Below are 144179 nucleotides of genomic sequence, written 5' to 3' on the forward strand. Positions count from 1 at the left end.
CATGTTTTCCCTGCCATGTTAGGAATGGATGATGATATATGCCATTAGCTTTTTGGTGATGTTTATAGTAATGATTTGTACGAGCATTTTATTAGTATTGCTCTTATTTTAAGGTGCAAATAAGATCACAATTAGTCAGCTGTACCTATTCAGGTCAAAAGGTCTTCCCAAAATGATTTTAGTATGGCTGCACTTGTTAACAAATGAATTTGTTTCTGTCGAAATCGGCATGCGTAGAGTTGGGGAAAATATCAGAGAATGTTATATATAATGGGGTCGACATATTGCAGAATGAATGAGAAACATTTGGGTTTTCAGTGTATTTCGAGCATGTTTCTGATTTAACTTTTTGTAGTAGAATTCTTCAGATTAAGGTTCCCATTAATGTGTAATGATTCACCATTCACTAAGTAATCGTGTCTTTTTCATGGTCTGATATAAATGATGAAGAGCGACCTTTTCGGCTTGTTTTCGAAAGTTTATTTGCCACAGATTTAAAATATCTATTAATTTAAGTGATACAGACAGATTATCTGTTGAGCGTCTCTGTTCTTGCCTAATATCACAACACTATTTTTGACATCCTTTATACAATTTAAAATGATCTTGCCACTCAAGTATTATTAGAAACCAAATACGTTATAAATATATGATTCCGGAAGACTTTGATACACACGTTTACCCAGAAAACGGCCGGATACGGATAGTCTTTTTGTACATCAGTCTTTTTTTCTAGGAGGATGAATAATGTTTCTAGTAGGCGTTTCTTAAAAAGCAAATTACTGTTGTTTTATACATTTTGAAAAATGACTTATATTTGAAACTCCTTTCTAATCCTTTAAATAAAATACAACGGGTGCATTTATATAAAACATATCTTTGAATGGAGCCCTTTGAAAAAGCACAAGGCTAATAAGGCCACGTCCCCCTTTAAAGCAAACACGTTTTGCTTTATCGACAACTATACCGCCTTATAGGTCAAATACGGGTTTTAAACACGCATGATTTCATACCGCAAAATGAAATTTAAAATTTCCAAGTGGGATTCAGATGTTGACCATAGGACCCAAAGTCCTCATCAATCGATATCTTTCGAAACTTCATGCTGCTTATTCTTGTCAGTAGTAGGCACCTGTCACGGTTATCCTGATAAACAATTCCTAGATAATCGAAGCAGTGATATCACTACCTAGAAATAGAAAGTTAACTTCAATCGGAAATTAAATCATCACGCTTATTATAAAGCTCCGTAGTACACTCTCTCTCTGCTAGCTAGATGGTAAGTAAAGATCGAGGAATGCGGTTGACATCAAAATGCTATTCTCAAATTCTTTACATGAAGCATGTTTTGTTGTCATAAAACACTATGGCTATTGCATTCAAAATAGGTATACCTTTTAACTTTTGGCAACTTAAGTTGTTTTTTTTTTCTTCCAAATGCGCTCCTTTTTTCCCCTGGTTAAATACTTACATTGATGAAGAACAATAAGATATCCGACTGACTTGTTATTTCTTACAAAAGGAAATTCGGAATTTGAAAATATAACATCAATATATGTTTCGATATAATACAAATTTATACGTTCAGAAGTCTTGACTATACACTACATTTCACCAGTTTAGTATGTCTCCCCATATTCTGAAGATGTTTTTTTTTTAATTTTAAGTTGTTTTATTTTAAACTACACACAAACATTATGATGCGAAAGCGTACAGAAAAGCAAAACAAGGTCACATTAACATACTTAGTTTACCGTTTAAATATACCTCTGACCAGTTGCCTGTATCTCGTACCTCTTGCAACAAACATCACCGAGTTTACAACTGAATTAACCAGTTCCATGTAATACATCAATCCTTTACAAAAATCGATTGATACAAATGAAAGTGTTGTCATTGAGTTGTCGATAAATGCGGTGCTGAGAGATTTCCCCGGGATGTAAAAACAGACTGTAGTCAACGCCATCATCAAGAAGGTGACTGTACTCCTGGACTGGTATGCAGAAAGCCTTCGCTGGTTATTAGGGGTGTGTATTGCAGGACGAATAACTGGTGGATCCTTGCTTGAAGAGCTGGATAAAGTGGATTCCTCTGCATCCAACGGTGCTCCTTTCGCCATTTTAGTGAATACATCAGGGGTATTTGTAACAAACTGACTTTGGTTATCTGGGCGACCTCCTATGTTTGTGTCAGTAGATGTGCTGACATATACCTTATTTTTCTGTTCAGTTTTAACTTTGCACGATAGCCTGTTCCCCTTCTTTATGGCATAAACATGCCCCCGTAACATCACCACAACCACTAAACCCAAAGTGCATATAATAAAATCGGGCAGGAATTCGAACGCCATAATGAACAATGTGTGAGCTACATTAGAATATGCATTTTCTAAGAAGATAACGTCCACGGCAGTCATTGATGTGTCGTTAGGGTTGATGGAATACGATATATATATTGCCTTCGGTATCCCAATTAGCACTATCAGTCCAAAACTGGATATAATCATAATGATCAGGCGTCCTTTCGTCTAAAGATGTCTTAGTTTTGTTGGAAAGCAGATAGCGATAAATCTTTCCATAGACATAATTGCCAGTAACGTTTTAGAAAAGAAAAGTAGCAAATAATGTACATACCCAATAAAACCCTGGCATCATGATTGGGTAAAGTCCGTCCATTACCTCCCTGTGAACACAAATCTGACGCTGTCAAGACGAATAATGTGATTGTGGTGGTGTCCCATTTACCAACCATTCTCAGAGCGTGCATTAAAATACCGTTCGCTACAATACTCAATAGTGCCGTTGAAGGTACTACGCCAAAATACAGAACCTTCCAATAAAAAAGAAAACCCGACGACATACTGACAACGGTTGAAGTTATGATACGCTAAGAGATTGGTAGGCTTTCCGATAACTCTACTACTTTTTTCAATTCGGATGGGTTATTATAACCCTGTACATTCATCAATGCGATATTCCGTCCGAGATAATTCGTAGCATAATGAATAATCGGTTAAACAAAGGCTAATGATCTCCTAGGAATCTTATTGTCCATGTTCATGTTCATATTTCCCGAAGTCATTTACTTTACCTCGCTACTTTCGAGCGATTCGTAATTGTATTCGTTTATGCAAGCTCGATGCGCGAACGTGTGTACTGTGCCTAATTAATCTTAGGAGAGTACACTACCTTTATCATCTCTCATATGATGTTTGATTTTGTATGGCCATATCACAAATGTCCTGGTTGATAATTTTTTTCAAATGACTTGTGCATCATGTATTCTCATTGCCGCTGAAGCAGTGCATAATTTACATATAGGCCATATCATTTTCTTTTCCCATTTCTTTTAGACTAAACAATAAATCACATGTTTATGCTCAGATCATCATAAAACTCGGATAAGTCGAAGTCGACGGAACTGAGTTAAATAATCGACTTATTCGGTGGTTCGACTTAACCCTGTTTCTATGTATCGACATACAATGACATAAATTACCAGTTTCGATAGGTCTACCGTATACATGCTCGATACCATGGTAAGATAAGCAATACATTGATACATTAATTATTTTGTACCCTAAAAATAATTTTTGAATAAAATAAAGATTGTAGGTTAATTTGCACAGAATAGATAATAACTTTTGAATGTTCAGCAGCTCAACATACGACATACGACATTCAGATTTTGAATGTTCAGCCGCTGAACATACGACATACGACATTCAGATTTTGATTTTGAATGTTCAGCGGCTCGACATACGACATACGACATTCAAATTTTGAATGTTCAGTCGCTGAACGGGTGCATTTATATAAAACATATCTTTGAATGGAGCCCTTTGAAAAAGCACAAGGCTAATAAGGCCACGTCCGCCTTTAAAGCAAACACGTTTTGCTTCATCGACAACATACCGCCTTATAGGTCAAATACGGGTTTTAAACACGCATGATTTCATACCGCAAAATAAAATTTAAAATTTCCAAGTGGGATTCAGATGTTGACAATAGGACCCAAAGTCTTCATCAATCGGTATCTTTCGAAACTTTATGCTGCTTATTCTTTTGTCAGTAGAAGGCACCTGTCACGGTTATCCTGATAATGTAAACAATTCCTAGATAATCGAAGCAGTGATATCACTACCTAGAAATAGAAAGTTAACTTCAATCGGAAATTAAATCATCACGCTTATTATAAAGCTCCGTAGTACGCTCTCTCTGCTAGCTAGATGGTAAGTTAAGATCGAGGAATGCGGTTGACATCAAAATGCTATTCTCAAATTCTTTACATGAAGCATGTTTTGAATGTTCAGCCGCTGAACATACGACATTCAAAACTTCATATCTTGTGTTTTTACCAGCCAACGAGGTAACTTTTGAATGTTCAGCAGCTCAACATACGACATTCAAATTTTGAATGTTCAGCCGCTGAACATACGACATACGACATTCAGATTTTGAATGTTCAGCCGCTGAACATACGACATACGACATTCAAAACTTCATATCTTGTGTTTTTACCAGCCAACGAGGTAACTTTTGAATGTTCAGCAGCTCAACATACGACATTCAAATTTTGAATGTTCAGCCGCTGAACATACGACATACGACATTCAGATTTTGAATGTTCAGCCGCTGAACATACGACATACGACATTCAAAACTTCATATCTTGTGTTTTTACCAGCCAACGAGGTAACTTTTGAATGTTCAGCAGCTCAACATACGACATACGACATTCAGATTTTGAATGTTCAGCCGCTGAACATACGACATACGACATACGACATTCAGATTTTGATTTTGAATGTTCAGCGGCTCGACATACGACATACGACATTCAAATTTTGAATGTTCAGCCGCTGAACATACGACATACGACATTCAGATTTTGAATGTTCAGCCGCTGAACATACGACATACGACATTCAGATTTTGATTTTGAATGTTCAGCGGTTCGACATACGACATACGACATTCAGATTTTGAATGTTCAGCCGCTGAACATACGACATACGACATTCAAAACTTCATATCTTGTGTTTTTACCAGCCAACGAGGTAACTTTTCAATGTTCAGCAGCTCAACATACGACATACGACATTCAGATTTTGAATGTTCAGCCGCTCAACATACGACATACGACATTCAGATTTTGATTTTGAATGTTCAGCGGCTCGACATACGACATACGACATTCAAATTTTGAATGTTCAGCCGCTGAACATACGACATACGACATTCAGATTTTGAATGTTCAGCCGCTGAACATACGACATACGACATTCAAAACTTCATATCTTGTGTTTTTACCAGCCAACGAGGTAACTTTTCAATGTTCAGCAGCTCAACATACGACATACGACATTCAGATTTTGATTTTGAATGTTCAGCGGCTCGACATACGACATACGACATTCAAATTTTGAATGTTCAGCCGCTGAACATACGACATACGACATTCAAAACTTCATATCTTGTGTTTTTACCAGCCAACGAGGTAACTTTTCAATGTTCAGCGGCTGAACATTCAAAATCTGAATGTCGTATGTCGTATGTTCAGCGGCTGAACATTCAAAATCTAATGATCTCCTAGGAATCTTATGGTCCATGTTCATGTTCATATTTCCCGAAGTCATTTACTTTACCTCGCTACTTTCGAGCGATTCGTAATTGCATTCGTTTATGCAAGCTCGATGCGCGAACGTGTGTACTGTGCCTAATTAATCTTAGGAGAGTACACTACCTTTATCATCTCTCATATGATGTTTGATTTTGTATGGCCATATCACAAATGTCCTGGTTGATTTTTTTTTTTTTCAAATGACTTTTGCATCATGTATTCTCATTGCCGATGAAGCAATGACATAAATTACCAGTTTCGATATGTCTACCTTATACATGCCCGATAACATGGTAAGATAAGCAATACATTGATACATTAATTATTTTGTACCCTAAAAATAATTTTTGAATAAAATAAAGAATGTAGGTTAATTTGCACAGAATAGAGAATAATACAGTTAACATGTCAGACCCACGTGTATAGACATGCACACTCGTAGTCATTCACGAAATAAGGACGGTATTGAATTTTCTACTCGTAGTTATATCCCAAATATTTAAAAGTTTTCTTCAAAAATATGGACTAATATAAGGAATATACAAATCTACGATACAACGAATACACATCGATAGGTTTGGGTACCGATACATAAGGTGAAGGCCACAGCAAAGTCACTCAAGTATAACTAGTCACAAAGTTTTAAATAAAAAAAATAGAGACATCCCAAATGTTGTCTCAGGAATTGTTTATTTTTCGATCGATAACTAGGTTTTATTTCCCTAAGATATCATGACGCACGGCTGTTGGACTCAAAACAAAAAGGAAAATTTGCATAATTAAGAAGGAATGGACCACAAATTAGATTCGACACAACCGCAGCATTCGATTAAACAGTGTTCGAAACATCCATGTTTAATTTACTAAGACAAATAAGAAGAAACATCGGGACCTAACAAAACATTCAACTCATAGGATGTATTCGATTCAAGAATGCTCGGTACATGAGAGTTTTACGGTATATACATTAATAGTTGTTTCCTTGATTACCAAGGGCACTCGCACAAAACATCTTTGAAAGCAATCCTTCAAGTGTTAAAACCAGTTTGTTCATATAACCTTTGATATGAGTCAAGGTCACATGTTTTTGCAATCATTGTCTCCCGTTGTCCAGAAAATCTACCAGCCAAATATTTTGTTTCTAAACATTTCGGTTTGTTGAAACAAGTCATTTTGGCTAAAAAACAATAATTGAATATAGTCAATGGACGTTTTAAGCAAAGTATGTATCGGTAAGATCCCTCCCAGTGTTTGGTTATTGCATTAGCTCACTTGTGCATTTTTATAATAGTTTCAGGCTTTGTCGTATTACTTCATTAAATAACCAAATCTACTTAAATGAAACGGGTCAGCTGTTGGTGCAATGAAATACAAAGACAGACTCGGTGTTTTTCACGGTTTTGTTTCAAAACAAGTCAATCGATATTTGCTTTACCAGTATATAACTTCTAAGGAGTTATCTGACAATTAATCGTTATAGAAAATTTAAGTCGTAATACAACTCAAGACTGTAGTTTTAAGACCTTTCAACCAGAACAGTGGGCAAGTCTGTACATAAGCAACATTATTAAGCATGATAACTCAAACCAAGGTATAAACTTTTAAAATGCGAAATTAGGTGACGATGCATAGACTTTTTCCCTGTGTTGAGGGTTTGACAGAAAAATCTCAGACCCTCGATGTGATATTTTGACAAGGAAACGCAACTTCCATTCCGAAAATGACTGTAATAGTATTAGCTCTGAATACTATTCTACAAGTTCTAAAATATCTAGAATTGATACACAATCAGCAGAGTGATTTGAGGCCAAGCCCTGAATAAGTTACAGCGTAATAACTGATTGTTCACCATTCAACTATTTTTTTTAATTAGGAAATCATTTCGGTATTATCAGTTGCTATGCTTTCCGGACGTTTTGTCTGCAGAAATCTGGAAACCATCTAACAGATGAAAGTTTAAACAACTGATCTTCTAGTTTCGAAGATTTTGTCGGCGATCTTTACTTTTGTCGCAAAGCTACATGCATTGTGATTCAATGATAAGTCATCATTTGTTTACGGAACACAATTGGTATCACTTTCTATGTCTTTATTTATTCTAAAACATGTAGTGGTACAATGTTTTAAAGAGAGCATCTGTTATTTTCTTTCGTAGGGGATTCGAAACTATGTAACTCGCCCACGAAATTTAAACTAGCTTCTTAATTAAGAACCAGCTGTATTATTTATACAAAAACTTTCGAATTAGCTCAGAACAGTGACCGATGCGTGAACTATTCCATCTCGTACGATAACGACTCTTCATGAACTGTTGTTATGCTCACAGAGTGGTACATGTAGGTAGTAAGCATTGGTACCACAAAACGTATTATCAGCTGAAATGAATTAGGTGTCTCCTGCCGCTTCCTTTTCTTCAGGTGAAGTCCTATTATCTTCGGTACTGTAATTATATTGATTCTTATTATATCTCCTTTATGATTATTACATTTAAGAACCGCCTTACATGTACTGATTTCAGCTACGTCAATACTTCTATATCACAGCAGATATAGAAAATCTGTGCTCTATGACGTCACGACATATTAATGACAACTGTACCCTCTAAAACAAATGAGGCCATTACCCCGTCGTTATGTAGAACTAATAACTCGAGTGTCGGTCACTCCACGAAAATATCTGGGGGAAAATCAAAGTTCCGAATACAATGAATAAAAGCAAACTGAAACGGATATAATTCAGCGGTTTAAAGATAACATTCTTAATGAGAGGAGTATTAAAGCAGCACGTTATATATGTTTTCATAATGAATACGAGAACTGCAGAGAGGTTGGCCCTGTCACTGTTGGTAATCTAATATATTGTACAATGTGTGTGGTTCACTAGAGACCTGTACTATGTAGAGAGGTTGGACCTGTAACTGTTGGTAACCGAATATATTGTCCAATGCGTGTGGTTCACTAGAGACCTGTACTATGTAGAGAGGTTGGACCTGTAACTGTTGGTAACCGAACCCATTGTCCAATGCGTGTGGTTCACTAGAGACCTGTACTATGTAGAGAGGTTGGACTTGTAACTGTTGGTAACCGAACACATTGTCCAATGCGTGTGGTTCACTAGAGACCTGTAATGTGTAGAGAGGTTGGACCTGTAACTGTTGGTAACCGAACCCATTGTCCAATGCGTGTGGTTCACTAGAGACCTGTACTATGTAGAGAGGTTGGACCTGTAACTGTTGGTAACCGAACACATTGTACAATGCGTTTGGTTCACTAGAGACCTGTACTATATAGAGAGGTTGGACCTGTAACTGTTGGTAACCGAACACATTGTACAATGTGTGTGGTTCACTAGAGACCAGGGTAACCAGTTTGAAGAATAAGTTATGATCTTGTTCAGTAGGTGTTATCTTATTTCAGAATGAAGACGTGCAGAGTTCCTTAGGTTATCATATGTGTATTAATTTTACTTTGAGATTTGAGAATGTAAATTGTCCAGGTATGAAAGGCAAAATCCTTTTAAGTAATTGATATACGAAATGATAAATGATTTAGGATACTTTTGTTACATATATCTTGCATTTTACATGGTTTAAAGGGGTAATTCAATGAATAACAGACCGAACGTGTGATAAACAGAAATATTTGTAAATGGCGTGAATCATGCTACTAATAAATACAATTATATTGCTGTCAAATTATAATATGAATAAAATCTATTATCGTACGAATAAAGTGATAACAAATGGTAACATATACGTAATACAAAAGGTACGTATCCCATCTTAACATTCACTTTACTTCAATTATGCAATTTAAATTAACTTTGTTATAGACAGATTATTATTTTTATCGTACCCAACAGTTCCTCGATTTTATCATATGCTATATCAATAGGTTTTGGCAATAGTTTGTTTAGTGAATATGTTAGCTACTTCAAACATTTTATTTATTGTATAGATTTGTAGTTATTAACAATAATTGGGCATAGTATCAAAATTGTATTCAAGAATGTAAACCCATTCCATGCACTCGCCTACTGATGACTGACGTCAAATTTCTCATTCATTCCAATGTGTTGTTAATCTGGATTTTTTTAAAATTATATTAACTTTGAATGTGTATCTGCTTTGCAATAATTAAATAATAAATGATATACTAGTGTTAGATAAAGTCTCAATATTGAAAACGTGTCCTCGTTATTAGTAATCTGGTAGAGGATGAAAGTGATCATCTTCTGGATTTAGTTGCCGTTTCCGTCTACGAACCGTCTTTGATAAGTGGTAATTATATGTTCCTACCTCATATTTTATTGTACGAGGTTTAATGCTATCCTGTCCATGAATGCCTTTGGCCCATTTAAGGATATTTTCGTCTTGTGCCATCTTATTGTCGTCTGTTTTCCCTTTTGTCTGGACATCCTCGATAATAGCTTTTAATTTCCCGCGTTTTTCTTTCTTTGCTTTAATGTTATCTTCGGTACTATCATTATGACGCAGTAATTTTTCTCCGTAGCTTTCCTTTAACCGAGCTAAGAACTGTTCCTTCTTTTCCTCCAATGTCGTCTGTGACCAAGGCCAGGCCAATTCGGTGAAGGCTAACAAATGAAGCAGGGTACCCCATCGATGCATCACCATTCCACAGAACTGTATTAGGAGAAGTGCCATGAAGAATATAACAAAGGAAAGTCCGAGTACATCAACTTGGAGGTAATCGGTGGATCCACCTTCTTCTCCCCATATCTAGAAACGTTAAGATCGAGCTACAGGGGTTTCTTTAACGACTACACATTAAATTCTATGTTTCAACTTGAATAGTGGCGCAATAAAAACATAATCTCAAACATGTAACGCAATGAATTAATGACATGTTTAATAACATTTGTTAAAGGTAGTTATGGTAATATACAATGTGCGTGATAATCATCCATTATCTAAAATACACTATACACTTATTATCAATATGTTGAGATTCAGCAATAAGCATTTGTATACAAGTAACAATCATGAAATGTAAAATAGAACATTATTTAGACACCAATACTTCCGCCCTTCTATAATGGATATTTCGGTAAACCCGAACACTTATAAAAAAAACCTGTTAGAGTAACAACAGAAAGTTGACCACGAAACAATTTGACCAAAATCGGTTGCTATTGGTAACAATTTTGTATTCTGTCAAATGATCTTACGTTCTAAAGAGTATGAATTCTTGCAAATAATGCAGGTAGGGCGTAAGAATTGTACCTGCTACCCCCATTGCATGATCGTAAAAGGCGACTAAATTTGGGATCTTATCTTTTTTCTTCTTTCTTAACAACTTTCTTCTTCCTAATGTCTCCCTTGTCAATGCCTCACGTTTGGCCTTTAGTTGAGCGTTCGCCGCTGTGAGGAAGGCTTTGGGCTCTGTCCCCTGGCCGAGACATACCAGAGTCTTTAAAAATGGTAGTTCCTACTCCTGTTTAGCGCTCAGCATATTTGGAGTGGGACGACTGGTTCGCCCGTTGTCAGTATAATGTGACCGGGTGGGGTGTGCTGCTGGGTGTCTTCGGCAGTATGCTTCAGTGAGGTAGCACTATAAATCGGCAAAAGTTCCGGCCTTTCACAAGGAGACGTAACACGAACATACCGCAGCCTCCCAAAACACACATACGCACTCAGCACACGCATGCATGTCGCACGCACGGGAGGCCGTCCTTAAATAGGACGTTAAACTAAATAAACCAAACCAAACCAATTGCAAATAATGAGCTCAAAGATGTAGGAAAATATAGTCGGCATAGTGATTTTATATTCTAGTTCCTTATGTGATATGAAGAAAGATAAGTTTGATGCTTGTTGCTATGCTCCGTGGTTCTGTTGTTACCACATTAGGGATTTTGACTTAATCCGGATTTGATTGAGAATTTTCATAACAAGTATCGTTGAGAAAGCAGAAAACGCCTACCTTTCTGGCGTTCCTGGTCTTATTTTCCTTGCACTTTTTCACAAATCTCGGTACAAATCCATAATTTTTGAAATCTATTGATTAAGATTGTCAATTTTGGTTTGATGATTTTGTTGGTATTTGGTAGTCAAAATTTCAGGAAAATCGGTGATCGGTTTTAAAAGTGTTGTGCATTATTAACCTACATACGTCAGCTGATAATTTACAGCAAATCATACCCATACGAATATAAGAACAGTTAACAGTACACAGCATTGTTTAATAGTTCGGGATAACGTTCTATTGTTTGTACAACAGGTCCTTTATTTGCTCTACGGATTGTTATGGTCAAATGTAAATTGAGCAAATTTGATTTTTTGAGGGCTGAAATTGGCAAAACTGACGAAGATATGTTCTCTACAATAATATATCAAAATTAATACAAAATATAATGTTATTCATATCGTTGGCGACAATACTTAAGTTTTTGGATTCACTCAGATTGTAAGTACATGTAGTTAACTTTTTTTCGGATAACATTTATATTCTGCGCAAACTGTACATAGAAATGATGATGAAGAAATGCCATCATTAGTGAATAGCAAACATCGGTATCGAAGACAAAGGTAGCAAAGGTAATATTGTATATTTGTTACCATTTTTACTTAACATACATCGCACTCTCGTAACCAAGATTGCCAGTACCCAAACACATTACTATAACTTTATATTGACAGTGATGTATATGCATTTGCGTCACTGGATCGTCGCTTGTCTATCTCCATTTATAATCTCCTACCTAATTTCTATCGTCGTTCCCTACATAACTTCGTCCTATAAGAATAGTGCATCCCTGCTATTTAGATCGCCTGTATACGTTCCATGATTTGACAAAGGACGATTCAAACATATTGGTAGGCTGATTAGTCCCCTACCAATGATATGGTGGAGTATAAGTTTCCTCTCCGTCCGTATTTCGTATGTACGTAATGCTTAAGTTTATCAGTACTATAGTGGCTCCATTCCCTGAGGAAGTTTAATCAAAATGAACATAATGAGATTAAAGGAAATATCTCGGACAAGCCTAATTTTCAGGATTTTTGGGTCAAGGTCCAGGTCACCGGCAAAGTTTTTGAGTGAGAACGGGTAGGGAACATGCTTTTAGCAATACCCAATCGGCTTTTTATGGTACATTTGGATCAGCCTTGAAAGTATGAATTAAAAAACTGTGTATTGGATTTAAGACGTTTCATTGACTGCATTTTGTCACCTTCATCACATAAGATTGTTTTATTCTTATATTCATAAACTATGTGTTCAGATGTTTGTAAAGGACTCCACCTATATTTGAAAACGTAGCAATGTTTTGATTTCAGCTTAAATTGTAAAGAGTTTGTATCAGATATTATTTACTCCTTACTTAGAAATGTATTTTTGTATTAGATCGTCTTAAATCTAATATCTACGAAAACAATACGATAACAGTTTCAAAAATAGTATAATTGTGTTTCCAAAAAGAATTATACTCACAGACGGAATGGGAATGGTCACGAGGCCAGGACCGCGGAGCTGGAACATGAAGTTAACAGCTATCCAGATTACGTTGATGACAGCTATACCGCCGCACACTCCGTTACGTAGTTCAATCAGTCTGTCTTGTGTTTCCTTCTGTATCTTCACGTTAGCATCTAAAGGCGCCAGGTACCTATGGAATACACACGAGCAAGTTCATTCCAATAAAGCGAAAATCAAGCCAATATCACCATCACGAATATTATCCTAAATTTGTTTAGTATAATTTATCATATTAAACTACTGCAAAAATCGTAATTCTTCAGGTCGAGATTCCCTGTTTCGCCTTAAGCTCATTTAAATACATGCATACAATGATAACATATCATTCGAAACTAGGTCGATAATGATATGTTACGAAATGATGCTTAATATACCGACTGTTCACGGATTCCATTGTATTGTGGCATTTGATTTCATAAGATTGGTACTTTGTTTACCTAAAAAGTATGACCGGCTAAACCAGGTCGTCGTCAGGCTTCGGTTTATAGAAAAAAAAATTTAATCTACCCAAGCTTTTAAAGAAAACTCCGCTTCATATGATAATACCTGACACTACATCGTGAGCGATATAGGTGTATCGTTCGTTGTGGTTATGTTATGGTAAACATGCAAAGTTAGTAAATAATTTAAGAATATCAAACACACAAAATGCTACACACCAAAATTAACTGAAACACAGTCACATAAATATGATCCCCAAAGGGCACTAACACGTATGCCTTGTAAAAAAGCATGTGACATGCATGCAAATTAATGAAATTACTACAGATTTAGTACCAAGATTTGACAAATACACTACATACTTGTTAAACCATTTATTGGTGTTCTATGAGGTAATATAACGCTTTTATGTCTGATCTGTCAGCGGGGTAGCAATTTTTTCGCTAGTTCTGTTTTCAGTGACCCATTAGTGAATCGCTACCTCTTGTTCGTGAACTTGTCTGCGCATGTTCGTATTGATAGTTGTTTAAGGCGATTGATTTGAGTTTAAGTGTCGTGTTTCGGTAAATTTTATAACTTTTATTAGTTATTAAAAAAGCGAGATTCCCGCTATCAACGGAAGATCCCTTTAAAATTCAATTATCGTGAATTCGTTAGTTTTCTAGGAAACAACCAAACGTAACCTTCCTAATCCTTACGAAATGCCCTGGTAAGAGGCCAGAGAAAATCAAGGTTCGCTTTTTGACCTACATCCTAAACACGCTGGTCTACACAACTGCACTAGATCCAACTATATTAGTCCCCATTAGTGCTTTTCACTAAACGGGTGCACGATAATCCAAGCATGTACCCAAGCATAATTTGAATAAACATAAACAATGAATCCAAGCACGAAATATCGCCTTACTTGGTTGTCGTAATCAAGGCAGAGGGACCCGATCCTACTCCGCCGACACTTGAAAAAAACAAACGACAAATCTCTTCAATCTTTTCCCTTTTATATACTGACAGAAAATGGTAACGCAATTGGTTTTTGGTAGTGAATATTGCATAAGTTATTGTTCGAAAAATTATCAAAAATGATGACTTAAGAGTGTACCCAAACAGTTTAACGGGAATTGCTCGGGACCTGGCCCGGGTTACATTATCGTTTCGTTACTAAACATTCAATATCATTACAGAATTACAGGAACATACTTATGGTGGCACCATCTTGTTTGATAAATTCGCTTGCCTGTTTATATCATTATCACGACAAGTTGTGTTATTTTCTTGGAACAGGGCGTATTTTGACAAAATTAATGACCACATGAGGAAATGTTTTATTCATATTTAAAATTTTAATTTATCGATTTAACTAGACCAGCAGTAAAATAATTTATCGACACATAACTTAATTATGGTAAAAAATAACACGACTTATCGCAATATTTATCTAAAAAAAGCCGTGTTACTGTAATGTGACATAAAAAAAAGACGTTGACAATAATGTGCTGCCCTAGGTAATGTATTTAACATATTTTTTCACCTCATTTAAGCCCTGCGGATAACTTTGAATAAAGGAAATTCCTTTAAAAAATTGATGAAACCGAGTCAGATCGACCAAGCAATCAGCTGTAATACCGCTATGAATTATAACTGTGAATGGTATGGAGTTTAACGGTTATCTGCCTCCTTAAACAATAATGGACCATCTTCCGCCATTTTAAAAGCATGTCATTCATCGCGACATAGTTAGATATGCTGACGATCAGAGAAGAAACGCAAGCAAGAACACCTTAGCTATTTAATTAAACAGAAAACGTATACAGTCGGCCAAGAAATACATATACACAATTAAAGCATGTACAATGCATCATTACACATTTTATTGGTATGGATTATCATTGTTAAATGAAATTATATAAGGTGAGTATCTCGTGAAGCAGTGTCCATATATTAATAAAACCACTATGATAAAGCACTATGATTGAAAAACGTTTGTAGATACTCATTTTAAATCCATCTACTCCCTAAAACTCCCTAAATAACTACAGCCAATCAGTGACGTAGTACATTGGTTTTGAGTCCGACTTGATTACACGTGGAAATCCGCAGTAGCTGATGGATAATTAACATTTATCAGTTATCCAAGTTCTATATTTGTCTACCAGATCGATATAACACTATGTAAACCGAAATCAAAGATCCTTATTTTTATATTACATTTGTACAGATTTATCAGTAAGTTTATACTCATCTGAATAGATATCACTTAAATTTGAATGACAAAACAAAGTACCTTCTCAAAAAAAGGGTTTACTTAAAAAAAACTAATTAAAGGCTTCAGACAAATAGAAATTAGAAAAATTAATTAAAATATCACAAATTATCTACGACAAATATATCATCATATTCCACCATTTGGAGATGAGACGGTCCATTTATGGTCGGATTGTTATCCAGTTAGAAGCATAGGGTACAAATGCTTTGGTTGGTTTTAAATTTAGAAACATGGGATACATACCCATGTTCTGAAAGTTCTGAATTAAGAAGTGTGAGGTGTATATGCTCTGACTGTTCTTAATTTAGAATCACAGGGTACATATGTTCCGATTGTTCTAAATTTAGAAACATTAGGTCCATATATGGTATATATCGACCTTCATGTGAACATCTCTTATGCAATCAGAAAAAACCGACATTTTTGCTTATGTAACATTCATTTTTGATTTATTTCAATGGAATTGTACCCTATGACTGAAGTATTTTATCAGCACCTATAGGACAATACCATTACAAAGTATCAAGTATGCCTAAAAATATTACTGAATTAGGTGATAACAGATAAACATATAGTGAAGTCTTCGCACCAAAAGCGAAATTGCGTTATTGTTTCCGTCAGTATGCAGGCATTAATAAAAAATCATTTCCCACGTTTTGATACAGTGTATAATACATTGTCTATAATCTAAGCTGTCACAGTACTAATTTAAAAACCAAGTATGATTATATCGTCGATGTAGTCGATATATAAAGCATCTAATATCAATATTCTGTATCAGATTTCGTAAGTCGTTGAAATAATTGATATTTTTAAAAATGATAATATAATACAGACCTATGATATTCGTGTGATATACGTATAACATTCGTGTGATATACGTATGGTATTCGTGTGAGATACGTATGATATTCGTGTGATATACGTATGATATTCGTGTAATAAATGTATGATATTCGTCTGATATACGTATGATATTCCTGTGATATACGTATGGTATTCGTGTGAGATACGTATGATATTCGTGTGATATACGTATGATATTCGTGTGATATACGTATGATATTCGTGTGATATACGTATGATATTCGTTTGATATACGTATGGTATTCGTGTGATATACGTATGGTATTCGTGTGATATACGTATGATATACGTATGATATTCGTGTGATATACGTATGATATTCGTGAGATATACGTATAATTTTCTTACTTTTTTATAAATTCTTTCCAAAATTCTTCTTCCGCGGACTGTAAAACCGTACTCTTGTCACGGCCTAACCATTTAAGTTCCGTCCAATATGGCTCATTTTGGTGATGTTTGTCACCTTGGGGCTTTGTTTGATTTTCATTCTTCGATGTTCCCGATTCTTCTCGGTTGTTGTCAACTTCGGATTTTTGATACGGTGTGTTAGCCGTCGTTGATATATCAGATATATCACCCTTTCCTTTCCTCAAAGTATTTGCCAATTCATCAATTTTTGAACTAAGCTCTTTAACAAGCTTTGCTGTTTCGTCATCCTTTTTCTTTTTCTGACGCCATTCTTCAAACAGCTCCCTTGGGTTAATTCCCGGAAAGAAGCGGGCAAAGAAGCCATTATTTTTATCGAGTTCCATTTGTCTGGCCTGCTCCGCTTCCTCCTCTAATTCCTTCTTTGTTTTGTTTACCGTGCTGACTTCCCGTGTGCCCCAGGACACCACATGTAGATTACACAGTGAGTATATAACCAGAAGAAGGAAACCCATCGGCAGTCCAATAAAGTACAATGCTCCATATAACAGACAACCTAAATCCATCGGATGAAGTATACCAGCAAACAGGAATATGATCACTAATCCTGCGAGGAAGATAACACTTGGATGAAACGGATTTTCTTCCACTGCCGTAACGATACATCCCACAAGCACCACAGTCATGATTAGCATGTAAAAGGCGCTCAGGAGCTTTGCAAGAAACAACTGATATTTCTGTGGAACCCAGAAGCAAAGTAAGAAGAAGACTGAAGCTGGTAAACACGCTATCCAATACGATTGTACCAGGTCGACTTTAAACACTGTCAGTATGGCGCCAGCGATCATCATCAGTACCGTGGCAGGTCCGATCATCGTAGAAAGCATTAGTGTCCCTAAGGAACAGAAAAGGTAACTAAACAAATATACCTTAAGTAAATGTAGGTAGCGGGGCAATGAAATCACCAGAAATATATAACACCTCATGTATCTAAACTGTTTAACATTTAAAAATTCATCATAAAACCAATCGAATGTCTATAATACCTTGGTATATTATATAAAGCCTGCTGATGTTGTCATTTTTCTTTACAGTCGCATCCGAGTCCTGTAATAGATCCATTATGTTTGCTATGGTAGACGGCATCCATCTCCTTCTCTGGTTGAAAAATTCATCAAAACCTTCTGGAGCATACGTGTAAGCATCAGCGGCCGCAGCATAGTCTACACGGTAGCCTTGCTTCAGAAGTAGCGTACATAACCAACGATCCTCACCTATGTGATAGAAATCTCCAGTTTTGAAAAGAAAAATGTGTTTTATATACAAATGAACCGTCCATATTGCTAACCTTTATCATACCACATTTGATGTGATGCCCCCTAGCGGAAGTGTACACTTAGAGATGCAATCGCTTTAATTAATATTCCTGTTAGCACTCTTTTCTTAATACCTCTTCTTCACTGCCACCACCGGAAGTATACACAAGGATATCTTAAATCAACACAATATCATCTTATTACATGTAATGAATAAAGCATTTTTTATTGACCTAAGAAAAACATTTGATTCTTTCAAGCGGTACATGGACTTGCACTGGCGTTGGGATGGTCTAGAGTGAATACAATATACCCCTGTTGTGTAGGACACAAAGAAGATAATGTACATTAGTATCCCTGGCTTATCACAAGGCCGTACTGGAGATGGGACCCTTTTACACGAATTTATACATACCTGAGCCATGCAAGAAGTGATATACCGTCTCATTTGAGAGTGAGCACTCTCCCTATTCGTATATGAGGTAATATACCACGTCAGTCGAGAATGTTTACTTACCCTAGCTATTCGTACATGAGGTGATATACCACATCAGTCGAGAATGTGTATTTACCCTATTCGTACATGAGGTGATATACCACATCAGTCGAGAATGTGTACTTACCCTATTCGTAAAGGAGGTAATATACCACATCAGTTGAGAATGTGTACTTACTCTATTCGTACATGAGGTAATAAACCACATAAGTCTTGAATGTGTACCTACCCTATTCGTAAACGAGGTAATATTCAATCTCATTAGAGAATGAGTACGTACCTAGGTCGTACATGAGGTAATGCACAGCCTCGGATGGAAGAATGGCGTATTTTCTCATCACGTTATCGTCCATAAGAGCAGATCCTCTGAACAAACTGAAGCATCCTGGACTACAAAGAACACATCCAAGAATGTGCTCAGTAGACTTCTGGAGCCAGTGGGCCACAGCATACTCAAACTTTTGATACCATACCATTGGTCCTAGAAGCAAATAAAAAACCTTAGACATATTAACAGTATAACATTGAATAATTAGAATATTAAAAGTTCAAATCACAAATGCTAATATCTTTTACAACCTCGAGAATAATTTGTTTATAGTCTTCAATTCATCCAATTTCAATAGTATAAAGACAGTACAGTGGGTGCTTGTATATTCTGCATAACATTAACTTTCACGTAACGATTGACGGAAGCAGTTTTAAGTTGTGTGAGCAATATTGTCCATTTTGAATTAATATACACATTTACATACCATTTACATGCATATATACTACATGTTATTATGACTTGTTTTCTAATTTGTATACTAATGTATTCCATGTATAATTTGTTTTCTGATCAACACCGGTAATGGTGTACACTTTTTATGCAGTATACTATGTTTGTTCCTTTCATTTAAATGATCATACGAATAATTTGTGTACATGATATTGTTTTTACCATTGCCTATGGGGTATATTCTACCGCACGAGGCGCCCACTTTGTGGTTTTTCCTCATCTTGTCAAGAAGCATGCGAACCGCGTCAGGTGTGAAATCCACGTCACCGTCAAGGGCCAGAATGTATGTGTTTTGTGCCTGTTTTAGAATGTATGATGATTCAAATATTACCATTGATGAAGACATGTTTGATTTACTGCGCTCATGGATGATATTGCACAGAATATTTGTCTTAAATATTTCAAAGGAAGAAAAGCTGCTACCTGAATAATACCGGCCTGATACATGATACGAGACAGCTCATTACATAATCACTGACTCTTGGCAAATATAAACAAAACACAAAACGACGCCTGAAAAATACTTAACTGGACTGGACCTGTCATGTATGTTCATATTTGCTAACCAGCCATTATCGACAGCTAAATTACATGTACATTAAAAGTGAATGCAGGGGGTCGAAAGCAAAATTGAATTTACACAGTTTGGTTTGTCATGTTCTAAAAGCAAAACTCATAATCCACCTCGAATGGACAGTCAGTCAGAAGGCCAATGGCGAGGATCACGAATTTGTCAAATGATGCATTAGAAGAGGAGCAGAGATATGAAATGTCCTCTGAAAATGTAGCAATGGTAGCAGCAGATCCATATTGCTTCCATGTACCGAAAACCAGGATAATTCAGGATTATGTTCTTAGTCGCATTCTTTGGTAACCTTAGTAACAGTATTTGTATCCATTCTTTTTCCCATCTTCAGGGATCAATATCATAACGCATGCAAAATTCAACACAGGAAGATAAAGTATAACTTACCAGCGAATGACAACGGATACAATCTATCTACCTACAGAAAATATTACCAGCGAATGACAACGAATATAATCTATCTACCCACAGAAAGATCTTATCAGGGAATGATAACGGGTAAAATCTATCTACCTACAGAAAGATATTACCAGCGAATGACAACGGATAAAATCTATCTACCTACAGAGAGGTATCCGACTAAGTATAACTTACCAGCAAATGACTGCCGATAAAATATATCAACAGAAACCCAATGAAATCTTACTACTCAAAGAAAAATCTAATTTACCACAGATCGGTTCATTGCGAAAAAGTCCTCGTACCGTTTATCAAATCACTATTACATATCTTGTCTTAAATTTGCCGTCACAGTATAACAACAATGGTACAGACACGTTGGATCTTAATCTTATGTTATTTTTAACACAACTGCTTCAAAAGAGCATCATTCACGGATTTGATTGATAAAAATAATCACTCAGTGGTCGTGCAATACATCAAGTACAAATAAAGGACAAAAATAAAAATATATACCTTTTTTAACTTAAACTCCTCTGTTCTTGTGCCGTCTTTGTCCTTTTTGATAGCTTTTTCTGCTTCCAGTCCAATGCGAAAACCAAGCAGGTAGTACATGTACATAACCTATCGGAAGCAAGCAAACCGTTAATTATAGAACATTTAAACCAAAATAATTATTTTAGGATTAACTTGAACCTATTTTTTAATGTTATGGAGGTATAACACACAAAAACGGTGTGTACTCTGTGATAAGGGTACACTTCGGTTTTTATATTAGGGATGATTCATATGTTGTGGGCCTCGTATTGAAATTCTATGAAAGTGGCAATGAGGCCGTTAAACATCGCTGAATTGAAAAATAATACAATATACAAATACGAATACAATATAATAATGTCCGGCAAAGTTCAAATCCTTCAATATGAGGCTCACAATATATCAATCACACCATTAAAAATATAGTCAGGTCAATACTTCATAATTTCATTTTTAACCTGCAAAAATTACTTTATTGATGAACTCTTTTCTCTTACAAATCATTACGTTGCTCCATCCACCAATCAAAAGCGACGTTATAAATGATGACGTCAGTTTTTACGTTATGGACTGATAACATAAATTTCTAAGCCAATGAAAATGCATTTAAATATGGACTTATTTATAAGGGTTAGCCTTAGAGAACATTATAATAAGTTGAATAGCTTACTTGTGACCATCGCTTACGGTGACGTATGACGTTCTTGTCCTTGAGATGAACATAAAGGAGACTTCCACCTGGCAATTGGTACACCAGCTGACCCCCGTATGGCGTCACTATCTTAATGGGTTCATCGATTCCAATCCTGGTTTTGTGAGCAGCACTGCATGTGTCAGTAGCAGGACCGAAAGAGAAATATAATTAACATCTCGGAATATATAATTATTATACATACACTCATTTAACGTGTATACTTCACTTTTAGTACGGTATGGTACATGAAGAAATATAGTGCAGGTTTAGTCAATACTGTCTAAGGGAATAATGTTGGGGAATAAAGACACTTGTAAATATCAGGCAAATAATACGTGAGGTTCCGGAGTTGCAATGAGAAAGAATTTCTAAGATTACAAATATTGACATAGAGATTTGTCTGTCTCAGAGTAGAATATTTTAAGCATTACATAGCATGGGTTTCCTTCAGTTTGATATTCGATATGGTTAAGAATAGATAGGGAAATAAAAATACTCCCATTTAAGAAATGTTGTCATGGTTTATGAATTCTGGATATGAGTATTGTTGATGTACATTGCCGACATGTCTTACAGCAGCTACATTTGATAAATCGGATGTTCAATATTTATCAAAATCATCTTTTTTTCAGTTGATTCCATTTCCCGCCGTATGGTTATGCCTTCAGCAATAATATACACTGTAGAAGTACACACGTACTTAAAATGACGGAGAATGGGGCTCTATTAAACAGTTCTAGATTTGTTTATTTAGTAGTCCTTTCCATTTACATGATACTTTGAGTTTCTTGTAACGTTGATTATGCAACATGTATTTAATCCATTATATTACCTGTTTAAAGTGTACGATATAAAGCAATGGTGCTATGTCTAACGTAATGGGATGAAATTGTTAAAATCATACTTAAGGAAAGCATATCTTATAACAACATATATCTATTATATGGACAAATACACGCCTGCCAGCTACAGAGTAATAATCCTAAAAATGTCTGTTTTGTAACTAATATTGACCGCCAAGCTATATGACGACGATAGATGTGAGATGTGGGAGTTGTCTGACTGTTAAGATAAAATTGGATGAAATTTAAAAGATTAAGGTGTTACCGAGAGGAGAGCTAGTTATAAAAAATAATTAACTTAGGTGTTTGACTATTGGTCGAAAGTTAAAGATAAGACGTGTGTGAGGAATCAGATCATATCATATCACATTGTTTTGAATTAGTAATTGTAAATTTTGACTGTACCTCGCAGCATCCGGTAACAGCTCAACAAACTGTTTGACAAACTTATTTGGCACCCTTCTTTCTTCTTTATCGTATTCAAATGAATCATCGAAAAAGATGTGGCCTTAGATATAAATGAAAGACATTTTAATTGTTATCCGTTAGTGACAACATCAATATGTAAGACACATTAACCCATTAACTAGCTATACAATTAACCCATAGCTATACAACCAACATATTCACTGGCGATACAACTAACCTATTAACTAGGGATACAAATAACCCATTAACTAGGGATACAACTAACCCATTGTCTAGGGATACAAATAACTCATTAACTAGGGATACAAATAACCCATTGACTAGGGATACAACTAACCCATTATCTAGGGATACAAATAACTCATTAACTAGGGATACAAATAACCCATTGACTAGGGATACAACTAACCCATTATCTAGGGATACAAATAACTCATTAACTAGGGATACAAATAACCCATTAACTCGGTATACAAATAACCTAATAGTCTGAGCAAATGTAGGCGATATAGGTTTGAAATGTATCATTATATATATTCAATTTGTTGTGAATAATTCTTTCCAAAAGTGCTTTGTTGTATTACATACTTTCGAACTCATACGTCTCTATGGTGGGTTCTTTTGTAGAAGCCGCAGCTTTCCTTACACAATAATCCATGTCCATTCTTTAAAAAAGCACAAATGATATACTGATATTTTATTACAGCCATGTAACGGTATGAAATTATTACATTCCTATTGACATTAACGAGAATCCAGTCAATTAAGGACAATAGTAACTGCAACCAGTACGTTGAATGTATGTTAATGGCATACACATTAACTACAACCACACATTTCTAGATTAATTTGCAATCACTATACATCCGCAATGCAGACCAACTAGACAGACTTTTCTCATATTTGAAATATATGCTACAACGTCAATATACTTGAATGCAGCAGATATATCACATTAACTTATTACAAATCTTCGTTTTAGAAAAAGGTCATATAAATGGTGTTGACATACTTTATACCTATATGGTCACTCTTTGTTGGATTTTCATATTATTGCCGATTTAAATTTTTTGTCTGTCTTGATGTGAAATAATACGATTCAATTTAGTACAATTATCTATGTAAATATGTTTATGTATGTATCATTATATGACCCGAAGGAACAAAAACATTATATCATGATACCAGAAATTGTAAAAGTTGTAAAGTGTAATTGTACATACAAAACAAAATGTATACACAATATAGTGTGCATGTAAGACATTTACACGAAAATTGATTTCATCAGTTGTGTCATCTCCGTGCATGTTTCATGCCATAATGTCGCGCAGGCGTAGATTACTGGTGGTGTAAGGTTCTGGTTGGTAGGCGTTTCACTCTGGACTCCGCCCAGCTTCTCGACGTCCATCTCGATATTGCTTCAAAAGAAGTCATTACTATCATGCGTATTCTTACAATAAATGGACAGAAACAAATTTTATTTCATTATTCCAAAATCACGACATAATCATCACACTTATTATGTCAATATTTGCAAAATTGCAAAGATAGTCCTTTGTTTGAATTGTTATAGACAAATATTACATATACTAATTTCAATCATATCAAACAAATAGTTTCTATTTGATCATTTCAATAGCACTACACGTGCTACCTATTGATATTTGCGAAGATATTTCATCGGTTCTTTGTCTCAATAGGAAAATGTTTTTAGTATGACATCAAAGTAGAGATTACAATCAAGCAAAAACACAATAGAAAAGACTTCAATAGTACAAGAAATAAATTATATTATCAACAACACCCCTGTCCTTCTGAAGTATCCACGAAGTGTACATTATCAAGACAAATATACGAAAAGTCTTAATATTTTGAAGGAATTACAACATATATCTCAATTGGACAAGAGCATCAATGACAAATCCATCAGCTGTGAAATGTAATATTTTTAAAGCCATTTTCGCGGTTTATTAATCTTTTAAATTAATATGTAATGATGTTGTCCTATTGTGTATCCTCTGTACATTTGAGTACGACAAATTCCACCCCTACATGTATCTCAAATGATTGTGTATGATATACGGGTGAACAGCAGAAATAACTGGCAGTTAGACGCCTACAGCAGCGGACCATTTGAGGGCCGGTGGGGCATGTTATTAAAAGGAAATAAATGATTAAATGTGAATAAATAATCAAATTTTATCGTGTATGTCTTGTTTATCTTTCATGGAAGAGACGTATTCGTATCCCAGCATAGCTGAAAGTGAGGACAGCGATAGTTTCTATCGTTGTATGAACTTTAGGTAACCTATAATAGTCACGCCAAATGCGATACGTGTAATATCCGTGAAGACGTCTCAGCAATGTGTTTGGCTCTTAAACAAATAGCAACATACACAAAACATGTTATATACAGTAAATACGTCCTTGTTCAATCCGCATACATAACCTTTGATAACCGCCAATTATTCAAATGACATGCATGTCAAAAGCACGTTTAAAATGAATTATTCAGAGTTACAGTTACACCACACGAGGGTGTTGCTATGTAGTAAACATAAAAGAATGTAAGTCGATAAGGTGATTCCTTAGCACCTTCAAGGTGAAACACGCAATTTGATATCGAAAGGTCAATATGTGCTATACGCCTATTACCTTTTGAGAGTATTATCTAACTTCTGTTCGTGGCGGCGTCTATTCAGTACTAGATGTTGCTCGAACAGGACCCCGCAATATTTTGGAGCCACAAACAAACTGCATTACAAAATATAATATCATGATTAACAAAATGACATCAAATACACTTGTCGTAATACGCTGCTTTAGTTATGACAGCATGATAATGATATAAGTCGACTGGATTTTTTATTTAATTATGGATTTGAATGAACAGTGACTACCATTGTCAATACTATATACAGTCAATTAAACTGATTTATATATATGCAATCGGATGTTATCTAAGCACATTCAGGTATTTATAGACTAGATTAAACAACAAGTAAATCGATTCCTACACAAATTTCAGTCTCAACATGTGTAGTAAAAATTATAAACATAGTGGAAGAAATATCAATACATGTATATCTGTAGACCTACGGGATATTTATGAGTGAGATCTTATGTCTTAATCTACACAGGAAAAATGTTATCATGTCATTTCAGGTCCAATTCAGGTAAATTTTTGTTTTGTTTTGTTATTTGTTTTGTTTTGCTTTTTTAGGGGGGGGGGGGGGGGGGGGTAAATTTAACTGAAAAGAGCAGAATTTGACAGGAACAAAACATTCAAATCAAGTTCAGTTCAAATTCATGTCCATTTCAGGTTTTTTTCAGGTAAAATTTACTTAAAGACATATTTCCTGCGTGCAGTATAAAAAAACCATTTCGGATACTGTGTGCGACACTTACGCTTCTATCTTCGCCATCCTCTCCTGGCGTGGCGTCCAGATATGCCTTCCTATCCAGTATAAAGAGAGGACAAACACGTACGTTGCATATTCTTCCCAGCCCTTTGGAAACTCACAAGAGGTGTTTAAGCTTTCAAAATTAACGACTGGGATGAGTTTTTTGAAGTTGAGGTAGTGAACTAACAATGTGAGAGGAGTAGTTAGTAGCAATGGTAGCGCAAACGAAAATATCTGCATATTTAATTTGCAGGCAGTATATGCAATGTGATACCCGATAAATGACGAGAAGATAAATACAATAACTTGCGTATCGTCAAATGTTCGTTTGTACCAAAGGTTGCTGAAAGCATCTGGTAGGATATCGATATATTTATTAAGATCTTTAGGTGACTCTATAATACCAATAACAAACATAACACTGATTTTGACTAGAGATACTATCATCATGAGAATTGGTCTCTGTTTGTCCGTGATTTTAACCCGCTTATTCAGACATGCATAACCCTCGAAAAAGTTTTCCCAACACATCAGTGAGCTTGCCGCTAAACATATCACTATACCAATCGTTTCCGTCCAAACATCATACGTATATACGCCTGTAAGAAGTATATACGGTATCAAACCAATTTGGACGAGAATCGCAGTCCCGTCCAGAGTCCGTGATATCCAGGCTTTTAATGTGACATCCTTTCGTTCTGTATTTGCACAACTGAAGCAGGACATCATATTTAATACACTAGGTAGTAGGCAGCAAGCATTAAGTATAGCTGTCCCGCTAACAATGCCAAAGTTAGGTAAATAATGATATACCAGAAACGCTATCCCGCCAGTTGGTATCATTTCCAAGAGCACAACCTTGAATAAAAGTATAAAAAGAAGTATAGCTAGCAATGATGAAAGTTCAGTTCTATTATCAAATATCACGTTTGTCGAGTATGTGCTGCCATTTTAACTACAGGAGCAGCATTTTCATTTATGTATCTATTTATTTGTTTCTTTATTTGGAAAATGTATAAATTAATAAAAAAAAATTAAATGATGCTGATTTAGTGAAAATTGGATGTTTTCTAGGTAAGATAAACAATTTAAAATGAATCAACTTATAGCCAACACTGCCCCGATTAAGGACAGTAATATTCGAGTCATGACTTGCATTATATATAGTAGCCAAAGGCCTTAGCATAGCTACATGTACCAAGGATCCTAGATTAGTAACCTTGGACCCTATAATTGCTATCATGGGGTATTGAGATAGCTAAGTAAGGGCCTGACTTATAACTCTGTGCCATAACAAAGCTATCAAAATGGTCTGTTCAATTTAGCGATATTTGGCCCCTATCTTCACTAGTCTAGGTTACTAACGGCCAGAATATAGAAAAGAAATCCTTGTATGTCCTTAATCATACTTGGGATAGACAGCAGTTTGGTTTGAATATTCACCTTTAAGGAGAGAAGTAATGAAGGTCGCTCAGTCTTTCCAAAGATAAATCTCCAAAGTCCAGCCAGAAATATGAACAAATATGGAAAACATATTCCACAGCATAACAACAATCTTTGTCTGAGTCGCTCAACGATAAACTCGTCTTCAGTCGGTTGACATCTATATCCCTTGTGAACAACGAAATGGTAAAGTTAAAGATTCACTAATGATATTGATATTAAAAGCAAGAAACTAGACAAAAGTCAAAACAATATAGATATTTATATGTAACTTACTTTTCCGGAAGGGATGAGTAACATCAATGTTAATCTCTGACACACTGTACACAGCAACAAAGACGCATTTAACAGGACGAACGCCACTATCTTCAGAACACGAATTATTCCTATGTAATTTCGGATTCCTCTTCGTATATCCGATGGCCCATCCATCTCAAATGTATCCCAGAATCTTCAAATAAATACTAAATTATAGCTATTTCACTTTGATATATTATTTTTTTCTACATGCTTATATGTATCACGTGGTATACATAAATCTGTGTGTTTGCTATTAGTAGCGTCTATTATAAAACAATATATCATATTCTACTTCTGATAAAACAAATCTTGATCATTTAGACAGGCAATATTCATATCACAATTTCCTAGGCAAAATAAGAAAAGGAAGATACAATGTACTTACAATGCCTACATGTGTTCAGAGCAAATCTATTATACGACTCGTTTAACGTTAACCTGTGCCTATTACTACTTTGTTGAGTTTTACTTCTTTGTTGATGTTCTACTACTTTGTTGATACTTTACTACTTTGTTGATTGTTTACTGCAGTACTATGATGAATTCCTACTACCAGGTTCATTTGTGTTGCTACATAGATTGGTTTACTGTTTTGTTGATTACATATATATATATAACGTCATAACAGACAAGTAAATTGTCGAATTTTCGAGGCAATCTGCCCCTTTATCAAGACACAGGTAATTTACAAACGATCACATATAGACATAGAACATGAAACAGTTACACATATGTAGTGGGTATAGACAACACTAAATATCGTTATGTTGTGTTATATATATATATAACATAGTAACACAATTGAGGAAGGAAGACATATTTATGACTCGTGCCCTAACCGGGCCTCGAACTCACGATCAACGGCACCCAATCGCCTAGCCAGAAATACCCACAGCTTATACTACTGTGTCACATATAGGAACCAATGAATACAACAGCCCTAACAATTAGGGAATTTAGTTCTTGAAATATTACCGATAAATATCTCCTCACTCTAAATATATCACAGTACGCCGGGCCCAGACAGGGACATGTTATATACACCGCCTCTTAAATGACTCGGCGACTTTTAATTATACGTGATGCTATGTAAAGAAGATAATACGTTATGTCCCCATCCAACAAATAAATAATCTGGAGAACGCTGTTATATAAGAATTCCCAAGCAACGTGTTAGAAGGGCCATATATAACCTGTAAATTGACTCCACCTTATGACAATGTTAGGTAAAACCGATAACGGAATGTTTGATTGTATCATTTCCTTGGAAGGTGATATTTACTCGGAATATATAGGCAAATACACGTGCATTACAGACGGATCAATTCAGTATTGATTGCATCGTTATTAAAATACCGGACTTGTTTGACTTAATGCATGATAGTGCAATCATTACTTACCACTTCAAACGAACAGCTATAGAGAACTCCAGTTTCCCCGCATAGTAACAAAAACACCATTCATGCGCTTCCAACGGGGCCAAAAAGTGATTAAATGTCTATTTAACTTGTTTCGTAAATGTTTTAATATTGAAGTTTGGTAATCTATATGAAACTAAAAAGTAGCGTTAATACCTGACTTTGTTTGCTGGTAGGCTCGATTGTGAAGCCGAGTCATATCCACTTGATGCTGAAACGCTCCCGAACGGCTGCAAATATTCAAGCAAAGGTAATGTTCAGTATGGTGATCCTGCCTCGAATTTCGTCGATAAAACATAACAAAACTGCTTGATGACACATTTCCGTGAATGTTTGTATGTACGTAATAATGTGGACATATATATTAAGATACATGTAACTTAACACATTAAACACAACAAAAGTGACAACATCCAATGTTTATTTGAATTACAAAGTGTTATTGAGTATTCCTGTCTATAGTAGCTGTCTCATCCCTATCGGCCATATATCAATTAGATAAAACATTACAATATATATATATTGGTCTGTATACTATTAATTTTGATATCATATATAATAAAATTGTTCGTTACCAGCGTATGTACATGATTAAAATGTATAAAAGACCCACAGGATATTAACACCTTTAAAAACAAACTGCGAGCTAGATATAGGAGAGCCTTAATTGTTTGAACTGTGTCATACAGATGTTTCGTCTTTCCAGGACTCGTCAATGATTCTAGGGGCTTAAAGTAATTACAGGAGGCGACAAAACTCTATACAGACAAAAAAAATAGCAGGTATTGAAATCTGCATGCAGAGATTATTAGTCCCCAAAGCTGTTTACACGTACATATTTCATTTTCTGTTTTTAAATTATTATGTCCGAAAAAAACATTGATTTAAGTAAAGGGTTAGTATACGCCCCTTTCTACCGCATTTGTGTCACCTAGCATCAATGAGGAGTCCGTAAAACACACAACACTTTTGTAATGCGGTTGATCAGGTCCTCTATGCCGAATGGTCAAGATCACATATGGTCATCGTGTTTCGTCTGTCGTCGTGAGACATCCGCCCTCCGCCGTGCATAATTTTTTGCTGTATCGATCATAATTTAAATAAATAAGGATGGTTCTATCCCTAGGGACAGAGAACTTATATTACTTTTTTAGAACGCTTCCTATTACAATTTGGTCAAAAACATCACTGAGGAGGACAATCATATTTTTGAGACTGGCTAGACCTATGGGAAAAGAGGGACGGAGCACAAAACGGTAACCTGCTTTAAACTTTGAAAGTTTTAAAATACCTTTCCTTATATGCTTGAGTGGATTAAAAAGTCAGTCTAAAAGAGATTGGTCTCCAAAAGGGGAAAATCGCACAAATTTGGTTTAAGTGTTCGCTCTATTTCCAACCATAAATATCATCATGAACAACTCATTCTTAATTGAATTTTAGTTTTATTGTTGTTACAGTAGTTATAGTCAGCTGGCCATATAGGCCCGGAGTCACTTGTTTTCATTATCCGGCATATACTGTATTTATCATTAAATATATTGCAATTCACTTGTCTTTCATAAGTATACTCTTTTGATCTAAGCTGAATTTGAATGGCAAGTAAGCGGTATAAAAAGAATTACACTCAATGGCCTTTTTCTACGTATATATTTCTGTACGTTTAAAAGCGGGCTTTGATCTAATCGAGTTGTACATTCACGGTCTAGGTACTCTTCTGTAACTACATTAAGTTTGTATTTGTCAGTAAACGACTTACACATAGGCATGCGGTAGGAAAGAATTACACTCAATTGCCTGTTTCTACGTATATATATATATATATATATATTACGTTTTTACCAATATGATCTTTATCTACACAAGTGCAGACTCAACCAGGAAGTATCAGCGTATAAATTGTGAATGGTTATGTGATATGCATTTATATCCAGTCACATTGTTAGCAATGCCGCCGACACGCTACGTTCACGTGTACTGTCAATGACATGACTATTGGGACGTCCATTACCAACACAATAGTAGCTTCAACACAATATACTGTACATTACTAGATGATTATTTAAAGTTTTTATTCACGTGTGTGTATCTTCAACACAATTGTTTACACATCTTGATTTGTAATTTTTTTTTCTGGGAGATTTTAATTGATAACACCTCCCCTCATTTAGAATCGCTTCTGCTTAGGCAAATAAAACCTCCTTTGTTTTTATACTGAATGTCTACAATTTTGATCCCAAGCATATTTGCAGAAACCGTAAATTGTTTCATGAATCCATTGCTTAGTTATTCGCTGAATGAATATTTTCGGCATCCTGGTGGTTAGCTGTAAACAATATTGAGATAGGAAGCGATATGGAAATTACTTATGCATGGTATGTTTATTATAATGTCGTTATCTATCTGATATCAAATCACAGTGTTAAAGCAAGCACGCACCATCCATGTTCACTGCTAATGTATAGACTGTCAATGTGCCCATTTACCGCAATATTCTTTTCTTAAATATATTGTATTTGATGCTATCAATTTAAATATATAGGTTGATATTGTTTTCGGTGGAGTTTTAGTTCCTGAGATTTGTCGTAGCTTTGTATTGTCAACGTGTTAACTTTATGGTGTTAAAAAACACCCTATTCATATCTGATTGAAATATTACAGATTGTCAGTATACCCTATGATACGAAGATCTGACTGAAACGATTCATGTTCAGATGACCTTCCAACCATCCAATCAAAACACAATTGGCAAATTTCGTCAGATACTGTTTTGCTTGGAACACGTCATATTTGATCATGCTTTTAATCGATAGTATCCCTGTGTCCCAAATGTTAACCAAACTAAGATGGCTGCGACGTGAATAACGTATTTATTGGACAAAGTAAACGAAAACCTACAAATGATAGGCAAATTCACGTTTTCAACCAGCTTTCGATAGTCCGTCCAATTTGTACAAAAATGGTGAAAAGGGAAACATAAGATGCGTTTTGATTGGCTAAAAAATGCACTGTAAGCAATGGGATCAACTGAACGTGTCCCCTTACTGATCGCAGGGTAATGCATAGCTCCCGTTCTTAGTTTCACTTTTGTTATGACCCATTTTTGAAACGTGAGTCCTGGTTTGTATTGATTTATTGACATATAAGTTATTGCTGTTGTTTCATTTTAGAAGTAATTTTCTGCTAGAAACCTGTATGTTCCCGTTCCGGAGCAGGGTAATGTTGTTGTTGGGTAGGATTAATGTTACAGGAGACAGATTAGAACAATAACAAGGATCTCGAGAAAACATCTCGACAGGATAAGGTTACAGTTGCACAAGATAATTAGGCACCTAGCACACTGGTCAGTAAGTGAGTGGATACATGTATTTGACAGTGAGGATAAAAATATATTGATTTTATGGTTCAGAAGCAAAAGCACAAGCAGATGTGGAGAAACCACGGAGGCAATCATGATAGACATTAGAGTATTTGTCATGATAGACATAAGAGAATTTGTCATGACAGCCATTATAATATTTCTCGCGATAGACATTACAATATTTCTCGTGATAGACAGAGTATTTGTCGTGATAGATATTCGAGTATTTGTCGTGACAGACATTAGAGTATGTGTCGTGATAGACATTATAGTATGTGTCGTGATAGACATTAAAGTATTTGTCGTGACAGACATTATAGTATGTGTCGTGATAGACATTAAAGTATTTGTCGTGACAGACATTAGAGTATTAATCAACATAAGATCCTATACGTTCACTGTATGGTTGTAACAGAAATTCGGGTGTATTGATACGGTGAATAAACAATCATTGCTATCAGCTATAATGACACTTTGACACTATGTAATTGATGTTCGTCCAGCACCAGTTAGATATGTAATGTAATAGATTGCCTTTTGTTCAACCCTTTGGCATAGCTTTTAAACCTTCGCTGCAAGCCATACACGTATATTTAGTTGCGGCTTGAGTTCATAGCATTGTCTAAACTGAAATTTTAATCAACATGCAGCTGGAGTCGAACCGTCAATAGAAGACACTCAAATATAGAAAAAGTTACCGTTGTAAACAGTTTTTTTTTATGTTATAAAGAGGAGTCATATTAGGTAGGTTCGAATGTGTGTGTAACATTATTATCAACGCTGTCTTGAATCTTCAGTGTTTCAATAGATTGAAATGTAAATGTTTGTCATTACTGTTTTTACATGGTTGTATTACGGTTCCATAACCGATAGAAACTAAGCAGCACGCTAAGTCAACATTCATTACCTCTTCGCAGCCATGTTCCATCTTGTGTATCTTCTGATGTTCCGTTATAAAGAGTGAAAAGCGGCAAACATGCTATATCACTCTGTATATCCGACTGTGGTATTTTGACTTATCTAAACGTGATTTATAACACAATAACATAATCTGAAAAACAAACATGTCTCGCCTTCTCCATTTTATCTAGCAGACAAGTCTTTATCTCTGACAAATGGGCTTCCGAGAAAATGGTTCTATTTTCAGCCAAAACAGAGTGACACATTTAAAAAACTTATCGACGTATTCGGTATTTAAATGATCTCACGCTAACATTTATTTCAACCATGCTGTTCGGGTATGCATACATGCATTCATATGTTATAGATAAGTAATCATCTGTGTGTCTCGCTGTTTACTATGCTTGTGCAATTCCGGGTTGTGGTTAAGATAAGACATGGCCGCATTTCCTTTCCTATTCCTTCATCAGTGGAGTAGCCAGAGGTACTCCAATACATTATTATTGTTTTTGTTTGTTATTTTTAATGAAAACTGTTTACTCGTTGGATGTGATGTACAGGATTACTATTATTAGATAGTATAGACAGTATAGACAGAATAGACAGTAAATACATTACAGACAATATAGACAGTACAGACAGTACAGACAGTACAGATATTACAGACAATACAGACAGTACAGACAGTATAAACATTATAGACAGTTTAGACAGTACAGACAGTACAGACAGTATAGACAGCATAGACAGTATAGACAGTATAGACAGTACAGACAGTATAGACAGTATAGACAGTATAGACATTAAAGACAGTATAGACAGTATATAGAGTATAGAAAGTACAGACAGTATATACGGTACAGACAGTATATACATTATAGACATTATAGACAGTATAAACAGTACAGACAGTACAGACAGTATAGACAGTACAGACAGTACAGACAGTACAGACAGTACAGACATTATAGACAGTACAGACAGTATAGACAGTACAGAGAGTATAGACAGTACAGACAGTATAGACAGTACAGACAGTACAGACAGTATAGACAGCACAGACAGTACAGACAGTATAGACAGTATAAACATTATAGACAGTACAGACAGTACAGACAGTATAGACAGTACAGACAGTATAGACATTATAGACATTACAGATAATATAGACAGTACAGACAGTACAGACAGTACAGACATTACAGACAATACAGAGAGTACAGACAGTACAGACAGTCCAGACAGTACAGACAGTACAGAGAGTACAGACAGTACAGACAGTACAGACATTATAGACAGTACAGAGAGTATAGACAGTACAGACAGTATAGACAGAATAGACAGTAAATACATTACAGACAATATAGACAGTACAGACAGTACAGACAGTACAGACAATATAGACAGTACAGACAGTACAGACAGTATAAACATTATAGACAGTTTAGACAGTACAGAGAGTACAGACAGTACAGACAGTACAGACAGTATAAACATTATAGACAGTACAGACAATATAGACAGTACAGACAGTATAGACAGAATAGACAGTAAATACATTACAGACAATATAGACAGTACAGACAGTACAGACAGTACAGACAGTATAGACAGTATAAACATTATAGACAGTTTAGACAGTACAGACAGTACAGACAGTACAGACAGTATAAACATTATAGACAGTTTAGACAGTATAGACAGTACAGACAGTATAAACAGAATAAACATGATAGACAGTATAGACAGTACAGACAGTACAGACAGTATAAACATTATAGACAGTATAGACATTATATACAGTATAGACAGTACAGACAGTACAGACAGTATAGACAGTATAAACATGATAGACAGTATAGACAGTACAGACAGTACAGACAGTATAAACATTATAGACAGTATAGACATTATATACAGTATAGACAGTACAGACAGTACAGACAGTACAGTACAGACAGTATAGACAGAACAGACAGTATAGACAGCATAGACAATATAGACATTATAGACATTATAGACAGTATAGACAGTATAGACAGAATAGACAATACAGACAAAATTGACATTATAGAAAGTAAAGACAGTATTGACATTACAGATAATATACAGTATAGACAGTATAGACAGTATAGACATTAAAGACAGAAGAGACAGTATAGACAGTATAGACGGTACAGACAGTATATACATTATAGACATTATAGACAGTACAGACAGTATATACATTATAGACATTATAGACAGTACAGACAGTACAGAGAGTATAGACAGTACAGACAGTACAGACAGTACAGACAGTATAGACAGTACAGACAGTATAGACAGTACAGACAGTACAGAAAGTACAGACAGTACAGACAGAACAGACATTATAGACAGTACAGACAGTATAGACAGTACAGACAGTACCGACAGTATAGACAGTACAGCCAGTATATACAGTATAGACAGTACAGACAGTACATACAGTACAGACATTACAGCCATTATAGACATTACAGACATTATAGACAGTACAGACAGTATAGAAAGTACAGCCAGTATATACAGTATAGACAGTACAGACAGTACATACAGTACAGACATTACAGACAGTATAGACAGTATAGACAGTACAGACAGTTTAGACAGTATAGACAGTATAGACAGAATGGACAGTATAAGACAAAATTGACATTATAGAAAGTAAAGACAGTATTGACAGTACAGATAATATACAGTATAGACAGTATAGACAGTATAGACATTAAAGACAGAAGAGACAGTATAGACAGTATATAGAGTATAGAAAGTACAGACAGTACAGACAGTACAGACGGTATATACATTATAGACGGTATAGACAGTACAGACAGTACAGACAGTACAGAGACTACAGAGAGTACAGACAGTATATACATTATAGACAGTATAGACAGTACAGACAGTATATACATTATAGACATTATAGACAGTATAAACAGTACAGACAGTACAGACAGTATAGACAGTACAGACATTATAGACAGTACAGACAGTACATACAGTACAGACAGTACAGACAGTACAGACAGTACAGAGACTACAGAGACTACAGACAGTACAGACAGTACAGACAGTACAGACAGTATAGACAGTATAGACAGTACCGACAGTATCAGACAGTATAGACAGTATAGACATTAAAGACATTAAAGACAGAAGAGACAGTCTAGACAGTATATAGAGTATAGAAAGTACAGACAGTACAGACAGTACAGACAGTATATACATTATAGACAGTATAGACAGTACAGACAGTATATACATTATAGACAGTATAGACAGTACAGACAGTATATACATTATAGACATTATAGACAGTATAAACAGTACAGACAGTACAGACAGTATAGACAGTAGAGGCAGTATAGACAGTACAGACAGTACATACAGTACAGACAGTACAGAGAGTACAGAGAGTACACACAGTATAGACAGTACAGACAATATAGACAGTACAGCCAGTACAGACAGTATAGACAGTACAGACAGTACATACAGTACAGACATTACAGACAGTATAGACAGTATAGACAGTACCGACAGTATAAGACAGTATAGACAGTATAGACAGTATAATACAGTATAGACAGTACAGACAGTATAGACAGTACAGACAGTATAGACAGTACAGACAGTACAGACAGTATAGACAGTATAGACAGTACAGACAGTATAGACAGTACAGACAGTATAGACAGTACAGACAGTATAGACAGTATAGACAGTACAGACAGTATAGACAGTATAGACAGTACAGACAGTATAGACAGTATATACATTATAGACATTATAGACAGTATAAACAGTACAGACAGTACAGACAGTATAGACAGTAGAGGCAGTATAGACAGTACAGACAGTACATACAGTACAGACAGTACAGAGAGTACAGAGAGTACACACAGTATAGACAGTACAGACAATATAGACAGTACAGCCAGTACAGACAGTATAGACAGTACAGACAGTACATACAGTACAGACATTACAGACAGTATAGACAGTATAGACAGTACCGACAGTATAAGACAGTATAGACAGTATAGACAGTATAGACAGTATAGACAGTATAGACAGTACAGACAGTATAAGACAGTATAGACAGTACAGACAGTACAGAGAATACAGACAGTACAGACAGTGCAGTAATTGAATACAGTATAAGACAGTATAGACAGTATAGACAGTATAATACAGTATAGACAGTACAGACAGTATAGACAGTACAGACAGTATAGACAGTACAGACAGTACAGACAGTATAGACAGTATAGACAGTACAGACAGTATAGACAGTACAGACAGTATAGACAGTACAGACAGTATAGACAGTATAGACAGTACAGACAGTATAGACAGTACAGACAGTAAAGACATTATACACAGTATAGACAGTATAGACATTATAGACAGTATATACATTATAGACAGTATAGACATTATAGACAGTATAGACATTATAGACAGTATATACATTATAGACAGTATATACATTACAGACAGTATAGACAGTATAGACAGTATAGACAGTATAGACAGTATAGACATTATCAACAGTACAGACATTATAGACAGTATATACATTATAGACAGTATAGACATTATAGACAGTATATACATTATAGACAGTATATACATTATAGACAGTATAGACATTATAGACAGTATAGACATTATAGACAGTACAGACAGTATAAACAGTATATACATTATAGACAGTATAGACATTATAGACAGTATAGACATTATAGACAGTATATACATTATAGACAGTATATACATTATAGACAGTATAGACATTATAGACAGTATAGACATTATAGACAGTATTGACATTATAGACAGTATACACATTATAGACAGTATACACATTATAGACAGTATACACATTATAGACAGTATACACATTATAGACAGTATATACATTATAGACAGTATAGACATTATAGACAGTATAGACATTATAGACAGTACAGACAGTATAGACAGTATAGACAGACAGTATAGACAGTATAGACAGTACAGACAGTATAGACAGTACAGACAGTATAGACAGTATAGACAGTATAGACAGTACAGACAGTATAGACATTATAGACAGTATAGACAGTATAGACAGTATAGACATTATCAACAGTACAGACATTATAGACAGTATATACATTATAGACAGTATAGACATTATAAACAGTATATACATTATAGACAGTATATACATTATAGACAGTATATACATTATATACATTATAGACATTATAGACATTATAGACAGTATAGACAGTACAGACATTGCAAACAGTATAGACAGTATAAGACAGTATAGACAGTACAGACAGTATAGACAGTACAGACAGTACAGACATTACTGACAGTAAAGACAGTATAGACAGTATAAGACAGTATAGACAGTACAGACAGTATAGACAGTATAGACAGTACAGACAGTATAGACAGTATAGACAGTACAAACAGTATAGACATTATAAACAGTACATACATTATAGACAGTACAGACAGTATAAACAGTATAGACAGTATAGACAGTATAGACAGTATACACATTATAAACAGTACAGACAGTAAAGACAATATAGACAGTATAAACAGTACAGACAGTATAGACAGTATATACATTATAGACAGTACAGACAGTTTAGACAGTATATACAGTATAGCCATTATAGACGGTATAGACATTACAGACAGTACAGACTACAGTACAGACAGTACAGACAGTATAGACAGTACAGACAGTACCGACAGTATAAGACAGTATAGACAGTACAGAGAATACAGACAGTACAGACAGTATAGACATTGAAGACAGTATAAGACAGTATAGACAGTATAAGACAGTATATACAGTACAAACAGTATAGACAGTACAGACAGTATAGACAGTATAGACAGTACAGACAGTATAGACAGTATAGACAGTACAAACAATACTGACAGTATAGACAGTATAGACAGTATATGACAGTATAGACAGTACAGACAGTATAGACAGTACAGACAGTACAGACAGTACTGACAGTATAGACAGTATAGACATTATAAACAGACTACAGTACAGACAGTACAGACAGTATAGACAGTATAGACAGTATAGACAGTGAAGGCAGTATAGACATTATAGACAGTATAGAGAGTATAGACAATATAGACAGTATAGACAGTGTAGAGGGTATAACTCGATATAACACTAACCAAGGTACCGCATTCTTGAATAGATGTCGAATTAGTGTAGTAAATTGCTCTGATAATTTCTTGTCACTTATATATTTAGCTATAAATACAAATTACAGAAAGTGTTTTCCACGAGTTGGGGAAAAATGAAAATCGTGTTGTAGCCACTTATTATATAAACTATGTCATCATAAAACATAACACATACACAGACACATAAAACATAACACATACATATAACACATACACAACACATACATATAACATATACACATAACACATAGCATATACACGTAATACATAACACGTAATACATAGACATAACTCATAACACATATCACATTTACATACACATTATGCATACACATAACACATTATACATACACATAGCACATTCATATAGGACATACACAGAATACATATACAAAACACATTAACATAACGCATACACATATATTTACATTTGTTCCGAAAGGCAGTTGCCACCATACGCCTTATTACCCGGTACCCCTGCTATAACACCCAGTGGGTGTAGGAATCTCACCGGGACTCAAAAGCTGACAATATAATGTGATTTAAAATGATGTAGACTTTCCCAAAAAAGCAGAACATTCTGTTGCCTACCAGAAAAATACCGCCAAATGACAACACTGTACAAGTATACAAGTAAAGAGTTGCCACTGCCACAATAGAATGCGAGAAGAATGTCTGGTCAATAATAACAGCATATAGCAATACCGAGGGAAAATTGTGCCACAGTTAAGGTAGCCAGACCACAAATTTAAACCAGCTATAAATAAAATGTCAGATTTTAAAGCAAAATGCTTTTGGTTTTGGGGGGGGGGGGGGGGGGGGGGGCACCAATGACCCGGCTGAAAAATGTAGGTCAAATCCAACAAAAATCTACAACTTGTAGCAAATGAAATAGGGAGCCGACCCTGACAAAATTATGGGCGATTTGGCGTCACTTAAAATTCAGCAAATACACCACACAGAAATCAATTAAGCATATGTTTAGAAAACCAATCCACATGACCATAAATCAAAATTTAAGGCAAAATTGACCAAACATTTTCACCTGCATGCCAGCTAAAGCCATAACCAAGGACCCCGTTCACACTTTATGGGCAACACAGAAGCAGATGATGACGATAATACGGTCTGAAGACCCTGTTGAAAATGTCATTGCCTAAGCTACTCAAATGAACATCATCTAGAAAAAGTTCTAGATTACAGTAAGTTATGTCTGGATATCTTATGTACTCATCCCCCTGTTTCATAATGTAAGCACTTATATGAGTGTTAATTCTAACTGGGATTTAAGGTACAGCCCCTGTTGGATACACACCCTCTCCACTTAAAACGAGGTAAAAGAGCTGACTAAACTACTCTTGTGTTGGGGAATAGAACAGATAATGCTTTTAGAGAAGCAAGCATCCAGAATCTCTAAAGCTCTGAATTACACTTCCATATGTCATTGCCCCCACAATGTGTAACAAGAAAATCAAGCGAATTTTCAAGAGAGAATAAAATCCTTACATTCCTAACCAAATTCTCCCAGAGTAGTTCACCCTTAGTGCCATAAAATAGAAGCGCAAACAATCCATATCTGTATACTTTAGTCTGAAAACTTAAGCTTAAAATAAGCTAGGTGTCCTAGTAAAATGTATCAATTTAAAGAGACCATGTAAAATTACAAAAAACCCATTCCCTTTAAATTAAAGTCCTAGATTCCAAATGCCCCATCTCAAATTTTGTCTTCTGAAAACCCCTTCATTGAAGCAAATATAGTTGACCCCACTCTGAAGGAATGAGACTTGTAGCCACCTTAAGGCACGCCTACGGCAGCAAGATACTTTTTTTTCAGAATTTCTTGTGGTAGTCTTAACCTAACTAAGCCAGACTTGGCTCAGACTGAAACATTGTGAAAAGATAGAGCATGACCCAACTCGCCCAGCGTGGTAGCCACTAACTCCCTGACACGTAAAATGTTAAACAATGCTGTTACTAAAAGAGCAGCAAACAAATTTAACAAAAAATGATGACGATAATACGGTCTGAAGACCCTGTTGAAAATGTCATTGCCTAAGCTACTCAAATGAACATCATCTAGAAAAAGTTCTAGATTACAGTAAGTTATGTCTGGATATCTTATGTACTCATCCCCCTGTTTCATAATGTAAGCACTTATATGAGTGTTAATTCTAACTGGGATTTAAGGTACAGCCCCTGTTGGATACACACCCTCTCCACTTTAAACGAGGTAAAAGAGCTGACTAAACTAATCTTGTGTTGGGGAGTAGAACAGATAATGCTTTTAGAGAAGCAAGCATCCAGAATCTCTAAAGCTCTGAATTACACTTCCATATGTCATTGCCCCCACAATGTGTAACAAGAAAATCAAGCGAATTTTCAAGAGAGAATAAAATCCTTACATTCCTAACCAAATTCTCCCAGAGTAGTTCACCCTTAGTGCCATAAAATAGAAGCGCAAACAATCCATATCTGTATACTTTAGTCTGAAAACTTAAGCTTAAAATAAGCTAGGTGTCCTAGTAAAATGTATCAATTTAAAGAGACCATGTAAAATTACAAAAAACCCATTCCCTTTAAATTAAAGTCCTAGATTCCAAATGCCCCATCTCAAATTTTGTCTTCTGAAAACCCCTTCATTGAAGCAAATATAGTTGACCCCACTCTGAAGGAATGAGACTTGTAGCCACCTTAAGGCACGCCTACGGCAGCAAGATACTTTTTTTCAGAATTTCTTGTGGTAGTCTTAACCTAACTAAGCCAGACTTGGCTCAGACTGAAACATTGTGAAAAGATAGAGCATGACGCAACTCGCCCAGCGTGGTAGCCACTAACTCCCTGACACGTAAAATGTTAAACAATGCTGTTACTAAAAGAGCAGCAAACAAATGTGCTTCATAGAATGAGCTGCACACCATTGGTGAAACTTTAATTATTTTGGCAAGAATCTCAGATGAAAAAGGAAGTCGCGTGTCTGACCTTGTATCTAACCTGGTCATTTCCAATAACATTTTGCATTTGAAGCTAATGCCTGAAACATATGTCTTAACAGTTGCCAGCGCAGCACCCTGAGAAGACAGATAATCTATCAATTATATCAGCTGGTGTTGAGCAAGAGGCAAAACAAAGTTATAAGCTAAACAAAATTGCTCAAAACTACCAATGCCAGTATCATAACCTTGTCTTGAATTAGCTGAAATGGATGCCTTCATGAGCCTATTAGTTTCATGTTGTAGATCAACTCCTGAAATGATGCTGAGATCTTGGGAGGGACGAAAGCAGCATGAGGGGCCAACCTGCGAAACTGCTCCCACTGCTGCCGAAAGATAACCTCAGCAATTGAATTCAACTGAAATATGTACAGCCCTAAACTAAATAGTGTGCAACATACGCTTAAGAACAAATGGACGGACAAGTTCCATAACTCTGCATGACTTAGATGTGTTCTTGTTCAAAATGGACACTAGCCCCTCATTGTCAGTGTACAATTAAATCTGTTTGTTGAACTCAAGATAAAAGATGCCAAGAAATTAGGAACCAGTTCGAGGGAGGAATGTTATGTCTCGAATTAAAACACTCTCCATCCAAGCCTCAGACAAAGAGAAGTATGCCAAGCTACCGTGAATGAAAGCTCCTCCGCCTTTTGAGCCTTTGAGCAAACCTTCTTTTTCTTTCCTACCTCATTAAGAATCCTAGCCAGCAAGTCAAGTTTATGTCGAGGGATTTTTATTTGCATATCAACAATCAATTACTAAACCCAAGAATACTCATACGTGGGTTGATTTCTTCATCAGATATCTGAACCCCTTAATTTTCACAGACCATAGCAAAGACTTGCATAAGATTAAGACAATCTGATGTGCCTTCGGTTCCCACGAAGAAAATAAATCATTCAAGAAGTGATCCAAATCAGATGTTTTATCCTCGACAGTTAACTTTGCTAAGTCTCGAACAAACCATTCAAGCGAAGAAGAATTTTTTTTCCAAAAGGGAACAAGAGATGGTTAACACATGGGTTAGCATTTGTCAACAAGTATATGTTCCCCAGATTAAATCCTAACAATTAAAAATCTTCTTGACATATGTGTAGTAAGAGGAAAGTCGACTTAATGTCGATTTTAACCATCAAAGTATTAGGTCCTAAGCATCGAACTATATCAATAATGTCGTAAAATTTGTGAACAATACCCTACATAATTTTCATCTATAAGGGTGTTAAGACTGTTATCCTTAGGGGAAGAAAGATGATGAATGAGTCTGAAAGATCCATCTTTCTTTGGAACCAATCCAATGGGAGACAGTTTTAGACTAGGCAAAGGGAGATAATAAAAGAATCCCGCCTCCCTACCTGCACCCATTTCTTTCTGTATCTGAAGCAAAGCCTCATTCCCAGCCCTTTAATAGAAAACAAGTTCTACAATTAGTATGGCCCCTTAGGCCTTGGTAGTGCAATGAAAAACCTGTTTTAAAACCAGAAACTAACTCCTTAACTAGTCATCTATCTGGATGTTGTTGTAGCAGTCTGTCCAGTACAACATGGTTAAAATAATTGGGGTGTGTCTGAGGTCCATTACATTTTCTGTTTGCCTCAAATTTGGCTTGGTGAACGGGGCCTGTTTGCTGCCCGAGGAAGTGTTGCCCAAAAGAATGACTTGTAGTTGAATTGTCTGAATTAGAGGTTTTATTTAGACAGTTTAACTTTTGATGACTACCTGAACGAGGAATGCAAATATATATATATATAATATAAATATATGTGTCTATAAAAACAAAGAAATCTGTTGCAATTCCCAATATTGTAATAAAATATTTCTTGACTTTATGGCCTATTTTAGTTGTTTTTGCTAAACTCACTGACGTTGAACCACCATAATGCATATAAATGAGCCATATTTCTTGGTCCACTATATCCCAAGGTATATAATGGTTTTGGGCCTTCTTAAGCCTGAACTGCTCATCATAGCATTTCCACCAACGCGTTTGGTACCTAGGCGTACAGTATGCATGCATTTTAGCAAGCCAGATGTCTAACCTGAATGGACAGAGGTGTATATAGAACTATATACTATGAAGGCATCAGTCCACATGTCTATGTCGACTGTATTGGGGAACTTGATTTTGTTTTTCACAACCAGTTCACCACTGATCAGTGAAAAATGCTTATCATCGTTTACCTTAGATGGCTGCGATAACATTGGACTTAAATCAACAAACTCTTTACTGGCTATGTTTTGTTTGATTTGTTGAGAGATGTTGCAGCCTAAATATGAAGTAACAATTGAACCTGAAACAGTCTGGTGTCATTCTGATCAGACCCAGCCAACTGTGAGGGATAATTCATTGTTGGAGAAGAATTACTAACATTGGTCAACACACTACCTTCCGGTTCAGTTGCTGTAACTGGCACTTTGGCCTGCTGCATAGCTTCCACATTATCTGTGGTAACCCTAGCTGTCACCCTCGTCACAACCTCCTGCAATTGCGATTTCCCTGTTGTCCCTGTTGAGCTTCTGTTACTGCATATGGACAAGTGGAAGCCCTCTTGGAACGCCTCACCCCTCTCCCTTTCATGATCGAACATACACAACTGCAACTTAGAAAGTATCACCAAAACAACATCAATATTGACAAAAATTATAAATAAATAACCTACTTTATCCTTGAATTAATTGATTAAATCTCTATAACTTTACACCAATGTGAAGCTGTTTATTATAATGCACTGATGTACTATTTACAATTTTGAAAACCCATTGTAAGGCACAAATTCGAGCGCCAAGGCTGAATAGCTTATTTGGATGAATTGATTTGACATGTAAAGCACTCAATACTATAGTCTACAAAAATGTGTTCGAGATTGCATACCCCCTCACTCCAAGACTAAATACCTTAATCGGGTAGATTATTGTGTGAAATAATGCAGTTAATTGAATCGCAACATAATAAGTATGACTGGATTTTTTTTTCCGTGCGAGAAAGGGGGGGGGGCTCTTTCAAAACCTTGCTAAAAGTTGAACAACTCTCAAAATAGTAAAAGCGTCATAATACTAAGATAACGACTCGGTCGGCAAAAGCAAATCTCAAGCAAAGATCCGGGATAGTAAGAGCACGTGGCTAGCTACTATTATGAACAATATTGAAAGTCACTGGTCAAACCATGAGCAGGCAACATCTTTATACCTCGGCAACCCACAACATACAAACCAACCAACAAACAAGTCACTATATATAGTGCCAATCCGCAGCGCGATGATGTTAAATGGCGGCTCTAACGGTTTGGATGCAATCCGATTTCAATGATAGGATTTGCCTTTCTCAGTAGCAATTCCAATCATGTCTACCGGATATATTGTGCAAAGGGGATAACTCCATAATAAGGGGAGGTAATTTGTTACACTGCACAAAGCAATGAATAGAGAAATACAGCATGTAGTCGTTTAATTCATGTGCATACTAGAACAAGGAACTTTATAAATGCGTATCAAACAAGTCCCAAAATTTATAAGCCGGTCTTCATATGATAAATTAAATGGTATTTTAGAAAAATAATTGCTATTGTTTCTTATTGAAATATTTTATACTGCAAAAGTATTTTTATGCCAAATCAATGAGTCATTCGACAACGAATTCACCAAAAATTCCATTCTGTCGTCTGCTAAACTGGACCGGTCATTGAGTATGAAAGTGAAAGTTGTTTAAAACAGCCTTTTCCTCGCATTCCACAGATTTTCCAATCACTTCAAAATATCCCAGGTTTCTTCGCGAGTTCTACGTTCGATTCGTGCGTGTTCAATTTCACAGCTAAATATGGCGGCTGACCGCATCACTTATGATTTCCGCGAATAAGAAGTCAAGCGATTTTGCAATTCACAGGGAAATAGTTTTGTTACAGCTTCGCAATTTAGAAAAGTATTTTGTATATTGTTAACGTCAAATATATGTTTGAAAGAAACAAAAAATGCTGGTAATCATGTTCGTCTCAAACACTATTTTTTTAGCTGATTCATTGTGGCATTTATCAGGCGGTTATTTGTGTGTTGGTTCAGTTTTCAAAATTGGCGATAATGGTGAGGCAATGTTAATAAAGGTATTGAACAGTGGTTTTATTGTTGTTATAGTCGTTCTGTTTATTGCTTAAAACATACATTAATGTATACGTGTTTATATTCTAATTTGCAAAAATGTAGCATAGGAAAAACGTATTGGTGTAATAAATGTCTATCTCTTTTCCTTATATAGCCTCTGATTTCTACCTTGTGTCGATTTAAGACAACTAACTGTATAATGATGACTCAAAGATGAAAAATGTGGTCGGTAGGCATGAATCAAAATTATTTCATTGTTTTCACAACTTAGGATAGAGCAATGAAATGACGACCGTCTACAATTAACTGTGAAGTGGTAATGGTTACGGCGTGGCCAACCTGTTTCACTTAGAATGTTATCAAAACAAAATGACATCAAACCAATGACGTATTGGTACGGCCTGATAATTGAGGTCAAAACACATGTTTTAATTTTCCCGGTTTTATCCACTTGTGATATTTTTAGTTCAGGGATATTACATCTTAGCTGTAGGGTTCTGACGGTTTCGTGTCAATATATTTTACTGATGATAATGGACTTATACTCCTTCACGATTTCTCTTCAGAGATTAGATCTAATTTGTGTCACTTACAGACCGTACATTGTTACATGATTTGCCCGAAGCAAAGTTGATGGAGGGAATGATTAGAACATATAAATACCAGTTTCGGCTGACAATCAGTAATTCGAAGAAGCTATGGAAGCACGATTGGTTCTATTGGTCCTGTCCATCTGTGGGTTCGCTCTGGGAGCCAAGCTGCCTGGTAAGATATACCACATATTTTAAGTTTTTTGTTTTTGTTTGTTTTTTTGTTTTCTGTTTGTGTTATTTATTTATTTATTTCATTTTATTAATCGATTGATTGTCAATATGATAATGTTGAGTCGCATGTATACTTTATACATTATCAATATAACATTTCAGTTACGACTGTTACGCTACCATGCATTCACGAAATATAAATATTCATTTTATTTCACGAAACACTTCATTTCCGAAGTAATTTTGCAATCTGCTACACTGCTATCTTAAAAGGAGACATACCGATATAGATTTATAGTAAACCATCAGTACTTCATTAAACTGCTGTTTCTTGTAGTGGAAGGCGGAAACAATGGTGCGGGCATGCCGCCTGCCATTGTTGGGGGAACAGATGCAGCCGAGGATGCGTGGCCATGGCAGGTGAAATTGAAATACAAGGGAAGCTTTTCGTGTGGCGGTACACTTCTTAGTGACGATACCGTACTGACGGCGGCTCATTGTACCCACAACAGAGAGTAAGTCACACGAACTATCATATCCCCACCCAACTTTGCACATTGACGTTTATGTTCTAACTTATATTTAATGCATTATAAAATCATGCTTAAATATCAGTTTGTTTGCTAGTTGGTTAATGCGATACTGTGGTGTTTGCTATAATTTATTGTTTCTCCGACGCCCTCAGTTTTCCAACAAATGGCCGTATATCCATTCAATGGCAGAACACGGAGATGATGAGCGCAAACTCGTTTTCTCTTACTGTATTTATTAAATAATTCCTTACACCTGAGTTTTTGCGAAATAATACTTGCTTGCTTCTCTGGTGCGTTTTACGCAGACTTCTCTTGCTTTGAAAATAAAGAACGGGACTCTTTGTATAAGCTGTTACAATCATTTCAAGCTGTTTTTACCTTCTCTGTCAAATCCTCATTTATAATATTATATACAGTATAACAAATCTTGTTATCTTTCTATCAATGTGGTTTCCTTTGCTTAGTCTATTTTATTCTTGCATTCAAATCACCTATGTTGATACTCTTCCTTTTAATTCCACACATTTGTTACCAGTCATTTTCTCAAGTTCTCGATGTACGGCATCTTTAGAATTTTCTTTTGCACTTTTAATGTTAATTAATACTTTTCTGCATGAACTTAACACTGACATATTCGTTATGGAATCAGAATTTGATATATGGATTGTATTTATAAATTCGTTTAGACATGTGTATCCTTGCTCGTATTGCAGAAATGTCCGTGACACAACTGACAACTTTTTTGTAATTTACAGACCTCTTAATAGTGTGTTAAACTGTTTTCTTTTGAAGGAAAAGGAAATTCAGAGTAGTAGTAGGGGATTACGACCGAAAAAAGAACGAAAAGAAGACAAGAGGTCAAAAAGAGATAAAAGTGAAGAAAATAATAGAGGTACATGATATATTATATCAAGATATCGTATATTATATCAGTCATATCATAAGATGTTATAAGTTATATCAAATATAACATCAGGTATATCATATATTACATAAGGAATATCATAAATAATACCAGTTATATCATATTACATCAGGTATATCATATATTACATCAAATATATCATAAACACTTTCAACTTTATCATATATAACATCAGGTATATAATATGTTACACCAATTATATCATATAACACATCAGGTATATCATAAATAATATCAGTTATATCATATATTAAATCAGGTATATCATATGTGACATAATGTATATCATCAATTATATTTAATATATTATATTACATCTGGTATATCCAAAGTTATATCAGTTAGATATCATATCATGTTTATCAAATATGACACTAAGCATATCAGACATCTATATTACACTAAGGATATCATATATTACATCAGGTATATCATTATTACACTAAATATATCATATATAACATCAGGTATCAACATGTATGTCAATGTTACACTAAGTGTATCATATACACATGTATTACATCAGGTTTGTCATATACAGATGTATTACATAAGGTTATCACATATTGCAATAGGTATACCATATATCACATCAGGTATATCATATATAACATTACAATTGTCATTTATTACATCATATATACTGTTCATAACACAGTTATATGCTACATTCTAACAGGTATATCATATATTACATCGGGTATATCATACATTATAACAGGTATATCATATATTACATCAGGTATATCATACATTATAACAGGTATAATATTTATTACATCATGTGTATCGTATATTACATCAGAGATAAAGATTTGTATGTACCAGATATATACTAGCTTTTTTACGACTATTTAGCTGAGTTACGGGTGTTTTAAGGTAATTTGACATCAGTCACACATATCACATACATAGAAACCCGAGCATATGAATAGTAAACGATTTCCCTTGATATTTTCCTTAAATCTTAAAATGATTTCAAATTCTTTAAACCGGGACGATCTGGATAACTGTTATATTCCTAGGATAAGGAAGGCAATACTGATCCATTCTTAGGTCAAAATGATGAAATAGAGTAACATGATTAATATAATGATAAAAAGTTTTATGATAACTAGCATAATAGTGTAATACTATACGGTTGATCATTTTTAAAACCACTACTTATAATAATGTGTGTATGTTTGTGTAGCATCCTGATTATGACGGTGGAGTTCTACATGATCTGGCAATCATGAAGCTTAAGAAAAAGGCGAGGTTTAATAATTACATTAAACCAATACCCGGGCTGGCAAATGACACCATGGACTTGATGAGCAGTATCTGTTATGTGACTGGATGGGGAGCAGACAGAGGTTTGTAATGTTTAGTTAATTATGTTACTGGCTGGGGAGAATACAAAGGTTTCTAATATTTAGTTAGTTATGTAATTAGCTGAAGAGAATACAAAGGTTTGTAATATTTAGTTAGTTATGTAATTAGCTGGGGAAAAAACAAAGGTTTGTAATATAAAGTTAGTTATGTTACTGGCTGGGGAGAATACAAATATTTGTTATATTTAGTTAGTTATGTAACTAGCTGGAGAGAATACAACGGTTTGTAATATTTAGTTAGATATGTTACTGACCTGGGACAATACAAATGTTTGTAATATTTAGTTAATTATGTAACTAGCTGGGGAGCAGACAGAGGTTTGTAATGTAAAGTTAGTTATGTAACTAGCTGGGGAGAATACAAATGTTTGTAATTTTGTTAGTTATGTAACTAGCAGGGGAGAATACAAAGGTTTGTAATATTTAGTTATCAATGACACAGGGCATTTCAACATGTTTCATCTAAATGTATTGCATTTCTATTCAAAGTTTTCTTCGTGCAAGCTAAGGTGATTGCTCAGTCACAGTTCAAATACATGTACGGGGAAATAAATCAATGTAGATCTGGTCACCTTGTGTCTCCCTGCAAGAGACTGCAAAAGGAAAATCCAAATCACATGCAGACGGTTTGCCGCATTCGTTGCCACCTACATCATCTGTTCCTCCTCAGTCGACTTTTCAGCATCATCGTTTATTTTGTTATTGCATTTTCCAAGTTTTATCTCAAATAACCTTTCTATTTACCAATTAATCAAATTGGACTAACGTTATTTTCCAATGCATTAAATGTAGCAACATTGAATGATATATAGTATCCGCTCCACAGGACCATCGAGTTCAGCGAGAATCCTTCAGGAACTTCAAACACCTGTGGTGACCAATGAACAGTGTCAGGCTGGCATCGAGTTCGGTTATCCTGTCACTGACGATATGATCTGTACGGATTCGGAACCAAAAGGCTCCTGTTATGTAGGTTCACAACTAGATATCGATTTCTCGTGCTTTAGACCATTTATTTGAATAACCAACTGGCGAAATGCATTTCCTTTGAGATAATCAATTAATATGTACCAAATTGGTCATATCATTACACGGACTAACCTTTACATAAAAGATGTAAAAATGTTGTGAAGAAAGATAGTCTTTTGTAAAATTTTGAATGTATACTATGACGATTAATGAAAATGACTACACATTTGCTTAGATAGTAATATTACAGTACCGTTGCAATGTTTCATCTCGTTCGGGTTATCTGTCCTAACATGCAGGATTCTCCTCCGGAATCTTGACGGCTTTATTGATAGCGAATACCGTGTCTGCTGGTAACATTGGTGCTATGTATTTGGATATAAAAGATCCATTCCTTGATTTTTTTTAATACACACTAGTTATTAACTGGTGGTGGTGTTGTATTTTCCAGGGTGACAGTGGCGGTCCTCTCCAGTGCTTGGTGGATGGTATCTGGGTACATGCGGGAGCGGTATCGTGGGGTAACGCGAACTGTAGAGTCGGCCCTTCCGTGTATGCGAGTACCTCTTATCACAGGGATTGGATCTTGGATAACATGTAGATAGTGATACCACAAATCAAATATGAACTTGAACAGGAAGCTGTTGGGTGACCATAATGTAACATTTTTATTTGGTGATAAGCTACATCGACCATCTCATTTTATAGGAACTATGAAGTAGTGTATGCTCAGAACATTAGGAAGATTTAGAGAATTACAATGCCAGCGTGTTCGTGACAGAATCTTGCATTCCCATGACAACATACTGATGTAAATAGCATTTGCGTTGTTACGCTTAGCATTGTTTTTATATACATAATCAAAAATGTGTATATATTCATTCCTGAATAAATCTATTGTTTTACTGTCTCGTGTTTTGTTATACAACTTTTGAGTTTTGTCACGAAATTAATTAAGATAAATTACAATTAAGTCATAATACCGTCTCAACATGTATACAAATGTACTCATCTGTCTAACGGGACAACATCGCCATCCTTTCGCCGAAACATATACACTTCAGTTTGATGGGACTTCTTTACAAACATACCGCATCAACATATGAACACCTCTGTCAAACGGGACTACATTACCAATACATCATCTCAACATATATACACCTCTGTTTAATAGGACTAAATTGCTATTATACTGTCTCAACATATGAACACCTCTGTCAAACGGGACTACATTACCAATATATCATCTCAACATATGAAAACCTCTCTATAATGCAACTACATTACCAATATACCGTCTCATCATATATAAACTTGTCTTACGGGACTACGTTATTCATATATATACCGTCTTACCATCATGTATACACCTCTGTCTAACAGGACTTCATTACCGATAAACCGTCACAACATGTATACACCTTACTTTGGTCTCGGGAAAATATCGAAATATATGTTATATTAAACGGGAAAACATTCAATATTCTCTATTTATCACAGAACAAGTATCCCATTTTATATCATTACATATACATACACTTTTACAAGAAAATCTTTTTATTCAATTAAAGCGATTGTTATCTCCGACATAGCGCCGAATCTTCTCTTCTTCTATATATATGTTTTCCTCAGTGCAGTAGTCTGTCTGTGGTTACAAATGAATAGATAACGAAATTCGTCCCCAACATCTATGTTACAGAGAGGACATACTCTGTTTTCTCTCACCATACCTGTCCACCTTCCGGTTTAACTGGGAAATTTCAAATTCGATATTTTTAGTTTAGCTATTACTTCTCTATCCTTCTTCCCAAGCCGTTTCAAGTATTTTTCTTGTCCGAAATTGTTCTTTAAGATAAAATAAGTGGCGCCGCTAGAATATATTGTTATGAAATTATTCAATCTTTGGATAAATTGATCGTGTAACGTTGATTTAAGTGAGTTTTTCAGTAATGTTTTGCTTACAGTACATGTTTCTTGAAAGATCCATAAGTTATTCATTTCAGCATTACCAAGTAATCTTTAATATTTTGCAACCACTTAAATTTGATGACATTATTTTTATGAAGCTTGTACATAATTTTGTAAATTGTATCAGAATGCTTATCATGACTATTAACTAGATTATAACAAAACATTATCATTTTACAATAATTTCAATTTGAATAGGATATCAACACACATAAAGAAAAAACCTACAACATGTAAAACACCATTGTCACACAAAAGGAAACAGACAATACTGTAATGACAAAACGAAAGTAGATCATTCACACATGTATGCACTTATCAGGCTTCCCGAGTGGAGGGCCGTCTTTGCAAACAGTGTCCCTTTGACTCTATATATACTAACACAATCTTGGTAATAATGGTTACCAGATCTAGAGGCATCCGACAACTGTACTGTTGCTAGTCTGTGTCAAGTGTGACTGTTGGCAGGAGTTCTCTGAGGGTTACAGGCGAATCGAAAAGGGCGCTGGGTACCGACCACAGTAAGTCATACTGTCCGTTTGTCACTGTTCAAATCTGAGAAGCACTCACGACATGACACCCACGTGACCAAATACCAAATACTTTCATACATACACAGAATGATACTCACGATCACCATACACTTACAAATACAACATGTACATACATAGTCTACATTTAAAATCTCTTACAAAACTGTATTTGAATCATTACAATTAGCGTGTTATTTTCAAAACAACAAATATTCACACCATATGTTAGAATTGGCAAAGCTATCGAGTCAAATAATTTAAACTGGATATCATTTGGGAAAGGAAAGTTTCTATTTTTTCCACGTATTGCAAATAATGCTTTTGAGCCTGCTGAATTAGTTGTTCTTTCGCTTTGGAAAATTTTTTTTTTTCGTAAATATCATAATTTTTGTTTTCTGGGTGTTAACCTACAGCTTCCAATTTGAACATTATAATTCAAAAGCATTCAGCGCAGACTACAATCCTTTTGGCGTTTCTTACATTAGAACGGTATCATCTGCATTAAGTTTAATGAATAACTTCAGATATGTTCCAATGGTATTAACACCTAATGTGTTAACTATATACACACCAATCTACATTGTTAACTAGAAAAAAATCTACCAAGTCACTTAAGTATATGATGATCAATTATCGCCCTGTTTAAACCGACATTGCAATTGAACATTACAGATAATTCAGCGCCATTTTTAACGGAAGATTTCGTGTTTGTATACAAACCATCAATAACAATAAATATAGATAAGTTGTAGTCAAGGAATGAACAATAAAAATATTATCTATTGTTGAGTACCCCTTCCTAAATCCCGCGTATGCGCCTGTTATAACAAACGGCTATTTAAAATTGACGTAAACACTTTTGTAGTTGTGAACTAGAGTTATTGCCCTGTAATTGTCAAGGTCATAAGGATACCCTTTATTCTTAGACATTGGCAGTATAATTCCTGTTATGAAGGTATCCGGCACTACGCCTGTATCAAGTATAAAATTAGAATGTTTGTGATAAATGGGTAGACAAGTATTTAAAGTAGTTTTCATGTATGCATTTGCAATTCCATCATGCCTGCTTTGTTGATTGTGAGGGTTTTTTTTATCAATCCACCAATTTCTTCTACACTAATCCCACCATTTAAAATAGCATCATACTCACACGCGTTATCCCCTGTTTCTGATTCATCATTACAACCATGTATGTCGGCACATGTGTTAAGATTCTTATAGTATTGATGAAGTTTTTTCGGTGTCCATATCTATGTCAATGGCACTTGCATAGAAAATGTGATTTTCATTTTTTTATATAGTATGGCAGTGGTATGTGTACTCTGTACAAGGTAAAATGTTCACGGGGGATAACCTGATGCGGGTAACTGTAGTTACCCACATCATATATGGCGCAGGGTGGAAACGGTAAGTATTAACTGATGTGAATTATCAATGTTTTTCAACTAAATACTGCATTTTGAGTAAGAGTAGCGATAGCTGGTTCAATATAAATGTTATCTGAAGCGATGGGTTAGCGATACTTGGTGAAATTAAACTGATATTAACATCGTTAGTTTTGGCATGATGGCAGTGAATCTATGATGCGGGTATCTGTTAAGGTAATTTGAAAAATGATGCGGGTAAGTCCTAAACTGAAACATTTACTGCATATGATGTGCGTAATTGTAGTAGATTTACAAACATAAAAATCATTTTCCATATATTAGCTATAGATCATAGGTAGATTAGCACGCTCGGCGTTGTTTAAAATGCAATTTGGTATATGCACTTGTACACGTCATGATCACACCTATCATTTATGACTGAGACCACACATCCCCGGATAAATTTCAATAAACAACGGTATAATAATTACAAATACATTCGGTTTATATATTTACGCATATCAATGTATTACATTTTATATACATCTTATATACATCGCATATATGCATAGCCCATCGCACAATTGTGAACACGATAACTGCACGATGTACACAAACTGTTCTTGGTACATGGTGCGACCACACAGCTGTAAAATATCTTGATTGTAATGCTTTAGCAAGAGTTTAATATATATATCAAAAACACCGTCATAATCCATCTGTAGTAAACAAAATTGAAAAAACTAAAAGAGGTCTTAAATAAAGAATAAAGCAAACAAACAAATAATGAACTATTAAACTCAAATCTGTTTGACTTGTATACTGACCTGTTTCGTTTAATGAAATCTACAACAGAAAGAAACATTCATCTGGAGGATTTGATATAATGCGCATTTTTTCTTTGATTTGCTAGCAGGATCTGTATATGTAACATTCACTGAATGTATGTAGTTATATTTACATTCCTAATGTGGTTTGCTGATATGAACATACCAAGTGAAAACAACAAACATATGACCATGAATACACTTTGAAAACCGTATGAAAACATTGTCTCTCGTGCAAATCACCTGATTAATCGGTTCATATTAATACGCCATCGACAGTAAGACAGGAAGAGTAGCTTCCCTTGGATCGATAACGTTGGTACGAGATAAGTGTTAAAAATATTGAATGATTGTATTTAATATTATGTTTACTTTAATACTTCTTTCTTTTTGTTTCATACAAAATTAAACAAAAAAGACCGGAAAATGCGGAATGACATTAAAACAATGGCGTGGTGCATAGGCGGGATCTCCCGGCTGTTCTAATAATTTGGCGTTTCGTCGTATACATCAAGGTTGTGTAAATATATGAATTGAATAGATTTTTTTAAATTTTCATTGCGGCTATGAATACCAGTAGCTAGCTACATATCCTCCGAGGCGCGCTACAGCGCGCCACGGGATATGTAGCTAGCTACTGGTATTCATAGCCGCTATGAAAATTTAAAAAATCTATTCAATCCATATATGTAAGGTCTTGACCCGCCCCCGTCAAGCGACGGGACAACGAAAGTCAAGTATTCCTTCACATTTTTTTTCTTCATAAAATACTCGTAATCAAGCATAATACAGTTTGTTAATCTGTATTGTTTTTAATTTGAGTAACATCACAATTATAACTATTTCTCTGGTATAAAAAACAAATAAGTTATCACATTCAACAGGTTTCCATCAACTGTAGTTACATATTATAAATGCACAATTACCTCAATGTTATCTTCCGTTACAATGCAAACCGGTCCGTGGGGTTCTCAAAGACCACTGTATAATAATAAAAACCTACTACATGTGTATGACAATAAGATAAATTTGTTTGATGCGTATAGATACACTAATTGTAGTATAGGTTGCGACGCAGGGTATAGAAACAAATTGTTCCGTCTGAATACCCGATTGTTGCAGTTAAGCAATTTTCAAACAATGGAATAGTCAAGATTTTACAAAAATGTAAACAAAATGCAACTAATGCGTTATGAAGGTACCTGTATGTAGTAGAAATAAGAACAGAATAAAAGTATATACTTTCCAACATTTTTTTTCCTCTGAGAAATTTTTTAAGCCAATGGTTTACTGAATTATACATCGATTCTAATGCGCTTTAGATTTAAATGAATTTATACAAACCAGTTACGTCATCATCATCTGAAGAATCTCAGTTACCGTCATCATACCAAAACCAAAACTTACGATCTTAACATCAGCTTAATTACACCAATTATCGCTAACTCATCGCTTCAGATTTTATTTATATTGAACCAACTATCGATAAGCTTACTCGGAATGCCATTTAAAGACGAAGAACATTGATAATTCACATCAGTTAATACTCACCGTTTCCGCCCTGTGCCATATTGGATGTGGGTAACTACAGCTACCCCCATCAGGTTATCCCTGAAGGCTGGCATCTCCGCCACGAGCGAAACAGCACCCCACCACACTTCAATCGACTGATAAACGCATTTATTCAAACTGACACGGCGCATACTATATACTGTGCCGTCATCTAGAAACATTCATCTTTAACCTACCGTGTCACGCAATACGACTTGTTACATCCAAAACACAGTAATCCGTGAAAACATCGGTTAAGTTCCTCTTTCAGAACACTATTTTTCCAACTGCTCCCTCAGCCTGTCCAGATTCCTCATTTAACATACGGAGTTGAAAGTTCATGCGTTTATATAATCGACTGTTACCAGGTGCACGTTTAGGGGTCATCTCCGCATGCATTTTTTCCGGGAAATGCGTCGGCTCGTTGAAGAGTTTCGTCTAATTTACGATTATTTGAAGATTTTTGTCGAATGACGATGATTTATTATCATAAATTATCTAAATAAAGACGAAGAGATAAATAAACTCGAAACATTTATTCCAATACACATAGCTGCATAACCTTATAATAGCCTACCGAATAATCTAGACAAACTTAATTAACCATTACTTTAACAATATATATGCATACTAATACTAGAGCAGTATTTGAGCACATCGGCGTCACCCCAGTATCAAGGGGTTGAACAAACCTTAACCCCGCCATATATTTTAATTGCCTTTAATTCACCAATACTACCCGTCTCCTCGGTGGTTATATATATGTAACATATAACTCCTCATGTGGACACAATCAAATAATATGTAGGATTATTTCCCTTTACCAACAGGCTCGGTCTTAATCTCAGTCTCTTCGACAGTTAGACTACATTTTGAATTAGATTAAGGACGACAGACTTATCTCCCATCCTTTAACAAAAGCATATATCATGCTTTTTAAAAGGAATTATGAGTGATATAATAATCCTCATTATTACAAGCTAACCGATAATAAGTATTTATATATTAAAGTATTTAAAATGCTGCCGTTATCCATCCATGTAAAGAATATATAAAAGAAGTATTGTGTGACCAGTAGCATTGGGTTCTAATACTTGTTCATGTAGGGAAAGCATGGTCTTTCATTGATATGTGCAGTATTTTTCTATCTATAGTCACATTATCTTTAACATTTGTCTTTCAAATCTTAAGCTACATGTCGTATTCCAAGCAACTGGTTTTCATTTGACAGAAATAGTGACATTGACCTTTGACATCCGAGTATGAAAGAGTACTTAAGGCATTGTGCAGCAACCAAATAAGAGGCCATATGGGCCTGTATGAATCACCTTCTTCTCTGGACCTCTTTTTGATACTGAGAAAAAAAGGGTTTAAACATTTAAACAGTTTTGACGGCTGTGACCTTGCATTTTGTATCACTTCATCAGCATAATACAGGCCCAAATACCAGGTATCTTGGCCTCAAGGTTATTCAGTTGAAGATTTTCAAGTTTTTTTGCCAGCCTGGCGCCAGTGGTCTTTAATGAAGGTAAAGGTCCTTCCTTAAAACAAACCTGGTAGCATTCAAGATTTGGGACCATCACTACAGAATGCATGTGCTATTAAATTGTTGAACTGTCCTTTTGTGTCCCACCCCTCCTCCTTGGGAGCCAGCATAGTGCCTCAAGATTCTTAAACAACAATCAGACCAGCCAAATAATGCCCAAGACCAAGTTTGAAAAGATCATAAAGTTAGCCATACAGAAGAAAAACATATAAACCGGAATGTTATCTTGGACTACTGTGCTGAATATGTGCTGATCTGACAGATCCACCAATTCAAAATGTTCAACAACATTATAGGAAGTTTTAACCAAACTAAAGATTTTATTGAAATTATTGTTAAAAAGGAAGAAGCAGCACATTTCTATATATATATATGTTACAGAGGCATGCAAAAAATTGATGTATATGTATTGCAAAACAAATGCAAATTTTGAAAATCAACCAATTCTCAAAATCCACTAAATATGACAATTTTTTAACCAAAAGGAAACTGGAAACAGAAAGAAATAAGAAGAAACTTTTGAAGATATTTACTAAAAGGAAGTGTAAAGACTCATGTGAGAGACTAGAAGTTATAACCACAGAGATATTATCAAAAGAAAGGAAACTAATTTTAAGTATACAAATAACCAAGTGTAAACCATGTTATATAGGAGTTATATATCTGATTTATATGAATATGTCCTCTGCCCCAACAATAGAAAGTAAAACAACCATAACAATGAAATGTTACCTACATGGAAACTAAAATGGATTTTCCAGATTTCTTGAACTGGATGAATTGGAGAAATGAAGTCAATGCGACTCAATACAATAAACCTATTCCATTTTTCACCCACTTTCAAATATCATCAGATGTATATAATGAGGAGTAGAACAATTGGAAACAAATATGAATCTCAATCTGCTAGAATAAGATGTATAGGAAAGAAAACAAAGGGGCACAACTCTTCAAGTTAGAGAAAATCCCACCCTTAATTTAGCATATGATCATCTGTCATTTGAGAATGTGTTCCTAAACTCAAGTCAACAACTGTATGAGAGCTTGTCAGTGTCTAACTTCCGGTGGTGGGGCAAGAGGAAACTCAGAATACTCATTAATTAGTCTCATATCAAAGGTCTTTGACCTGTTAGAAGGTGAGGTTGCCAGATCTATTGATTAATAAAATCTTACATTCTGTGTATTGAAATCCGACCAAAAGTAATGCAGTATATGTCAACAAGTATTTTTGGATTGATACACCAAATATGTTAATATTAATAAAAAATATTTTCTTATTACTGCAAACACATACATGTATATTCTACAATTATTTCAATTACAGATTTGGAAAATGAAGGAAATATTTCTATATTCGAGTGGATTCAAGAAATATATAACACAGTATTCTAATTAAGTAATGTAATAATTGTGAAAATGTCACTGTCAATAAACAATATGGTGTGGAGCGCAATGGATTTTGAATGCTAAATTCTTACTGTAGTCAAGTTGTCAAGAATCATATTCTACATGACTTAAAAAGTTGTTGCAAGGATTTATAAAACAAAACCCCACAAAAAAAAAATAACAAAAACAAAAAAAACTATACACAGACGAACTTAATTTTAAAAGATAGACAATCGAAGCAGGTAATTGTGTAAAATGAACTTTATATCTCCATAACGTGTTTACACAGGCCATCAGAACTGACTGAGAAAAACCCAATTCCGTTCTTTTTAAATTTGTTGTTGACATTTCTCTGATCTTCAATAACCAATTTTTTTAATTTTACATTTTCATGACTTAGGCTGATATGTCAAATACAGTCAAACTTTCTCTACTAACCTGACTGACTCTCAAAAAAAATCTTGCATGCTTCTTTTTCCCAAAAAATTCAGTGTTTTAGGTAATGCAGATATTTGATAAGAATGTGTAGTCCATTCCCGTTTAAACATCAACCTGATCAGTAATACAAGGTATGTGTAAAGCGATTACACTTAATATTTGGGGAAATATTCACTGTTTTTATATGATCAAATGAAAGAGATTAAATTGATAAATATCTTCTTAATCTAAATGACAACCAAGGGAAAGACAGGTTGCCAGTGCTGGAACAATCATAAAAAATTTAAAAGTTTTCCACATTACCGGTAATATACAAGTGTATACCAAAGGAGACAAACACGAACATACCGCAGACTCATCAAACATGTATTAGTGCACCAGCGACCAGGTAGCTCAGTGGTAAAGTGTACGTGTAGAGTTTGCAGGGTCTCGTGTTCGAACCCCTGTCTGGCTTCCATCTTTCTCCTGTTACATATTTAGCGAGCTTGCAAATCCTTTGGGAGGATGCTAAAGCAACGGGATATCCGAACCTGTTGTCTTTGGGGGTGAAGATTTGATAAAAGGAGAGAGGAATGTTGCGGAACTGGACTAGGTTGATCATCGGCGACCAGGTAGCTCATGCAGTGGTAGAGTGTCCGTCTAGAATTGGGAGGGTCCTGGGTTCGAACCTTGGTCTCGCTACTTAGTTTTCTCTTTTTCCTGTTATAACCTGTGACACACTTGAGACATGTACATGTATGTCTGCCACCCGGGATGTCATTTTTGCCAAATTCTAATCTAGCCCACCAAAACGTCTCAAAATGTGCTATACGCTAGGAGGAGGGAGGGGGGGGGGGGGGGGGCGGTCCAAATACATGTAGACTGTAACTAATTATCAAGTCCCTGTGGGTAAACAGAAGTATTAAGTCAATGGAGACAAAACGTCCCATATACACGTCTCTGCAAGTAGGTAGAAAATTGTAGTAAGACAGACGAATCTGCCGTAGATACAGACATAGTAATTTGTTATGAAGTGTTTACTAAGGGATACGATAGTAACGTGACCCTGTGGTCGGCTGATCATGAGGGTCATATCAGACCTGCAGACCAGTCAATTTTAAATAAAGATGCACTGTACATGAGAAGTACAAATAAGTAATTAGATCGACTATGGTTGAGAAGATGAATTATTTATACGACCATATCTGTAAGCTGTAAAACGAAAGTAGGTCTAGCCCAACTAGGTGACGCAAATGCTGCTATTTTCGCAATAACTGTTCGTTTTACTTTATACGATAGCAATGAACAAAATCAGTGTTACCTTCCGTTGTATTTTAGCACATTGGTGTCTCAAAAAATGCGAAAATAATCCGGTATAACGTTCAATGATCTTCTGTTTTTATTATCGTCATGCATGTTTTCCGGGTCACGTTCTAATAGCATGTGGGCTTCCGGTTACGTCATCAAATTCATTTCCCGCGAACTTATTGGGAAATCTAAATTACCACATAAAATGAGCTGAAGTGAAAGAAATAAAAAATGTCTAAATAAAAATATTGTGATCAGTATTTAGTGCAACATTAAAGTTTCATCGTAAATAATTGCTACGATTCGCTAACCTAAAGCATAAGTAATTAAAACCAAATTATTTTAAAATTCACGTTTCGTTTCTATTATAATCTTAAATGTTTTGATCACAAGATCGTTTAGAAGCTTTACAGTACTGACTCTTTCAAACGCACAGATGCTTTGATTTTAACAAAGATGGCGACCTGAAGCTGTGTGGCGGTTTGGATTGGAATTAAATTGCGAATATTTCGGCAAGTAAACATCGTACAAGGTTCCCGTGTGGTCAGATCATCTAATTATGTCAATATGTATTCAGAACAGCTGTTGTTTAGTCGCTACGGTCATTAACATAAAAATTCGGATTATTATATAAATACTTATTTAATTATTTTTTAAATGAGAGTCCCGTGCACCAAATATGACAGTACACAAGAAAAGAAAACAAAGTCAAGAATGTCCATTCTGTATGGCAAGCCGTTTTAGCATTTAATCTCATTTCCTCTTAAAGTAAAATATGCTTCAAATGTATTTCACTTAAGTGAAATACTTTCTACCTTAAGGTTAAAAGACTTTTTTGCATTACGTTTTATTTGCCTTAAAGCTGACAACGAAGGTTGAAACACTTTCGTTTTGAAATAGAAAAAAATAAAAATGAAATGGTTTGGAGATGTTCCCTGTGATAAATATAATTTATTTCATGGAAATGAATACATTTGTGTAAGATGGGTTTTTCCCCTTTTTTTACTTTTAACATTTTAATTGTTCTGATACTATTGTGTGCATCTATATGCATGGTTAACTAATCTGAGGCTGGCTCTAGATTATGAGATTAAGAGGTTATTATTTCCAGTCCGTGGTCATCTCCCAGTTACTGACCAGCTGTGGCTATTTTGGCTATCACGTGTTTTGGACATGCATGCCTTATTCCTTAGGGAGTCACCACGCGTGATCAGTGCATGGGGGTCAGCATGACGCTTGCCGTGATAGCCCCGATTGACCAATCATATAGGGCGTGTATTCTGTGGACCAATCCGCGATGCTCATTGCCCAGCGGAGATTCTGGCCATGTATCGCCATCTTACATTAGTCATATATTTCCGTTCGTCTCCACGTGTTTTTCAGCCATTCATATGCTGTGGACATTTGTGTTTATAAAAAAACAAACTCCTGTTTTATCCAACCCTTGATGTTTATTTTAGAGCCAGACCTGCCATCATTTGTACCCCATCTTTGTTGCTACATCATTATATTCAGTAAATACACTCTGTTTTTTTCCATTACATCAAACATTATTCATGTTGAATAATGTTATATTGTGGACTCGCAATAGTTCATCAGTCATTCAATAAATGACCTTTTAACAACAATATATATATCTTTGTCTTTAATTTGCGAGTCATCTTTTTGCAACAAACAAGCTTCAGTCTCTGAACATGATCCAGGCTTACACAAATATAGTAGTGTAACCAAGTGCACATAGAAAAAAGTCATGTCAACACATTTAAAAAGAATACAAACCTAACCTTGGTTTATACAGGGATGGAATACATTCCTGTGTTATATGCGATTACATTTCCAAGCAGTTCCAGTAGTAAAATATCCCTTCAACACAAAATATCATACATACATCTAGCACGTGCAGATCTAACATTTAATATTACGTGCGAGTATATGGCATTCGTAACACCTCGCTCAGTTTCCGAATAGAAATCAACATGTCCGCGTGAAATGCAGAGATATGAAATTTGTGTAATACAAACTGAGCGCTCTATTTTAGTTATTTTGCCATTTATTTTATTTTTTATTTGTTTGTACATAATTTGGGATGTTAGCTTGTAAGTACTGGCCATCCTTACACCACTATCACTTTCTCAGGTGAGTGCATTCTTTATTTTCAGAAGAGGGTCGTCGGGTCAGGTGTGTTTACGATACTAGGCGCATGTAGTTGCACATCACGCGTTCAATGTTAGAAAGATAACCGGTTTGACGAGTATTGCGCTTTTGTAGACACTGCCCCCCAGTCTCGTATCCAAGAGGACGTCAACTAAAATATCTGCCACTTCCTTGGAAACGGTGACCGGAAGATATCTATTTATCACAGGAAAATATCCAAACCATTTCAAAAATGATATATATTTTTTCATTTTTTGTATTTCATAGTGAAATCTTTTTAAGTTGCATTGTCAGACCAAAGTGAAATTAATTTTATTCATCTTGAGATAAAATCCTTTTTACTTAAGTAAAATAAAACATAATGCAAAGGCTGCTGTTGAGTAGAAAGGGCACCCACTCTCATGAATCAAATATGGACTAGTCCATCTATCGACCAAGCATTCGAGACCTTTTCTCTGCTCCATTTGCTGTTAGTAAAATCAATATTATTTCCCATATCATTTACTTTCACTTATGTCGAATTTAAATTATGTTGTATTTCTCATGTTTTATTTCCATTATGTAAAGGAATAAGAACGTGTCATGGTTCAAGTTTACTCACACTGTTTCTTAGTTGACATACATGGAATTACAGTGTTTATAGTTTTAACAACATCTTTTTTGTCAAAATCAGTTATTTTATTTTATTCACCTTTGACAATTGAAAATGAAGTCGATTCTGAAACACGATTTCTAATTAATTCCAATAATTTATTATGTTAGGAAAAAACATCTTTTCATGGTTATTGGTATAAGCGAAGGTTTATACTGAATATCTAAATCATAATGGAAATGAATCATAATAGAAATAAAACATCATGGAAATTAAACATAAGTGAAATAAAATGTAAGGGAAATAACACATAATAGAAATAAAACATAATGAAAATAGGACATAATGGGAAAATAAAACAAAGAAAATAAATCATAAGAGAAAGAAAACATAAGGGAAATTAAACATAAGGGAAATGAAAACAATGTCTCCTTAAAACATAATGGAAATAAATCCCAAGGGACATAAAACACAAGAGAAATAAGTCATAAGGGAAATGAAACATATTGGAAATGAAAACAATTTCTCCTTAAAAAATGAAACTAACTCTTAAGGGACATAAAACATAATGGAAATAAAAACAATTTCTCCTTACAACATAATGGAAATGAATCATAAGGGAAATAAATCACAAGAGAAATAAATAATAAAGAAAATAAAACATAATGGAAATGAAAACAATTTCTCCTTAAGAAATAATGGAGCTAAATTATAACGGAAATAAAGCATAAGGGAAATAAAACATGATGGAAATAAAAGATAAAAGAAATAAAACATACAGAAAACAAATCCTAATGGAAATAAAACATAAGTGAAATAAAACATAAGAGAAATAAAATATAAGGAAAATAGCAAAGGATGGAACTAAATCATAAGGGAAATTAAACATAATGGAAATAAAGATACTTTCTTCTTAAAACATAATGGAGATCAATCATAAGGGGAATAAAACACAATGGAAATATTTTTTGTTTTGTCTTCGAATAGAATAAAACATAATGGAAAATAAATATAACGGAAATTAAAATCTGTTTCACTTCAAGGAAAATAATCATCATGGAAGTTAAAATATTTTACCTATCAATAATATTAACAACGTTTCTAACATAGATTGGAGATACTTCCTGCCTCACTGAATAATATTTATACTGGGTTTTTTGGGTTTTTTTTAAGATCATGTCAAAAGGATTATAAATATATAAAGATACGAAGATATGAAGATATAAAGATATGAAGATACTTCTTTCATGATGACCAAAGAAGTATCTTCAAGTTATGGTTGTGGATATACAAATGTGGAATGAAACCGGTTTGAAGGCGAGTCCAAGAGGAGGGTTCATTCCATTATACATTAGGGGTAGATAGGAGGACAGAGTGACTTTAAGAACAAATGGTCTTATTTACCTTCAGCTGAAAACAATTTCACTTAAGGGACAGGTATATTGTATTATGTCTGCATATGATTTTTTTTCCACTTAAGTGAAAGTGTTTTGGTCTTAAGGGAAGTTAACATTTATTTTCATTATGTTTTATTTCATTTAAGTGAAATGTGTACTTTCCCTATTCGTACAGGAGGTAATATACCACATCAGTCGAGAATGTGTACTTACCCTATTCGTACACGAGTGATATACCACATCAGTCGAGAATGTGTACTTACTCTATTCGTACACGAGTGATATACCACATCAGTCGAGAATGTGTACTTACCCTATTCGTACACGAGTGATATACCACATCAGTCGAGAATGTGTACTTACCCTATTCGTACACGAGTGATATACCACATCAGTCGAGAATGTGTACTTACCCTATTCGTACACGAGTGATATACCACATCAGTCGAGAATGTGTATAACGAAACTGTATGATGAAACATTTCCGTGAAAATTTGTATGTACTTAATAATGTGGGCATATATATTAAGAAACATGTAATTAAACACATTAAACACCACAAACGTGACAACATCTAATGTTGATGTGAATTACAAAGTGTTATTGAGTATTATTGTCTATAGTAGCTGTATCATCCCTATCGACCATATACAATGTATCAATTAAATAAAATATTACAATATATATATTGGTCTGTATACTATTAATTTTGATATAATATATAATAGCATTGTTCGTTACCAGCGTATGTACATGATTAAAATGTATAAAAGACCCACAGGATATTAACACCTTCAAAAACAAACTGCGAGTTAGATATAGGAGAGCCTTAACTGTTTAAACTGTGCCATACAGATGTCTCGTCTTTCCAGGACTCCTCAATGATTCTAGGGGCTTAAAGTAATTACAGGAGGCGACGAAACTCTATACAGACCAAAAAATAGCAGGTATTGAAATCTGCATGCAGAGGTTATTAGTCCCCAAAGCTGTTTACACGTACGTATTTCATTCTCTGTTTCTGAAATATTATGTCTGAAAAATTTGATTTAAGTATACGGTTAGTATACGTCCCTTTATACCGCATTTGTGTCACCTAGCATCCCTGAGGAGTTCGTAAAGCACGCAACAGTTTTGTAATGCGGTTGATCAGGTCCTCTATGCCGAATGGTCAATATGACATATGGTCCCACTGCTGGCCATAAATATCATCATGAAAAACTCATTCTTAGTGGGATTTTAGTTTTATTGTTGTTAAAGTCATTATAGTCAGCTGGCCATATAGGCCCGGAGTCACTTGTTTTCATTATCCGGCATATACTGTATTTATCATTAAATATATTTTAATTCACTTGTCTTTCATAAGTATACTCTTTTGATCTAAGCTGATTTTGAATGGCAAGTAAGCGGTATAAAAAGAGTTACATATAACTATAACACACTGTTTCTTGCCATCAAGATTCCTTTCTTATATCTACTCACCTATACTTATGTAACTAAACAATAGTGGATATTCAAGTTGATGGTTTGTTCTAATAAGTTTTGAGATTCAAATTATCTGCTACTTATATTACGTTTTTACCAATATGATCTTTATCTACACAGTGCAGACTCAACCAGGAAGTATCAGCGTATAAATTGTGAATGGTTATGTGGTATGCATTTAGATCCAGTCACATTGTTAGCAATGCCGACACGCTACGTTCATGTGTACTGCCAATGACAAGACCTTTGGGACGTCCATTACCATCACAATAGTAGCTTCAACACAATATACTGTACATTACTAGATGATTATTTAAAGTTTTTATTCACGTGTGTGTATCTTCAACTGTTTACGTAGCTTGATTTGTAAACATTTTTTTCTTGCAGATTTTAATTTATAACACCTCCCCTCATTTAGAATCATATTTGCTTAGGCAAAAAAACACCTTTGTTTCTATACTGGATATCTACACTTTTGGCCCAAAGCATATTTGCAGAATACGTAAATTGTTTCATTAATGCATTACTTAATTATTCGCTGAATGAATATTTTAGGCATCCTGGTGGTTAGCTGTAAACAATATTGAGATAGGAAGCGATATGGAAATTACCTATGCATGGTTTTTTAATTATAATGTCGTTATCTATTTGAGACAAAATCACAGTGTTAAGGCAAGCACGCAACATCCATGAGCACTGCTAATGTCTAAACTGTCAAGGTGCCCATTCACCGCAATATGTTTTTCTCAAACATCTTGCAATTTAGTCTTTAATGCTTACATTTTAAATAGATATGTTGATAAGCTTTTTTCGGTGGAGTTTTAGTTTCTGAGATTTGTAGTAGCTCTGTACTGTCAATGTGTTAACTATATGGTGTTAAAACACACCCTATTCCTATTTGATTGAAATATAGCAGATTGTCAGTATACCGTATGACACGAAGATCTGGCTGTTATCAGTAACAATTCATGTTCATGTGACCTTCCAACCATCCAATCAAAACACAATTGGCAAATTTGTCAGAGCCTGTTTCCCTTCGCACAAGTCATATTTGATCGTGTTTTTAATCGATAGTATCCTTGTGTCCCAAATGTAAACCAAACTAAGACAGTTGCGCCGTACTTGACGTATTTATTGGACAAAGTAAAAGAAAACCTACAAATGATAGGCAAATTCACGTTTTTAACAAGCGTTCAATAGTCCGTTAAATTTGTACAAAATGGCGAAAACGGAAACATGAGATGCGTTTTGATTGGCTAAAAACGTTGTATGGTAAGCATTGAGATCGCAGGGTAATGCATAGCTCCCGTTCTTTTGTTTCACTTTTGTTTTGACCCATTTTTGAAACGAAGTCCTGGCTTGTATTGATTGATTGACAGATAAGTTATTGCGGTTGTTTCATTTTAGAAATACTGTTGTGCTAGAAACCTGTATGTTTCCGTTCCGGAACAGGGCAATGTTGTTGCTGGGAAGGATTAATGTTACAGGAAAGATTAGAACAATGACAAGGATCTCGAGTAAACATCTCGATAGGATAAGTTTATGGTTCAGAAGCAAAAGCAAAATCAGATGGAGAAACCACGGGGCCTGTCATGATAGACATTAGAGTAATTGTCCTGATATATATTAAAGTATTTGTCATAATAGTCATTAGAGTGTTTGTCAGGATAGACATTAGCGTATTTGTCATGATAGACATAAGAGTATTTGTCGTGATAGACATTAGAGTATTTGTCGTGATAGACATCAGAGTATTCATTTTGTGGTTATAGACATTAGAGTATTCATTTTGTGGTTATAGACATTAGAGTATATACTACATGCTCACTGTGTGGATTCGGTAAATAAACAATCATTGCTATAAACTATAATGATACTTTGACATTATGTTATTGATGTTCGTTCAGCACCAGTAAATGTGTAATGTTATATATTGTCTTTCGTACAGCCCATTGGTATACCATTATAACCTTCGCCTCAATCTAAACACATACATTTTAATGCCGGCTTGGGTGCATAGTATTTTCTTAACTGAACTTTTAATCAACAAGCAGCTAGAGCCGAACCGGACCTGTTAATAGAAGCCACTCAAAGGGATACAGAAAAAGTTACCTTTGTAAACAGATTTTTATATTATAAAGAGGAGGCATATTAGGTAGGTTCGAATGTGTGTGTAACATTAGTATTAACGCTGTCTTTAATCTTCATTATTTATCTAGATCGAAATGTAAATGTTTGTCATTACTGTTTTTACATGGTTGTATTACGGTTTCATAGCCGATAGAAAGTAAGCAGCACGCTAAGTCATCATTCATGACCTCTTCGCAGCCATGTTCCATCTTGTGTATCTTCTGATGTTCCGTTATAAAGAGTGAAAAGCGGCAAACATGCTATATCACTCTGTATATCCGACTGGAGTATTTTGACTTATCTAAACGTGATTTATAACACAATAACATAACTATCTAAAAAACAAACATGTCTCGCCTTCCTCATTTTATCTAGCAGACAATTCTTTATCTCTGACAAATGGGCTTCCGAGAAAATGGTTCTATTTTCAGAAAAAAAGGAGTGACATATTTAAAGAACTTATCGACTTATTTGGTATTTAAATGATCTCCAGTTAACATTTATTTCAACAATACTGTTCGGGTATGCATACATACATTTATATGCTGTACATACATGTAAGTAACGGTCTGTGTGTCTCGCTGTTTGCTATACATGTATAATTCTTGGTTTTGGTTAAAATAAGACATGACCGTATCTCCTTTCCTATTCCTTCATCAGTGGCCAGATGTACTCCAGTACATTAACATTGTTTCTGTTATTTTTAATAAAATATATTAGAATAATAACAAAAACTGTTTACACGTTGAATGCGTTACTGAGTGGATGAATAAGATACATGATGTGCACGAATACTACACACACAGTACAGACATTACAGCGATATAGACATTAAAGACAGTACAGAGAGTATAGACAGTATGGACATTATAGACAGTACAGACCGTATAGACAGTATAGACAGTAGAGACAGTACAGACAGTAGAAACAGTATAGACAGTACAGACAGTACACACAGTACAGAGAGTATAGACAGATAGACAGTATAGACAGTACAGACATTATATACAGTATAGACATTTTCGACAGTACCGACAGTACAGACAGTACAGACAGTACAGACAGTAGAAACAGTATATCCATTATAGATAGTAAAGATAGTAAAGACAGTATAGATATTATAGACAGTACAGACAGTACAGACAGTATAGAGAGTACAGACAGTACAGACAGTACAGACAGTATAGACAGTACAGACAGTACGGACAATATAGACAGTACAGACAGTATAGACAGTACAGACAGTACAGACAATATAGACAGTACAGACAGTATAGACAGTACAGACAGTATAGACATCACAGACAGTACAGACAGTACAGACAGTACAGACAGTATAGACATTACAGACAGAACAGAGAGTACAGACAGTATAGACATTATAGACAGTATAGACAGTATAGACAGATTAGACATTATAGACAGTATAGACAGTACAGACAATACAGACAATAACCAATGTTATAAACTATCACATGTCGTTAACAAGTCGACTATATTTCGGCGCCTGCCGAACTCGCACCAGTGACATCAAATCAAACCTCAGTAAGAAACGTTTGTGCTATACGACTCTAGAAAATATTGTTAATAGAAACAAGCGGAAGAAATATGCAAACACAGGTTCAAAGTTATCTTTAACAGCCAATATCCGATAGCCAAGTAAAAAAGTAATCGTCAAAGGTATGGATGTAAACCTTGGGGTGTAAATATTGAAAAACCGCTTTTATTGTACACCTAACGTTCAAATTATATAAACATGGACATAACCTGAAGGTAGCATATATCACTATAACTGTGTTCTGTTCTTGCATTTTCCATTGATATTTGTACCTCAAAATCGTACTCGTGAATAGATATCGAATTAGTGTAGTAAATTGCTCTTTCATTTCCTATCCTTATGATTTTCATCATAATACGTTTCATACATCTTGTCACTAATATATTTAGCTGTGAATACAAATTACGGGAAGTGTTTTCTATGAATTAGGGGGAAATGAAATATCGTGTTGTAGCCACTTATTATATAAACTATGTCATCATACCAAATAACACATACTCATAACACATACACATAACACATACACATAACACATACACATAACACAAACATATAAAACATAACACATAACGCATCACACATACACATAACACATTATACATACACACAATACATATTCATAACGCATAATACATAATACATTTACATAACACATACACGTATATTTACATTCGTTCCGAAAGGCAATTGCCACCATACGCCAAATTACCCAGTGGGTGTAGGAAAACAGACAGCTGTTTCATGTAAACAAACAATATGGCCGCTTACAATGAGGAATCGCTTGATGGAGATTTTCATAAACACCAAACACTAAGTTGTGTCTGTTTGAAATGGTCATACAATGTGTTTATTGTTTTTGATTGAAATTCATTATACTGCAAAAGTATTTTATGCCGACTGAATAAGTCATCCCACAGCACCAAAAATGCCATTCTGTCGTCTGCTAGACTGGACCCGGTCATTGAGTATAAAAGTGAAAGTTCTTTAAAACAGTTTGTTCCTTGCGTTTCACAGATTGTCGTATCAACTAATACCTTTTCTCAGGTTACAGACAATCGCCAAATAGCAATCCCGAGCAGTGTTTCCACTTCCAATCAAGAGAAACTTCAAAATACCCCAGGTTTCTTCGCGAGTTCTACTTTCGATTCGTGCGTGTTCAATTTTCAAAGCTAGACATAGCGGCCGACTGCATCACTTATGATTTCCGCGAATAAGACGTCTCGCGATTTCGAAGTTAACAGGGAAATAGTTTTGTTACAGTTTCTCAATTTAGAAATTTATTTTGCATATTCTAACGTCAAATATATGTTAGAAAGAAACAAACGGTGCTGGAAATCATGTTCATCTTCAACGCACTATTTTTGCAGCTGATTTTTATCATGTGGCATTTAAAAAAAGCAGGCGGCGATTTGTTTGTTGGTTCAGTTTTCAAAATTGACGAAAATTGTGAGGCAATGTAAATATAAGTATTGAACAGTGGTTTTAATGTTGTTATAGTCGTACTCCAAATTGCTTAAAACATTGATTAATGTATAGGTACATGTATTTATATTTTAATTTGCATCTCTATGCATTTCTATCTCTTTTCCTTATATGTCCGTTAATTTCTACCTTGTGTCGATTCAGGACAACTTACTGTGTAATGATTAAAACTGTGGTCATTAGGCATAAACTAAGATCATTTCATTGTTTTCACAACTTGAGATAGAACAATCAAATGACGACCGTCTACAATTAACTGTGAAGTGGTAATGGTAACGACATTGATAATTGATTGACGTCACACGGGCTTTGACAATAGCCAACGTGTTTCACTTGGAATGTTATCAAAAACAAAATGACACCAAACCAGTAACGTATTGGTACGGCACAATACTTGAGGTCAAAACCACAAGTTGTAATTTTCCCGGCCGATTAAGTTTTATCCACTTGTGATATTTTTTAATTCGGAGATATTACAACTTAGCTGTAGGGTTCTGACGATTCCGTGACAATATCTTTCACTGATGATAATGGACTTGTACTCCGTTACGATATCTCTTCAGAGATTACATCTACTTTGTGTCACTTACAGATCGTACATTGTAACATGATTTGCTCGAAGCAAAGTTGATGGAGGGGATGATTAGAACATATAAATACCAGTTTCGGCTGACAATCAGTACTTCGAAGAAGCTATGGACACACGATTGATTTTGCTGGCCCTGACCAACTGTGGGTTCGCTATGGGAGCCAAGCTTCCTAGTAAGATATACCACATATTTAAAGTTTTTTGTTTGTTTGTTTAGTTTGTTTGGGTCTTTTCTATTCATTTATTTTATTTTATTAATCGATTGATAGGTGTCAATCTAATAATGTTGAGCCATATGTATACAGTATACATTATCAATATAGCATGACTGTTTCGCTACCATGTATTCACGAAACACAAATATTAATTTTATTTCATGAAACGCTTCATTTAAAAGATAATTTTGCAATCTGCTACACTGCTATCTTAATAGGAGACATAACGATAAAGCTTTATAGTAATCCACCAGTACTTCATGAACCTGTTGTTCCTTGTAGTGGACGGCAAAGGCAATGGTCCGGGCATGCCGCCTGCCATTGTTGGAGGAACAGATGCCGCAGAGGATGCGTGGCCATGGCAGGTGAAACTGCTGTACGGAGAAAGCTTTTGGTGTGGCGGTACACTTCTTAATGACGAAACCGTACTGACGGCGGCTCACTGTATCCACAATAAAAAGTAAGTCACACGAACTATCATATCTCCACCCAACTTTGTACATTTACGTTTATTCAGATATATTCTTACATATATTAAATGCATTATAAAATCATGTTTAAATAGTTATTGTTTCCCCGACGCCCTCAGCTTTCAAAGAAATGGCCTTATATCCATTCAATGGCAGACCAATTAGATGATAAGGGAAAAGTCGTTTTATCTTTCTGCAATTTTGCGGAATAATTCGTGCTTGCTTCTCTGGTGCGTTTGAAGCAGACTTTTCTTGCTTTGAAAATAAAGAATGGGTATCTTTTTAAAAGCTGTTAGAATCAGTTGCAGCTGATTTTACCATCTCTGCCCCATCCTCATTTATAATATTATGTACAGTATGACACATATTTTTATCTTTCTATCAATGTGGTTTCCTTCGCTTTGTCTACTTTATTGTTCCATTCCAATCACCTCCTATGTTGATATTCTTCCTTTCAATTCCACACATTTGTTACCAGTCATTTTCTCAAGTTCTCGATGTTAGTTTTATGTTAATTGACAAATATTTTTCTGCATGAACTTTACACGGACATATCTTTGTTATAGAATCAGAATTAGATATATAGATTGTATTTATAAGTTCGTTAAGACACGTGTATCCTTGCACGTTTTGCAGAAATGTCCACGACACAACTTACACTGTAAGGTGTTAAAATTTGGTCACACGCATAGGGGCACATTTTACAAACTAGTGATTGCTTATTTTTTCCACCCATGCATATTCCGTTCAATTTAGAGTTCAGGAATTCGGATTTTCACTACGGCTTGTCCTTTTCTTTGCCTTCTTTTTCTCCCTCTTTTAGTTTGAACTATGGAATTATTCATATATCAATTACACCACTAATCAGAGTTGAGTGTCACCAGGAAGGTTTAATAGCTGCAAACTTAGGTATATAAAATGTATATGGAACTCTAACAGCCCGTATTTCATGTATATAAAAATGACCTTGTTACAAATACTGGTTCATATTCCTTTTATAGTAATATACAATTACCAGGCCTCTTACTACTGTTTTCTTTTGAAGAAAAAAGTATTTCAGAGTAGTAGTAGGGGATTACAACCGACGAAACGACGAAAAGAAGACAAGAGGTGAAAAAAAGATAAGAGTGAAGAAAATAAGAAAGGTATATAACATATTACATCAATGTTTCATATATTATATCAGGTATATCATATATTACGCAAGGTATGTCATAAATTATATCAGTTATATCATATACTAGTGGGGTGACACCTAAAGGATGTAACAGAAAGAATGAAGCGGAGTGAGGGGCAATAACTATGTGTCAGCAGTTTTCATCAAAACCACTCAATGTCTTAATTTCAACCAATGAGAAGACTATGTGTTGTTGGGCTGCGGAGGTCAAGTGATCAGTTGTCCAACACTTTATCACTAGGCCCCCACCCCAAGGTTGCGGTTTCGAAACCGACGTGGGGCATTGACTTGTTCTGACTGTAGGTCGGTGGTTTTTCTCCGGGTACTCCAGCTTTCCCCACCACCAAAACCAGGCACGTCCTTAAATGTTCAAATGACCCTGGCTTTTAATAGGACCTTAAACAAAAAAAAGTAAAACTGTGTTGCTGCTAAGGAAATGAAACCCATGCAGTTGAATTTGCTGTCCCACAATACCCATATTTCATTGAAATCAGACAATATCTAAATGAGGTTAACAAAGGGACCAGTGTTTCATGATTTACCTACATATCCAATTTCATTAAAATAAGAAAATATCTTAATTTGGACCAATCAGAGGCTAGGAAATGGCGGTCATTTTGTTTTAAAAAAAAGGGTAAAAGTGAGGTTACAAGAGTAGCAGGTGTCCCATGATGTACCTACATACCAAATGTCATTGTAATCAGACAATATCTTAATTTGGACAAATGTCCTCGAAAAATAGGGATTAACTCGCTCAGATAGAAATAGCCAGGATTTCATTGGAATCCACTCGCCCAATATTAATCTTGGAGAAAATTGTTAATAAATCAAACTTGCGCGAGAAAAATCACATTTTTGTATTAATTCCCCAGTAAACCATAATGATACAAATGAGAGAAGGAAGATTTTTTGTTTGTTTGACAAAGCCATTTCATTTAAATGATATTTCGAGATTCCCCCGTAGTTCAAAGTCAGTATCAGTGTCTTTGTCAGACAATGTCAGTGGTCCATGTCGAGCAAATTTAGGAAATTGTCTATAACTTTTTTTTTATTTGAAACTTTCGCAACTTATTCAGTAGTGTTGGGAATCACTATTGAGTTCACGATCGATCATCAACATATCGATAATTGATCGAACATGAATAGAAATTATCTGAAAAGCATTAATACATTAATTAATTTAATATCATCTCTTACTCTTACATATATTTGCTTTGTTAACTTGGTTAATCACCCTGTGAATAGCCAGTCAGTTTGAGGCAGGGTCTCCTTGTAGTAGTTAGTGACTACCGCTACACAACATGCAGGAGGCCTGTCTGTCAACATACCATCCAGAAATTTGAGCAATAATTTATGAAAATGAAGCTTACCAAGCAAAATAAACAATGTTTTCATTTCAAATAAATGTTTTAAACTTCTTTTAAGACAGCAGTGTACACTAGTTTGCCTGTTTTCTGAAAAAAATAAGTATCATTTTCTTCGGTGCATGAAAGTGAAAGGTTTAAATATGTTGTATGGTATTTGAGGCAAATAAATTTGAAAATTTACTTCATTTATTTATTACTATATATTAATGTTCAATATACTGCTAGTGTGTACTGAAGTACATGTACAGTAGTTCCTTGAAAGTTTGTGTAATCGTAAGCTAATATATGTATGTGATATGTTTCTCGAAACGTTGCTACTCGACATAAACAAATATCAGCTGATCAAGATATCAAAAATTAAACATTCATCACCTAACGAAACCGTAATTTCATTAAACAAACGTATAAAGAAACTAAATGTTACATATTTAAACATCGCCTGTCTCTAAAACGTACATATGACATTTACAGTAGGGCTACTCGAAGCTTACGCGAGTTTCATTTGTTATCGAAAAGAACGCTGATCTGGGTTGACGATGAATACTGGTCTTGTCAAGCAACACGTTTGGTCATAGTTGAACACCTATGACCTCCAATGTAATATTAAAAAGTCCTGGTCCTGACGGGAAAATGTAGTACAACTCACTTAGACTGCAGCTAAAGCCTTGAGTTGAACGTGTAAGCGGCGTGAAGTCCGCGGGAAATCATTTCAGCGACAATACCCGATGAGTTTAGAATCGCGTTATCTATAGTTTTCCTTTATATATGTGGACAAACCGACCAAACCAGTTGTATTTATAATTTCTATTACTTATAAACTTCATACCATCAAGATAAACGGACCTGTTGATGTTAATGCAGGATTTGAAAGTCATCATCAAGATGACTTGCCCAAAACAAATATAAAACCAGCTGATCCGTAATGATTTTAATGCTAATAACTTTGTATGCTGATACGGTCCATCTGTTCAACCGTTCTAATCGGAAGAAAACGCCCGGTCTTACGTCATCAAAGCAGTCGGTCTATGTATAGGAAAATACCCCAGTTGAGTGGAAAAATAATGAGAAGGTCGAAAAGATAGGCAATTTTCAAAACAATCTTGTGACCGTTCTGTTAAAGATATTGAAAAACTAAACAGACCATTTTCTTCAGGAAATATTTATCTATTTATATGTGCATCATATATGTTTCTGGATTTTTGGGGGGAAATTTTAAGGGGGATTTAAATATAACCTCTTAGTTAAAATGTCGATTTTGGCATGCTTGACCCAATATATTTCATAAAAGAAAAAATGCACAGGGATACCAAATACATCCATACCTAGATCGAGCCTAGTTTTACAATAGTGGAAAAAAATCAGCTTAATCCTTTGAGCAATTTTTTCCGTCTCTAAACCGCTATTATATCCAGCAAAATCGGCGAATTAGCTTGTATTATCATTACGTTCCGTAAGGTACGATAATAGAGTTATCGCACCTTACTGCACGTCATTCTTTATAACATCAGGTTTATCATCAATTATCTTAGATATGCCATATGTTACATCTGGTATACCATAAGTTATATAAGTTATATATCATATAATGTATATCAAATATGACACTAAGTATATAATATCTTACATCAAGAATATCATATATTACATCAGGTATATCATATATTACATCAAGTTTCATCAGGTTTATCATATACTACACTAAGTGTATCATATATTACATCAGATATACTGTACATTATAACAGGTATATCATTCATAACATCAGGTATATCATACATTATAACAAGTATATCATTTATTACATCAAGTATATTATACATTATAACAGGTTTATCATTTATTACATCAGGTATATAATATGTGACACCGGGTATATTATTTATAACATCAGGTATATCATACATTATAACAAGTATATTATTCATAACATCAGGTATATCATGCATTGTAACAGATACATGTATATCATATATTACATCAGATATACTGTATATTATAACAGGTATATCATTCATAACATCAGGTATATCATACATTATAACAGGTATATCATATATTACATCAGGTATATCATACATTATAACAGGTATATCATATATTACATCAGGTATATCATACATTAAAACAGGTATATCATTTATCACATCATGTATACAATACATTATAACAGGTATAATATTTATTACATCAGGTATATGAATCATTTTAACAGGTTTATTATTTATCAAATCAGGTATATCAATCATTATAACAGGCATATCATATATTACATCAGGTATATCATACATTATATCAGGTGTATTATGTATTACATCAGGTATATCATGCATTATAACGGGTATAATATTTATAACATCAGGTGTATCATATATGATATCAGAGATAAAGATTTGTATGTACCAGATATATACTCATTTTTTACGACTTATAACTGAGTTACGGGTGTTTTAATGTAATTTGACACCAGTCACACATACCATATACATAGGAATCCGAGCATGTGGATAGTAAACGATTCCCCTGTTTGAGATTTTCCTTAAATGTAAAAATAATTTCAAATTCGTTAAACCGGTCCCGATCTGATAACCACCAATGTTTATATTGCCTAGATAAGGAAGGCTATACTAATCCAGTGTTAGGCGAAGAAGATGAAACAGTGTAATATGATGAAAATAATGATAAAGTGTTTTATGAGGACTATCATAATAGTGTAATACTATACGGTTTATCATTTTTAAAACTACTAATTATAATCGTGTGTGTATGTTTATGTAGCATCCTGATTATGCCCGTGGAGTTCTACATGATCTGGCAATCATGAAGCTTAAGAAAAAGGTGAAGTTTAATCAATACATTCAACCAATACCCGGACTGGCGAATGACACCATGGACTTGATGAACAGTACTTGTTATGTTACTGGATGGGGAGAAGACGGAGGTTTGTAATATTTACTTAATTAAGTTACTGACTGGAGAAAATACAACAGTTTGTAACATTATAGTGAGTTATGTAACTAGCTTGGAAGAATACAAAGCTTTGTAACATTTACTTAATAATGTTACTGGCTGAGGTGAATACAAAGGTTTGTCATATTTAGTTACATATGCTGGTTTGGGCAAATACAAAGGTTTTTAATATCAAGTTACATATACTGGTTTAGGAGAATACAAAGCTTTGTAGTATTTAGTTAGATAAACAGGTTTTGGAGAATATAAAGGTTTGTAATATTAAGGTGGGTATGTTACTGACTGGGAACAATATAAAGGTTTGTAATATTTAGTTAGTTATGTAACTAGCTGGGGACAATATAAAGGTTTGTAATATTTAGTTAGTTATGTAACTAGCTGGGAACAATATAAAGGTTTGTAATATTTAGTTAGTTATGTAACTAGCTGGGGACAATATAAAGGTTTGTAATATTTAGTTAGTTATGTAACTAGCTGGGGAACATATAAAGGTTTATAATATTTAGTTGTCAATAGCACAAGGTATTCAACATGTGTCATCTAAATGTATTGCATTTCTATTTACATTTTGTCTTCTAGTCAGCTAAGGAGATTGAATATTGTCGACATTGATAGGTACTCGGTCACAGTTAAAAAATAACTAAGGGGCAATAACTCAACGTAGATTTGGTCACATTGTGTCTCCCTGCAAGATAATTCAAAGGAAAACCCATATCATATGAAGGCATTTTTCCGCATTTGTTGCCACCTACATCATCTGTTTCAAGTCAATGTGGCTCCTTAGTCGACTTCATCTTTTATTTTGTTATTGCATTTTCCTAGTCTTATCTCAAATATCCTGTCTATTTACCCAGAAATCAAACTGGACAAACGTTATTTACCAAAGTATTACATGTAGCAACATTGAATGATATATATCATCCGCTCCACAGGACCATGGGGTTCAGCCATAATCCTTCAGGAACTTCAAACATATGTGGTGACCAATGAACAGTGTCAGGCCGGCATCGTGAAAGGCCCCGCTGTCACTGACGATATGATCTGTACGGATTCGGAACCAAAAGGCGCCTGTTATGTAGGTTCACAACTAAATACCGATTTATTTGAATTACCAATGGCGAAATGCACTACCTTTGAGATAATCAATTAATATGTATCAAATTGGTCATATCATTACACAGACTATTCTTTACATAAAAGTAGTATTTTGCAATATTTTGAATGTATACTATGACGATTAATGAATACTACTATACGCTTGGTTAGATAGTAATATTACAGTATCGTTACAATGTTTCATCTCGTTTTCTGTTCGAGTCATCTGTCCTAATATGCAGGATTCCCCTCCGGAATCTTGACGGCTTAAGGGATAACGAATACCGTGTCTGCTGGTAACATTTGTGCTTTATATTTGGATATAAAAGATTAATTTCTTGATTTTTTTAAAAACACATCCGTCATTAACTGGTGGTGGTGTTGTATTTCCCAGGGTGACAGTGGCGGTCCTCTCCAGTGCTTGGTGGGTGGTACCTGGGTACATGCGGGAGTGGTATCGTGGGGTAACGAGAACTGTCGAGTCGGGCCTACCGTGTATGCGAGGACCTCTTATCATAGGGATTGGATCTTGGATAACATGTAGAGAGTAATACCACAAATCAAATGTGAACTTACACATGCAGTCGTTGGGTGATCATGATGTAACATTTCTATATGTTGATAACCTACACCGACCATCTTAGTTTATAGGAACTGTGAAGTAGTGTATGCTCAGAACATTAAGAAGGTTTAGAGACTTACAATGCCAGCGTGTTCGTGACAGAATCCTGTATTTCCATGTTAACATACTGATGTAAATATTATTTGCGCTGTTACGTTTAGCATTGTTTTTATATACATAATCAAAAAGGTGTATATAAACATTCCTTAATAAATCTATTGTTTTACTATCTCGTGTTTTCTTTTACAACGTTTGAACTTTTGTCACGAAAATAATTAAGATAAATTACAATCATAATACCGTCTCAACATGTATTCAAATGTACACATCTGTCTAACGGGACTACATCACCAACTGTCGCCTCAACATATATACACTTCAGCTTAATGGGACTACATTACCGATATACCGTCTCAATATATATAAACCTCTGTCTCACGGGACTACATTATTCATATACCGTCTTACTATCATGTATACACCTCTGTCTAATAGGACTTCATTACCGTCACAACTTGTATACTAAATATCGAAATATCTGTTATATTAAACGGAAAAAACATTCAATATCCTCTATATATCACAGAACAAGTATCACAATTTATATCGTAACATATACATCTTTTACAATATAATATTTTTATTCAGTTAAAGCGATTGTTATGTCCGACAAAGCGATGAATCTTCTCTAAAATAGTTTTTTTCCTCGGATGAGAGAGCCATACAAAAAGTTAAAGTGGCGCCGCGCCGTCTTTGGGTTTTTTCTTTTTTTTTTTTTCACTCTCACTCAGTCACACCTTGTGTGGTACAAGATATCTCATTGATACAAAGCAAAAATTCACATATTCTTAAACATTAGCTTTTTACATATGGTAAATACTGTGAATCACATGTTCTTAAGACATTATGTTTGTATAAAATATGGTAAATACATTGACATTGCACAAAATTCACTTAGACACATTACAATATAACAACATGCATGCATTTTTGTATACATGAGGCAATTAATTTAATGCTCATTAGTAATATTATACATAATAATGCACGATGTTCCCTATCAAAAGTACCATAATGATACAAATTTCTATCAAAAAAGCATCTTAATTCATGATTATGACATATTTAGACAGTTATCATAGTTAACATTATATTTAATAATTTAAATGTCTTTTCCATAAATGTGCTAACTTTTCTAAGAAGAACAGTATTGCAAATTTAAAACATTTCTTTCAAATTCAAGATGATCGGGTGATTATAGTGATACATTCGTATATATTTTTCCTCAGAGCAGTAGTCTGTTTGTGGTTACAAATGAATAGATAACGAAATTCGTCCCCAACATCTATGTTACAGAGAGGACATACTCTGTTTTCTCTCACTATACCTGTCCACCTTCCAGTTTAATTGGGAAATTTCAAATTCGATATTCTTAGTTTAGCTATTAATTCTCTATCCTTCTTCCCATGCCGTTTCAAATATTGTTCTTGTCCGAAATTATTCTTAAAGATAAAATAGGTGGCGCCTCTTGAAGATATCGTTATGTCATTATTCCATCTTTGGATAAATTGATCGTGCAACGTTGAGTTTTTCAGTAAAATTTTGCTTACAAAACATGTTTCTTGAAAGATCTATAAGTGATTTATTCCAGAATTACCAAATAATATTTAATGTTTTGCAACCACTTAAATTTGATGACATAATTTTCATGAAGCTTGTACATAACTTTGTAAATTGTACCAGAGTGCTTATCATGAGTAATAACTAGATTATACCAAAACATTGTCATTTTACAATTGATTTCAATTTGAATAGGATATCAACCTGTTTCTCCATAGCCCATATCATTAAGAGTCCTTCTAAGATTTAATATCGACTCGGGGTGAAATAACGACTAAGCTTAGACCGCAGATTCTTCCAAAGCCTACAACAACAGGGGGTCGAACCTATTTACTTTGCTAATGTCATATTTTGCTTTGCGAGAACAAAAATGGCTGCGCCCATCTGCTTCGGAGCACAGAGGTGAGTAAAGAATCTGTTGCTGATTGCGAGGATGATTTACGATGATTTCTTTTTCGATTGATGTATCTGGGAGAATTATTTGTATGTTCTGTAAAAAGTTTAAGGAAAATCTCGCTTTGTATGGCCAATGTTTATAATCGTTCAAAGGCAGAGCAAAGGTTCGTCCCCCTTATGTAACACCACTGCCACACACAAATAAGAAACAGAAAATACTGTAATGACAAAACGAAAGTAGATCATTCACACATGTATGCACTTATCAGGCTCCCCGAGTGGACGACCGTCTTTGCAGACAGTGTCTCATTGATTTCCATATATACTAACTCAATCTTGGTAATACTGGTTACCAGATCTAGAGGTATCCGACAACTGTACTGTTGCTAGTCTGCGTCAGGAGTGACTGGTGGCGGGAGTTATCTGAGGACTAAATGCGGATCGAAAGGGGTGCTGGGTAAAGTCTGTGGTACGTGATACTGTCCGTTTGTCACTGGGCAAGTCTGAGAAGCATAACACTCACGTGACCAAATACCAAATACTTCCATACAAACACACAATAATACCCTCAATCACAATACACTTACAAATACAACATGTACATACCCAGTCTACATTAACAATCTCTTACAAAACTGTAAATGAATTATTTTAATTAGCGTGTTATTTCTAAAACCATAATCCATATGTACTAAACAAAATTGAAAAAACTAAAAAAGGTCTTAAATAAAAAATAAAGCAAACAAACAAATAATGAACTATTAAACTCAAATATGTTTGACTTGTATACAGACCTGTTTCGTTTAATGAAATCTACAACAGAAAGAATCATTCATCTGGAGGATTTGATACTATGCGCATTTGTTCTTTGATTTGCTAGCAGGATCTAATGATATGTTTATGTAACATACACTGAATGTATGAAGTTATATAAGGTCTTGGCCTGCCCCTGTCAAGCGACGGGACAACGAAAGTCAAGTATTATTTCACAAGATTTTTTTTTTTTTTTTTAATACTCGTGCTTTAAAATACTCGTAATCAAGCATAAAACAGTGTGTTAATCTGTATTGTTTTTAATTTGATTACTATCACAATTATAACTACATCTCTTGTATAAAAACAAATAAGTTATCCCATACAACAGGTTTCCATCAACTGTAGTTATATATTATAAATGCACAATTACCTCAATGTTATCTTCCGTTACAATGCAAACCGGTCCGTGGGGTTCTCAAAGACCACTGTATAATAATAAAAACCTATTTCTACATGTGTATGAAAAAAAAGATAAATTTGTTGGATGCGTATAGATACACTAATTGTAGTATAGGTTGCGACGCAGGGTATAGAAACAAATTGTTCCGTCTGAATACCCGATTGTTGCAGTTCAGCAATTTTCAAACAATGGAATAAGCAAGATTTTACAAAAATGTAAACGAAATTCAATTAATGCATTATGAAGTCATCTGTATGTAGTAAAAATAAGAACAGAATAAAAGTATATGCTGCCACTTCCTGGAAACGGTGATCGGAAGATATCTATTTATCGCAGGAACATATCCAAACCATTTGAAAAAATGATATGTTTTTTTGTTGTTTTTTTTCAATAGTGAAAGCTTTTTAATTTGCGTTGTCAGGCCTAAGTGAAATTAATTTTATTCATCTTAAGAGAAAATCTTTTCCACTTAAGTGAAATAAAACATAATGCAAAGGCAGCTGTTGAGTAGATAGGACACCCGCTCTAATGAATCAAATATGGACTAGTCCATCTATAGACCAAGGATTGCGTGTTTTATTTCTGAACAATTCGAGACATTTTCTCTACTCCATTTGTTGTTAGTAAAATAAATATCATTTCCCATATCATTTACTTTCACTTATGTCTAATTTCAATTATGTTGTAATTTTAATGTTTTATTTTTATTTTGTTAAGGGATAAGAATGTGTCATCGTTCAGGTTAACTCACACTGTTTCTTAGTTGTCATACATTGAATTACAGTGTTTAATAGTTTAACAACATCTTTTTATCAAAATCAGTTATTTTATTTAAATCACCTTTAAAAAGTAATAATGGTGGCGATTCTGAAACATAATTTCTAATAAATTCCAATATTTTATTATGTTAGGGAAAGAATCTTTTCATAGTTATTGGTATATGCGAAGGTTTATACTGAAGATATTAATCATAATGGAAATGATTCATAATAGAAATAAATTATAATGGAAATTAAACATAAGGGAAATAAAACATAATGGAAATAAAACAAGAGAAAGAAAATATAAGGGAAATAAAACATAAGGGAACAAACATAATGAAAATAGGACATAATGGAAATAAATCATATTGGAAATCAATCATAAGGGAAATAAAACACAAGAGAAATAAATCATCAGAGAAATATCACATAATGGAACTAAATCATCAGGAAAATAAAACATACTGGAAATGAAAACAATTTATCCGTAAAAAATGAAACTAACTCATAAGGGAAAAAAAAAATTCTCCTTCAAACAAATTGGAAATAAATCATAAGGGAAATATCACATAATGGAACTAAATCATCAGGAAAATAAAACATACTGGAAATGAAAACAATTTATCCGTAAAAAAATGAAACTAACTCATAAGGGAAATAAAAATAATTCTCCTTCAAACAAATTGGAAATAAATCACAAGGGAAATAAATCACAAGGGAAATAAATCACAAGGAAAATAAAACATAATGGAAATGAAAACAATTTCTCCTTTAAAATTAATGGAACTAAGTCATAGGGGAAATAAAACATGAAGGAAATAAAACAAAAGGGAAATAAAACAAAATGGAAATAAAACATAAAGAAAATAAATCATAATGAAAACAAAACATAAGACAAATAAAGCATAAGAGAAATAAAATATAAGGGAAATAACAAAATATGGATAGAAATCATTATGAAAAAAAAAAAACACCAGAGAAATAAATCTTAGAGAAATAAAACACATTTCAAATAAAGCATCAGGAAAAAAGCGCATAATGGAACTAAATCATAATGGAATTTAAACATAATTGAAATAAAAACAATTTCTTCTTAAAACATAATCGAGATAAATCATACGGGAAATAAACCATAGTGGAAATATTTTTTGTTTTACCTTCGAATAGAATAAAACATAATGGAAATAAACATAACGAAAAATAGAATCTGTTTCACTTGAAGGAACATAAAAATCATGGAAGTTAAAATATTTTACCTATCAATAATATTAACAACGTTTCTAACATAGAGATACTTGCTGCCTCTCTGAATAATATTTTTACTGGCGTTATTATTTTTTTTCTTTTAAGATCATGTCAACCAAACTAAGATGGCTGTGCTGTAAATGACGTATATATTGGACAAAGTAAACGAAAACCTACAAATGATAGGCAAATTCACGTCTTCAACAAGCGTTCGATAGTCCGTTTAATTTGTACAAAATGGCGAAAAGGGAAACATGAGATGCGTTTTGATGGCTAAAAAAAAAGATGTATGGTAAGCATTGAAATAAACTGAAACTGTCGCCTTACTGATCGCAGGGTAATGCATAGCTCCCGTTCTTTAGTTTCACTTTTGCTTTGACCCATTTTTGCAACGAAGTCCTTGCTTGTATTGATTGATTGACGTGTTATTGCGATTATTTCCTTTTAGAAATAAGTTTGTGCTAGAAACCAGTATGTTCCTGTTTTCCAGGATAGATTAGAACAATGACAAGGCTTCGGGTAAACATCTCGATAGGATAAGGTTGCAGTTTCACAAGATAATCAGGGACCAGGCACACTGGCCAGTAAATGAGTGGACACATGTAGTTGACAATGAGAATAAAAATATATTGGTTTTATGGTTCAGAAGCAAAAGCAGAAGCAGATGGAGAAACCATGGGGCCAGTCATGATAGACATTAGAGTATTTGTCATGATAGACAGTACTGTATTTGTCATGATAGACATTATAATATTTGTCGTGATAGACATTAGATTATTTGCCATGATAGACATTAGAGTATTTGTAATGATAGACATAAGAGTAGTTGTCATGATAGACATTAGATTATATGTCAGGATAGAAATCAAAGTATATATCTCGATAGACAGAGTATTTGTCATGATAGATGTTAGAGTATTTGTCGTGATAGACATTAGAGTATTTGTCATGATAGATGTTAGAGTATTTATCGTGATAGACATTAGAGTATTTGTCATGACAGATATTAGAAAATTTGTCATGATAGACATTAAAGTATTTGTCATGATATATATTAGATAATTAGTCATGAGAGACATAAGAGTATTTCTCATATTCGAGATTATAATATTTGTCGTGATATACACTAGAGTATTTATCAAGATAGACATTAGATTATGAGTCATGATAGACATTAACGTATTTGCCTTGATAGACAATAGAGTATTTGTCGGAATAGACATTAAAATATTTGTCCTTATAGACATTAGAATATTTGTTGTGATAGACATTACAGTATTTGTCGTGATAAATATTAGAGAACAGACAGTACAGACATTATAGACAGTATAAACATTATAGACAGAACAGAAAGTATATACATTATAGACAGTATAGAGGGTATAACTCGATAAACACTAACAAAGGTACCGTATATATTTCGGGCATCGGCGAATAAAGAAAGCGATGATATCCATTTTTGTCCTTGGAGGGGAGAGTGGGGTGTTTTCCGATCCAATACTCCTAGCACTCGACCCTTGGGTTATCGTCTTCCGCTTGCATGTAATAGTAAAATTATTAAAATAAATGTATTAAGCCTCTTAATTCGAACAATGTTGTCCATGACACTCTTTACCAACATCAATAACCAATGTTATAGCCTATCACATGTCGTTAACAAGTCGACTATATTTCGGCGCCTATCGGACTCGCACCAGTGACATAACGGTGACATCGAACTTCAGTAAGAACCTTTTGTGCTATACGACTCAAGAAAATATTGTTAATAGAAACAAGCGGGAGAAATATGCAAACATAGTTTCTAACTTATCTTAAACGGCCAATATCCGAGAGCCAAGTAAAACAGTATTCTTCAAAGGTATGGATGTAAACCTTGGGGTGTAATTATAAAAATAACGCTTTTATTGTTCACTTACCGTTCAAATTATATAAACATACCTGAAGCCAGCATTTATCACTTTAACTGTGTGCTGTTTTTGCATTTTCCATCGATATTTTTACCTCAAAATCGTAGCCGTGAAAAGATATCGAATTAATGTAGTAAATCGCTCTGATATTTCCTATTCTTATGATTTTCATCATAAAACGTTTCATACATCTTGTCACTTATATATTTAGCTATGAATACAAATTACGGGAAGTGTTTTCCATGAATTAGGGGGAAATGAAAAATCGTACTGTAGCCATTTATTATATAAACCATGCCATCATAGCACATAACACATACACATAACACATACACATAACACATACACATAACACATACACATAACACATTATACGCACACAAAACACATATAATACATAACGTATCATACATAATACATTTACCTAACACATACACATATATTTACATTCGTTCTGAAAGGCAGTTGCTACCATACGCCTTATTACCCAGTACCCCGACCCAGTGGGTGTAGGAATGCAGACAACTATTTTCTGTAAAAAAAATATGGCCGCTTACGATGAGGAATCGCTTGATGGAGAATTACACAAACACTACGTTGTGTCTGTTTGAAATTGTCATAAAATGTGTTTATTGTTTCTTATTGAAATTCATTATACTGCAAAAGTATTTCATGCCGACTGAAGAAGTCATTCGACAACACAAAAATGTCATTCTATCGTCTGCTAGACTGGACCGGTCATTAAGTATAAAAGTAAAAGTTGTTTAAAACAGCTTGTTCCTCGCGTTTCACAGATTGTCGAATCAAATAATGCCTTTTCTCAGGTTACAGACAATCGCCAAATAGCGATCCCGAGCAGTGTTTCCACTTCCAATCAAGAGAAACTTCAAAATAACCCAGATTTCTTCGCGAGTTCTACTTTCAATTCCTGCCTGTTCAATTTTCACAGCTAATCACGGCGGCCGACGGCATCGCTTATTATTTCCGCGAATAAGACGACACGCGATTTCGAAGTTCACAGAGAAATAGTTTTGTTACAGGTTCTCAATTTAGAAATGTATCTTGTATATTTTAACGTCAAATATATGTTTGAAAGAAACAAAAGTGCTGGTAGTCATGTTCATCTTCAACGCACTGTTTTTTCAGCTGATATTTTGTCATGTGACATTAAAAAAAAAACAGGCGGTGATTTGTTTGTTGGTTCAGTTTTCAAAATTGACGAAAATGGTGAGGCAATGTAAATATAAGTATTGAACAATGGTTTTAATGTTGTTATAATCGTACTCTTAATTGCTTAAAACAGATATTAATGTATAGGTATTTATATCTTAATTTGCAAAAAATCTTTTCGGGTATCGAAAAACTGATTCTTATAATAATTCTCTATCTCTTTTCCTTATATAGCCGTTGATTTCTACCTTGTGTCGATTCAGGACTACTTACTATGTAATGATGAAAACTGTGGTCATTAGGCATCAACTAAGATCATTTCATTGTTTTCACAACTTGAGATAGAACAATCAAATGACGACCGTCTACAATTAACTGTGAAGTGGTAATGGTAACGACATTGAGAATGGGTTGACGTCACACGGCCTTTGACAATGGCCAACCTGTTTCACTTGGAATATTATCAAAAAACAAAATGACACCAAACCAGTGATCATGACGTATTGGTACGGCCCGATAATTGAGGTCAAAACCACGTGTTGTAATTTTCCCGGCTGATTAAGTTTTATCCACTTGTGATATTTTTTAATTCAGAGATATTACAACATAGCTGTAGGGTTCTGACGACTCCGTGACAATATATTCCACTGGTGATAATGGACTTATACCTCGTTACGATATCTCTTCAGAGATTATATCTACTTTGTGTCACTTACAGACCGTACCTTGTTACATAATTTGCCCGAAGCAAAGTTGATGGGGGGAATGATTAGAACATATAAATACCAGTTTCGCCTGACTATCAGTACTTCGAAGAAGCCATGAAAACACAATTGGCTCTGCTGGCCCTGGCATCCTGTGGGTTCGCTGTGGGAGCCAAGCTTCCTGTTAAGATATACGATATATTTTAAGTTTGTTTTCGTTGTTGTTTGGGTCTTTTTATTTCTTTATTTTATTTTATTAATCGATTGATCGGTGTCAATATAATAATATGTATACATTATCAATATAACATATCAGTTACGACTGTTTCGCTACCATGTATTCACGAAACATAAATATTCATTTTATTTCATGAAACGCTTCATTTTCAAGGTAGTTTTGCAATCTGCTACACTGCTATCTTAATAGGAGACATAACGATGAAGATTCATAGTAATCCATCGGTACTTCATTTAACTGTTGTTCCTTGTAGTGGGCGGCGAATACAATGGTGCGGGCATGCCGCCTGCCATTGTTGGGGGAACAGATGCTGCCGAGGATGCGTGGCCATGGCAGGTGAAACTGCAGTACGGGGAAAGTTTTTTGTGTGGCGGTACACTTCTTAATGACGATACCGTACTGACGGCGGCTCACTGTGTCCACAAAAGAAAGTAAGTCACACGAACTATCATACCCCCACCCAACTTTGTACATTTACGTTTGTTCAGAAATGTTTTGACATATATCTAATGCATTTTAAAATCATGCTTAAATATCAGTCAGTTTGCTAGTTTGATTAATGCGATACTGTGGTGTTTGCTATGATTTATCGTTTCTCCGACGCCCTCAGTTTTCAAACAAATGGCCTTATATCCTTCAATGGCAGACCACTAAGATGATAAGGACAAATTCGCTTTATCTTTCTGCAATGTTGCGGAATAAGTCTTGCTTGCTTCTCTGGTGCGTTTGAAGCAGACTTTTCTTGCTTTGAAAATAAAGAATGGGTCTCTTTTTAAAAGCTGTTACAATTAATTGCAGCTGATTTTACCATCTCTGCCCCATCCTCATTTATAATATTATGTACAGTATGACACATATTTTTTATCTTTCTATCAATGTGGTTTCCTTCGCTTTGTCTACTTTATATTCTTCCATTCCAATCACCTCCTATGTTGATATTCTTCCTTTCAATTCCACACATTTGTTACCAGTCATTTTCTCAAGTTTTTGATGTGCGGCATCTTCAGAATTGTTTTATGCATTTTTTTATGTTAATTGACAAATACTTTTCTGCATGAACTTTACACGGACATATTCGTTATAGAATCAGAATTAGATATACAGATTGTATTTATCAATTCGTTAAGACACGTGTATTCTTGCACGTATTGCAGAAATGTCCACGACACAGCTTACACTGTAAGTTGTTAAAATTTTGTCACACGCTTAGGGGCACATTTTACAAACCAGTTATTGTTTATTTTTCCACCCATGCTTATTCCGTTAAATTAAGATTTCAGGAATTCGGGTTTTCACTACGGCTTGCCACTTTCTTTGCCTTCTTTTTCTCCCTCTTTTAGTTTGAACTGTGGAATTATTCATATATCAATTACACCACTAATCAGAGTTGAGTGTCACCATTTAATAGCTGCAAACTTAGGTATATAAAATGTATATGGAACTCTAAGAGCCCGTATTTCATGTATATAAAAATGACCTTGTTATGAATATTGGTTCATATTCCTTTTATAGTAATATGCAATTAACAGGCCTCTTACTACTGTTTTCTTTTGAAGAAAAAAGTATTACAGAGTAGTAGTAGGGGATTACGACCGACATAAGAACGAAAAGAAGACAAGAGGTGAAAAAAAGATAAGAGTAAAGAAAATAAGAAAGGTATATAACATATTACATCAAGGTTTCATATATTATATCAGGTATATCATATATTACACAAGGTATATCATAAATTATATAAGTTATATCATATCCTAAAGGATGTCACAGAAAGAATGAAGCGGAGTGAGGGGCAATAACTCTGTGTCAGCAGTTTTCATCAAAACCACTCAATATCTTAATTTCAACCAATGAGAAGACTATGTGTTGTTGGGCCGCGGAGGTCAAGTGATTAGGTGTCCAACACTTTATCACTAGGCCTCCACCCCAAGGTTGCGATTTCGAAACCGACGTGGGGCATTGACTTGTTCTGACTGTAAGTCGGTGGTTTTTCTCCGGGTACTCCAGCTTTCCCCACCACCAAAACCAGGCACGTCCTTAAATGTTCAAATGACCCTGGCTTTTAATAGGACCTTAAACAAAAATAAGTAAAACTGTGTTGCTGCCAAGGAAATGAAACCCATCAAGTTGAATTTGCTGTCCCACAATACCCATATTTCATTGAAATCAGACAATATCTAAATGAGGTTAACAAAGGGACCAGTGTGTCATGATTTACCTACATATCCAATTTCATTAAAATAAGAATATATCTTAATTTGTACCAATCAGAGGCTAGGAAATGGCGGTCATTGCAAACAGACAATATCTTAATTTGGACAAATATCCTCGAAAAATAGGGATTAACTCGCTCAGATAGAAATAGCCAGGATTTCATTGGAATCCACTCGCCAAATATTAATCTTGGAGAAAATTGTTAATAAATCAAACTTGCGCGAGGAAAATCACATTTTTGTATTAATTTCCGAGTAAAACATAATGATACAAATGAGAGAAGGAAGATTGTTTGTTTGTTTGACAAAGCCATTCCATTGAAATGAGTTCACGATCGATCATCATCATATCGATAATTGATCGAACATGAATAGAAATTATCTGAAAAGCATTAATACATTAATTAATTTAATATCAAGAACAGGTGAGGCAGTTATCTCCCTTTTTCCATCTACGATGAAAATTATGTAATTACCAAGTTTAAAATTGATTTATGTGAAATTTTACAATAATTTATGTAAACGAAGTTTAACCATTCATGATATATTATGTTTATATTTTTAGATAACTTTTATCTACCATTAATCAGGTAGCAGTGTACACCAGTTTGCCCAGTTGCTGAAATTTAAGTGGCAATTATCTCTTACCCTTACATATATTTGCTTTGTTAACTTGGTTTATCACCCTGTGAATAGCCAGAGTCAGTTTGAGGCAGGGTATCCTTGTAGTAGTTAGTGACTACCGCTACACAACATGCAGGAGGCCTGTCTGTCAACATACCATCCAGAAATTTGAGCAATAATTTATGAAAATGAAGCTTACCAAGCAAAATAAACAATGTTTTCATTTCAAATAAATGTTTTAAACTTCTTATAAGACAGCAGTGTACACTAGTTTGCCTGTTTTCTGAAAAAAATAAGTATCATTTTCTTCGGTGCATGAAAGTGAAAGGTTTAAATATGTTGTATGGTATTTGAGGCAAATAAATTTGAAAATTTACTTCATTTATTTATTACTATATATTAATGTTCAATATACTGCTAGTGTGTACTGAAGTACATGTACAGTAGTTCCTTGAATGTTTGTGTCATCGTAAGCTAATATATGTATGTGATATGTTTCTCGAAACGTTGCTACTCGACATAAACAAATATCAGATGATCAAGATATCAAAAATTAAACATTCATCACCTAACGAAACCGTAATTTCATTAAACAAACGTATAAAGAAACTAAATGTTACATATTTAAGCATCGCCTGTCTCTAAAACGTACATATGACATTTACAGTAGGCCTATTCGAAGCTTACGCGAGTTTCATTTGTTATCGAAAAGAACGCTGATCTGGGTTGACGATGAATACTGGTCTTGTCAAGCAACACGTTTGGTCATAGTTGAACACCTATGACCTCCAATGTAATATTAAAAAGTCCTGGTCCTGACGGGAAAATGTAGTACAACTCACTTAGACTGCAGCTAAAGCCTTGAGTTGAACGTGTAAGCGGTGTCCGCGGGAAATCATTTCAGCGACAATACCCGATGAGTTCAGAATCGCGTTATCTATAGTTTTCCTTTATTTATGTGGACAAACTGACCAAACCAGTTGTATTTATAATTTCTATTACTTATAAACTTCATACCATCAAGATAAACGGACCTGTTGATGTTAATGCAGGATTTGAAAGTCATCATCAAGATGACTTGCCCAAAACAAATATAAAACCAGCTGATTCGTAATGATTTTAATGCTAATAACTTTGTATGCTGATACGGTCCATCTGTTCAACCGTTCTAAACGGAAGAAAACGCCCGGTCTTACGTCATCAAAGCAGTCGGTCTATATATAGGAAAATACCCCAGTCGAGTGGGAAAATAATGAGAAGGTCGAAAAGATAGGCAATTTTCAAAACAATCTTGTGACCGTTCTGTTAAAGATATCGAAAAACTAAACAGACCATTTTCTTCAGGAAATATTTATCTATTTATATGTGCATCATATATGTTTCTGGATTTTTTTGTGGGGAATTTTAAGGAGGATTTAAATAGAACCTCTGAGTTAAAATGTCGATTTTGGCATGCTTGACCCAAAATATTTCATAAAAGAAAAAATGCACAGGGATACCAAATACATCCAGACCTAGATCGAGCCTAGTTTTACAATGGTGGAAAAAAAAGCTTAATCCTATGAGTCTTTTTTTCCGTCTCTAAACCGCTATTATATCCGGCAAAATCGGCGAATTAGCTTGTATTATCATTACGTTCCGTAAGGTACGATAACAGAGTTATCGCCCCTTACTGCACGTCATTCTTCAGGTTTATCATATATTACATCAGGTATATCATATATTATATCAGGTATATCATCAATTATCTTAGATATGCCATATGTTACATCTGGTATACCATAAGTTATATCAGTTATATATCATATCATGGTTATCAAATTTGACACTAAGTATATCATATCTTACATCAAGAATATCATATATTACATCAGGTATATCATATATTACATCAGGTTTCATCAGGTTTATCATATACTACACTAAGTGTATCATATATTACATCAGGGTTATAATATATTAAAGCAGGTATATCATATATTACATTAGGAATACCATATATTACATCAGGTTTGTCATGTATTGCATCAGATATACTGTACATTATTACAGGTATATCATTCATAACATCAGGTATATCATACATTATAACAAGTATATCATTTAGAACATCAGGTATATAATATGTGACATCGGGTATATTATTTATAACATCAGGTATATCATACATTATAACAAGTATATTATTCATAACATCAGGTATATCATGCATTATAACAGATACATGTATATCATATATTACATCAGATATACTGTATATTATAACAGGTATATCATTCATAACATCAGGTATATCATACATTAGAACATGTATATCATATATTACATCAGGTATATCATACATTAAAACAGGTATATCATTTATAATATCAGGTTTATCATACATTATAACAGGTATATCATTTATCACATCATGTATACAATACATTATAACAGGTATAATATTTATTACATCAGGTATATCAATCATTATAACAGGTTTATTATTTATCAAATCAGGTATATCAATCATTATAACAGGTATATCATATATTACATCAGGTATATCATACATTATATCAGGTGTATTATTTATTACATCAGGTATATCAATCATTATAACGGGTATAATATTTATTACATCAGGTGTATCATATATTATATCAGAGATAATGATTTGTATGTACCAGATATATACTCATTTTTTACGACTTATAACCGAGTTACGGGTGTTTTAATGTAATTTGACATCAGTCACACATACCACATACATAGGAACCTGAGCATGTGGATAGTAAACGATTCCCCTGTTTTAGATTTTCCTTAAATGTAAAAATAATTTCAAATTCGTTAAACCGGTCCCGATCTGATAACCACCAATGTTTATATTGCCCAGATAAGGAAGGCTATACTAATCCAGTGTTAGGCGAAGATGATGCAACAGTGTAATATGATGAAAATAATGATAAAGTGTTTTATGATGAGGATCATAATAGTGTAACTCTATACGGTTTATCATTTTTAAAACTACTAGTTATAATCGTGTGTGTATGTTTTTGTAGCATCCTGATTATGACCGTGGACGTTCTACATGATCTGGCAATCATGAAGCTTAAGCAAAAGGTGAAGTTTAATCTTTACATTCAACCAATACCCGGACTGGCGAATGACACCATGGACTTGATGAACAGTACTTGTTATGTTACTGGATGGGGATCAGACGGAGGTTTGTAATATTTACTTAAGTAAGTTACTGACTGGAGAAAATACAACAGTTTGTAACATTATAGTTAGTTATGTTACTAGCTGGGAAGAATACAAAGGTTTGTAACATTTACTTAATAATGTTACTGGCTGAGGAGAATACAAAGGTTTGTCATATTTAGTTACATATGCTGGTTTGGGTAAATGCAAAGGTTTTTAATATTAAGTTACATATACTGGTTTGGGATAATACAAAGTAATATTTAGTTACATGAACATATGTTACTGGCTTTGGAGAATATGAAGGTTTGTAATATTTAGTTAGTTACGTAACTAGCGGAGGAGAATACAAAGGTTTGTAATATTTAGCTAGTTATGTAACTAGGTGGGGAGAATACATAGGTTTGTAGTATTTAATTTGTTATTTTACAGGCAGGGAAAGACAAAGCTTTGTTGTATTGAATTACATATACTGGTTTGGGAGAATACAAAGCTTTGTAGTATTTAGTTAGATAAACAGGTTTTGGAGAATATAAAGGTTTTTAATATTAAGGTGGGTATGTTACTGACTGGGAACAATATAAAGGTTTGTAATATTTAGTTAGTTATGTAACTAGCTAGGGACAATATAAAGGCTTGTAATATTTAGTTAGTTATGTAACTAGCTGGGGACAATAAAAAGGTTTGTAATATTTAGTTGTCAGTAGCACAAGGTATTCAACAAGGTATTCAACATGTGTCATCTAAATGTATTGCATTTCTATTTCCATTTTGTCTTCTAGTCAGCTAAGGAGATTGAATATTGTCGACATTGATAGGTACTCGGTCACAGTTCAAAAACAACTAAGGGGCAATAACTCAACGTAGATTTGGTCACATTGTGTCTCCCTGCAAGAGAATACAAAAGGAAAACCCATATCATATGAAGACGGTTTCCGCATTTGTTGCCACCTACGTCATATGTTTCTCGTCAATGTGGCTCCTTAATCGACTTCTAAGCTTCATCGTTTATTTTATTATTGCATTTTCCTAGTCTTATCTCAAATATCCTGTCTATTTACCCAGAAATCAAACTGGACAAACGTTATTTTCCAAAGCATTAAATGTAGCAACATTGAATGATATATATCATCCGCCCCACAGGACCATGGGGTTCAGCGAGAATCCTTCAGGAACTTCAAACATCTGTGGTGACCAATGAACAGTGTCAGGCCGGCATCGTGGAAGGCCATCCTGTCACTGACGATATGATATGTACGGATTCGGAACCAAAAGGCGCCTGTTATGTAAGTTCAGAATTAAATACCGATTTATTTGAATTACCAAATGGCAAAATGCATTACCTTTGAGATAATCAATTAATATGTACCAAATTGGTCATATCATTACACAGACTATTCTTTACATAAAAGTAGTCTTTTGCAATATTTTGAATGTATACTATGACGATTAATGAATACTACTATACGCTTGGTTAGATAGTAATATTACAGTATCGTTACAATGTTTCATCTCGTTTTCTGTTCGAGTCATCTGTCCTAATATGCAGGATTCCCCTCCGGAATCTTGACGGCTCTAGGGATAACGAATACCGTGTCTGCTGGTAACATTTGTGCTTTGTTTTGGATATAAAAGATTAATTTCTTGATTTTTTAAAAACACACTCGTCATTAACTGGTGGTGGTGTTGTATTTCCCAGGGTGACAGTGGCGGTCCTCTCCAGTGCTTGGTGGATGGTACCTGGGTACATGCGGGAGCGGTATCGTGGGGTAACGCGGACTGTAACGTCGGGCCTACCGTGTATGCGAAGACCTCTTATCACAGGGATTGGATCTTGGGTAACATGTAGAGAGTAATACAACAAATCAAATATGAACTTAAACAGGCAGCCGTTGGTTAACCATGATGTAATATTTCTATTTTTGATAACATACACCAACCATCTTAGTTTATAGAAAGTGTATGTTAAGAACATTGAGATTATTTAGAGAATTACAATGCGAGCGTGTTCGTAGCAGGATCTTGCATTCCCATGTCAACATGCTGATGTAAATATCATTTGCATTGTTACGTTATTGAAGCTTGTATGACTCGTGCCTTGACCGGGCCTTGAACTCACGATGTACAGCACCCAATCGTCTAGCCAGAAATACCCGCAGCTCATACCGCTGCGCCACATCAGCGTTCTTGAACAAGAACGTTTCAATGGCGCAGTGATAGTCGGCCCGATATTCTGACATGATCATTGTGGAAGTCGTCTATTAGATGATATGAATAACTGGATCGCAATATATTTACATACGTGGATGAGAATTGTACACATATTACAAATATTTATCGAGTACAATTACGACAAGAAATTCAAATCCTGATCTTCGGATGTATACATTCCTTAATAAATCTATTGTTTCCCTATCTCGTTCTTTGTTATACAATGTTTGAGCTTTGTCACAAAATTAATAACGATAAATTACAATTAAGTCATAATACCGCCTCAACATGTATACAAATTAACCCTTCTGTCTGACGGGACTACATGACCAACCTACCGCCTCAACATATGAACAACTCTGTCTCACGGGACTACATTGCCAATATACCGTCTCAACATATATACAATTCTGTTTAATCTGACTGCATTTCCAACATACCGCCTCAACATACCGTCTCAACATACCGTCTCAACATATGAACAACTCTGTCAAACGGGAGAACATTACCGATATGCCGTCTCAATATATATACACCTCTGTCAAATGGGACTTCATTACCAATATACTGTATCAACATATATACAATTCCGTTTAATCCGACTGCATTGTCAATATACCGTCTCAACATAGATACACCTATAGCTAACGCCGTAGCCGGTCCCAAGCCCGCGTTGAGAAAGGAGGAGGGGATCACCAGCTGACAACATCTAACAGTCACCCCGAACTAATGTTCTAGGGACCAACCAACCAATTGTTTCCCCATAGACTTTAGTGTTAACGTTTTGGAGAATTTCAGTCAAATTCTTGAATTCAATATGACAATTATGGTTTATAACAAAAGTTTAGGGTCTTATATAACACCTAATCAAAAAACAAAATTGGGTCCTTCAGCTCAAATTTTCTCAAGGGTAGCCATTTTGAAAATGGGTGAATTTCGCAGTAAAAATTCTCAAAAATCTTAAATGTTTACATGTTTATTATTATTACCTGAAAAAAAAAATCAATCGAACTTACGAAATTGATATCAACATTTCTTATTGATAGTTACCTATCAGGCTACATATCTATTTTTTCACTTCATAACATACAGGCCAATCTGTGGTTGCCAGACATTTTATCCTTGGCTCAACTTTCTATACACAGGGTTAAGTGCTAAACTGAAACTTTAACTGCATATGATAAGCGAAATTGTTGTAAAATTACAAACATAAAAATCACGTTCCATATAGTAGCTATAGATCTAGATATACATGCAGGTAGATTAGCGTGCTCGGCGTGGGTTAAAATGAATGAATTCGGTATATAAACTTGAACACGTCATTATTATACCTATCATTTATGACTGGGACCACACATCCCCGTGCCCCGGTGATCATTTCAATAAACAACGGTTTCATAATTACAAATACTTTCGTGTTAAATTATATTTACGCATATACTCAGATATTATGTTCTACATATTGCGTTGTTTGCAGTTGAAATACTACATTCTAATCACTAGTAACATAAAAATTCAATCCTGCGGTAATTCGAATTCCCGTGAAATGTTTACAAGCGCACACGGGAAAAGTTAACGAAACCTCAAAGAACTGGAAGTTCCTGGTATCGTATTTATTCATATCATAAGCATCACATTTGGAAAAATAATGATATATATATATATGCTAATATTGTGAAGAATACAAAGAGAAAATGTCCAGACGGTGTCACCTTAGCAAATTTAGCAACGATGTTTAAATATGGCGTAACCATAGTAACCATAATGCAATTAATCCTTTGCCAACAAATACAATTTAACCAATGGTTGTTCATGTATTTCATGGAAATACACCTAAAAATGGTATAAACATCTATAGCGGTGCCCTGTAAACTCACATTACCTTCTTTGAAATATCTCTTGTACGTGAAATAAGAGACAGAATCAAAAGCATGCATCTTGTCGTATTTATACCCTTCTTATTAACAAATTACGTAAAGTGTTTCCCATGAGTTAGGGGGAAATAAAAATTCGTGTTGTAGACACTTATTATATAAACTATGTCATCATAAAACATAACACATAACACATACACATACGTATAAAACAACACATAACACATAAGACATAACGCATAACACATAAATAAAGAACACAAATACGTGTATAACGCCATACACATAACTAATACACATAACAGGTGGGTGAAGGAATACAGACAGCTGTTTTATGTAAACAAACAATATGACCAAAGATAGCATTTCTTTACTACTAATGGCCTTTACTTGGTCCTAAACGTACAAGTAAATGGCGAATGATGGCAAAAACATATACACGTGACAGCTAAGGAGTTGGAGGACACTGGGAATAGGATATTCCTCCAGACTCAAAAGCTGATACTAAAATGTGATGTAAAATGATATAGACTTTCCAAAAAAGCAGAGCAATCTGTTGTCTACCAGAAAAATACCGCCAGCACCTCTGCATGTCATGCTCGAAGTCTTGACAAATTGGAGAACGTGCCTGCAATATAAATAAGCAAGACCCAAAGCGGAAATGTGTGAAAATGGGGAGGGAGGGTGGGGATTTGCCTTTCTCAGTAGCTTTTCGAATCATGTCTACTGTATATATTTTGAAAAGGGGGATAACTCCAATATTTCGTGGAGGTAACTTGGTACGCTGCACAAAGCACTGAATAGAGAAATACTGCATGTAGCCGTATAATTCATGGGGGCCGCGGTGGCCGAGTGGTTAAGGTGTCCCGACACTTTAACGCTAGCCTTCCACCTCTGGGTTGCGAGTTCGAAACCTACGTGGGGCTGTTGCCAGGTACTGACCGTAGGCCGGTGGTTTTTCTCCGAGTACTCCGGTTTTCCTCCACCTCCAAACCTGGCACGTCCTTAAATGACCCTGGCTGTTAATAGGACGTTAAACAAAAACAAACAAACAAACCGTATAATTCATGTGTATACTAGAAAGAGGAATTTAATAACTGCGTATCAAACAAGTCCCAAAATTAATAAGCCGGTCTTCATATGATCAATTAAATTATATTTTTGAAATAATTTTTATTATTGTTTCTTATTGAGATTCATTATACTGCAAAATTATTTTTATGCCGAATCAATAAATCATTCGAAAACAAATTTACCAAAAATTCCATTCTATCGTCTGCTAGACTGGACCCGGTCATTGAGTGTGAAAGTGAAAGTTGTTTAAAACAGCTTGTTCCTCGGGTTCCACAGATTGTCTAATCAACTAATAGCTTTTCTGAGGTTACAGACAATCACCAAATAGCAATCCCGAGAAGTGTTTCCACTATTAATCAGGTGGCACTTCAAAATATCCCAGGTTTTTTCGCGAGTTCTACTTTCGATCCGTGCCTGTTCAATTTCTACAGCTAAACATGGCGGCTGACTGCATCACTTATAATTTCCGCGAATAAGACGTCACAGGATTTCGCAATTCACAGGGAAATAGTTTTGTTACAGTTTCACAATTTAGAAATTTATCTTGTATATTTTTAACGTGAAATATATGTTTGAAAGAAACAAAAGTGCTGGTAATCATGTTCATCTTCAACACACTATTTTATCAGCTGATTTTTTGTCATGTGACATTGAAAAAAAAGCAGGCGGTAATTTGTTTGTTGGTTCAGTTTTCAAAATTGGCGAAAATGGTGATGCAATGTAAATATAAATATTGAACAGTGGTTTTAATGTTGTTATACTCATAGATTAATGTATACGTATTTATATTTTAATTTGCAAAAATGTAGCATAAGGATGCTTATTAAGTAAATATATGCGGGTATCGAAAAACTGATTGCTGTAATAATTTTCTCTCTTTTCCTTATATAGCCGCTGACTTCTACCTTGTGTCGATTCAGGAAAACTAACTGTGTAATGATGACTCAAAGATGAAAACTGTGGTAATGAGACATAGATCAAGATTATTTCATTGTTTTCACAACTGTCTACAATAAACGAAAGAGTGGTAATGGTAACGACATTGAGAATAAATGTACGCATATATGTTATATCTGCGATTTCGAATGGGCTGACGTCACATGGCCTTTGGCAATGGCCAACCTGTTTCACTGAGAATGTTATCAAAAAAACAAAATGACATCAAACCATTGACGTATTTGTACGGCCCAAAAATTGAGGTCAAAGCCACACGTTGTAATTTTCCCGGCCGATTTAGTTTTTATCCACTTGTGATATTTTTGAGTTCAGAGGTATTACAACTTAGCTGTAGGGTTCTGACGATTCCGTGTCAATATATTTTACTGGTGATAATGGACTTATACTCCGTTACGATATCTCTTGAGAGATTATATCTACTTTCTGTCACTTACAGACAGTACATTTTTACATGTATATGATTTGCCCGAAGCAAAGTTGATGGAGGGGATGATTAGAACATATAAATACTAGTTTCGGCTGACTATCATTACTTCGAAGAAGCCATGGACACACAATTGGTTCTGCTGGTCCTGGTCATCTGTGGGTTCGCTGTGGGACTTAAGCTTCCTGGTAAGATATACCACATATATGAGAGGTTTTTTTTTTTTGGGGGGGGGGGGGGGGGGGGAATTTATTTATTTTATTTTATTTAAACGATTGATAGGTGTCAATATAATCATCTTGAATCACATGAATACATTTACATTATCAATATAACATTTCAGTTACGACTGTTACGCTACCATGCATTCACGAAATATAAATATTCATTTTATTTCATGAAACGCGTCATTTCCGAAGTAATTTTGTAATCTGCTACACTGTCTTAATAGAAGACATAACGATATAGATTGATAGTAATCCACCAGTACTTCATTAACCTGTTGTTTCTTGTAGTGGAAGACGAAGACAATGGTCTGGGCATGCCGCCTGCCATTGTTGGAGGAACAGATGCCGCCGAGGATGCGTGGCCATGGCAGGTGAATCTGCTGTACAGGGGAATCTTTTGGTGTGGCGGTACACTTCTTAATGACGATACCGTACTGACGGCGGCTCAATGTACCTGCCTATGCAAGTAAGTCACACGAACTATCGTATCCCTACTCAACTTTGTACATTTATGTGTATTCAGAAATGTTTCTAACATATACTTAATGCATTGTAAAATCATGTTTGAATATAAGCATGTTTGCTTGTTTGGTCAATAAGATACTGTCATGTTTGCTGTGATTTATTGTTTCTCCGACGCTCTCTGTAATTGTTAAGTAAATCCTAACCTGAGTTTTTGCGTAATAATACGTGCTTGCTTCTCTGGTGCGTTTTACGCAGACTTTTCTTGCTTTGAAAATAAAGAATGGGCCTCTTTTATAAGCCGGCTGTTTTTACCTTCTCTGTCCCATCCTCATTTATAATATTATATACAGTATAACAAATCTTTTTATCTTTCTATCAATGTGGTTTCCTTCGTTTTGTCTACTTTATTCTTCCATTCCAATCACCTCCTATGTTGATAGTCTTCCTTTCAGTTCTACACATTTGTTACCAGTTGTTATCAGAATTAGATTGAATAGATTAAATAAGGTGTTAAACTTTTATAACACTCATTGGGGCACATTTTACAAACCAGTCAGTGTTATTTTTTCCAGTCATGCGTATTCCGTTAAATTTAGAGTTCCAGAATTCGGGTTTTCACTTCGGCTTGTCCCCTTACTTGCCTTCTTTTTCTCCCTGTTTTGGTTTGAACTATGGAATTTAGATATCAATTACATCACTAATCAGAGTTGCGTGTCACCATTTAATTTTACCATTTAATTGCTGAAAACTCAGGTATATAGAATGTATATTGAACTCTAAGAGCCAGTATTTCATGTATATACAAATTACCTCGTTATAAGTATTGGTTCATATTCCTTTTTTAGTGTTTACAATTAACAGATCTCTTACTAGTGTGTGAAACTGTTTTCATTTGAAGGAAAAGGCAATTAAGAGTTGTAGTAGGGGATTACGACCGAAAAAAGAACGAAAAAATGGAAAGATGTGAAAAAAAGATAAAAGTGAAGAAAATAATAGAGGTAAATGATATATTATATAAAGGTATCGTACATTATATCAGGTATATCATATATTACATCAGATATATCATAAATAATATCAATTATATTATATATTACATCAGGTATATCATATTTTACATCTGATATATCATAAATAATATCAGCTACATGTATATCATATATTACATCAGCTATATCATAAATAATATCAGTTAATTAATATATTACATGAGGTATATCATATATCACATCGGGTATATCATCATCATATTAGATATGTCATATATTACATCAGGTATATCATCAATAATATCAGTTATATCGTATATTACATCAGCTTTATCATATATTACATCAAGCATATCATATAATACATCAGGTATATCATAAATATTATCAGTTACATTAAAAATCACATCATGTATATCATAAATAACATCAGGTTTATCATTAATAATATCAGTTAATTCATATATTACATGAGGTATTTCATATATCACACCCGGTATATCATCAGTTAGATGTCATCAAGTATATCAATTATTACACTTATTATATCATATATTACACTAAGTATATAAAATCTTACATTAGGTATATTATATATTACATCAGGTTCGTAATTTATTACATTAGATATACAGCACCTTATAGCAGGTTTATCATACATTATGATAGTTATATCATTTATTACATCGGGTATATCATACATTACAACAGGTTTATCATTCTTTACATCAGATATACATTATAACAGGTATATTATTTATTACATCAAGAATATCATACATTATAACAGGTACATCATTTATTACACCAGGTATATCACACATTATACCATGTATATGATTTATTACATCAGATATACTGTACATTATAGCAGGTATGTCACACATGATAACAGGTATATCATTTATTGCATCAGGTATATCATACATTATAACAGCTATATCATGTATTACATCAGGTATATCATACATTATAACATGTAAATCATTTATTACATCAGCGATATCAGATATTACAACAATGATAAAGATGTGTATGTACCAGATATATACTAGATTTTTTACGACTTATAACTGAGTTTCGGGTATTTTAACGTAATTTGACACCAGTCACACATACCACATACATAGGAACCCGGGCATGTGAATAGTAAACGATTCCCCTGTTTGAGATTTTCCTTAAATCTAACAATGCTTTAAAATTCGTCAAACCGGGTCCCGATCTGGATACCTCACCAATGGTTATATTGCCCAGATCAGGAAGGCGATACTATTCCAGTGTTAGGCGAAGATGATGAAACAGTGTAATATGATGGAAATAATGATAAAGTGTTTATGATGACTATCATAATAGTGTAATTCTATACGGTTAATCATTTTTAAAACTACTAGTTATAATCGTGTGTGTATGTTTTTGTAGCATCCTGATTATGACGGTGACGTTCTACATGATCTGGCAATCATTAAGCTTAAGAAAAAGGTTACGTTTAATGATTACATTCAACCAATACCCTGGACTGGCGAAAGACACCATGGACTTGATGAGCAGTACTTGTTATGTTACTGGATGGGGAGCAGATAGAGGTTTGTAATGTTTAGTTAATTATGTTACTGGCTGGGGAGAATACAAATGTTAGTAATATTTAGTTGTCAATAACACAGGCCATTCCAGCATGTGTTATCTTAATGTATTATATTTCTATTAAAATTTTGTCTTCGTGCCAGCTAAGGAGATTGTATATTGTCGTCATATTGAAAGGTACTCGGTCACGGTTCAAAAACAACTAAGGGGAAATAACTCCACGTACGCAGATTTGGTCACCTTGTGTCTCCCTGCAAGAGAATACAGAAGGAAACCCCATATCATATGTAGACGGTTTTCCGCATTTGTTGCCACCTACATCATCTGTTCCCCGTCAATATAACTTCTCAGTCGACTTATCGGCATCGTCGTTTATTTTGTTATTGCATTTTTCTGTATTTATCTCAAATAACATTACTATTTACCTAGAAATCAAATTGGGCAAACGTTATTTCCTAATGCATTGGCTGTAGCAACATTAAATGATATATATCATCCGCTCCACAGGACCATCGAGTTTGGCGAGAATCCTTCAGGAACTTCAAACACCTGTGGTGACCAATGAACAGTGTCAGACCGGCATCGAGTTCAACTATCCTGTCACTGACGATATGATCTGTACGAATTCGGAACCAAAAGGCTCCTGTTATGTAGGTCCACAACTACATACCGATTTGAAATACCAAATGGCGAAATGCATTGTCCTTTGAGATAATTAAGTAATATGTAGCAAATTATTACGGAGACTTACCTTTACATAAAAGATGTGAACATTTTGTGAAGAAAGATAGTCTTGAGTAATATTTTTAATGTATGCTATGATGATTAATGAATACTACTACACACTTGGTAATATTACAGTATTGTAAAATGTTCCATCGCGTTTTCTGTTCAGATAATCTGTCCTAATATGCAGGATGTTTTTAAAACACATTCGTCATTAAGTGGTGGTGGTGTTGTATTTCCCAGGGTGACAGTGGCGGTCCTCTCCAGTGTTTGGTGGATGGTACCTGGGTACATGCGGGAGCGGTATCGTGGGGTAACGAGAACTGTCGAGTCGGGCCTACCGTGTATGCGAGGACCTCTTATCACAGGGATTGGATCTTGGATAACATGTAGAGAGTAATACCACAAATCAAATATGAACTTACACATGCAGTCGTTGGGTGATCATGATGTAACATTTCTATATGTTGATAACCTACACCGACCATCTTAGTTATAGGAACTGTGAAGTAGTGTATGCTCAGAACATTAAGAAGATTTAGAGACTTACAATGCCAGCGTGTTCGTGACAGAATCCTGTATTTCCATGTTAACATACTGATGTAAATATTATTTGCGCTGTTACTCTTAGCATTGTTTTATATACATGATCAAAAAGGTGTATATAAACATTCCTTAATAAATCTATTGTTTTACTATCTCGTGTTTTCTTTTACAACGTTTGAACTTTTGTCACGAAAATAATTAAGATAAATTACCATTTAATCATAATACCGTCTCAACATGTATTCAATTGTACACATCTGTCTAACGGGACTACATCACCAACTGTCGCCTCAACATATATACACTTCAGCTTCAATGGGACTACATTACTGATATACCGTCTCAACATATATAAACCGCTGTCTCACGGGACTGCATTATTCATATACCGTCTTACTATCATGTATACACCTCTGTCTAATAGGACTTCATTACCGTCACAACTTGTATACTAAATATAGAAATATCTGTTATATTAAACGGAAAAACATTCAATATCCTCTATTTATCACAGAACAAGTATCCCATTTTATATCATTACATATACATAAACTTTTACAATATAATCATTTTATTCAGTTGAAGCGATTGTTATCTCCGACATAGCGCTGAATCTTCTCTCGAGGTTTTTCCTCGGATGAGAGAGCCATACAAAAAGGTTTTGTCCACGAAATATTATTATCAAGTTCAGAAATAGAGTTAAAGTGGCGCTGCGCCGTCTTTGTTTTTTTGTTGTTGTTTTTTTCACTTTCACTCAGCCACAAATTATGTGGTACAAGATATCTTATTTATACAAAGCAAAAATTCACATAGGGATTGGATTTCACTTTTATGTTAACCATGCTTTTATGGAGCAATTCCTCTAAGAATATATTCTATGGGGCGCGGGCTAGCGCCCCATTTAGAATATATTCTTGGAGGAATTGCTCGATAAAAGCATGGTTAACATAAAAGTGAAACCCAATCCCTATATTTACACTTACGGATGTTGTTTCTATAAGTCTTTGTGATTACAATATTTTTTCTTTGTAAATAAAAAAAAATCATTAAAAGTCGGACACAGTGGGAGGAGTCAATTATTAGAACAGCCAATGGTGACGCTTCACAACAAGTCGAGACTTTTTTTCCGCGGTAAAAAATAGTTCTGTTTTTTATTATGATATTAACATAAATAACAAAAACATTTTGATAGATTATCATATTTAATATTGTCAAACATGTTATTTTTATACATTTATCAATGGTAAACAAAGCGTGTTGTTTTATTTTAAGAAACATTTCATCACGCGTTCATCGAGAGTAACAGAAAACAGACCGCGACCGAAGCACTCGAAGTTCAAAGGTCAATGTTTCCATGCAAGAATGGTAAACAAATCGGTCTGGTATTGTTATATAGTGACAAAACTTTGCAAGTGTAAATATATATTCTTAAACATTTACTTTCTACGTATGGTAAATACAGTGAATCACATGTTCTTAAGACATTATCTTTGTACATAATATGGTAAATCCATTGACATTGCATAAAATTCACTTAGACACATTACAATTTAACAACATGCAGGCTTTTTGCATACATGAGGCAATTATTTTAATGTTCAGTAGTAATATTATACATAATAATGCACGATGTTCACTTTCAAAAGTACCATAATTATACACATTTCTATCAAAAAAGCATCTTAATTCATGATTATGACATATTTAGACAGTTATTATAGTTTACAATATATTTAATAATTTAAATGTCTTTTCCATAAATGTGCTTACTTTTCTAAGAAGAACGGTATTGCAAATTTAAAACATTCCTTTCAAATTCAAGATGGTCGGGTGATTATAGTGATACATTCGTATATATAAATAGATAATGAAATTCGTCCCCAACATCTATGTTACATAGAGGACACTTGTCCACCTTCCGGTATCAATGGGAAATTTCAAATTCGATGTTTTTAATTTAGCTATTAATTTTCTATCCTTCTTCCCATGCCGTTTCATAATAGTTTTCTTGTCCGAAATTATTCTTAAAGATAAAATTAGTTGCGCCTCTAGAAGATACCGTTATGTCATTATTCCATCTTTGGATAAATTGATCGTGCAACGTTGAGTTTTTCAGTAAAGTTTTGCTTACAAAACATGTTTCTTAAAGGATCCATAAGTGATTTATTCCAGAATTACCAAATAATATTTAATGTTTTGCAACCACTTAAATTTGATGACATAATTTTCATGAAGCTTGTACATAACTTTGTAAATTGTACCAGAGTGCTTATCATGAGTAATAACTAGATTATACCAAAACATTGTCATTTTACAAATAATTTCAATTTGAATAGGATATCAACCTGTTTCTCCATAGCCCATATCATTAACAGTCCTTCTAAGATTTAATATAGACTCGGGGTGAAATAACGACTAAGCTTAGACCGCAGATTCTTCCATCTTTGTTTGCAGACACATAAAGAAAACGCCTACAACATCAGGGGGTCGAACCTATTTACTTGCTAATGTCATATTTTGCTTTGCGAGAACAAAAATGGCTGCGCCCATCTGCTTCGGAGCACAGAGGTGAGTAAAGAATATGTTGCTGATTGCGAGGATGATCTACGATGATTTCTTTTTCGATTGATGTATCTGGGAGAATTATTTGTATGTTCTGTAAAAAGTTAAAGGAAGTTACCCACATCTAATGTTGTGCAAGGCGGAAACGATAACTATTACCTGATGTGAATTATCATGTTAACATATTATGTTTTTGCAACTTTGTATGGCATTCTGAGTAAGAGTAGCGATAGCTGGATTAATATAAATGTGATCTGCAGCGATAGGTCAGCGATACTTGGTGTAATTAAACTGATATTAACATCGTTTGTTTTGACATGATGACGGTAACTGTGAGTCTATGATGCGGGTATCTGTTAAGGTAATTTGAAAAACGATGCGGGTAAGTGCTAAACTGAAATATTAACTGCATATAATGAGCGTTATTGTAGTAAAATTACAAACATAAAAATCACGTTCCTTTATGTAGCTTTTTCAATTCAATCATTCCAATGAAGAATAGGGTAATAATTCCGTGTTATATGCTTACCTATATCAATGTATCACATACTGTATACAGTGACCCCACCATCATTCACAAGACATAATGTGTGGAATTGGTGGTATACCTGGCTCAATGTTCAGAGATTGTCCAAGTTCCGATACCGCTGCATTGAGCCTGTGCTCTTGTGTAAATACCGATTATCCAATGAAAGAAAAACATCTCATGAATTCTGTGTATATCCTATCTTCAATTTATGATGATATACATAATATTACAATTCCTTTCAGTATTTAATGAGGTACAGACGATGTTTTCACCATTGAGACTGTACATATGAACTTCATTTTATCTTGATATCACAATTTTCTATTTATTAACTATATCATCTTGAATCTTTCATCAATTATTCATAATATATATATATGTATAATAGACATATACACGGGTCGGATATGTGCTTAACTAGTTGTTTATGAATAACACAACTAATGAATACTGTTATCACATTATATACAATATGAATAAAGTATACTCATATCGCACTACAGAGTAGTGATATGAACTCACTGCTCAGAATGTGAGCGAGTGAAAACAAATATAAGACAATTGAAGTCTAAAATGCCAATTTGTATAATTCAAGACCGCATGTATACGATATATCTTACCTTTATACCAATGGCTTTAACAATATACCTTTGAGCATCCATACAAATCCATGACATGTGAAAACCGGGGTGTTATCAGCCTATTTGTACGTGGAAAGATAGGGAGGGAGAGTCAATTTATATAATTAGCAAAATACAATCTCGATGCATTTAATACCATGGATACATTACACAGTAAAGGTCTGAATTGAATTAGAATAATTATAAATATTATCTATTTATTTTTTTACTCTCGAATTCTCGATCGAATTGTGTCTGTGATTTAAAACTGTTTTCTTCACTAAAGCGTGGAAATACACACTTGTTATCATTAATAAACATATCCGAAACATTGTTCGCCCCCGCTGCATGATTATTTCAACATTAATTCATACGGATGCTCTAGATTACCCGACTACTGTCTGTTATATCCCATCGTAACTGAAGAATCTCTGCAAGTGAGGTTCTCAACAAGGGAGATAACTCTAAAGTCAAAAATGTCCGGACAGCACAAGGGAGGCAACTCTTTGAACACCAGGACCAATTGCAAAACACCAGAGTGTCATATGCCTCTGATAATGTGATTTATGCATTACATATAAATCTAATTATTGTAGATTTAATTTTAATTTGAATTGATACCAAGGGACAATATTCTATGAAGGAAAATATCTGTAATAAACACGTGTTCCATTTTTGTAGTACGTACATATATTAGTGATCATTTCAAACAAAAACTATATACGGTATGTTTTCGTTTAACTATAATGTATCGCATATACATGTATATACCTGTGCAGTTTGCATAGAACATCGCACAATTGTAAACACGATAACTGCACGATGTACACAAACTGTTCTTGGTACATTGTGAGACAACACAACTGCAAAATATCTCGATCGTAATGTTTAAGGAAGTGTTATAGTGTTTATCAAAAACACCTCCGTAATCTATCTGTACAAAAAAAACTAAAAAAGGTATTAAATAAAGAATAAAGCAAACAAACAAATACTGAAATATTAAACTCAAATTTGTTTGACTTGTATACATACCTGTTTCGTTTAATGAAATCTAAAATAGAAAGAATTATTCATCTGGTGGATTTGATACAATGCGCATTTTTTTCTTTGATTTGCAAGCAGTATTTAATGATATGTATATGTAACATACACTGTGTACATGTAGTTATATTAGGTCTTGACCCGCCCCTGTCAAGCGACGTGACAACGAAAGGCAAATAGTCTTACACTAGTAAAAACTTACATACTAATACTGGAGCAATTTTGGCCACAGCAACACGAAGCAGAATTCCAGGGGGTCAGGGAAACTGACCGTCTGTGTTTGAGAACATCAGTGTCACCCCAGTATGAAGGGGTTGAGACAACCCAAACACCGCCATATATTTTAGTTACCTTTAATTCACTTATACTACCTGCCCCTCGGTTGTTATATAACACATAACCCCTTGGGTGGACACGCCCCCGACGGTGACGCCAAGGGAGTGGACCCCTCCGGGTGCTTAGGAGTGGATCAAATAATATAAGGTCTGGGAATTCATATCTACAGTATTCTTTATAGTTCATACTTAATCATACAAAAGAAAACTGCTTTAAAGTTTAGAAAATCACGTTATTTTTTATCGCAGACAATTGGTCGTTACCCAACTGTGACCGAATTTTGTTAAATTACAATTATGAAGCATTAGTTAGCTTACCTTAGCACATTTCAATATGTGTATAACACCATTTAGATAATTTCATATTTTGTTTGTTTACATGCACGATGTTTTAACCTCTGCAACAACGACTCTTTGTGTTGGGGGTTACCTACCCTATGTTATAGTCATTTTCTGAAAAGTTGATATGAGGAAAAGTATAGTTGTCTAGATATGTCTGATACCGTACGTATGGTGAAGTGTTGTTTAATAACGGAAATAAACTATAGTTAACCTGAAATAGATAATATAATTAGAGTTGTTTCCCTTGCTCTATTTTTTACGTTATATTTCATATTGATTACTTCCCTTGAATGTAATTTAACATTGACCTCAAGCGTATGAATAATTTGATAACATGGTATCGTGTAGGAACAAATGATAATCTAGCTTACTGTTCACTTCAGTAAATCATGTATTATTACCAAATCCAAATTTCATTGGTGCAATAAATATTTTCTTATTTTAGTTGACCCTTCTATGTGATCGTAGTAAGTTAATTATCTAAACATTATTATTGTTTACCATATTATATACAATTGTTACTGTTGACTAGAATTTGTAACCAAATACCTTTATGAACAGAATCTTCTGTCTAGTGTAATTGAGAATCAAAAACTCGCATAAAAACATTGTCTCTTTTTAATAATTAAGGTAGCATCATGCTTACTTACCTCAAAATCTGTGTTCGCGTAGAATTCTTTAATTATAAGTGAAAATGCGTTTATGAACCGAAGCAATGTCCGACATGAACAGTTTGTAAACATAACCAGCACTCGCTTGTTATCAGTAGGCATTGTCCAACAGTTAGGCTTTCTACTCATTCCCGACAGAGTTTGGTCCATACACATTCTATTGCTCCTGAATTACCTGAGCAGCAGCTAGTCCAGCTAAAACAGCATGCTGATCTTGTGCAGTTACAAGATGCGATCCTGCAAGATAGAATTCTACGGCAGAAAATGTTCACTATATATCAGTGTAGTCAATAACATGGGAAGGTGGGAGATGTTGGATTTCTTTCGAAACTGCACAGGAATGGCGAAATCATTTAAGGGTAGGGCAAAACAGTAGGACAGCCTGGCCATGGGCGATTTTTTTTGTTAAGCAAATGACTCTGCATTATAATATGCATCAAAAATGAAAAAAAATATATAAATGTACACTATAGTTGGTATACTCATTATGAAGAAGTGCATACAGGCTTCACATTTGTTAAAACTAAAATAAATAAATTGGTTCCGGATTTTAAATTTCCGGATTTTCCGAAATTGTGTTTATACAGGAAATTTTGTTTTGCCTACAGCGAAAAATGGAGGCTCATAATCAAGGTAAGATAGCGGGAAAACTTAATGTACAACATATGTCAAAACAAGATTGATTCTGTCTCTGGGATAAAGCTATTTGATTTCAAATAGGTTTCATAAAAAAAAAATTGTGTAGAGAATTGTGTCATTTTGGGTCAAATATAATATTTTCCAATTTCTAAGCTATTTTTAAGTTGTTACCATGGAATTCACAGCTCTAAATACATAGAAAAAATAAGTGTTTTGATTATCCTTCAGAGCTTTATTAATATTACAAATGCTGTACAGATTACAAATTTATATATACTTTATTAGAGGTAATATGTATGTAGGGCTAACTGGAAATATAACAGAATTGGACATTTTTACTTTACACTGCTATCAAGACCCACCCAAAGTCATACAGACGTTTAACAAGCTCTCAGTCAATAATCTCAGTCTCTTTGACGTTAAGACGACAGAGTTATCTCCCATCCTACAACAATAGCATATCTCACGCTGATTTAAAAGGTATTATGATATAATTATCCTCATTATTATTTTTTAAGTGAGAGTCTCGTGCACCGAATATGACAGTAGACAGGATAAGCAAAGAAAGTCAAGAACGTCCATTCTGTTATTACATACACGTAGTGGGCCTAGACATTTCATACTTGAAAATTAATAAAACAAATTGAATAAAAAATAAAAAGGAAATAGATTAACATACTTTGTCACAAAGGCAGAACCAAATGCTTTTTTATATGATTAACCTTTTGTCAGTTTTGTTGAACTCAGGACGAACTTATAGAAAATTATATCACGAATAAGACTGTCATCAGGTTATTGGTACGTATATCAACATTGCTTATTTCAGACCTGTTCATTCATTTCCACAAATTACAAATATCATGTCGTCGTCAAATACGAAGATCATACTTCAGACCTGCCAAACGATTGTGTGGTCAGAGATCAATCTACAATTTATTTTATGAGTCCCACAATGATAGATTATTATTTCCCAGAAATTCTCCTAGTTCAAGCAAAATTCTTTGAGAACATACAGGACTCTGGACTTGCATATAAATTAATCACTGCGTGATTATCGAAATATTGAATTATATATTGAACCACCTCTTTTTATTCAAGATTTTGAAACCGTATTATTTGATTACTTGATTTCAATTTGCATAAACTCTATGTCATTTTGCCGCTTAGTGTCAACAATGTCAAAGAGTTTAACGCATTGTAAAGTATTCTTCGTGATACTGATTATCTAACACTTTACTTTACATCGCATAATATGTAAGCTCTTGATGAATTGTCTGATTGAGTTAAGTGTTATTGCGTGTGTTAGCATCCAACGCTACTCTAATAATAATTAAGCTGGCTGAAGGGCTTACCCTAAATAGATGGAAAGTTCTATTTGAAAACAAAATATCAAACACACTATCAGCTATAACCTCATCCAAATATGAGTAACTTCGACAAATTTCAACCGATACTGCTTCTTCATGGTATACGTATAATGCCCCGGCCCTGTCTTGAACAAGTTATTGAGCACCGTTACATGCAATCTGTCGATTTCAAAACGAGGTTTCAACAACTACGGAAATGATGCAGTTGAAAAGGAAAGGACGATCTCATAACTGGCATCAAAATATGCTATTCAATTAGTCCATGAAATTTTAAGTTTTAATGAACGTTCTTTTCTTTATACCTCTCCTTCCGCTGCCACGACCGTAAGTATACACAAAGGTATCTAAAATCTACAAAATATCATCTAATTAATGAATAATTAAAAGTACTTTGAATAAGGTTTAAACATTGTTTTATTGACCAAAGACAAATATTTGATGATTTCAGGCGGTGCATTGACTATCGAAGGGGCCGCAGTGGCCGAGTGGTTAAGGTGTTCCCAAACTTTATCACTAGACCTCCACCTCTGGGTCGCGAGTTCGAAACCTACGTGGGGCAGTTGCCAGGTACTGACCGTAGGCCGGTGGTTTTTCTCCGGGTACTCCGGTTTTCCTCCACCTCCAAAACCTGGCACGTCCTTAAATGACCCTGGCTGTTAATAGGACGTTAAACAAAAACAAACAAACCAAACATGGACTGGCACTGGCATAGGGTGGTTGCAGAGTGAATACAATATAAACCTGTTGTATAGGAGACAAAGTAGACAATGTACATTGGTATCCCTGGCTTATTCCAAGGTCATACTAGAGGTGGGGCCATTTTTACACCAATTTATACATACGATACTTACCTTAGCCATACAAGAAGTGATATACCGCCTCAGTTGAGGGTGTGTACTTATCATATTCGTACAGGTGATATAGCCTACCACATCAGTCGAGAATGTGTTACTACGCTATTCGTACATGAGGTTATATGCCACATCGGTCGTGAATGTGTTCCTACCCTATTATCATCTCATAAGAGAATGAGTACGTACCTAGGTCGTACATGAGGTAATGCACAGCCTCTGATGGAAGAATGGCGTATTTTCTCATAACATTATCTTCCATCAGAGCAGATCCTCTGAACAAACTGAAGCATCCTGGACTACAAAGGATACATCCAAGAATGTGCTATGTAGCCTTCAGGAGCCACAGCATACTCAAACTTTTGATACCATACCATTGGTCCTAGAAACAAATAACAAACTTTGGACATATTGCCATTATTAGCATTAAATAATTGGAATAGTTCAAATCACCCATGCTAATATCTTAAACAACCTAAAGAATAATTCGTTGTTAGTCTTTACTTCATCCAATTTAATAGTCTTAAGACTGTACAGTTAGTATTGTATATTCTGCATAACATTACCTTTCACGTAGCGATTGACTGGAGCAGTTTCAAGTTGTATGAGCTTAGTGTTCATCTTGACTTAATACACATTTACGTACATATATACATACTGCATGGTATTATGAATTGTTTTCTAGTTTGTATACTTAAGTATTTCATTGATAATTTGTTTTCTGACCAACACCCCTAATTGTGTAGACTTTTTACGCAGTATATCATGTTTTGCTCCTTCCATTTAAAGGGACATCACGGTAAAAACGTTGTTATTTTCATTGAATGTACGTGTTTTGTTCCTTCCCGGGTTATGTTTCTGTGCTATCCCAATATTCACAGTCGATCCCTATGTCCAGATTGCCCACTCGATTCAGTTGGGAATCCCCCTCAAAACTCAGCGCGGAAACTATTTTTAATGTTTTGAAATCGAGGCATTTTCATTTGTAAACACAAGCACACGATAGCTTACAAGTCGGAATATTCCATCTGGGTTAGTTGGATAACGATATTATGCAGTGGTTTAATTGTTTAATAACACATTCTGTACATATTTCGGTGCAAATACGTATGTGCATATAATTGTAAACACTGTACACATAGTGTAGTGATAGTAGCGATGTACTGGTACAGACTGTATAAATATTACCGAGTTTGTATAAATATAACCGAGTTTGTTATTGCCTACTATCCAGCTATCAAGCAGAATAATAGCAGCGTTCGTATTACTGCAGTCATTGTTTTCATTTTTGAACTGTTCCAATATATTGTACTGCTTCCCCAGTGTAATTCTAGGATTGTCTTTGACCCATTTGGCCATTATTCTCTTTACTGCGGAAGCTGTTATCGTTTTCAACCGCAATCGATTCACATCGGAAGCCATTTTTGTTTTCAGGTGTTTTAGATTGTTGAGCGCATGCGTTTTATTGTGTATATCGCAATATTTACATATCCAGACTGTTGATTTAATGAATTGTGATAACCTTTTTATAATTAATAGTTGATGTTTTTATGTGCATACATCATCAAATTCGAATGGTTATTATTCATAAGGTTATATTTTTTAAAGATATACCAAGTAATATGAAAGAGAAAAAATGGTTTACCGTGATGTCCCTTTAAAGGATGGTACGTAAAGTGTTTGAACGTTAAACTGTTTTAAACTTAAATGTAGCATTGTCTATGGGGTATATTCTACCGCACGAGGCGCCCACTTTGTGGTTTTTCCTCATCTTATCAAGAAGCATGCTAACCGCGTCAGGTGTGAAATCCACGTCACCGTCAAGGGCCAGAATGTATGTGTTGTTTGCTTGTTCCAGAATTTACGGGTGGATGATTTTTTTTATTTACTGCACTCATAGATGATATTGTACAGATTATTCGTCTGAAATTATTCAAATGAATATGAAGCAAAGCTGCTAACTGAATAATACCGGCCAAATACATTATACAAGACAACTCGTTACATAAACACTGACACCACTCAAATATAAACAAAACTCAAAACGGCGCCTGACAAATACTAAACTGGACTGGATCTGTCATATATGCTCATATCTGATTAGCAGCCATTATCGAGAACTACATAACATTGAAGATAAATGATGGGAGTCAAAAGCAAAATTAAATTCACACACTTTGGTCTGTCATGTTTTATAAACGTAACCCATAATCCACATCGAATGGACACAAAGTTTAAAGGCCAAAAAGCGGGGATCTGGATTTTGTCAAATAATGCATTGTGTAGGACAAGTTAGCTGAAATGAATTATGAAAGTATAGCAATGGATGCAGCAGATCACTATTGCTTTCATATACCGAAAACGTGACAATGAAACTATGTTCTGTTCTTAGTCGCCTCCTATAGTAACCATAGTAACAGTGTCTGTATTTATTCTCTTTCCCAATCTACAGGGATCCATAGTATAATACATTACAAATTCGAGAATACCAACAGAAAGATATCTGATAAAGTATAACCTACCAGCGAATGACAACGGATAAAATATATCTACCGACAGAAAGATATCTGACAAAGAATAACTTGCCAGCGAATAACAACGGATAAAATATATCTACCGACAGAAAGTTATCTGATAAAGTATAACCTACCAGCGAATAACAACGGATGACCTCTATCTACCGACAGAAAGATATCTGACAAAGAATAACTTGCCAGCGAATAACAACGGATAAAATATATCTACCAACAGAAAGATATCTGACAAAGTATAACTTGCCAGCGAATAACAACGGATAAAATATACGCATGTGGGTTAATGTTGCGTCCCGTTTTGTTGCTCATTAGTGTATTCATGTAAAATATACATTGTTGTACATTGTTGCAACTTGTACATTCCAATGACGTCACATTGTTTACAGATCCCGCGTTGTGTCTGCACTGCCTGACACGAAGGCTTCATTCTGTGTTTTTTAATGTTTTTGTTAGTTTTCTGATAATTCAATTGATCAGGTATGATTAAACAACCCCAATCAACACGAGGTGTGATTGTAATTTTAAGTTTAAACCGCATGTTGCGAAAAATACTTCAACTTTCACTTTGTCAGTGCATTCGTGATCGCAGCTTCGATCGGCTGTCATGGCAACGACGAGGACGGTGGTTTCATCACAGTGACGAATTTACAAACTTGCATGTGTACAGCCGAAAACTTCTAACTATACCTTATGTCTTTGGGAATCATCTGTAAATAATTAATTGAATTAATTACGATCCATTGCATTCGTTTATTAACGTTTGTTTGTTTCTATATGCCGATTTCGATACTTAAAACACTGAAGAGTTCCAATATTGGAGAATGAACATTAACACTTGCTCTATGAATCGTCCTAGAGCACCCGACTACCCTAAATCAATACTTATGAAACAGGTACGAGCGTGAAGGTAATTGTATGAGAGCAACGAAAAGTGCTGTACATTCTTACGAAAATGACAAACATCGTCAAAATTACTTAAAAAGTAGTCAATTAATCGGCATTTCTTCAATTAACACCAGTTTATAACGCCGTTATGTAACCATACTTGAATAAATAGAAGAATGTACAGCACTTTTTCTCGGTTTCTTAGCACGATGAATAAGTGTATCATATTTGTTTGTACGACAAAATACGTTGGTCGGGTGCTCTGGCCATATTTACCGACCAAGTGTTAATGTAGTCCTTCGTGCCGGTCACGTGACCACGCGAGAACACGAGGAACGACGAAAACATCCCGATAAAGACGTTGGACACCTAACATTAAAATCCGATCAAAAAAACAAACAGAACTAACCGGGAAATCATTAAATATTGAATTTCTATTAAAACATGATGTTTTTTGTTCTTTTTAATTATAAATGCAACATTAACCCACCTGCGTATTTACCTACAGGAAGCTATTACCATCGAATGACAACGGATACAATCTATCTACCCACAGGAATATATCTGGCAAAGTATAACTTACCAGCGAATAACAACGGATAAAATCTATCTACCCCCAGAAAGATATCCGACTAAGTATATCTTACAAGCAAATGACTGCCGGTAAAAGATATCCACAGAAACCCAATAAAATCGTACTACTCAAAAAAATATATTTAACCACAGAACAATGCATTGCGAAAAAGTATGATTAAAATTGTAGCATGTGATAATGAAACAATGAGCAGAAGAACAATATCCCTGTGACCTTGTGCGGGTTATCAAATCACTATTACATATCATGTCTTAAATTTGCCGTCACAATATAACAACATCAACGGTACAGACACATTGTATCTTAATTTTATTTAATTGTTTACACAGCTGCTTCAAAACAGCATCATCCACAGATTAACTTTATACTAATAATCACAAATAATCACTCAGTGGCCGTGCAATACAATCAGTACAATAAAGGACAAAAATCGATATATATACCTTTTTGAATTTAAACTCCTCTGTTTTTGTGCCGTCTTTGTCCTTTGTCCTTTTTGACAGCTTTTTCTGCTTCCAGTCCAATGCGAAACCCAAGCAGGTAGTACATGTACATAACCTACCGGAAGCAAACAAACAGCTATTTATTGAAATAATTATTTTAGGATTAACTTTTTAATGTTATGGCGGTTTAAAACAGAACAAAACGGAATGTACTCTAAATAAACCGCATATCGATTTGTGATGAGAGTACATTTTGGTTTTTATCATATACCTCAATAACATTGATAGTATACCTTGCAAAAAAATCACTTTATTGCTGGACTCTTTTCTCTAACAAATATAACGCCGCTCCTTCCGCCAATCAAAAGCGACATTATAAGCGGCGACGACATTTTTACGGTTATGGAATGATAACATAAATTTCTAAGCCGATGAAAATGCTTGTTACAAACAAATTATTTTGATTGATTTGAAATCATTCGAACAATCGGATAAGATGTGAATTATAGCTAGATTTACATGTGGGTTTATGTATAAAGGTTAGCACTAGAAAACATTTGTAATTGGTTGTACAGCTTACTTGTGACCATCGTTTTCGGTGACGTATGACGTTTATGTCCTTGAGATGAACATAAGGAGACTTCAACCTGGCAATTGGTACTACAGCTGACCCCCGTATGGCGTCACTATCTTAACGGGTTCATCGATTCCAATTTTGGTTTTGTGAGCAGCACTTCATGTGTCAGTAGCAGGACCGAAAGAGAAATATAATTGACATCTCGGATTATATAATGATTATACATTTAACGTGTATACTTCGCTTTTAATACGGTATGGTACATCAACAAATATAGTTCGGGTTTTAAGTCAATACTGTCTCGGGAATATAATATCAAATCATAGAACGCCCAATGAGAAACCGTGGAACATGAGGAATAGAACGAGGCTGTTGGAGTGAGGGGTAAAACGATGGAGGTTCAGAATGCTGTGGACACTGAATTAAATATATTCTTTATTTAAGATTTATTTAACGGGTTTTACGTCCGCTATTACGGCCTTGCGGTCTTTCAGCTGACGAGTCAATCAAATATGCTGGATTCAATGTTTATTTATAAAACTACAATGCTACTCTCGTACTGTGAGTTTGATACTATTATATGTCACTAATTTAATAATTTAATCAGGGTAAGAAAACAGGATATATCTATTGTACTAACAAAAGGAACGAACTTTTATCTTTCAGATCAAAAGAGTTGCCTGAAGCAACCACTTTCGTCATTGAAAACCAATTCAATGTATCGCGCAGAAATCTAGGCAGTTAATATACCTTGACGTCGGTGAAACAATTTAACCGGGTCACTGGGTGTTGATTTCCCACCTTGATTGTTTGTTTATTTATATTATTACCATAGCGACAAGATGAAGTAGAATGTACCATGTATTCGTATAAATAAGGACTGGTCATTTGATCTGATTAATATTCAAATTATTATACAATGTAAGTCAAAGAAAACACGAAAACCTTAAATTAAATTAGACTGTTATCGTTCAGTACACACAGTATTCACCAATCGTGTAAAGTTAGAACAAATAGTAAGTAAAGATTAATTCGATTCTAAAAGGTATTAGATTAGACACAGAACCTAAATAAGGATAAAATCAACACAAAGAAACTGGAAAACTACAAGATAAATAATACGTGAGGTTGCTAAGTTTCAATCAGAAAGAATTTCTTGGTTACATCATAAGAATAAAAATATTAACGTAGTGAGATTTGTTTGTCTCGAAGTAGAACAATTTCAACATGGAATAGCATGGGTCTCCTACAGTATGATGTTCGACATGGTAAAGTATAGATAGGGAAATCAAAGTACCCCATATTAGAAAAGTCATGGTTTATGCATTCTGACCTTCCATAGTTACTTCCCTTCGTTTTTACTCTATCACTTTAGTGCGATAAGATCGACAGCCGATTGGGAGAATGTGGTTTATGTTACCTGTATAGATAAGGTCGTCAGTACATCCGTGTTTATGTCGACTGTCTGATGGAAGTAGACTGTCTTGTTACCAAACACTCAGTGAATCATTCTTAATGTTTCATACTTAGTGTATGTAATCTAGTTTTATTAATGGATATGAGTATGGTTGATGTGCATTGCCGACATGTCTTACAGCAGCTACATTTAATCAATCGGGTGTTCAATATTTATCAAAATCATCTTTTTTCAGTTGATTACATTTCACGCTGTATGGTTATGCTTTCAGCAATAATATACACTGTAAAAGTACACACGTACTTAAAATGACTGAGAATTGGGGCTCTATTAAACAGTTCTAGATTTGTTTATTTAGTATGCCTTTACATTTACATGATACTTTGAGTTTCTTGTAACATTGATTATGCAACATTTATTTTAGCCATTATATTAGCTGTTTAAAGTGTATGATATAAAGCAATGATGCTATGCCTAACGAGGGGCCGCGGTGGCCGAGTGGTTAAGGTGTCCCGACACTTTATCCCTAGCCCTCCACCTCTGGGTTGCGAGTTCGAAACCTACGTGGGGCAGTTGCCAGGTACTGACCGTAGGCCGGTGGTTTTTCTCCGGGTACTCCGGCTTTCCTCCACCTCCAAAACCTGGCACGTCCTTAAATGACCCTGGCTGTTAATAGGACGTTAAACAAAAACAAACCAAAAAACTATGCCTAACGTAATGGGATGAAATTATTAAAATTATACTTAAGGAAAGCATATCTTATAACAACAGATATATATTATATTGACAAATACACGCCTGCCAGCTACAGAATAATAATCCTAAAAATGTCTGTTTTGTAATTAATATTGACCGCCAAGCTATATGACGACGATAGATGTGAGATGTGGGAGTTGTCTGACTGTTAGATGAAATTGGATGAAATTTAACAGATTTGGGTGTTACCGAGATGAGAGCTACAAAATGTAGCTATGTTATGAAGAATAATTAACGAGGGTGTTTGACTATCGGTCGAACACTTAAAGATAAGATGTGTGTGAGGAATCAGATCATATCACATTACATTGTTTTGAATTAGTAATGGAAATTTTCACTGTATCTCGCAGCATCCGGTAACAGCTCCACAAACTGTTTAACATATTTATTTGGCGCCCTTCTTTCTTCTTTATCGTATTCAAATGAATCATCGAACAAGATTTGGCCTTAGATATAAATGAAAGACATTTTAATTGTTATCCGTTAGTGACAACTGCAATATGTAAGACAAACTAACCCATTAACTAGCTATACATCTAACCTATTCACTGGCGATACAACTGACCTATTAACTAGCAATAAAATTTACCCATTAACTACGGATACAGATAACCCATTAACTAGACATATAAATAGCCCATTAACTAGCTATACAACTAATCCATTTACAAGAGATACAAATCCCTCTAATAGTCTAAGCAAATGTAGGCTATATTGGATTGAAAAATATCAATATATATATTCAGTTTGTTATAAATAATTCTTTTCAATAGTACTTTGTTGTATTACATACTTTCGAACTCATACGTCTCTATGGCGGGCTCTTTTGTAGAATTGTAGCTTTCCTTACACAATAATCCATGTCCATTCTTTAAAAAAGCACCAATGATATACTGATATGTTATTACAGCCATGCAATGGTATGAAATCATTACATTCCTATTGACATTAACGAGAATTCCTGTCAATTTAGTACAATAGTAACTGCAACCACTACGTTGAATGTATGTTCGTTGCTAAGGAATGGTATACACATTAATTGCAGCCACACATTTCTAGATTGTTTTGCAATCAATATGCATCCGCAGAACAGACCAACTAGAAAATATTTGCTCAAATTTGAAATATATGCTACAATACCAAGATACTTAAATGCAGCAGATACATTACATTAACTTATTACAAAAGCGTCGTTTTAGAACAAAACTATATGGTGTTTATATACTTGGTACATTGGTACATTTAATCTTTCCTAATCGTTACTGATATATGATTTTCAGATTAATGCAGATTTAAAATTTTCTTGTGTCGTGATGCGCAATAAGAAGATTCAATTATGTACAATAATCTATATAAATATGTGTATTCACGTGTCATTTTATGAAGGAACAAATACATTATATCATGAAACCAGAGATTGTAAAAGTTAGCAGATTACATTTTGTAACTATTCGTTTAAAGTGTAATTGTACATGTTGTGTGCATGTAAGAAATTTACACAAAAACGATTTCATTAGTTGTGTCATTTCTGTGCATGTTTCATGCCACAATGTCGCGCAGGGTAGATGACTGGTGGTGTAAGGTTCTGGTTGGTAGGCGTTTCACTCTGGACTCCGTCCAGTTTCTCAACGTCGATCTCGTTATGGCTTCAAAAGAAGTCATTAAAATCATGCGTTTTCTTACAATAAATAGACCGAAACAAATTCTATTTCATTATTCTAAAATCACTTCATAATCATCACACTTATCATGTCAATATTTGCAAAATTGCAAAAATGGTCCTTGGTTTGAATTGTTATAGACAAATATTACATATATTGATTTCAATCATATCAAACAAATCGTTTCTATTTATATTTGCGAAGATATTTTATCGGTTTTTTGTTTCAATAGGAAAATGTTTTTAGTATGACATCAAAATAGAAAATAAAATCAAGCAATAACACCATAGAAAAGACTTCAATAGTACAAGTAATATATTATCAACAATACCCCTGTCCTTCTGAAGTATCCACGAAGTGTATATTTGCAAGACAAATATACGAAGGGTCTTTATATTTTGAAGTATACTTCAATTGGACAATAGCATCACCTGTGAAATAGCATCAGCTGTGAAATGTAATTTAAAGCCATTTTCACGCTTTATTATTAATTTTGTGATTAATATGTAATTACGTTATCCTACTGTGTGTCCTCTGAACATTTGATTACGACAAATTCCACCCCTACATGTATCTCAAATGATTGTGTTAATGATATACATGTGAACAGCAGAAACTACTGGCAGTTAGACGCCTACAGCAGCGGACCATTTGAGGGTCGGTGGGGCATGTTATTAAAAGGAATTAAATGATTAAATGTGAATGAATAATCAAATTTTATCGTGCGTGTCTTGTTTATCTTTCATTGAAGAGACGTAGTCGTATCCCAGCATAGCTGAAAGTGAGGACAGCGATAGTTTTTATCGTTGTATGAACTTTAGGTAACCTATAATAGTCACGCCAAATGCGGTACGTGTAATATCCATGAAGACGTCTCAGCAATGTGTTTGGCTCTTAAACAAAGAGAAACATACACAAAGCCTGTTATACAAGTAAATACTTCCTTGTTCAGTCCGTCCACAGAACATAAAGGAATATCAGTCGACAAGGCAATTCCGGAGCACCTTCAAGGTGAAACACGCAAATTGATATTGAAAGGTCAAGTATAATCTAACATGTCGAATGAATCCCCTCCTGCGCGAGGACACCAAGAGTCTTGAAGAGCCCGTGATTCTAATATTCTAATAGTTCATCAATAGCGAATTTAAAGTCATTTATAGATCAGCGTTCGCGAGATCATATATTCGCAAATATGTCTAAAGAGAAAGGTGCGCGAAAAAGCAGTCTAATCTAAGTGATTTACAGTATTGTATCAAACTGACAATTGCGTATTTGGTCAAGGAATCACAATGCAATACATTTAAGGATTAAACTGTCTTTTGTGGTGGCTATGGTCGATACAGATGCCAGAGCTTTGCACAATATGATACGTTTGTTTGCAAAGCTCTGGCATCTATATCGACCATAGACACCAAAAAAGACAGTTTAATGCTTATATTTACATTCTCGACATATTTTGTTGTTATTTTTGAAAATTAAAATTGTGTTAGCATAAAAATGCCAATAATCAGCGACTTCGTCAATGGGGTTCGACAAATGGAACAGCCTATTTTTTTATTTGTCACGTGCAGATTAGAAAGCAAAAAAGTGCATTGAAATAATACAAAAAAAAAGTCTGTTCAATTATTTTTATTATTTGTGTTACAATATTGTATAAAATTTCTTTTTTATACTTTTTAATTAACAAAAAAACGACGTTGTCGCATGTTTTTTTCATAGAGCCATATGATTGTTTACGTTAGTTACAATTACTTCCGGTGGGTGAATATATATTCATGCGCGGCATGGATTGATTTCACGTTTCGGGTGTCAATTATGCTCACATAGAGTGCAAATCTTTTTACTTGGTTTATATCGTGGCTTTGTCACCAAAATGTAAATATGTAGATATACAATGTAATTATCTACGTTTTAGAACATTTGTTCGTGGCGGCGTCTATTCAGTACTAAATAATACTCGAACAGGACCCTGCAATATTTTGGAGCCACAAACAAACTACATTACAACATATACTATCATAATTAAAGAATTGACATCAAATGCACTTGTCTTAATACACTATTGTTTATTCCTATAGTTATGACAGTATAATAATGATATACGTCGACTGGAATTTTTACTTGATTATGGATTTGATTGAACAGCGGTTATCATTGTCAATACTGTATGTAGTCAATTAAACTGATTTATATATATGTAATCGCATGTTATCTAAGCATATATATGTGTTTATTGACTAGATTAAACAGCAAGTAAATGGATTCCTACACAAATTTCAATCTCAATATGCGTAGTAAAAATACTTAACATAAAGGTAGAAATATCAATACATGTATATCTGTAAACCTACAGGATATTCATGAGTGAGATCTTGTTTCTTAATCAAATTTACCTGAAAAGAGCACAATGGTCATTTAATGTCAAGAAAGTTACCTGAATTTAACAGGAACAAAAATTCAAGTCAAATGCAGGTCAATTTCTGGTCAATTTAAGGTCAAATCCGTATCGATCATATCAATTAAATAAAACATTACAATATATATATTCTTCTGTGAAGACTGCGAGTTAGATACAGTAGAGCCTGAATTTATTAATCTGCGTCATACAGCTATTTCGTCATTCCAGGACTCGTCGATGATTCTAGGAGCTTAAAGTCATTACAGGAGGCGACGAAACTCTAAACAGGCCCAAAAAATCTGCATGCAGAGGTAATTAGTACCAAAAACTGTTTTCAATTTTTTTTTTTTTTTTTTTTAATTCTTATGTCCGAAAAAAGATAATTGATTTAAGTATAGGGTTAGTGTACGCCTCTTTCTACCGCATTTGTGTCACCTAGCTTTGTAATGCGATTGAGCAGGTCCTCTAAGTGGAATGGTAAGACGACCTATGGTCATCGTGTTTCGTCCATCATCGTGAGACATCCGCCCTCCGCCTTGCATAAACGTTTGCTTTATCGATCATAATTTAAATAAATAAGGATGGTTCTATCCCTAGGGACAGAGAACTTACATTCCTTTTTAGAACGCTATTTATTACAATTTGGTATAAAACGTCACTGAGGAGGACAATCAGGCGCGACATGTGGGAAGAGAGGGACGGAGCACAAAAGAGTATCCTACTGTAAAATTTGAAAGTTAAAGAATGTTTTTTCGTATATGCTTGAGTGGATTAAAAAATCAGTCTAAAAGAGATTGGTCTCAAAAAGGGGAAAATCGCAAAAAAAATGGTTTGAATGTTCGCTCTACTTCCAACTGCTAACCAAAACAATCATCATAAAAAACTCATTCCGAAGTGGGATTTTAATTATATTGGTGGTCATTATAGTCAACTGGTCATATAGGCCAGTGAGTCATTTGTTATTATCAGACATGTACTGTATTTATCATTACATATATTTCAATTCACTTGTCTTTCATAAGTATACTCTTTTTGTCTAAGTCGATTTGAATGGCAGGTGAGCGGTATAAAAAGAGTTACACTCTATCGCCGTTAGCAATGCCGACACGCTACGTTCACATGTAAGGCCAATGGCAAGACCTTTGGGATGTTCATTACCAACACACTAGCAGCTTCAATACAATACACATGACTAGATGATTATTCAAAGCTTTTATTCACGTGTTTGTATCTTCAACACAATTTTTTACACAGCTTGATTTGTACACATTTTTCGGGAAGATTTTAATTTATAACACCTCCCCTAATTTAGAATCACATTTCCTTAAGGAAATAAAAAAAAAAATTGTTTCTATACTGAATGTCTACACTCTGGGCCCCAAGCATATTTGCAGAAATCGTAGATTGTTTCATTAATTGATAACTTAATTATTCGCTGAATGAACATTTGAAGCATCTTGGTGGCTAACTGTAAACAATATTGATATAGGAAGCGATATGGAAACTACCTATGCATGGTTTGTTAATTATAATGTCGTTATCTTTTTGAGATCAAGCAAGCACGCAACATTCATGTGCACGCTAATGTCTATACTGCCAAGGTGCCCTTTCACAGCAATATTCTTTTCTCAAATATCTTGCAGTTCAGTCTTTAATGCTATAATTTTGAATAGATAGGTTAATGATACGAAGATCTGACTGTTATCAACAACGATTCATGTTCAGGTGACCTTCCAACCATCGAATTAAAATACAATTAGCAAATTTCGTCAGAGTCTGTTGCCCTTGGCACAAGTCATATTTGGTCGTATTTTTAATCGATAGTATCCCTGTGTCCCAAGTGTCAACCAAACTATGATGGCTGCGCCATAAATGACGAATTAATTGAACAAAGTAGACGAAAACCTACAAATAATAGGCAGATTCATTTTTTTCAACAAGTTTTCGATTGTCCGTTCAATTTGTACAAAAATGGCGAAAGGGGAAACATAAGATGTGTTTTGATTGGCTAAAAAAATGTATTGTAAGCATTGAGATAAACTGAACATGTCCCCTAAATGATCGCAAGGTAGCGCATATCCATCGTTCTTTAGTTTCACTTTTGTTCTGACCCATTTTTGAGACGAATTCCTGGCTTGTATTGATTGATTGACATATAAGTTATTTCATTTAAGAAATACTTTTGTGCTAGAAACTTGTATGTTCCCGTTCCGGAACAAGGCAATGTTGTTGCTGGGTAGGATTAATGTTACAGGAGACAGATTAGAACAATGACAAGGATCTAGTGTAAACATCTCGATAGGATAAGGTTGCATTTGCACAAGATAATCAGGCACTCGGTACACTGGTCAGTAAGTGAGTATATATGTGTAGTTGACAATGAGGATAAAAATATATTGGTTTTATGGTTCAGAAGCAAAAGCAGAAGCAGATGGAGAAACCATGATATACATAAAAGTGTTTGTCAAGATAGACATAAAAGTATTTGTCATGATAGACATTAGAGTATTTGTCATGATAGACATTAGAGTATTTGTCATGATAGACAGTATAATATGTGTCGTGATAGACATTATACTATTGGTCATGATAGACATAAAAGATTTTGTCATTATAGACATAAGAGATTTTCCATGACAGACATTTGAATATTTTTCGCGATAGACATTTGAATATTTGTTATGATAGACATAAGAGTATTTGTCACGATAAACATAAGAGTATTTGTCACGATAGACATAAGAGTATTTGTCATGATAGAAATCAGAGTATTTGTCATGATAGACATACGAATATTTTTTTCGTAATAGACAGAGTATTTTTCGGGACAGACATTTGAATATTTGTTATGAACAACATTAGAGTATATGTCATGATAGACATTAGAGTATTTGACGTGATAGTCATTAGAGTATTTGTCGTGATAGACATTAGATTATGTGTCATGATAGATGTTAGAGTATTTGTCGTGATAGACATTAGAGTATGTGTCATGATAGATGTTAGAGTATTTGTCGTGATTTATATTATCAACTATTATGACACTTTGACACTGTGTAATTGATGTTCGTCCAGCGCCAGTTACATGTGTAATGTTAGATTGCTTTTCGTTCAGCCCATTGGTATAGCTTTGTAACCTTTCGTACTTTACCATTATAACCTTCACCTCAATCTATACACGTACATTTAATGCCGGTGTAACGTTGAAAATGGACCCCCGTGGAAAATGGAACCTGGGTCCATTTTCAACGTTGAAAATGGAACCAGGATGCCGTGGAAAACGGAACCAAATATTAAATGTTCATTACATACCCGTTGAAAATGGACCCCGTTGAATATTGAACCACATAAAAGTATTGGATCTCGGTACCAGTTTATATTGCCATAGACGTTGCGATAAGATATGCTTATATGCTACAATGTATAAACGATATTGAAGGACAATGGTAAAATAAAATGGCCCGATACCTTAGGTGACCTTTGATATCACATTAGGCTGTTATGAGAAGTGTATATAAAATGTATATAATAATTATGTACATTGATTAACACTTTAACTCGTGACATCTGGTGACACAGATAATGACCATTAGCATCACTTTAAATAAGATGTCCCTATACATGTATACCATTTATCGACATTGATTGATAGTTTGACCGGTGACCTTAATTGAACCTGATAATGACCTTTCGTATAACTTAACACTATTTTAAAATATTCATATAAAATGTATACGACATTGATCGACATGATTAACAATTTGACCTGTGACCTTTGGTGACCCATATAATGACCTTTGGTATATATTCAAACTGAAATATAATATGTATATGGGATGTATATGATATTGATCGACATTGATTAATAATTTGACCTTTGACCCTTGGTGACCCATAACATGACCTTTGAAATAGCTTAACACTGTTACAAGATATTCATGTAACATGAACACGATATTGATCGACATTGATTAACAATTTGACCTGTGACCTCTTGTGACCCATATAATGACCTTTGCTATAACTCATTACTGTTATAAGATATTCATTTAACATATACACGATATTGATCGACATTGATACACAATTTGAACTTTGACCTTTGGTAAGCCATATAATGACCTTTGGTATATATTCAATCTGTAATAGGTTATTATATATGAAATGTATATGATATTGATCAACATTGAAACAGAATTTGACCTTTGACCTTCGGTAAGCCATTTAATAAACTTTGGTATAACTTATCGCTGCTATATAATATTCACATAGCATGAAAACGATATAGATCGACATTGATAAACATTTTGACCTATGATCTTTGGTGACCCATATAATGACCTTTTGTGAAACTTTCAGCTATATACGCATATGGCATGTTCACGACGTTGGTCCATATATTTGAAGAATCTGACTTGTGACCTTGGGTGTCAATTTTAATGACCTTTGGTATAAACTTCAAACTGTTATTTGATATGCATACTCTTACGTATACGATGTTAATCGACATTGACCTTTGAAGTTTGGTGACACATATAATGACATATTGTATAAATATTAACTATCATAAGCTACATAAAACATGCATACGATATTGACCGACATAGATTTGTCCAATTATGTTTTCGGAAATGTATTCATTAACCAAGATCCACTGTAACGTTTGAATATGGAATTGGTGTCACTTTGAAAATCTAATAACCGGGGTAATTTTCAGCAAGTAATATGGAAATGGGTCAGTATATCGTGGGGTCCATTTTCAACGTTGAATATGGAACCGGGGTCATTATCAGTAAATAATATGGGAATGGGTCAGTATGTCGTGGGGTTCATTTTCAACATTGAATATGGACCCGGGGTCATTTTCAGTGAATAATATGGAAGTGGGTCAGTATGTCGTGGGGTCCATTTTCAACGTTGAATATGGAAGCGGGGTCATTATCAGTAAATAATATGGAAATGGGTCAGTATGTCGTGGGGTCCATTTTCAACGTTGAATATGGAACCGGGGTCATTTTTAGTTCTCTGGGGCTATTTATAGCCCCGAGAACTATAGCCATCGGTTGAAAAAAATGCTGCTTTGCACCTTGTAAACAGATTGTAAGCCTAGCTGTGCCTTCATGGCTGTATGTTGTGATGCCAGATTATAGGTATTGTGTAGTTGCCGTGTTGATAACAATCACAATATTGGATATCAACAGGGATTCTTTTAATTTAAGAAAAACTGAGTTTTAATGTCTATTTTTAAAAAGAAAATATGATCAACCTTTACCAATTACATAAAACAATTAACCCGGTTCCATATTCAACGTTGAAAATGGACCCCACAACATACTGATCCATTTCCATATTATATGTTTAAAATGACACGGTTCCATATTCAACGTTGAAAATGGACCCCACAACATACTGATCCATTTCCATATTATATGTTTAAAATGACACGGTTCCATATTCAACGTTGAAAATGGACCCGACAACATACTGATCCATTTCCATATTGTATGTTTAAAATGACACGGTTCCATATTCAACGTTGAAAATGGACCCCACAACATACTGGCCCATTTCCATATTATATGTTTAAAATGACACGGTTCCATATTCAACGTTGAAAATGGACCCCACAACATACTGACCCATTTCCATATTATATGTTTAAAATTACACCGGTGCCATATTGAAATGTTACAGCGGATCTCAGTTTATGAATAAATAACCGAACGTATAATAGGACAAATTGTTTATCCGTGTCGATCATATCATACGTTTTATAAACATATCCTATTACAGTTTGAAGATATACCAAAGGTCATTATATGGGTCACCAAAGGTCAAAGGTCAAATTATCAACCAATGTCGAACAATATCGTTTACATGTCGTATGCATATCTGATAACACTGATAAGTTATACCTAAGGTCATTATATGGGTCACCTAAAATTAAAGGTCAATTTGTCAATCTGTGTCGATCAATATCGTGTACGTGTTAGATAAATAATTTATCATAGTGATAAGTTATGCCAAAGGTCATAATATGGGTCACCAAAGGTCAAAGGTCAAATGTTTTGCCAATATTGATCAATATTGCATACATATTATACTACAGTTTGAAGATATACCAAAGGTCATTTTATGGGTCACCAAAGATCGAATTGTTAACCAATATCGATCAAAAATGTATGCTTGTTTAATTGTATACAGACTTGTATCTTATAACCGTGCTATTATTCAGAGAAACATGTACATGTGGCTCACTTTTCAACGGGTTCCGTTTTCAACAGGCTACACGTGGAAAAGAGAGACCTGATGGGTCCATTTTCAACAGGAGGATCAGTTTTTCACGGCATCCACGGGTTCCATTTTCCACGGGGGTCCATTTTCAACGTTACACCGGCTTGGGTGTAAAGCATTGTCTTGACTGAAACATTAATCAACACGCAGTTAGAGTCGAACCTGTTAATAGAAGTCACTCAAAGCAATACAGAAAAAGTGACCTTTGTAAACAGTTGGTTTTTATTATTATAAAGAGGCGGCATATTAGGAAAGTTCGAATGTGTTCTCTAGATCGAAATGTAAATGTTTGTCATTACTGTTTTTACTTAGTTGTATTACGGTTTCATAGCCGATAGAAAGTAAGCAGCGCGCTAAGTCATCATTCATTACCTCTTCGCAGCAATGTTCCATCTTGTGTATCTTCTGATGTTCCGTTATAAAGAGTGAAAAGCGGCAAACATGCTATTTCACTCTGTATATTCGACTGTGGTATTTTGACATATCTAAACGTGATTTATAACACAATTACATAACAAACTGAAAACCAAACATGTATCGCCTTCCTCATTGGAACTAGCAGACAAGTCTTCGTCTCTGATAAATGGACCTCCGAGAAAACGGTTCTATTTTCAGCCAAAATAGAGTGACACATTTAAAGAATTTATCGACGTATTTGGTATTTAATTGATCTTCAGCTAAAATTTATTTCAACAATACTGTTCTAGTATGCATACATTCATCTATATGTTGTACATAAGTAACAGTCTGTGTGTCTGTTTGCTATACTTGTACAATTATGAGTTTTCGTTCAAATAAGACATGACAGAAACTCTTTTCCTATTCCTTCATCAGTCGCGTACATTGACATTGTTTCTGTTATTTTTAATCAAATATGTTAGAGGAATGTACATGAATACTACATAGACAGTACAAACATTATAGACAGCACAGGCAATATAGACATTTAGACAGTATATACATTATAGAAAGAACAGACAGTATAGACAGTATAGACAGTACAGACAGTACAGACAGTATAAACATTATAGACATTACATGCAGTACATACAGTACAGAAAGTATAGACAGTATATACATTATAGACAGTATAGACAGTACAGACAGTACAGACAGTACAGACAGTATAGACAGTATAGACAGTACAGACAGTACAGACAGTATAGACATTATAGACAGTACAGACAGTATATACATTATAGACAGTACAGACAGTACAGACAGTACAGACAGTATAGACAGTATATACATTATAGACAGTACAGACAGTACAGACAGTATAGACAGTATAGACAGTATAGACAGTACAGACAGTATATACATTATAGACATTATAGACAGTACAGACAGTACAGACAGTACAGACAGTATAGACATTATAGACATTATAGACAGTACAGACAGCATAGACATTATAGACATTATAGACAGTACATACAGTACAGACAGTATAGACAGTATATACATTATAGACAGTACAGACAGTACAGACAGTATAGACATTATAGACATTATAGACATTATAGACAGTACAGACAGTATAGACATTATAGACATTATAGACAGTACATACAGTACAGAAAGTATAGAAATTACATACAGTACAGACAGTATAGACAGTATATACATTATAGACAGTATAGACAGCATAGACATTATAGACAGTACGGACAGTATAGACAGTAAAGATAGTACAGAGAGTAGAGACAGTACAGACAGTAAAGATAGTACAGAGAGTAGAGACAGTACAGACAGTACAGACAGTTTAGACATTATAGACAGTATAGACACTACAGACATTATAGACAGTATAGACATTATAGACAGTATAGACATTATATACAGTATAGACAGTACAGACAGTATAGACATTATATACAGTATAGACAGTACAGACAGTATAGACACTACAGACATTATAGACAGTACAGACAGTACAGACAGTATAGACAGTACAGAGAGTACAGACAGTATAGACAGTACAGAGAGTACAGACAGTATAGACATTATAGACAGTATAGACATTATAGACAGTATAGACATTATATACAGTACAGACAGTATAGACAGCACAGACAGTACAGACAGTACAGAGAGTACAGACAGTACAGGCAGCATAGACATTATAGACAGTATAGACAGTACAGACAGTATAGACATTATAGACAGTACAGAGAGTACAGACAGTACAGACATTGAAGACATTATAGACAGTACAGACAGTAATGTGTCTAAAATGTGTTTATTGTTTCTTATTGAAATTCATTATAATGCAAAAAAATATTTGTATGCCGAATCAATCAGTCATTCGACAACAATTTTACTAAAAATGGCAATCTGTCGTCTGCTAGACTGGACCCGGTCATTGAGTATGAAAGTTAAAGTTGTTTAAAACAGCTTGTTCCTAGCGTTCCACAGATTGTCGAATCATGTAATGCCTTTTCTCAGGTTACAGACAATCGCCAAATAGCAAATCAGGAGCAGTGTATCCACGTCTAATCATGTGACACTTCAAAATACCCCAGGTTTCTTTACGAGCTCTACTTTCGATTCGTGCGTGTTAAATTTCCACCGCAAAACATGGCGGCCGACCGCATCAATTATGATTTCCGCTAATAAGACGTGTTGCGATTTCGCAATATAAGCATTTAACAGTGGTTTAATGTTGTTATAATTGTACTGTTAATTGCTTAAAACATAGATTAATGTATACGTATTTATATTTATATTTGCAAAATTGTAGCATAAGGATGCTTATTCCGCAAATGTTTTCTATCTTTTTTCCTGATGTAGCCACTGATTTCCTCCCCCCTTCTTCGTGATTCAGGACGACTTAACTGTGTAACGATGTCTCAGAGGTGAAAACTGTGGCCAATAGGCTTAAATTAAGATTATTTAATTGTTCTCACAACCTGGGATAGAACCATCAAACTACAATCGTCTACAATTAACTAAGGAGTGGTAATGGTCACGACACTGAGTATAAAGAAAACAAAAGTACGCCTACATATGGTATGTTAGCGATTTCAAATGGGCTGACGTCACACGGCCTTTGGCAATGGCCAACCTGTTTCACTTAGATTGTTATCAAAACAAAATGACACTAAACCAATGACGTATTGGTATGGCCTGATAATTGAGGTCAAAACCGCATGTTGTAATTTTCCCAGTCGATTAAGTTTTATCAACTTGTGATATTTTTGAGTTCAGAGATATTACAACTTAGCTGTAGGGTTCTGACGATTCCGTGACAATACATTTCACTGATGATAATGGTCTTATACTCCGTCACGATATCTCTTCAGAGTTTATATCTACTTTGTGTCACTTACAGACCGTACATGGTTACATGATTTGCCCGAAGCAAAAATGATGGAGGGAATGATTAGAACATATAAATACCAGTTTCGGCTGATTATCAGTACTTCGAAGAAGCTATGGACACACGATTCGTTCTGCTGGCCCTGGCCATCTGTGGGTTCGCTGTGGGAGCCAAGCTACCTGGTAAGATATACCACATATTTTAAGGTGGTTTTTGGGGGGTTTTGTTTTTTTTTATTTATTTATTTTATTTTATTAATCGATTGATAGGTGTCAATATAATAATGTTGAGCCTTATGTATACATAATCAATATAGCATGTCAGTTACGACTGTTACGCTACCATGTATTCACGAAATATAAAGATTAATTTTGTTTCATGAAACACTTCATTTCCGAAGTAATTTTGCAATCTGCTACACTGCTATCTTAATAGGAGACATAACTATGAAGATTATTGTAATCCATTAGTACTTCATTAACCTGTTGTTCCTTGTAGTGGAAGACGAAGACAATGGTCCGGGCATACCGCCTGCCATTGTTGGAGGAACAGATGCAGCCGAGGATGCGTGGCCATGGCAGGTGCAACTGCAGTACAGGAAAAGCTTTTTGTGTGGCGGTACACTTCTTAATGACGATACCGTACTGACGGCGGCTCACTGTACCCACAACAGCAAGTAAGTCACACGAACTATCATATCCGCACCCAACTTTGTACATTTACGTTTATTCAGAAATGTTTTAACTTAAATTCAATGCATTATACAATCATGCCTACATACATATATGTATCAGTCTGTTTGCTAGTTTGGTTGATAGGACACTGTGGTGTTTGCTGTGATTTTTTTATATCCATTCAATGGGAAAACCCGGATAAGGGCAAATTCGTTTTCTCTTTCTGTAATTGTTATATAATTCCTTACCTGAGTTTTCGCGGGAAAATACTTGCTTGCTTCTCTAGTGCGTTTTACGCAGACTTTGTTTGCTTTCAACATAAAGAATGGGCCTCTTTTTATAAGCTGTTACAATCAATTCCGGTTGTGTTTACCTTCTCTGTCCCATCCTTATATATAATATTATATACAGTATAAAAAATATGTTTATCTTTCTATCAATGTCGTTTCCTTTACTTTGTCTACTTTATTCTTGCATTCCAATCACCTCCTATGTTGATATTCTTTTTTCAATTCCAGACATTTGTTACAAGTAATTTTCTCAAGTTCTCGATGTGCGTCATCTTCATTTTTTTCTGCATTTTGTATGTCAATTGACTTTTCTTCATGAACTTTACACGGACATATTCGTTATAGAATCAGAATTAGATTTATAGAATGCATTTATAAGTTCGTTTAGAGACGTTTATCCTTGCACATATTGCAGAAATGTTCACGACACAACTTACACTGTAAGGCGTTAAAATTTGGTCACACGCATTAGGGCACATTTTACAAACTAGTTATTGCTTATTTTTCCACCCATGCGTATTCTGTTTATTAGCTTAGAGTTCAGGAATGCGGGTTTTCACTACGGCTTGTCCCTTTTCTTACCTTCTTGTTCTCCCTGTTTTGGTTTGAACTATTGAATTATCCAAATATCAATTACACCACTGATCAGAGTTGCGTGTCACCATTTAGTTTTAATTTTTAACTGCTGCAAACTTAGGTACATAAAATGTATATGGAACTATAAGAGCCAGTATTTCATGTATATAAAAATTGGTTCATATTCCTTTTTTAGTAATTTACAATTAAAATACCTCTTACTAGTGTATTAAACTGTTTTCTTTTTAAGGAAAAAACAATTCAGAGTAGTAGTAGGGGATTACGACAGAAAAAAGAACGAAAAGAAGAAAAGAGGTGAAAAAAAGATAAAAGTGAAGAAAATAATAGAGGTACATACCATATTATACCAAGGTATCGTATATCATATCAGGTATATCATATATTACACTAGGTATATTATGAATAATATCAGTTGTATCATATATTACATCAGGTATATCATATATTACATCAGATATATATCATAAATGATATCAGCTATATCATATATTACATCAGGTATATCATATATTACATCAGATATGTCATAAATAATATCAGCTATATCATATATTACATCAGGTATATCACAAATAATGTAAGTTATATCATATATATAACATCAGGTTTATCATATATTACATCAGATATATCATAAACAGTATTAAATGTGCCGACTGTTGGATATATATATGCTATAATCTTTAGATTTGTAAAGAATTCGAACTTTGAACCGAGCTGCAATTGTTATTGACGTCATCAATAATCGAATGATGTCACAACACCGGGTCCCGGCCGTCATCTGTATACCTTGTTTTCATTCGCAAAATAAGACTTGGCCACGCTTCCCTTTGATTCGATATTATTATGGTAGAAACAGGTCACACCGACTCGTGATTTTTGGGTATAAATTTATTTCACACGAGTAAGCTATTTTTTAAAAATTACATTTGTAACTTTTAAAGAATAACTCGTCTGAAATAAATTCCATATCAAACAGCCACTCGTTGTGTAACCTCTATTTAAATCAGGTATATCATAAAAATATCAGTTTAAGTATATATTACATCAGGTTTATCATATATTACAAAAAAATTATCATATATTACATTAGGTATATCATAAATATCAGTTATATCATATATTACATCAGGTATATCATATAATACATCAGGTTTATCATAAATAATATCAGTTATTTCATATATTACATGAGGTTTACCATATATAAAATCAGGTGTATCATCAATTATATTAGATATGTCATATATTACGTCTGGTATATCATAAGCTATATCAGTTATATATCATAGCATGTATATAAAATATCACACTAAGTATATCATATATTACATCAAGTATATCATGATTACACTAGGTTTATCGTAGTTTACATCAGTTATCCTCATATATTACATCATGTTTATCATATATTGCAGCAAGTTTATTATATATTACATTATAGGTATATCATATATTTCATCAGGTTTGTCATTTATTACATCAGATATACTGTACATTATAGCAGGTATATCATACATTATAACAGGTACATCATTTATTACATCAGGTATATTAAGCAGTATAACATATATATCATTTATTGCATTTATTACATTTACATCATAGATTATAACATGTATATTATTTATTACATCAGGTCTTTCATACATTATAACAGGTATATCATTTATTACATCAGGTATATCCTATGTGACATCAGGTATATCCTATGTGACATCAGGTATATCATATATTACATTGGGTAAACTATATAATAGATCAGGTATATCATACAGTATATCATTTATCACATCAGCGATATCAGATATTACATCAATGATTAAGATTTGTATGTACCAGATATATACTAGATCTTTTGCGACTATTTAGCTGAGTTACGGGTGTTTTAACGTAATTTGACATCAGCCACACATACCACATACATAGAAACCCGAGCATGTGAATAGTAAACGTTTTTCACTGTTTGATATTTTCCTTAAATCTGAAATTGATTTCAAATTCGTTAAACCAGTCCCGATCTGGATAACTCACCTATGGTTATATGGCCCAGTTAAAGAAGGCGATACCTATCCATTGTTAGGTGAAGATGATGCAACATCTTTATGATGACTATCATAATAGTGTAATACTATACGGTTTATCATGTTTTAAAACTACTAATTATAGTCATGTATGTATGTGTTTGTAGCATCCTGATTATGACGGTGACGTTCTACATGATCTGGCAATCATGAAGCTTAAGAAAAAGGTTACGTTTAATGATTACATTAAACCAATACCTGGACTGGCGAATGACACCATGGACTTGATGAGCAGTACTTGTTATGTTACTGGATGGGGAGCAGACAGAGGTTTGTGATATTTAGGTAATTATGTTACTGGCTGGGGAGAATACAAAGGTTTCTAATATTTATTTAGGTATGTTACTGGCTGGGGAGAAAACAAAGGCTTGTAATGTGAAGTTAGTTTGGTTACTGGTTAGGGATAATACAAAAGTTTGTAATATTTAGTTAGTTATGTTACTGGCTGGAAAAATACAAAATTTTGTAATATTTAGTTACATATACTGGTTTGGAAAAATACAAGGTTTGTAACATTTAGTTATTTATGTATTTTGCTGGGGAGAATACAAAGGTTTGTAATGTTTAGTTAGTTATGTAACTAGCTGGGGAGAATATAAAAGTTTCTAGTATTTAGTTCGTTATGTTACTAGCTGAGGAGAATACATAGGTTTGTAATACTTTGTTAGTTATGTTACTAGCTTGGGAGAATACAAAGTATTGTACTATTTAGTCACATATACTGAAAAATACAAGGTTTGTAACAATTAGTTAATTATGTTACTGACTGGGGAGAATACAAAAGTTTGTAATATTTCGTTACTATACATATACTGGTTTGGTAGAATACAAAGGTTTTTAATATTTAGTTAGTTATGTTACTGCCTGGGGAGAATATAAAGGTTTGTAATATTTAGTTGTCAATAACACAGGTCATTCCAGCATGTGTCATCTAAATGTATTGCATTTCTATTTAAATTTTGTCTTCGTGCCAGCTAAGGTAATTGTATATTGTCGATCAATTGATCGGTACTCGATCAAAGTTCAAAAACAACTAAGGGGAAATAACGCCAAGTAGATTTGGTCAGCTTGTGTCTCCGTGCAAATGAACATAAAAAGGAAAATCCATATCATATGTAGACGGTTTTCCGCATTCGTTGCCACCTACACATCTGTTCCCCGTCAATGTGACTCCTCAGTCAACTTATCGGCATCATTATTTATTTTATTGCATTTTCCTAGTTTTATCTCAGATAACCTTTCTATTTACCCAGAAATCAAATTGGACAAACGTTATTTCCCAATGCATTAAATGTAGCAACATTAAATGATATATTTCATCCGCTCCACAGGACCATCGAGTTCAGCGAGAATCCTTCAGGAACTTCAAACACCTGTGGTGACCAATCAACAGTGTCAGGCTGGCATCGAGTTTGATTATCCTGTCACTGACGATATGATCTGTACAGATTCGGAACCAAAAGGCTCCTGTTATGTAGGTTCACAACTACGATTTTCTCGTGGTTTACCATTTATTTGAATTACAAAATGGCGAAATGCATTTCCTTTGAGATAATCAAGCCATAAGTACAAAATTGGTCATGTCATTACAAAAACTAACCTTTACATAAAGTATGTGAACATTTTGTGAAGAAAGATAGTCTTTTGTAATATTTTGAATGTATACTATGACGATTAATGAATACTACTACACGCTTGGTTAGATAATAATATATCAGTACCGTTACAATGTGTCATCTCGTTTTCTGTTCGGGTTATCTGCCCTAACATGCAGGATTCCCCACCGGAATCTTGACGGCTTTGGGGATAACGAATACCGTGTCTGTTAGTAACATTTGTGTTATGTATTTGGATATAAATCATCAATCCCTTGATTAATTGAAAACACACTAGTTATTAACTGGTGGTGGTGTTGTATTTCCCAGGGTGACAGTGGCGGTCCTCTGCAGTGCTTGGTGGATGATACCTGGGTACATGCGGGAGCGGTATCGTGGGGTAACGAGAACTGCAGAGTCGGCCCTTCCGTGTATGCGAGGACCTCTTATCACAGGGATTGGATATTGAATAACATGTAGAGAGTAATACCACAAATCAAATATGAACTTAAACAGGCAGCCGTTGTTTGACCATGATGTAACATTTCTATATGTTGATAACCTACACCGACCATCTTAATTGATAGGAACTGTGAAGTAGTGTATGCTCAGAACATTAAGAAGATTTAGAGAATTACAATACCAGCATGTTCGTGACAGCATCTTGCATTCTCATGTCAACATGCTGATGTAAAT

General features: G+C 34.6%; 5 protein-coding genes and 1 pseudogene across 7 annotated transcripts; 4 read left to right on the top strand and 2 right to left on the bottom strand.

The window, feature by feature from the left end:
• Positions 1-9550: 9550 nt before the first annotated feature.
• Positions 9551-34132, bottom strand: LOC117321594 (chitin synthase chs-2-like). Of its 2 annotated transcripts, XM_033876064.1 has the most exons (18): positions 33966-34132; positions 29857-29930; positions 28259-28433; positions 27983-28150; positions 26544-27397; positions 25791-25889; positions 24404-24553; positions 23724-23800; positions 23112-23214; positions 21841-21994; positions 21150-21257; positions 19811-19946; positions 19148-19348; positions 18102-18329; positions 17038-17950; positions 14467-14514; positions 13074-13248; positions 9551-10360 (listed from the first exon to the last, which is right to left on the bottom strand). In XM_033876064.1, exons 1-18 carry the CDS (start codon positions 33984-33986, stop codon positions 9821-9823), a joined length of 4224 nt encoding a protein of 1407 aa, XP_033731955.1. In that variant the 5' UTR covers positions 33987-34132; the 3' UTR covers positions 9551-9820. The 2 variants fall into 2 exon arrangements, with proteins under 2 accessions (XP_033731955.1, XP_033731956.1); XM_033876065.1 differs by lacking the exon at positions 14467-14514.
• Positions 34133-47990: 13858 nt separating this feature from the next.
• LOC117342249 (chymotrypsin-like protease CTRL-1) lies at positions 47991-52472 on the top strand. The gene is made up of 6 exons (XM_033904314.1): positions 47991-48057; positions 48394-48571; positions 49382-49481; positions 50707-50869; positions 51714-51856; positions 52308-52472. The coding sequence occupies exons 1-6, from the start codon at positions 47991-47993 to the stop codon at positions 52455-52457; spliced, it is 801 nt and encodes a 266-aa protein (XP_033760205.1). The 3' UTR covers positions 52458-52472.
• Positions 52473-74099: 21627 nt separating this feature from the next.
• Positions 74100-99566, top strand: LOC117321595 (tryptase-like). 2 transcript variants are annotated; one of them, XM_033876067.1, is made up of 6 exons: positions 74100-74316; positions 74641-74818; positions 75874-75973; positions 80148-80310; positions 81272-81414; positions 99030-99566. In XM_033876067.1, exons 1-6 carry the CDS (start codon positions 74250-74252, stop codon positions 99177-99179), a joined length of 801 nt encoding a protein of 266 aa, XP_033731958.1. In that variant the 5' UTR covers positions 74100-74249; the 3' UTR covers positions 99180-99566. The 2 variants fall into 2 exon arrangements, with proteins under 2 accessions (XP_033731958.1, XP_033731957.1); XM_033876066.1 differs by lacking the exon at positions 99030-99566 and adding an exon at positions 81829-82285 and having other exon boundaries at positions 74107-74316.
• A 4034-nt stretch (positions 99567-103600) lies between these two features.
• Positions 103601-108553, top strand: LOC117321598 (chymotrypsin-like elastase family member 1). Its single transcript, XM_033876070.1, has 6 exons — positions 103601-104058; positions 104386-104563; positions 105461-105560; positions 106971-107134; positions 107640-107782; positions 108102-108553. The coding sequence occupies exons 1-4, from the start codon at positions 103992-103994 to the stop codon at positions 107130-107132; spliced, it is 507 nt and encodes a 168-aa protein (XP_033731961.1). The 5' UTR covers positions 103601-103991; the 3' UTR covers positions 107133-107134; positions 107640-107782; positions 108102-108553.
• Positions 108554-114661: 6108 nt separating this feature from the next.
• On the bottom strand, positions 114662-123697 carry LOC117342256 (annotated as a pseudogene).
• Positions 123698-138241: 14544 nt separating this feature from the next.
• Positions 138242-144117, top strand: LOC117321596 (chymotrypsin-like protease CTRL-1). Its single transcript, XM_033876068.1, has 6 exons — positions 138242-138425; positions 138742-138919; positions 140034-140133; positions 141996-142158; positions 143220-143362; positions 143814-144117. Exons 1-6 carry the CDS (start codon positions 138359-138361, stop codon positions 143961-143963), a joined length of 801 nt encoding a protein of 266 aa, XP_033731959.1. The 5' UTR covers positions 138242-138358; the 3' UTR covers positions 143964-144117.
• Positions 144118-144179: the final 62 nt, after the last annotated feature.

This window comes from Pecten maximus, chromosome 2, assembly GCF_902652985.1.
Source record: "Pecten maximus chromosome 2, xPecMax1.1, whole genome shotgun sequence".
NCBI lineage: Eukaryota > Metazoa > Mollusca > Bivalvia > Pectinida > Pectinidae > Pecten > Pecten maximus.

What these genes read in the sequence shown, in the direction of transcription:
- LOC117321594 (XM_033876064.1), bottom strand. Translation starts at nt 33,986, where the DNA reads ATGGAACATGGCTGCGAAGAG. An exon ending in ACCGTAAGCGATGGTCACAA is followed by an intron (nt 21,258 to 21,840) that starts GTAAGCTATTCA and finishes TGCTTCCGATAG; the next exon opens with GTTATGTACATGTACTACCT. An exon ending in TTACCTCATGTACGACCTAG is followed by an intron (nt 18,330 to 19,147) that starts GTACGTACTCAT and finishes TCTATCACATAG; the next exon opens with GTGAGGATCGTTGGTTATGT.
- LOC117342249 (XM_033904314.1), top strand. Translation starts at nt 47,991, where the DNA reads ATGGAAGCACGATTGGTTCTATTGGTCCTGTCCATCTGTGGGTTCGCT. An exon ending in TCTGGGAGCCAAGCTGCCTG is followed by an intron (nt 48,058 to 48,393) that starts GTAAGATATACC and finishes TGTTTCTTGTAG; the next exon opens with TGGAAGGCGGAAACAATGGT. An exon ending in AAGTGAAGAAAATAATAGAG is followed by an intron (nt 49,482 to 50,706) that starts GTACATGATATA and finishes ATGTTTGTGTAG; the next exon opens with CATCCTGATTATGACGGTGG.
- LOC117321595 (XM_033876067.1), top strand. Translation starts at nt 74,250, where the DNA reads ATGGACACACGATTGATTTTGCTGGCCCTGACCAACTGTGGGTTCGCT. An exon ending in TATGGGAGCCAAGCTTCCTA is followed by an intron (nt 74,317 to 74,640) that starts GTAAGATATACC and finishes TGTTCCTTGTAG; the next exon opens with TGGACGGCAAAGGCAATGGT. An exon ending in AACCAAAAGGCGCCTGTTAT is followed by an intron (nt 81,415 to 99,029) that starts GTAGGTTCACAA and finishes TGTATTTCCCAG; the next exon opens with GGTGACAGTGGCGGTCCTCT.
- LOC117321598 (XM_033876070.1), top strand. Translation starts at nt 103,992, where the DNA reads ATGGACACACAATTGGTTCTGCTGGTCCTGGTCATCTGTGGGTTCGCT. An exon ending in TGTGGGACTTAAGCTTCCTG is followed by an intron (nt 104,059 to 104,385) that starts GTAAGATATACC and finishes TGTTTCTTGTAG; the next exon opens with TGGAAGACGAAGACAATGGT. An exon ending in AAGTGAAGAAAATAATAGAG is followed by an intron (nt 105,561 to 106,970) that starts GTAAATGATATA and finishes ATGTTTTTGTAG; the next exon opens with CATCCTGATTATGACGGTGA.
- LOC117321596 (XM_033876068.1), top strand. Translation starts at nt 138,359, where the DNA reads ATGGACACACGATTCGTTCTGCTGGCCCTGGCCATCTGTGGGTTCGCT. An exon ending in CACTGTACCCACAACAGCAA is followed by an intron (nt 138,920 to 140,033) that starts GTAAGTCACACG and finishes TTTCTTTTTAAG; the next exon opens with GAAAAAACAATTCAGAGTAG. An exon ending in AACCAAAAGGCTCCTGTTAT is followed by an intron (nt 143,363 to 143,813) that starts GTAGGTTCACAA and finishes TGTATTTCCCAG; the next exon opens with GGTGACAGTGGCGGTCCTCT.